The sequence below is a fragment of the Haematobia irritans genome, chromosome 5, assembly GCF_050003625.1.
Source record: "Haematobia irritans isolate KBUSLIRL chromosome 5, ASM5000362v1, whole genome shotgun sequence".
In the NCBI taxonomy this organism is placed as follows: domain Eukaryota; kingdom Metazoa; phylum Arthropoda; class Insecta; order Diptera; family Muscidae; genus Haematobia; species Haematobia irritans.
Window position 1 is genome coordinate 43,882,728 of NC_134401.1, and position 122,012 is coordinate 44,004,739.

The following is a 122,012-nucleotide window of genomic DNA, read 5'->3' on the forward strand; positions in this document are numbered from 1 at the left end:
GGCAGTAGCCGACTATCAAACCCTTTTTCGAGAGGTTCAAGTGTAGTTCACATTGGGTTGAGTGAATTACCTGAATTTATTCTGATAATTGGTTGATAGTTTTGCTGCAAGTAGAGGATGCTGATGAGGAATGTGGTAATTCCGAAACAGCTGTACATCCAACCATCTTGCAGTCTATAGGGCTTTGCCCAAAAAAATTTGACAAGCATACTTTTCGTCTGTTGGTTAAGCTACACTTGTAGTTTAGTCAATGCATGGCTTTAAGCTGAGATAAAAAAAAAAACAACAATAACGATTGAAGAGAAGCCAACAATAACAAACAAAACGAAATTTTATTTCTATAGAAATTTTTTTCAAAATTGTATCTCTATAAAATTTTTGTCGAAATTGTATTTCTATAGAAAATTTTGTCAAAATTTTATTTCTCTAGAAAATTGTGCCAACATTTTATTTCTATAGAAAATTTTGTCAACATTTTATTTCTATAGACCAAATTGTCAAAATTTTATTCCTAAAGAAAAGTTTGTCAAAATTTTATTTCTATAGAAAATTTTGTCAAAATTTTTTTTCTATAGAAAATAGAAAAAAAACAAAAATATTTCTATAGTAAAATTTTTTCAAAATTTTATTTCTCTAGAGTATTTTGTCAAAATTTTATCAAAATTTTATTTCTGTAGAAAATTTTGTCAAAATTTTATTTGTCTCGAAAATGTTGTAAAAATGTTATTTCTAAAGAAAAGTTTGTAAAAATGTTGTTGCTATAGAAAATTTTGTCAAAATTTTATTTCTCTAGAAAATTGTGTCAAAACCAAAACCAACTATTGCACCACGGGAGCCACCGTGGTGCAATGGTTACCATGGAATCGGGCAGCACTTAGTGATAAGCGAGAAGTTCACCAATGTGGTATCACAATGGACTGAATAGTCTAAGTGAGCCTGATACATCGGGCTGTCACCTAACCTAACCTAACCTAACCTTACCTATTTCTATAGAAAATTCTGTCAAAATTTTATTTTTATAGAAAATTTTGCCAAAATTTTATTTTTATAGAAGATTTGTCAAAATTTTATATCTATAGACAGTTGTGTCAAATGTTTATTTTTATAGAAAATTTTGTCAGTTTTTTTCTATAGATTTTTTTTTTTAATTTTATTTCTCATGAAAATTTTGTCAAAATTTTATTTCTATATAGAAAATTGTGTCAAAATTATATTTCTCACGAAAATTTTGTCAAAATTTCATTTCTATAGAAAATTTTTTTTAAATTTTTTTTCTCTAGAAAATTGTGTCAACATTTTATTTCTATAGAAAATTTTGTCAAAATTTTATTTCTATAGAAAATTTTGCCAAAATTTTATTTCTCTAGAAAATTGTGTCAACATTTTATTTCTATAGAAAATTTTGTCAAAATTTTATTTCTATAGAAAATTTTGTCAAAATTTTATTTCTATAGAAAATTTTGTCAAAATTTTATTTCTATAGAAAATTTTGCCAAAATTTTATTTCTATAGAAAATTTTGTCAAAGTTTTATATCTATAGAAAATTTTGTCAAAATTTTATTTCTATAGAAAATTTTGTCAAAATTTTATTTCTATAGAAAATTTTGTCAAAATTTTATTTCTATAGAAAATTTTGTCAAAATTTTATTTCTATAGAAAATTTTGTTAAAATTTTATTTCTATAGAAAATTTTGTCAATCGGGAATCGGGCAGCACTTAGTGATAAGCGAGAAGTTCACCATTGTGGTATCACAATGGACTGAATAGTCTAAGTGAGCCTGATACATCGGGCTGTCACCTAACCTAACCTAACCTAACCTAACCTATTTCTATAGAAAATTTTGTCAAAATTTTATTTCTATAGAAAATTTTGCCAAAATTTTATTTTTATAGAAGATTTGTCAAAATTTTATATCTATAGACAGTTGTGTCAAATGTTTATTTTTATAGAAAATTTTGTCAGTTTTTTTTCTATAGATTTTTTTTTTTAAATTTTATTTCTCATGAAAATTTTGTCAAAATTTTATTTCTATATAGAAAATTTTGTCAAAATTATATTTCTCACGAAAATTTTGTCAAAATTTCATTTCTATAGAAAATTTTGTTGAAATTTTTTTTCTCTAGAAAATTGTGTCAACATTTTATTTCTATAGAAAATTTTGTCAAAATTTTATTTCTATAGAAAATTTTGCCAAAATTTTATTTCTCTAGAAAATTGTGTCAACATTTTATTTCTATAGAAAATTTTGTTGAAATTTTTTTTCTATAGGAAATTTTGTCAAAATTTTATTTCTACAGAAAATATTGTCAAAATTGTATTTCTCTAGAAAATTTTGTCAAAATTTTATTTCTCTAGAAAATTGTGTCAACATTTTATTTCTATAGAAAATTTTGTCAAAATTTTATTTCTATAGAAAATTTTGTCAAAATTTTATTTCTATAGAAAATTTTTGCCAAAATTTTATTTCTATAGAAAATTTTCTCAAAATTTTATTTTTGTAGAACATTATATCAAAATTTTATTTCTTTAGAAATTTTTATCAAAATTGTATTTCTGTAGAAAATTTTGTAAACTTTTATTTCCATAGCAAATTTTGTCAAATTGGTATTTCTCTAGAAAATTTTGTCAAAATTTTATTTCTCTAGAAAATTTTATCAAAATTGTGTTTCTATAGAAACTTTTGTAAAAAATTTTATTTCTATAGTTTTTTTTCAAAATTTTATATCTATAGAAAATTTTAACAAAATTTTATTTTTAAAGACAATTTTGTCAAATTTTTATTTCTATAGATTTTTTTTTTCAAAATTTTATTCCGATATTCTATATTTCAAAAAGGTTGTATGTTTGGCGAGAAAACAACAGTTGTTTGTTAAAAATTTTGTTTTCTCCCTATACAAAAATAAGATTTTGCTCTAGGAGTTGATCATATTCCTTCTCTGCGTGTAATGTTGTTTGACATCTGTGGATAATAGATTGCAATAGAGTTGCCACTGTAGCATTAGCATCTACCTGCTTTTATACTGCCATGAACATTTTTAATAAATGCATAAAATCCCATTAACATTTCACATTCAATATCATGAGTAGTTTGATATTTTACAAGATGCCCCTCCAATCGGACATATGTTTGTATGATAATGAATATATGATGACAATAAACATTTAAAATAAAACTTAATTTTTTTTTGCAAACTAATGAGTTAATAGGTTACTAATAGTTAAAGTTATCATCTGGATTTGTTAGAGTAGATTATATATTACGCTAAATTGCATTCAAATTATATCGACTATTGATATATGATATTATAATGTCATTAACATAATTATATGCAGACACATGTTGATGTACAAAAAATAAAAAATAACATAAAATGATGCTCTTTTTTTTCATTTCTTAATTCAATTCCCAAAAAAAAAAACGCAACATAACACCAATCAAACCTCAGTGACCTCTGTAACGTAACAGCTGCTGAAGATGATTTGGTTTGTAGCCCACTGGGGAAAAAGAAACAGGTATGTAATATATGCATGTTCAGGGAGCGGATATGATTTGACATAAAATTTTGAATGATGTTTCAAGATATACAAATGATATACAGTTAATAAAATTTACAAAATCACATAAATAAATAGCAAATTACAAAAGCATAAACAATATCGTTGGTTGGTATTTGCTATAAAAGTCTCCATCATAGTTGCCATCAAGTTTAGTCGAGTGTAAACATTGGAGAAGTTTGTAACCATCATTCGGTTAGTTCATTAAAAAAAAACTAGTTATGGACATATTATCGGTTTTTTGTATCATCTTTATTTTGTATTTAATAGATGCTTTGTGTAAAAAATGCAAAAATTATATATTTACCAAATATTTATGCCAACAAAATTGTGTAAAACATAGGGCAAAATAATGCCTTAGGAGTGAATTAAAAATTCGCATAACACACATGTTAGCCTAATGAAAGTGAAAGGAAAATATGGAAATTTGTAGAAATTGAAAATTATTTCCCAAACACGTTATAAAATATTGGGTTATCTGGATTTAAAGTGAATGCATCAAAAATATTTTCAATGGATTTAATTGAAGTTTTTGTTTTTTTTTTTTTAATTAGAAAAAAATGACAAAGTGAAAAAGACAAAAAATTGACTATAAAGGGTGATACGGTCAAAATTTGGTCAAGGGAAAACGCGTGTAAATCGGTGAAATCGTTTATTTAAAAAATCAAACTAAATTTCTTTTTCAAGTTCAACTAGTATAAAATTCAGGAAAAATATTCAGTTAGGCTTTCGCTTTTCCAAATCCGAATTGCCGGGCCTCACGCTTGACACCTGCCATCAGATTTTGTACAGACACCTTGTCCACCTTCTTCGCCGCAGAAAGCCAGTTTGCCTTGAACTGCTGCTCGTCATTAGCAGTTTTTTTGGTCTTCTTTAGATTCCGCTTGACAATAGCCCAGTATTTCTCAATTGGGCGGAGCTCTGGCGTGTTGGGAGGGTTCTTGTCCTTGGGAACCACCTGCACGTTGTTGGCGGCTTACCACTCCATGGCCATTTTACCGTAATGGCAAGATGCCAAATCCGGCCAAAACAGTACGGAACAACCGTGTTTCTTCAGGAAATGCAGCAGACGTTTATTCAAACACTCTTTCACGTAAATTTCTTGGTTGACAGTCCCGGAACCTATGAAAATGCTGCTTTTCAAGCCACAGGTACAGATGGCTTGCCAAACCAGATATTTCTTTGCGAACTTTGACAGTTTTATGTGCTTGAAAATATCTGCTACCTTTCCCCTTCCTTTTGCCGTATAAAACTCCTGTCCGGGAAGCTGCTTGTAGTCGGCTTTGACGTAGGTTTCGTCGTCCATTACCACGTAGTCAAACTTCGTCAGCATCGTTGTGTACAGCCTCCGGGATCGCGCTTTGGCCGTCGTATTTTGTTTATCATCGCGATTTTGAGTCACTACCTTCTTGTAAGTAGATAGTCCGGCTCATTTTTTGGCTCGATGCACGGTTGTAGACGATACACCCAGCTTATTTGCGGCATCTCGGAGATAGAGGTTAGGGTTTCGCTTGAAACTACCGGCAACTCTCTTTGTCGTCTCAGCGGCTTCCGGTTTTCGATTTCCCCCCGATCCAGACTTCCTGGCTGTCGACAAACGTTCCCCAAACACTTTAATTACATTTGTAACGGTTGATTTGGCAACTTTTAGCGATTTTGCCAGCTTTGCGTGCGAGTAGCTCGGATTTTCGCGATGCGCGAGCAAAATTTTGATACGCTGCTCTTCTTGCTTGGACGGCATTTTGTCAACTGAAGAGTAATTCCAAAATCAAAATAGGAGCAATATTCTACACACACACACCTTCAAAATGAGGGGTGTTCAGGTTTTTTAAATGCAAAATTGAAAGAAATACGTCAAGTTTATATTGACCAAATTTTGACCGTATCACCCTTTAATTGAGAGCAAAATAAAATATGTAACTATTACAAAAGATATCTAAAAAGTGTGACACTATTTTTAAAAAAGTGGCACACTTTTTATAGAGAAGTAATGATAATTAACTTTACGTTAGTCTGATATCAATGTAGGCTGGTTTCATGTGTTACACAGAACGAAAACTAAAATAGTTGTTAAAAAAATATGAAAATCCAAATGAATTGTTTATTATTTTTCCTGCGAATAAATGCTTTAAAGATTCAACGACCAGATAAAACAACACTATTCAATAAAACTATCCTAAGCATTTAATCAATTACAAATCCACTACTCATCAAATCATAGTTTGGTATCGATAAAAAATCCACTATTTGATAAAAATATTATAAAGTATTTATCGTTTTCCTTAAATGGAAAAAATATTCTGATTTTGATAAAAAATGTCGTAAATTTGAATCATTTTTTTCTTAATTGTAATTTATGAAGGTATCAACCATTAAATAAAAATATTGTTGTTTATGAAAATTCAATATAAACAAGTATATACGGCCGTAAGTTCGGCCAGGCCGAAGCTTATGTACCCTCCACCATGGATTGCGTAGAAACATCTTCTAAACACTGCCATCCACAATCGAATTACTTAATTTGCGGTAACGCTTGCCGATGGCAAGGTATCTTAAAACCTCCTAACACCGTATCCTAAATTGTATGTAAATCCATACGTGGTATATATTAAATCAAAAAAGATCGATCAAATACGTATATAATTCAGTTAACAAAATTTTCTATAGACAAAAAATTTTGACAAAATTTTCTATAGAAATAAAATTTTGACAAAATTTTCTATAGAAATAAAATTTTGACAAAATTTTCTATAGAAATAAAATTTTGACAAAATTTTCTATAGAAATAAAATTTTAACAAAATTTTCTATAGAAATAAAATTTTCAAAAAATTTTTTATAGAAATAAAATTTTCAAAAAATTTTTTATAGAAATAAAATTTTCAAAAAAATTTTTATAGAAATAAAATTTTGACAAAAATTTCTACAGAAATAAAATTTTGACAAAAATTTCTACAGAAATAAAATTTTAACAAAATTTTCTATAGAAGTAAAATTTGACAAAATTTTCTACAAAAATAACATTTTGACAAATTTTTCTATAGAAATAAAATTTTTACAAAAATTTTCTATAGAAATAAAATTTTGACAAAATTTTCTATAAAAATAAAATTTTGACAAAAATTTCTACAGAAATAAAATTTTAACAAAATTTTCTATAGAAGTAAAATTTTGACAAAATTTTCTATAAAAATAACATTTTGACAAAATTTTCTATAGAAATAAAATTTTGACAAAATTTTCTATAGAAATAAAATTTTGACAAAATTTTCTATAGAAATAAAATTTTGACAAAATTTTCTCTAGAAATAAAATTTTGATAAAATTTTCTATAGAAATAAAATTTTGACAAAATTTTCTATAGAAATAAAATTTTGACAAAATTTTCTATAGAAATAAAATTTTGACAAAATTTTCTATAAAAATAAAATTTTAACAAAATTTTCTATAGAAATAAAATTTTCAAAAAATTTTTTATAGAAATAAAATTTTCAAAAAATTTTTTATAGAAATAAAATTTTGACAAAAATTTCTACAGAAATAAAATTTTAACAAAATTTTCTATAGAAGTAAAATTTGACAAAATTTTCTATAAAAATAACATTTTGACAAATTTTTCTATAGAAATAAAATTTTTACAAAAATTTTCTATAGAAATAAAATTTTGACAAAATTTTCTATAAAAATAAAAAAAAAATAAAAAAATAAAATTTTAACAAAATTTTCTATAGAAATAAAATTTTCAAAAAATTTTTTATAGAAATAAAATTTTCAAAAAATTTTTTATAGAAATAAAATTTTGACAAAAATTTCTACAGAAATAAAATTTTAACAAAATTTTCTATAGAAATAAAATTTTGACAAAATTTTCTATAGAAATAAAATTTTGACAAAATTTTCTATAGAAATCAAATTTTGGTAGATTATTTTTGGCTCGAGTGGCAACCATGATTATGAACCGATATGGACCAATTTTTGTGTGATTGGAGATCGGCTATATATAAATATAGATCGATAAGGACCAATTTTAGTATGATTGTTAGCGCCCATATACCAACACCATGTACCAATTTTCAGCCGGATCGGATGAAATTTGATGCTCTTTGAGGCTCCGCAAGCCAAATCTGGGGATCGGTTTATATGGGGGCTATATATAATTATGGACCGATGTGGACCAATTTTTGCATGGTTGTTAGAGACCATATACCAACACCATGTACCAAATTTCAGCCGGATCGGATGAAATATGCTTCTGTTAGAGGCTCCACAAGCCAAATCAGAGGGTCCCTTTATATGGGGGCTATACGTAAATGTAAACCGATATGGCCCATTTGCAATGCCATCCGACCTACATCAATAACAACTACTGGTGCCAAGTTTCAAGTCGATAGCTTGTTTCGTTCGGAAGTTTGCGTGATTTCAACAGACGGACGGACGGACATGCTCAGATCGGCTCAGAATTTCACCACGACCTAGAATATATATACTTTATGGGGTCTTAGAGGAATATTTCGATGTGTTACAAACGGAATGACAAAGTTAATATACCCCCATCCTATGGTGGAGGGTATAAAAATAAAATATGCAGTACCATACAGGGTAGCTATTACAAAATATATCTAAAAAGTGTCACACTATTTTAAAACAAGTATATACAGTAGTAAGTTCGGCCGGGCCGAATCTTAAATACCCACCATCATAAATCAAATATAATAGTTTCCTTTGAAAATTGCAGGGGGGTTTGATGACAGATATTTTCCCAAGCAGATCAGTTCAACCAGTACGCTTCCCACAAATAAATGTAAAGATTTTATCTAGATCAGATTCTGAATTTATAAGAACCATTTTTTGTTTGAGTTTTAGAGGAATCATAAACATCTCTTGTAAGTGTGCAAGAAAATGATGAAATAACGCCTTGATTTGATATTTAAAATCTGTAAATTTTCATCCCAATTATTTAAATAATTATGAGAAGTAAAATATAGAAATTAAGCATTCAGTTTCAAGTAATTTTCATAATCAGTGAAATCGGTCTATATGGAGGCCTTACCAAATGGACCGATAGAACAAAATCATATAAACTTTGTTATGGGTCTAAAATGCCAGAATATTTTCAATTTGTGGCAAATCGGATAAAAACTACAATTTCTAGAAACCCTTTGGTGTAATGGGGGCTATACCAAAACATGGAAGGATACACACAGTATTCAGCACATTTAATTGTAGTTCTAGAATCTAGACCCCAAATCGGAGGGCCGGTTTTTAAGGGGGCTATATCAAAAACTGTACCGATACTCAATATATTCGGCATACCCCTTTATGGTCCTAGAATACCTCTAGATTTCCAATTTCAGGCAAATTGGGTAAAAACTACGTATTCCAGAAGCCCAAGAAGTAAAATCGGGAAGTCGGTCTATATGGGGGCTATATCAAAACATGGACCGATACTCACCATTTTCGGCACACCTCTTTAAGGTCCTAGAATACCTCTAGATTTCGTACGTTCTCGCGATATGTTCAGCTCACGAGCCCACTGCAGCGTGGATTTTGATCAAATCTAACCTTTACTTTTCAGATAATTTCTGGTGTTGTTACCGTTTTGTTGTGTCCACTTTTTGGACATGATGCAACATTGCCATTAACGAAGAATGGTACGAAAAATGATTTTTTCAAATTTAAATGGTGCAGGGCTCTAACAATAGCCCAGTTTTCTAGGCAATTCTAAAGCAATCGCACTATAACGCTTGAGTTCCATCCACGGTTGTTACTCGATCCAAAAATGTTTACTAGCTTACACAAACAAGGGAAAATTGCTACTTCTACCAAAATGGAGAACTTAGCCATAATGGCCGTTGATAGTATGACCTACGAGTAAATCGACAATTAAAAATTCATTCATATAGTCAAAATTTTATTTTTTTTTGTAGAAAAATTTGTCAAATTGTCTATAGAAAATGTTGTCAATATTTTATTTCTATAGAAAATTTTGTTAAAATTTCATTACTATAGATTTTTTGTCAAAATTTTATTTTTATATTTTTTGTCAACATTTTATAACTATAGGAAATTTGTCAAAATTTTAATTCTACAGAATTTTTTTCAGAACTTTATTTATTTATTAAACTTATACTAAATATAAGAATAGTAGAGTATTAGCTACTTAGGCTATTAGCTAGTCAAAATTTTATTTCTATTGAAAATTTTGTTAAAATTTTATTTCTATAGAAAATTTTGTTAAAATTTTATTTCTATAGATAATTTTGTTAAAATTTTATTTCTACAGAAATTTTGTCAAAATTTTATTTCTATAGAAAATTTTGTAAACATTTTCCTCAATAAAACAAGTAAGGAAAGTCTAAAGTCGGGCGGGGCCGACTATATTATACCCTGCACCACTTTGTAGATCTAAATTTTCGATACCATATCACATCCGTCAAATGTGTTGGGGGCTATATATAACGGTTTGTCCCAAATACATACATTTAAATATCACTCGATCTGGACAGAATTTGATAGACTTTTACAAATCTATAGACTCAAAATTTAAGTTGGCTAATGCACTAGGGTGGAAGACAATTTTAGTAAAAAAATATGGGAAACATTTAAATCTGAAGCAATTTTAAGGAAACTTCGCAAAAGTTTATTTATGATTTATCGCTCGATATATATGTATTAGAAGTTTAGGAAAATTAGAGTCATTTGTACAACTTTTCGACTAAGCAGTGGCGATTTAACAAGGAAAATGATGGTATTTTGACCATTTTTGTCGAAATCAGAAAAACATATATATGGGAGCTATATCTAAATCTGAACCGATTTCAACCAAATTTGGCACGCATAGCTACAATGCTGATTCTACTCCCTGTGCAAAATTTCAATTAAATCGTAGCAAAAAATTGGCCTCTGTGGTCATATGATTGTAAATCGGGCGAAAGCTATATATGGGATATATATCTAAATCTGAACCGATTTCAACCAAATTTGGCACGCATAGCTACAATGCTAATTCTACTCACTGTGCAAAATTTCAATTAAATCGTAGCAAAAAATTGGCCTCTGTGGTCATTTGAGTGTAAATCGGGCGAAAGCTATATATTGGAGCTATATCTAAATCTGAACCGATTTCAACCAAATTTGACACGCATAGCTATAATGCTAATTTTACTCCCTGTGCAAAATTTCAACTAAATCGGAGCAAAAAATTGGCATCTGTGGGCAAATGAGTGTAAATCGGGCGAAAGCTATATATGGGAGCTATATCTAAATCTGAACCGATTTGGCTGATATTTTGCAAGTTTTTCGAGACTCATAAAATATTAGGATGTACGGAAATTGAGGAAGATCGGTTGATATACACGCCAATTATAACCAGATCGGTGAAAAATATATATGGCAGCTATATCTAAATCTGAACCGATTTTTTCCAAAATCAATAGGGATCGTCTTTGAGCTGAAACAGGACCCTATACCAAATTTTAGGACAATCGGACTAAAACTGCGAGCTGTACTTCGCACACAAAAATACACCAACAGACAGACAGACAGACGGACATCGCTAAATCGACTCAGAATTTAATTCTAAGACGATAGGTATACTAAACGATGGGTCTCAGACTTTTCCTTCTTGGCGTTACATACAAATGCACAAACTTATTATACCCTGTACCACAGTAGTGGTGAAGGGTATAACAATTTGGCAAAATTTGATTCCCATAAAAAAAGTTGTCAAACTTTTATTCCTATAGAAAATTTTGTGAAAATGTTATTTCTATAGGATTTTTTTTTTTTAAATTTTATTCTAAGAGACTATTTTGCCAAAATTTTATTCTTAGAGAATTTTGTCAACATGTTATTCCTATACAAAATGTTGTCAAAATGTTATTCCCATAGAAAATTTTGTCAAAATTTTATTTCTTGAGAAATATTTTGCCAAAATTTTATTCCTATAAAAATTTGTCAAAATAGAAAATTTTGTCAAAATGTTATATCTATAGAAAATTTTGCCAAAATTTTATTTCTTTAGAAAATTTTGTCAAAATTTTATTTCTATACCAAATATTGTCAAAATTTTATTTCTATAGAAAATTTTGTCAAAGCTTTATTCTTAGAGAACGATTTATTAAAATTTTGTTTCTATAAAAAATGTTGTCAAAATTGTATTCCTATAAAAAATGCTGTCAAAATGTTATTCCTATAAAAAATTTTGTCAAAAATTTTTATCAAAATTCTATTCTTTGAGTAAATTTTGTCAAAATTTTACTCTTAGAGAAAATTATATAAAACCTTATTCCTATAAAAAATGTTGTCAACATTTTAATCCTATAAAAAATTTTGTCAAAATATTATTCCTAAATAAAATTTTGTCAAAATTTTATTTCTATAGAAATTTTTATCAATTGTATTTATATAGAAAATGTTGTCAAAATTTGATTCTCGGAGAAAATGTTGTTAAAGTCTTATGTGGTCGAAATGTGGTCAAAATTTTATTAGTAGAGAAAATTTTGTCAAAATTTTATTATTAGAGAAAATTTTGACATAATTTTATTATTAGAGAAAATTTTGACAAAATTGTATTTCTTTGGAAATTTTGTCAACATTTAATTCTATAGAAAATTTTGTCAAAATCTTATTCCTATAAAAGATGTTGTCAAAATGTTATTCCTATAAAAGATGTTGTCAAAATGTTATTCCTATAAAAATGTTGTCAAAATGTTATTCCCATAGAAAATTTTGTCTAAATTTTATTTCTTGAGAAATATTTTGCCAAAATTTTATTCCTATAAAAATGTTGTCAAAATAGAAAATTTTGTCAAAATGTTATATCTATGGAAAATTTTGCCAAAATTTTATGTCTTTAGAAAATTTTGTCAAAATTGTATTTCTATACAAAATATTGTCAAAATTTTATTTCTGTAGAAAATTTTGTCAAAGCTTTATTCTTAGAGAACATTTTATCAAAATCTTGTTCCTATAAAAAATGTTGTCAAAATTGTATTCCTTTAAAAAATTCTGTCAAAATCGTATTCCTATAAAAAATTTTGTCAAAAATTTTTATCAAAATTTTATACTTTGGGTAAATTTTGTTAAAATTTTATTCTTAGAGAAAATGTTGTCAACATTTTATTCTTAAAGAAAATTATATAAAATCGTATTCCTATAAAAAATGTTGTCAAAATTTTATTCCTATAAAACATTTTGTCAAAATATTATTCCTAAATAAAATTTTGTCAAAATTTTATTTCTATAGAAAATTTTATTAAAATTTTATTTTTATAGGAAATGTTGTCAATATTTGATTCTCGGAGAAAATGTTGTTAAAGTTTTATTCCTATAAAAAATGTGGTCAAAATTTTATTAGTAGAGAAAATTTTGTCAAAATTTTACTATTAGAGAAAATGTTGACAAAATTGTATTTCTATAGGAAATTTTGTCAACATTTTATTTCTATACAAAATTTTGTCAAAATTTTATTTCTATAGAAATATTTGGTAAAAATTTTAATCCTACAAAAACGTTGTCAAAAGTGTATATCTATAGAAAATTTTGTCAAAATTTTATTTCTACAGAAAATTTTGTTAAAATTTTATTTCTATAGGAAATTTTGTTAACATTTTATTTCTATAGAAAGTTTTGTTAAAATTTTATTTCTATAAAAATTTTGTCAAAATTTTATTCCAAAAGAAAATTTTGTAAACATTTTCTTCAATAAAAACAATTTGTCAAAATTTTATTCCTATAAAAAAGGTTGTCAAACTTTTATTCCTATAGAAAATTTTGTGAAAATTTTTTTTCTATAGAAATTTTTTTCAAATTTTATTAGAGAATTTTGTCAAAATGTTATTCCTATAAAAATGTTGTCAAAATGTTATTCCCATAGAAGATTTTTTCAAAATTTTATTTCTTGAGAAATATTTTGCAAAATTTTATTCCATTCGTTTTGTTTTCTTATTATTGGTTTCTTTCTTTAATCATTGTTGTTGTTTTTGATTTCAGCTTAAAACCATGCATTGACTAAACTACACGTGTAGCTTAACCAACAGAAGAAAAGAATGTTTGTCAAATTTATTTGGGCAAAGCCCTATAGACTGGATGGACGCACGTTTCTGAATTACCACATTCCTCATCAGCATCCTCTACTTGCAGCAAAACTATCAACCAATTATCAGAATAAATTCGGGTAGTTCACTAAACCCAAAGTGACCCACACTCGAAGCCTCCGAAAAAAGATTTATGATAGCCCGCTTATGCCGAAATAAATTCATACAAACATTTCTCTTTTCCTTTGCCACCATCAAATCATCGATTTGAGTGCAGTTGGCTTGGGTTTATTGAACTGCCTGACCTTGGGTTTATTGAACTGCCTGAATTTATTCTGATAATTGGTAAATAGTTTTGCAGCAAGTAGAGGATGCTGATGAGGAATGTGGTAATTCCAACCATCTTGCAGTCTGTAGGGCTTTGCCCAAATAAATTTGACAAACATTCTTTTCCTCTGTTGGTTAAGCTATACTTGTAGTTTAGTAAACGCAATGGTTTTAAAGCTGAGATCAAAACAACAACAAAATTTTTTTATTCCTATAAAAATTTTGTCAAAATAGAACATTTTTATTATTTTTTTTTATAAAAAAATTGTATTTCTATAGGAAATTTTGTCAACATTTTATTTCTATAGAAATATTTGGTAAAAATTTTAATCTTACAAAAATGTTGTCAAAAGTGTATATCTATAGAAAATTTTGTCAAAATTTTATTTCTACAGAAATTTTGTCAAAATTTTATCTCTATAGAAAATTTTGTTAAAATTTTATTTCTATAGAAAATTTTGTCAAAATTTTATTCCTATAAAAAATTTTGTCAAAATGTTATTCCTAGAAAAAATTTTGTCAATATTTGATTCTCGGAGAAAATGTTGTTAAAGTCTAACATTTGCACTCTTAAGATGTTTGCACTCTTAAGATGATTAGAGAAAATGTTGACAAAATTGTATTTCTATAGGAAATTTTGTCAACATTTTATTTCTATAGAAATATTTGGTAAAAATTTTAATCCTACAAAAATGTTGTCAAAAGTGTATATCTATAGAAAATTTTGTCAAAATTTTATTTCTACAGAAATTTTGTCAAAATTTTATCTCTATAGAAAATTTTGTTAAAATTTTATTTCTATAGAAAATTTTGTCAAAATTTTATTTCTTTAGAAAATTTTGTTAAAATTTTATTTCTTTAGAAAATTTTGTTAAAATTTTATTTCTATAGAAAATTTTGTCAAAATTTTATTTCTATAGAAAATTTTGTTAAAATTTTATTTCTATAGAAAATTTTGTTAAAATGTTATTCCTAGAGAAAATGTTTTCAATATTTGATTCTCGGAGAAAATGGTGTTAAAGTCTAACATTTGCACTCTTAAGATGTTTTGGAGTTGGATGTATTTGCCAATAATCAGCTGATTAGGCTTGAATTCAGTCGCAAAATTTATAAGCAGTCAAATACTTTTTTTTATTGAAAGGTTATAAATTGTCGATACTACTATTAAAATTCACTGGAATAAATTATTTAAACTTAGCATATTACATAAATATCCGAAATATAAAACATATAACATTTGCAAAAGGTGTATGTAAATTTTTGACCCATATCGCATATAAAAATTATCGGCCACACAAATGAATAAAAAAAAAAACAGAAAAGCAAAAGTCAATGAAACCATTTAAGCCATTCCAATGTAAGATAAAAATAGAAAAATTAACTATGAAAAAACCGGAAAGTGTTGTCATTAGAAAGGAAAATGAGTAGATCTTAGATTTATTATCATTTAAATTTATAAAGGTTGATAGTGATTATGTGTTAGGCATTTTTATAACATTATAAATGGCCTACTATCAAACAAATTCACAACTTATTGTTTTATTTTCAGAGAAAATCAAATACAAAATGAAGGGCCTACGGTTACCTACTCCACATTTTTGTTTGCTGTTTTTAATGGCCTCACAATTCTCTACAATCCATGGACAACTTCCAAAGCTTAATAATTTTCCCAAATTATTTAATGTTCAAGATTTCAATGATTATCTGCAACAAACTGGCAAAGTTTACAATGATCCCAGGGAAAGACAATTTCGTGAATCATTGTTCATAGCGAAAAAAGGTTTAGTTGACTTGGGTAATAAATTTGCAGCAGAGAAGAAATCCTCTTTCAATATGGCCATTAATCCCTTGGCTGATTTAACCCATGAGGAGGCGGCCCGTTTATTGGGTTCGAAAATAAGTTTCATTGGAGAGTAAGATTTTTGAAATGCAGAATTTTTGGAACAATTTTTATTTATTTTCTTTTTTATTCCACAGAAACATAACCTCAAAACATGTGAATTTTGTAACGGCCAAAACAAAGACCTCTGGGTTGCCAGATCATTTTGATTGGCGTGAATTGGGTGGTGTTACCCCACCAGATTTTCAAGGCACTGAATGTGGCTCTTGTTGGTCTTTTGCTACTATAGGTGCTTTGGAGGGTCATCTATTTCGTCGCACGGGACTCTTGGTTCCTTTATCGGCCCAAAATCTGGTAGATTGTGCCGAAGATTATGGTTCAATGGGCTGCGATGGTGGTTTCCAGGAATATGCCTTTGAATACATACGTGATCATGGCATTTCAGTGGCCAATAAATATCCCTATACCCAACAGGAAAATGCCCAATGTGGTCGCAATGAGACAACGGATCGTGGTATTTACATACGTGATTATGCCCGCATTAAACCTGGCGATGAGGATAAAATGAAAGAGGTCATTGCCACTTTGGGCCCAGTGGCCTGTTCCATAAATGCCGATGTTGTCTCATTTGAACAATATAGCGGTGGCATCTATGATGATGATGCTTGTGATGAAGGTGAAGTAAATCATTCGGTTGTGGTAGTCGGTTATGGTTCCCAATATGGTCGTGATTACTGGATTGTTAAGAACTCATATTCGGCCAATTGGGGTGAAAATGGTTTCTTTAAATTGCCACGTAATGAGAATAAATGTGGCATTGCCAGTGAGTGTAGTTTTCCAATTTTGTAAAAGGTCTGTCTATTTATAAGAAAATTAGTTTTAATTCGAATAATTGTGATTATATTTAAATCTTTTATGAATTTTTTTGTAATGTAAGAGTCATATAGCCTATGATGCAATAAAGATGAGATACATGTAAAATGAAATAAAAAAGCTTTATATTATTTTGGCAACCTAAATTAATATAAATATCAAATAATAATAATGTATAAATATTTAAGTAAATTTAATTAGAAAACAATTACACTTTTATTTAATAAATATTAGAATAAAATTAAAACTTGTACTCCACATTTTGAGATTTCCATAAAACCTGGCAAATGGACTAAAATAAAGGCAAAAATCATTGTCGACAAATCGTGACCAAATATTTTAGGGAATCGCACGAAAAATTTCTTCTGCTTTAGTTCATTTGCACTTACACAATTGTCCGTACACCAAACTGTTGAAAATATATTTGATCGTATCTCAGAAAGTAGATAATTCGATTTTATTATAGAATATAGAAAATTTTGTCAAAATTCTATTTCTTCAGAAAATTTTGTCAAAATTCTATTTCTATAGAAAATTTTGTCAAAATTTTATTTCCATAGAAAATTTTGTCAAAATTGTATTTCTATAGATAATTTTGTCAATTATTTATTTCTATAGAAAATTTTGTCAAAATTGTATTTCTATAGAAAATTTTGTCAAAATTGTATTTCTATAGAAAATTTTGTCAAAATTTTATGTCTATAGAAAATTTTGTCAAAATTTTATTTCTATATATAATTGTGTCAAAATTTTATTTCTATAGAAAATTTTGTCAAAATTTTGTTTCTATAGAAAATTTTTCAAAATTTTATTTCTATAGAAAATGTTGTCAAAATTTTTATTTCTATATATAATTTTGTCAAAATTTTATTTCTATAGAAAATTTTGTCAAAATTTTGTTTCTATAGAAATTTTTTTTCAAAATTTTATCACTATTGAAAATTTTGTCAAAATTTAATTTCGTTATTGTTGTTTTTGATCTCAGCTTAAATCCATGCATTGACTAAACTACAAGTGTAGCTTAACCAACAGAGGAAAAGTATGCTTGTCAAATTTATTTGGGCAAAGCCCTATAGACTGCAAGATATTTGGATGTACAGCTGTTTCGGAATTACCACATTCCTCATCAGCATCCTCTACTTGCAGCAAAACTATCAACCAATTATCAGAATAAATTCGGGTAATTCACTCAACCCAAAGTGAACTGCATCTGAACCTTCCGAAAAAAGGTTTTCCTCTGTTGGTTAAGCTACACTTGTAGTTTAGTCAATGCATGGCTTTAAGCTGAGATCAAAAACAACAATAACGATTGAAGAGAAGCCAACAATAACAAACAAAACGAATGAAGATAGAGGAAGCACGCTCAAAAACAAACCCAGCCAACTACATTCAAATCGATGATTAGAGTCTGGCAAAGGAAAAGAGATATGCTTGCAAATTTGTTTAGGCAGTAGCCGACTATCAAACCTTTTTTCTGAAGGTTCAGGTGCAGTTCACTTTGGGTTGAGTGAATTACCCGAATTTATTCTGATAATTGGTTGATAGTTTTGCTGCAAGTAGAGGATGCTGATGAGGAATGTGGTAATTCCGAAACAGCTGTACATCCAACCATCTTGCAGTCTATAGGGCTTTGCCCAAATAAATTTGACAAGCATACTTTTCCTCTGTTGGTTAAGCTACACTTGTAGTTTAGTCAATGCATGGCTTTAAGCTGAGATCAAAAACAACAATAACGATTGAAGAGAAGCCAACAATAACAAACAAAACGAAAAATTTAATTTCTATAGAAAATTTTATTTCTATATATAATTTTGCCAAGATTTTATTTCTATAGAAAATTTTTTCAAAATTCTTTTTCTATAGAAAATTTTGTCAAAATTTTATTTCTATAGAAAATTTTGTCAAAATGTTATTTCTACAGAAAATTTTGTCAAAATTTTATTTAGAAATTTTTTTTTTATCAAAATTTGTTTCTATAGAAAATTTTGCCAAAATTTTTTTTCTATGGAAAATGTTGCAAAAATTTTATTTCTCTAGAAAATTTTGCCAAAATTCTATTTCTATAGAAAATTTTGTCAAAATTTTATTTCTATAGAAAATTTTGTCAATTTTTTATTTCTATAGAAAATTTTGCCAATTTTTTATTTCTATAGAAAATTTTGTCAAAATTTATTTCTATACAAAATTTTGTCAAAATTTTATGTCTATAGAAAATTTTGTCAAAATGTTATTTCTATAGAAAATTTTGTCAAAATTGTATTTCTTTAGACAGTTTTTCAAAATTTTATTTCTGTAGAAAATTTTGTCGAAATTCTTTTTCTATAGAACAGCGTTGCCAGAATTGTTTCACCAAAAACCGCTAGATTTGTTCAAAAAACTAGCCAAAAAAAGCTAAAAAATTTAAAAAAATAGCTAGAAAAAAAGCTAAATTTTTTTGTATCAAAAGTCACATTTTTGATTGAAATTTAACTAACTTAAAGGCTTTATTTCACTTAAAATGCATAATATTTTAATTGTATTCATTTTATTCCATTTCTGTGAGACTGTAAGAAAATCTATGTCATATTAGCTCTGTTTGCATACTCGATACATTTTGATTACTATCGCAAGTCCTTCATTTATATTTCCTAGTAAAAAACTTTTTTCCCGGTAAACTTGCAATTATCAGCTGGTTAATCGTCAACAAGTCCAATGTCGCATAGAACTGCATTCGAAAATATCAATATATTTCGTTTTAACTGAATTAATGATAAATTCGTGATCGTGTACACTTCACCTAATATTACCCAAGAGAATAAAACCCATTCTAACTGTCTTGCAAGTTTATACTGAATAACTTTTATTCGAAAATTTCCCATACAAACCTATTGTCCAATTTTCGTAAATGTAAATCCATTCCATTAATAAATAGCAGATTTGTTTTGATCCTATCACTACGATTTTTTTATTGCATTTTTTTTTATGTTAAAAAAATAATACCACATTCAAAACTTTATTTCCTTAATTATTTCTATGTTCTGTTCCAAAGATTTTGTACACTAATGATTTTGGTATTGATTCAGAGTCAAATTTGAATTTATTCGTTTTTTCCGCTTTTTCTTCATGAGCTATCACAGTGCTTTAAAAATGTGCTAACGACAACTTAAATTTCCAAATTCAGACTCGACTTTAAGTAGAAATTATTCTGTGTATACGTTTTTAAAATAAAATGTTGAAAAACCTCTTCTATTTTTGAACGCTATTTTGGTTTGTGGTCAAGATACAAAAACTCCAAAAATTTAAAGACTATTTAATTAATTTTAAGAATTTTTTAGAATTGACCCTAGCCTTCTTTCATGAAAAGATACCCATTTTTAAGTTGAATCACTTAACTATAAGGACAAAACGATTTTATCGGCTTTTAGACAAGGAAAACAGTTTATAACATATAAGAGAAATTCACAAATGCTATTATAACCAAAATTCGCGTTCGTATTTTAAAGACATGAAATCTTTGGCCTCATGACAATATTTTTTCAGTGTACAAAGCAATTCACATCCACTATTTTAATTTAGTAATATCATAATAACTTTAGAATACGTATTAAAATAACATAAAAAGGATAAACGAGTCAAATGCTATTATTCCTAATAATTTACTGACAGTTTATATAAGGAATTTGTATGGTAATAGTAGATTTAAAGTTTACGATAACTTTTATGAATACCAGAAAAAAACTTTACATCAAGGTGTATTTGCTGCAAAAATGCCCGCATAATGGCTGGAATAATTATTAAAGCTTCAATTGAGCTTTGAAATATGCGGAAAACCTTATTCTGGCAGCAAGACTTAGATAAAAACGAAGTTTTATCCATATTTCAATAGGAACATGTCGAAAATAAAAAAAGCCAAAAATAGCTAAAAGGGTCATGAAAAAAAGCCAGAAAAAAAGCTAAAAGCTAAATGCATTTTTTTTCCCGCTAAACGTCTTCAAAAAAAGCCAAATCTAGCGGGAAAAAAGCTAAATTGGCAACGCTGCTATAGAATATTTTGTCAAAATTTTATTTCTATAGAAAATTTTGTCGAATTTTAATTTTTATCAAAATTTGTTTCTATAGAAAGTTTTGCTACAATTTTTTTATGGAAAATGTTGCAAAAATTCTATTTCTCTAGAAAATTTTGCCAAAATTCTAATTCCTAAAAAAAATTGTCAAAATTTTATTTCTATAGAAAATTTTGTCATTTTTTTATTTCTATAGAAAATTTTGCCAATTTTTTATTTCTATAGAAAATTTTGTCAAAATTTATTTCTATACAAAATTTGGTCAAATTTTATGTCTATAGAAAATTTTGTCAAAATGTTATTTCTATAGAAAATTTTGTCAAAATTGTATTTCGTTAGAAATTTTTTCAAAAGTTTATTTCTGTAGAAAATTTGTCAAATTCTTTTTCTATAGAAAATTTTGTCAACATTTTATTTCTATAGAAAATTTTGTCGAATTTTAATTTTTATAGAAAATTTTGTCGAATTTTGATTTCTTAAGGTTTTTTTTTCAAAATTTGTTTCTGTAGAAAATTTTGTCAAAATTTTCTTTCTATAGAAAATTTTGTCAAAATTTTATGTCTATAGAAAATTTTGTCGAAATTCTATTGCATCTAATTATACAATTATTTTTCGAGCTTTATGGACAGATATAGATTAAGGAACATGGTTAATGGAGCCATTGAAAAGAAAACGCCAGATACCAGTCTATACACGCCTGGACTGTACATGTTTCGGTTCGGGCGAATGAACCTTTCCACAGCCTTTAGTATAGTCTGGCTGGGAGAGATAACTCAATTTTGGGCCCTTTATGCTAACTCCTTATGGAGAAAACTCATCGTTGCTTATTATATTTCATGTTAGCCTGATAATGATAAGCAACGATGAGCCCGTCGTAAAACTAGGAAAAACACGACTAATGTACGCGTTAGAATTGTTGTTGTATCCTGGAAACCAGTTTCTGTTAATTGTCATATGTTGTAGTTGACTGTAGAAACAACAAGCATTGTTCGACTGTTCACCACTTAGGTGAATTCTAACAAATTAGCTTTCTAAAAATAAATTTCGTGTTGTTGCATTACTATGTAACAAAACGAAATAAAAATAAGATTAAGGGACTCGTAAGTTATATGAAAAGATGATGTACAGTGGGAGAAAAGATGATTCAATTTGTAAGAGGAAATTTCCCAAATGTTTTCTCCATAAGGAGTTAGCATAAAGGGCCCAAAATTGAGTTATCTCTCCCAGCCAGACTATACTAAAGGCTGTGGAAAGGTTCATTCGCCCGAACCGAAACATGTACAGTCCAGGCGTGTATAGACTGGTATCTGGCGTTTTCTTTTCAATGGCTCCATTAACCATGTTCCTTAATCTATATCTGTCCATAAAGCTCGAAAAATAATTGTATAATTAGATATAATGCATTTGGACGTCAATTGCCTGTTTCATTATCAGGCTAACAGGAAATTCTATTGCTTTAGAAAACTTTTTCAAAATTTTAATTCTGTAGAAAATTTTGCCAAAGTTGTTTTCTATTTTGCAAAAATTCAATTTCTCTAGACAATTTTGCCAAAATTCTATTTCTATAGAAATTTTTTTCAATTTTTTATTTCTATAGAAAAATTTGCCAATTTTTTCGAAATTCTTTTCTATATATAAAATTTTGTCAAAATTGTATGTCTATAGAAAATTTTGTCAAAATGTTATTTGTTTAGAATCTTTTTTCAAAATTTTCTTTCTGTAGATAATTTTGTCGAAATTCTTTTTCTATAGAAAATTTTGTTGAATACTTTAGTGGATAATTAGCTAAATGAACTTAGGTTTATCAATGGGCTATGGACGAAAGGAGAAGAGGAGGATCACCTTTCAATGGTAGACGGGAACTTAGGCTCCGATATGGCACTACTGATTCATAGGGTGAGAAATCACTTCGATCTGGAGCTGAAGCTCTTTTGATAATCTTGTGATTTGACGGATACTTACATGTTCTAATATGAGAATTATAGAAAAAAAAACAACAGAGATTGATACGGGAGTTTATATTCCAAAAGTGGGTTTTTATTAGACGATGGTGAGTGATGTGTCCTAGTCGACGGCTGGATAGAGAAAGAGAAAGTAGAATGTGAGCTCGCAGGCTACTTGATCGAAAGCATAAAAGGACAGAAAAAAAGAGAGTTGCCTCTTAGAATATTTTTTTCCTTTAGCCTATTACATTATTTTCTTTTAATCTATTACATTTTAACGGACACTGGGAACATAATTAGACATAAAGAAATTCAAATTCAGAAAATATGATAATATTATCTTAATTCAATTCAATTAATACACTTCAATTTGTTATATTAAGCTTAAGTAAATAATATGATAGGAGAAGACCAAAATACATTAAACATTTGTCAAAAATTTATTTCTATAGAAAATTTTGTCGAATTTTAATTTTTATAGAAAATTTTGTCGAATTTTGATTCCTATAGATTCTTTTTTTTTAAATTTGTTTCTATAGAAAATTTTGCCAAAATTCTTTTTCTTTTGTTTTGTTATTGTTGGTTTTGTTCTTTAAGCATTGTCGTTGTTTTTTTTTTTTTTTATTTCAGCTTAAAACCATACATTGACTAAACTACAAGAGTAGCTTAACCAACAGGAAAAGAATGTTTGTCAAATTTATTTGGGCAAAGCCCTATAGACTGCAAGATGGTTGGATGGACGCACGTTTCGGAATTACCACATTCCTCATCAGCATCCTCTACTTGCAGCAAAACTATCAACCAATTATCAGAATAAATTCAGGCAGTTTATTAAACCCAACAAAAACCACACTTGAAATTTTTTCTTTAGAAAATTTTGTCAAAATTTTGTTTCTATAGAAAATGTTATCAAAATTTTGTTTCATTGGAAACATTTTGTCAATTTTTTTTTATAGATACAATTTGTATGATACGGCTGAAATTTGGTACATGGTGTTAGTATATGGTCTCTAACAACCATGCAAAAATTAGTCCACATCGGTTCATAATTATAAAGGGTGATTTGTTAAGAGCTTGATAACTTTTTTTTAAAAAAAAACGCATAAAATTTGCAAAATCTCATCGGTTCTTTATTTGAAACGTTAGATTGGTCCATGACATTTACTTTTTGAAGATAATTTCATTTAAATGTTGACCGCGGCTGCGTCTTAGGTGGTCCATTCGGAAAGTCCAATTTTGGGCAACTTTTTCGAGCATTTCGGCCGGAATAGCCCGAATTTCTTCGGAAATGTTGTCTTCCAAAGCTGGAATAGTTGCTGGCTTATTTCTGTAGACTTTAGACTTGACGTAGCCCCACAAAAAATAGTCTAAAGGCGTCAAATCGCATGATCTTGGTGGCCAACTTACCGGTCCATTTCTTGAGATGAATTGTTCTCCGAAGTTTTCCCTCAAAATGGCCATAGAATCGCGAGCTGTGTGGCATGTAGCGCCATCTTGTTGAAACCACATGTCAACCAAGTTCAGTTCTTCCATTTTTGGCAACAAAAAGTTTGTTAGCATCGAACGATAGCGATCGCCATTCACCGTAACGTTGCGTCCAACAGCATCTTTGAAAAAATACGGTCCAATGATTCCACCAGCGTACAAACCACACCAAACAGTGCATTTTTCGGGATGCATGGGCAGTTCTTGAACGGCTTCTGGTTGCTCTTCACTCCAAATGCGGCAATTTTGCTTATTTACGTAGCCATTCAACCAGAAATGAGCCTCATCGCTGAACAAAATTTGTCGATAAAAAAGCGGATTTTCTGCCAACTTTTCTAGGGCCCATTCACTGAAAATTCGACGTTGTGGCAGATCGTTCGGCTATTCATGATGAAATGTCAAAGCATACTGAGCATCTTTCTCTTTGACACCATGTCTGAAATCCCACGTGATCTGTCAAATACTAATGCATGAAAATCCTAACCTCAAAAGAATCACCCTTTATATAGCCCCCATATAAACCGATCCCCAGATTTGGCTTGTAGAGCCTCTTGGGGGAGCAAAATTCATCCGATTTGGTTGAAATTTGGTACATGGTGTGAGTATATGGTCTCTAATAACCATGCAAAAATTGGTCTCTAACAACCATGCAAAAATTAGCCCCCATATAAACCGATCCCCAGATTTGACCTCCGGAGCCTCATGGATGAGCAAAATTCATCCGATTGGGTTGAAATTTGGTACATGGTGTTAGTATATGGTCTCTAACAACCATGCAAAAATTGGTCCATATCGGTCCATAATTATATATAGCCCCCATATAAACCGATCCCCAGATTTGGCTTGCGGAGCCTCAAAGAGAAGCAAATTTCACCCGATCCGGCTTTAATTTGGTACATGGTGTTAGTATATGGTCTCTACCAACCATGCCAAAATTGATCCACATCGGTCCATAATTATATATAGGCCCCATATAAACCGATACCCAGATTTGACCTCCGGAGCCGCATGGATGAGCAAAATTCATCCGATTCGCTTGAAATTTGGTACGTGGTGTTAGTATATGATCCCTAACAATCATGCAGGAATTGGTCCATATCGGTAAATAATTATATGTAGCCCCCATATAAACCGATCCCCAGATTTTACCTCCGGAGCCCCTTGGAAGAGCAAAATTCACCCGATCAGGTTGAAATTTGGTACGTGGTGTTAGTATATGGTCTCTAACAGCCATGCAAAAATTTTTTAATATACCCTATATGGACTAACTTACAATTGAGAAGACGGTGTTAAGAAGTTTTAAGATACCTTGCCATCAGCAAGTGTTACCGCAACCGAATTAATTCGATTGTGGATGACAGTCTTTTGTACAAGTTTCTATGCAATCCATGGTGGAGGGTACATAAGATTCGGCCTGGCCGAACTTACGGCCGTATATACACAAAAAAAAGTTTCACGAAAATGTTTCCAAGTAAAATCTTTATTGAGTTTTAAAAAATATTCAATTAAAAATTTAATTGATTCAACAATTTTTTTAATTGAAACAAAAATAAATCGCACAAATTAATAGTATCATTGAGCTTAACATGGAATCGGGCAGCACTCAGTGATAAGAGAGAAGTTTACCAATGTGGTATCACAATGGACTGAATAGTCTAAGTGAGCCTGATACATCGGGCTGCCACCTAACCTAACCTAATAGTATCAATTAATTTTTTAATTGGATCAATTAATTTTTTAATTGCCTGCCAATTAATTTTTTAATTGATACTATCATTTCTGTGATTGAAGATATTTCAATTAAAAAATTAATTGGATCAATTAATTTCGTGATTGAATCAGAAAATTTTTTTGTGTGTACTTGTTGTGATTGATTTTTGTTTCAATTAAAAAATTTGTTGAATCAATTAAATTTTTTATTGAATATTTTTTAAAACTCAATTAAAACTTTAATTGGAAAAATTTTCATGAAATTTTTTTCTGTGTAGTTCGAAAATAATTTTTGTAATCAATTTAGATTTGTTCGCCTTGGCTACCTTTTGCACAAATTATGGCCTTGAAATGGCTGACAAAGGCTTCACAAGCTGCACGATAGTGGCAGTATTTTGGCCCAGTTTTGAGATGTTTGGATCTTTGATGAGTGATATAACTTTGAAAAAATTATGTGTAACTAAATAGTTTTAAATAAAACACGTTTTCTTGATTTAATGGTTTTCAAATGTATTTTTTTTTTCATTTATTCAAATAATCAATCAACCAAACAAATGTATGTATTATGTATTTTATTATTCACTATTTTGAATGCATAATAAATTTGAAGTTATACTTGTTGTCTTCTCATTCAATGCTTCATTTTTATTCGTTCATTTCTCTATTTAATTTATTATCAATAATATTTGTTATGATTAACATTACATATTTAATTATTGTATTTGTTTTATGTTTCTTTAAGGATTTCTTTTCATGTTATTGTTGTTCTTGTGTGTATTTTTTTGGTAGTTATATATTTATATTTTTCAATATTTTTTCTTCTAAAAAAACGCGCACATTTACTACTTAAATAGACAGTTATATAAATATATATATGCTTATAGGTTTTTTTGGTTTTGAGTACAATTTTATGTATAAGTGTTATACAATGCCTTTAGAATAATGTCATGTAATTATTATCATGCATGTAACAGTGATTTTGATTACAAAGAACATATTTTCCAGCCTAGGTGTTCTACAAACAAATATATTTTTGAACAAAAAAAAAATGTTGGCAAAATGAATTCTGATTCAATAATTTTTGTTTTCTTTGGCATTTTACTGGTAAGAATTATGGATCAATATTTTGAAGGAATTGAATTTTGAAGTAACTGTTTTTGGTTTTGTTGGTTCTTTCCTTATTTGTGATATTTGTTCAATGGAATGGATGGAGTGGTTGAGTTTATCATATTATATATTTACCATATATTTGTAAGGGGGTGTATGTTTAATGAGTGTACAATTAATTTGGATTTTTATTTTCTTTATAAAATCTTTGAATAATACTACTTGATTTTTTGTTTTTATTTCATAAGTTTTCTTTTACTGTATATATTTTATATTTTATTAAATTCCTATATGTGTTCATAAAGCCTTGTTCAAATGCTGGTTAATATAGTTTTCATTGGTTGTTCTAAATTATTTCAAACTAAATATTTGACTATTAAGTCCTAATAGAAATTATTGCATAAGAAAAAACAAAGTTTGGAATTTAAATGTTGTAAGGAAACTAAAAATTATATAAAAATTAAAATTAAATAAAAAAAATTAAAAAATTAAATAAATAAAACTAATTAACGTTTTTGTATTTATTTATTATTATTTAAAAAAATAACATTAATTGATATAAGACTTTAGGCCGATAGCTCTAGTTGCTAGTGCCCATATAACTAAGTTTATTGTAATTTGTAATTATAATAAATTAAATAATAAGTAAATAAATAAATAATGATATAAGACTTATATAATTTTTAAAGTAATAATAAATAAATACAAAAAAGTTAATTAATTTTATTTACTTAATTTTTATTTTTATTTAATTTAAGTTTATTTACATATTTAAGTTACAAACTGTGTTTTTTCTTATGTAACAATTTATATTTAGTTTTAAATAATTTGGATAAAATTAATATTATTTTATTATATTCATTTCAATTATTTAACTAATCGGTTGTAATATAAATAAAAAAACAAGTTAAAATTTAATATACTAATAAAAGTAAATAAATATTATATTATATCAAAAAAACAATAAAAAAATTTTTTATCGAAATTATTTAAAACTAAATATTTGACTATTAAGTCCTAATATAAATTATTGCATAAGAAAAAACAAAGTTTGGAACTTAAATATGTAAAGAAAATTAAATTAATTAAAAATTAAAATTAAACAAATAAAAATAATTAACGGTTTTGTATTTATTTATTATTAATATTTATTATTAATAATTATTATTATTAAAAATTGTATAAATTAATATTATTGTTTTATATTCATTTCAATCTAATCGGTTGTAATATAAATAAAAAAAAATAAAATTTAATATACTAATAAAAGTAAATAAATATTATATTATATAAAAAAAAAAACAATAAAAAAATGTTATCGCAATTAATTAAGACTAAATATTTGACTATTAAGTCCTAATATAAATTATTGCATAAGAAAAACACAGTTTGTAACTTAGATATGTAAAGAAAATTAAATTAATTAAAAATTAAAATTAAATAAATAAAAATAATAACCGGTTTTGTATTTATTTATTATTAATAATTATTATTATTAAAAATTGTATAAATTAATATTATTTTTTTTATATTCATTTCAATTATTTAATTAATCGGTTGTAACATAAATAAAAAAAGATTAAAATTTATTATACTAATAAAAGTAAATAAATATTATATTATATCAAAAAATAATAAAAACAATTTTATCGAAATTATTTAAAACACAATATTTGACTATTAAGTCCTAATATAAATTATTGCATAAGAAAAACACAGTTTGTAACTTAAATATGTAAAGAAAATTAAATGATTTAAAAATTAAAATTAAATAAATAAAAATAATTAAATAAACAATTTTGTATTTATTTATTATTATTTAAAAATTATATAAGTGGTATATAAATTAATATTATTTTTTTATATTCATTTCCATTAATTAAATATTAAAATTAAATAAATAAAAATAATTAAATAAACAATTTTGTATTTATTTATTATTATTTAAAAATTATATAAGTGGTATATAAATGAATATTATTTTATTATATTCATTTCAATTATTTAACTAATCGGTTGTAATATAAATAAAAAATTAAACTTTAATATACTAATAAAAGTAAATAAATATTATATTATATCAAAAAACAATATAAAAAAAAATTATCGAAATTATTTAAAACTAAATATTTGACTATTAAGTCCAAATATAAATTATTGCATAAGAAAACACAGTTTGTAACTGAAATATGTAAAGAAAATTAAATTAATTAAAAATTAAAATTAAATAAATAAAAATAATTAAATAAACAATTTTGTATTTATTTATTATTATTTAAAAATTATATAAGTGGTATATAAATTAATATTATTTTTTATATTCATTTAAATTATATAAAAATTAAAACTAAATAAATAAAAATATTTAAATAAACTATTTTGTATTTATTTATTATTATTTAAAAATTATATAAGTGGTATATAAATTAATATTATTTTTTTATATTCATTTCAATTATTTAACTAATCGGTTGTAATATAAATAAAAAAATTAAACTTTAATATACTAATAAAAGTAAATAAATATTATATTATATCAAAAAACAATAAAAAATATTTATCGATAGTACTTAAAACTAAATATTTGATTATTAAGTCCTAATATAAATTATTGCATACGAAAAACACAGTTTTTTACTTAAATATGTAAAGAAAATTAAATTAATTGAAAATTAAAATTAAATAAATAAATATAATTAAATAAACAATTTTGTATTTATTTATTATTATTTAAAAATTATATAAGTGGTATATAAATTAATATTATATTTTATATTCATTTCAATTATTTAGCTAATCGGTTGTAATATAAATATAAAAAAAAATTAAAATTTAATATACTAATAAAAGTAAATAAATATTATATCAAAAAGCAATAAAAAAATTGTATTGAAATTATTTAAAACTAAATATTTGACTATTAAGTGCTAATATAAATTATTGGATAAGAAAAACACAGTTTGTAACTTAAATATGTAAAGAAAATTTAATTAATTAAAAATTAAAATTAAATAAATAAAAATAATTAAATAAACAATTTTGTATTTATTTATTATTATTTAAAAATTATATAAGTGGTATATAAATAAATATTATTTTTTATATTCATTTCAATTATTTAACTAATCGGTTGTAATATAAATAAAAAAAATAAAATTTAATATACTAATAAAAGTAAATAAATATTATATTATATCAAAAAACTATAAAAAAAATGTTATCGCAATTATTTAAGACTAAATATTTGACTATTAAGTCCTAATATAAATGATTGCATAAGAAAAACACAGTTTATAACTTAAATATGTAAAGACAATTAAATTAATTAAAAATTAACATTAAATAAATAAAAATAATTAACGGTTTTGTATTTATTTATTATTACTTAAAAATTGTATAAATTAATATTATTTTTTTATATTCATTTCAATTATTAAACTAATCGGTTGTAATATAAATAAAAAAAAACAAATTAAAATTTATTATACTAATAAAAGTAAATTAAAAAAATATTATATCATAAATCATTTAAGACATTTTTATTTTTATCGAAATTATTAATAGTCAAATATTAAACAATTAATTATTTAATATTTGACTATTAAGTCCTAATAGAGATTATTGCATACGAAAAAACACAGTTTGCAATTTAAATATGCAAGGGAAATTAAATAAAATAAAAATTAAATTAAATAAATAAAAATAATTAACGTTTTTGTTTTTATTTATTATTATTTAAAAATTATATAAGTCTTATATAAATTAATATTATTTTTCATAGTCATTTTAATTATTTAAGTAATTAGTTGTAATATAAATAAAAAAAAATAAAATTTAATATACTAATAAAAGTAAAATAAAATCATATTATATCAAAATTCATTTAAGACATCTGTTATTTTGTTAAAAAAAGAAATCCCATTTTTTCTAAATTATTTAAAACTAAATATGTAATAAATAAAATAAAATAATAATAAATAAAATAAATAAAATAAAAATTAAATAAAATTTAAAAATTACTAATAGATTAAATCTTTGTTCTATAATATTCTATAATATTAAATTAAGCTTAGATTGAAGATTTTTTATAAGAGCTTCAGCAGAACAGAATATATAAAAACAGAATATATAAAAACTTAGAATTAATTAATCAATACAAAACTAAATATCACTCATCTATGTTTTAGGAAATACATATAATAAAATACGATTAAAATTAATACTGGATATGGCTGTAGATGTAACAAAAAATATTTCGATCAACTATCTATCTAAAGTGATTTCAATATTTTAATCAAAGTCTACAACAAAGTATCTAGGACATGATGAAAAACTACCAACTTGTTTTACAAATTTAATAATTTTATGATATCAATAAAAAGAAAAAACAAACCAAAATAAACAAGATATATTTGAATTCATTTAGAAATCAAACGATACACATTTTAAGACTTATACTTCTCAAACAAATTTTGACAAAATATTATATAGAAATACAATTTTGACAAAATTTTCTATAGAAATAAAATTTTGACATAATAAAATAAAAAAAAATAAAATTTTGAAAAAATTTTCTATAGAAATAACATGTTGACATAATTTTGTATTGAAAAAAAATTGACAACATTTTCTATTGAAATAAAATTTTGATAACATTGTTATTGAAATAAAATTTTGACAAAATTTTCTATAAAAAAAAACTTTTGACAAAAATTTCTATAGAAATAAAATTTTGACAAAATTTTCTATAGCAATAAAATTTTGACAAAATTTTCTATAGAAATCAAATGTTGACTAATTTTTTCACAGAAATAAAATATTGACAAAATTTTCTATAGAAATAAAATTTTGACAAAATTTTCTATAGAAATCAAATGTTGACAAATTTTTTACAGAAATAAAATTTTGACAAAACTTTCTATAGAAATTAAATTTTAACAAAATTTTCTGTAAAAATATAATTTGGCAAAATTTTCTATAGATAAAAAATGTTTATAAAAGTTTCTATAGATATAAAATTTTGACAAAATGTTCTATAAAAGTAAAATTTTGACAAAATTTTCTATAGAAATAAAATCTTGACAAAATTTTCTATAGAAATAAAATTTTGATAGTTTTGCTGCAAGTAGAGGATGCTGATGAGGAAGGTGGTAATTCCGAAACGTGCGTCCATCCAACCATCTTGCAGTCTATAGGGCTTTGCCCAAATAAATTTGACAAACATTCTTTTCCTCTGTTGGTTAAGCTACACTTGTAGTTTAGTCAATGCATTGTTTTAAGTTGAAATAAAAAAAACAACAACAATAAAATTTTGACAAAATTTTAGACAGAAATAATATTTTAACAAAACATTCTATAAAAATACAATTTTGACAAAACCTTCAATAGAAATAAAATTTTGACAAAATTTTCTATAGAAATAAAATTTTGACAAAGTTTTCTATAAAAGTATAATTTGGCAAAATTTTCTATATATAATTTGGCAAAATTTTCTATAGAAAAAATGTTTATTAAAGTTTCTATAGGAATTAAATTTTGACAAAAATGTCTATAGAAATAAAATATTGACAAAATTTTCTATAGAAATAAAATTTTGACAAAATTTTCTATAGAAATTAAATTTTGACAAAACTTTCTAAAGAAATAAGATTTTGACAGAATTTTCTATAGAAATAAAATTTTGACAAAATTTTATACAGAAGTAAAATTTTGACAAAATTTTCTATAGAAATACAATTTTGACAAAATATTCTATAGAAATACAATTTTTGACAAAATTTTCTATAGAAATAAAATTTTGACAAAATTTTCTATAGAAATAAAATTTTGACAAAATTTTCTATAGAAATACAATTTTTGACAAAATTTTCTATAGAAATAAAATTTTGATAAAATTTTCTATAGAAATAAAATTTTGATAAAATTTTCAATAGAAATAAAATTTTGAGAAAATTTTCTATAGAAATAAAATTTTGTCAAAATTTTCTATAGAGAAAATAAAAATTTGTGAAAATTTTCTATAGAAATAAAATTATGAGAAAATTTTTTATATCAATAAAATTTTGAGGAACATTTTCTATAGAAATAAAATATTGACAAAATTATTTATAGAAATACAATTTTGACACAATTTCCTTTAGAAATGAAATTTTGATAAAATTTTTTATGGAAATATGCAAAAATAAAATTTTGACAAAATTTTCCATAGGAATACAATTTTGACAAAATTTTCTATAGAAATAAAATGTTGACAAATTTTTTTACAGAAATAAAATTTTGACAAAACTTTCTATAGAAATAAAATTTTTACAAAATTTTCTATAGAAATAACATTTTGGCAAAATTTTCTATAGAGAAAATTTTCTATAAAAATAAAAATTTGTAAAAATATTCCATAGAAATAAAATGTTGACAAAATTTTTTATAGAAATACAATTTTGACAAAATTTCCTTTAGAAATGAAATTTTGATAAAATTTTCTATAGAAATATGCAAAAGTAAAAATTTGACAAAATTTTCTGTAGAAATACAATTTTGTGAAAATTTGCTTTAGAAATAAAATTTTGACAAAATTTTCTATAGAAATAAAATTGTCTGTCCCCAAAGTAATACGCTTTCTTATCAAAAAATTCCAAAATGAAACGAAAATTTTTCACAAATATTCCTAATTAATTGGTGCTCTGCTGTAGAAAATCAGTAAAAATTTAAAAAATATAATAAATTTTGGTCATACCACCACATCAGGAAACAAGTGTTCGTCTTCATTATTCTCGAGAAATAAAAATGGATTCTGTTTCCATACTCAAGTATCCAGCAAAGAAATTGGAAGTTATTCCTTAATCATTACTTTTAATGTATGTACATCCAAGATTGATCTTCTGGAGATGGAAATACTTTTCACGAAATGTTTGTAGAAAAATGTCTTAGCCAAATAGAGTAAAATTATAATTTAACGAAAATTAGGAAATTTCCCACCCCAATCTCCAAGTTCCCAATTCAAAAATTTCGTCTCCATCGGTAGAATAGTGGATTTTGATAGAGGTGTTGTTGGAATCCACTACGAGACAGCTGATATTGCAAGTGTACTGAAATCAATCCAGATTTCAGGCGAAATCTGGTATGGGGCTGAAACATTAGGGATGCCGTAGTTTGACATTAACCCCCAAAATATTTCATTAACATACATATGTGTCTGAACGCTCCAAAGGCGTTTATATTGAAATCACTTATGTCAGCGTATATTAATAAGGTAGCATGGTTGAATAGAATTTTTCTATGAATCGATTTTTTTTTTATCATATTCGAGATGAATGCTTTCGTTCGACTAGGATGTGCAAAACAGCTGATTTTATATAGGGAAATCAGCTGTTTTTGGCATTTCAATTGTAGTCAGAGATGCCAACTGTTGTTGCTTTGTCATAATGATTTCGTTATACTGATTTCACGAAATATTTAGAGTTACCGTTCAGAGGTTTGTTAATATCTTTTTGTGGTCAAGAATAATTACTTTGGAAAAAAAGAAAACAAATTGGTTTAAAAAAAATATTAAAATTTATAATAAACTATTACTATAAACTAAGAATAAAATTTCACTAATTATAACCTGAGTTATTAAATAGTTATGTAAATAATAGTAAATATTATTTTTGTATTTTCTGTATTTTAAAAACATGGGTTTTTTGTTTCTAGGGTTGTTACTTGTTACTTTTGCATACATCATTTAATTTTTTTTTTGTAATATACAATAACCAATATTCAATAAACAATACATATATATGCAAGCCATACACCTAATACAAACAAACAATATAGTATCAACTATAAAATGTCATTTTCGTATTGTTTTTTGTTTTTTTGAAAGTTTTATAAAAACCTTCAAAAATCCAAAAAGGCTTCAAACGCCTTTCCATTTTATTTAAGCCTTTTTTATCAAACAAACCAGCAAATATGGTATATTTTTTGTCACAAAAATTTATGATTTTTTTTTTTAAATATAATTTAACATTAATACAAGAGTACATCTAATATAGTATGGGCTTGTGATTTTTTGTTTGTTTTATTTTTTTGGTTATTATCATTATTAAAATACAAAATATTATTAATATTATTATTGTTTATTTATTGATGTTTTATTTGTATTTCTTGTCTTCTTTGTCATCTAAAGCTGAAGCGTTTGAGAGATTCCATTGGAAAAAAAGGAAACTTTTAAACATTTTTTTTGTTGTTATTTGAATTTCTTGTATGGGCGTGTTTTTAAACCTAGACCATAGTTTTTTGTTTTTTTCTCAGTGTATATATGCAAGTGTATATATAATAATATTTATATAATATGTATTGTTTATTACAGTTTTATTGTGTTTCTCTTTTTTATTCTTCCTCTTCTGCTGCTATTAAATATGTATCAATTCGGTGTATTTTCTGTATTGTTCAAGTTTACAAAGTTTAGTTGGTTGGTATTGTTTTTATTTTGAGCGCCAATTGATTTAGAGCCAATTTCTCATATGCAAAATGTATGCTTTAATTTAACTGAAATGCTAAATAAACTGATTTCTGATCGATATTTCAAATCCTTTTGACATTTCAGTCAAAAATAACATAATTATTTGAAACATTTGAGTTTAGGCTTGAATTCAATATGCTTTCGAACCCTGGAAAGCAAATTGAATTCATTTCCATCTCAAATGTTTGAATAATTGAATTTTTGTTTAATTTTTTTTTATTTTCTGATATTCTGTTTCTTTAGTGTTGTATATGTTATGAAACAATTTTTTTTGTATCTATATTTTTTTCTGGGGAGGGGCATTTCTTAAAGTTTTCTACAAAACGAGAATTTCAATATATTTATATTTAATGTTGCTTATATAGATGTTCTTTATTAATAATTTTTAAAATGATATCTAATAGGTGGGTTGTTGATATTCCATGTTTTGTTGTTCCATGCCTATTAAAATAAATTTATTTTAAAGTAATTTTAAATACATTATTTAAGAAAGTTTTTCATATTTGGATTTTGTCAAACTTACCGGTTTGTTGGCCCGAAAATGGTGAAGCACTATATTGGTCATTATCATTGTCCATGGAATAGCTAGTGTATGCCTGCTGATGCACCACATTTGCTGGATCATTCTCAAAGGCCGAAGTGAATTCATCACCTGCACCAATTAGGAAACGTTTATACGCCAGGAAAGCACACAAAGCCTGGAAATAAATTTAATTAATTAGAATGATTATATCCAAGTGTAGAGAGCCAAAAAGACGTTAATTCGTGACCACCACCAAAAAATCAAAATTTCGATCAAATTCTCCGTAAAAGGACAATACGAAAATCCTCAAAAAAACCCAATTTTGAAATGAGAAACTTATTTTGCCCCTATTTCCTTAATATGGCGTCCTAGAACGAAATGAGCGTTAATTCGTGACCACCCCAAAATAATTAAAATTTGTAAGGAAATCCTCAACAAATCCAAACTTTTATACGGAAAACGTATTTTATCTTTAGATAGGGGTCCCATTGCCAAAATGACAATAATTCAGGGCCTTTCCCACAAAATCAACATTTTTAATGAAATTCCTCAAGACATTTTTATACCCTGCGCCACACTGTGGAACAGGGTATTATAAGTTAGTGCATATGTTTGTAACACCCAGAAGGAGACGAGATAGACACATGGTGTCTTTGGCAATAATGCTCAGGGTGGGTCCCTGAGTCGATATAACCATGTCCGTCTGTCCGTCCGTCTGTATGTGAACACATTTTTGTGATCAAAGTCTCGGTCGCAATTTAAGTCCAATCGCCTTCAAATTTGGCATATGTTCCTAATTTGGGTCAGAATAGAACCATATTGATTTTGGAAGAAATCGGTTCAGATTTAGATATAGCTCCCATATATATCTTTCGCCCGATATGCACTAATATGGGCCAGAGTTTTATACCGATTTGCTTGAAATTTTGTACAATCTTAACATTTAGTCGTATAGTCAAGTGTGCAAAATTTGATTGAAATCGGTTCAGATTTAGATATAGCTCCCATATATATCTTTCGCCCGATATGGACTTATATGGCCCCAGAAGCCAGATTTTTGGCCGAATTTGGTTGAAATTTTGCACTAGGAGTACAATTAGTAGTATAGTCAAGTGTGCAAAATTTGATTGAAATCGGTTCAGATTAAGATATAGCTCCCATATATATATCTTTCGCCCGATATGGACTTATATGACCCCAGAAGCCAGATTTTTGGCCGAATTTGGTTGAAATTTTGCACTAGGAGTACAATTAGTAGTATAGTCAAGTGTGCAAAATTTGATTGAAATCGTTTTAGCTTTAGATATAGCTCCTAAAAGCCAGAGTTTTGGCCCAATTTGGTTGAAATTTTGCACAGGGAGTAGATTAACATTGTAGCTATGCGTGCCAAATTTGGTTGTAATCGATTCAGATTTAGATATAGCTCCCATATATATCTTTCGCCCGATATGCACTTATATGAACCCAGAAGCCAGAGTTTTATCCCGATTAGCTTGAAATTTCGCACAAGGAGAACAATTGGTAGTATAGTCATGTCTGCCAAATTTGATTGAAATCCGTTCAGATTTAGATATAGCTTCCATATACAATTTTCGCCCGATATGGACTTATATGGCCCAATTTGGTTGAAATTTTGCACTAGGTGTACAATTAGTAATATAGTCATGTGTGCCAAATTTGATTGAAATCGGTCCAGATTTAGATGTAGCTCCCATATATATGTTTTTCTGATTTCGCAAAAATGGTCAAAATACCAACATTTTCCTTGTTAAATCGCCGCTGCTTAGTCGAAAAGTTGTAAAAGTGACTCTAAGTTTCCTAAACTTCTAATACATATATATCGAGCGATAAATCATAAATAAACTTTTGCGAAGTTTCCTTAAAATTGCTTCAGATTTAAATGTTTCCCATATTTTTTTTTACTAAAATTGTGTTCCACTCTAGTGCCTTAGCCAACTTAAATTTTGAGTCTATAGATTTTGTAGAAGTCTATCAAATTCTGTCCAGATCGAGTGATATTTAAATGTATGTATTTGGGACAAACCTTTGTATATAGCCCCCAACACATTTGACGGATGTGATATGGTATCGAAAATTTAGATCTACAAAGTGGTGCAGGGTATAATATAGTCGGCCCCGCCCGACTTTAGACTTTCCTTACTTGTTTTATATAAAAAAAAAAAATCCCATATCTCCTTAAATACCATATAAGTCCTAGAGGGTAAAGGATGTTAATACGCGACTACACCCAAATTATCACAATTTCAAAAAATCCAAATTTTGAAGTGAACATTTTATTTTGCCTATATCATCTTAAGTTTGCGCCATAAAACGAAACGGACGTTAATTCGTAATCACCACCAAAATTAAAATTTTTATGAAAAACGTATTTTGTATTTAGATAAGGGTCCTTTAGCTAAAGGGTCATTTCCAAAAATTCAAAATTTCGATTAAATTCCTCGTTAGTATGAAAATCTTATTTTCCCCATAAGGTGGGTATTAAGTTCGAGTTTAGCCGCTAAAATCGTTTTTATACCCTCCACCATAGGATGGGGGTATCTGTTGAAATCACTCTAACTTCCGAACGAATTAAGCTATCGACTTGAAACTTGGCACAAGTAGTTGTTATTGATGTAGGTCGGATGGTATTGCAAATGGGCCATATCGGTCCACTTTTACGTATAGCCCCCATATAAACGGACCCCCCAAATTTGGCTTGCGACGACTCTAAAAGAAGCAATTTTCATCCGATCCGGCTGAAATTTGGTAAATGGTGTCAGCATATGATTTCTAACAACCATGCAAAAATTGGTCAACATCGGTCCATAATTATATATAGCCCCCATATAAACCGATCACCAGATTTGAACTCCGGAGCCTCTTGGAAGAGCCAATTTCATCCGCTCCGGCTGAAATTTGGTACATGGTGTAAGTATATGGTCTCTAATAACTATGCAAAAATTGGTCCACATCGGTCTATAATTATATATAGCCCCCATATAAACCGATCACCAGATTTGGCTTGCGGAGCCTCTAAGAGAAGTAAATTTCATCCGATCCGGCTGAAATTTTGGTTCATGGTTTCATCCGATCCGGCTGAAATTTGGTACATGGTGTCAGCATATGATCTCTAACAACCATGAAAAAATTGGTCCACATCGGTTTATAATTATATATATCCCCCATATAAACCGATCACCCGATTTGGCTTGCGGAGCCTCTAAGAGAAGCAAATTTCATCCGATCCGGCTGAAATTTGGTTCATGGTGTTAGTATATGGTCTCTAATGACCACACAAAAAAATGGCCCATATCGGTCCATAAATATATATAGCCCCCATATAAACCGATCACCAGATTTGACCTCCGGAGGCTCTTGGAAGACCAAAATTCATCTGATTCAGTTGAAATTTGGTACGTGGTGTCAATATATGGCCTCAAACACCCATGCAAAAATTGGTCGAAATCGGTCAAGAATTATATATAGCCCCCATATAAACCGATCCCCAGATTTGACCTCCGGAGCCCCTTGAAAGACCAAAATTCATCTGATTCAGTTGAAATTTGGTACGTGATGTTAGTATATGTTATCCAACAACCATGCAGGAATTGGTTCATATCAGCCCATAATTATATATAGCCCTCATATAAACCGATCCCCAGATTTGACCTCCGGTGTCTTTTGGAGAAGCAAAATTCATCCGTTCTGGTTGAAATTTGGTACGTAGTGGTAGTATATGATATTTTACAGTCATGCCAAAAGTGGTCCATATCAGTCCATAATCATATATAGCCCCCATATAAACCGATACCGAGATTTGGTTTTGGAGCCTCTTGGAGGAGCAAATTTCATCCGAGTCAGTTGAAATTTGGTACATTGTGCTAGTATATGGCCGTTAACAACCATGCCTGACTATTTAGGTCCATATCGGTCTATAGTTATATATAGCCCTCAGATAAATCGATCCCCAATCACAAAAAATTGGTCCATATCAAGTTCATAATTGTATATAGCCCCCATATATTTAAGCGACCCCCTATTTCAATTCTGGCTCTCTACCACGTATGGACTAACTCACATTTTAGAAAACGATGTTAAGAAGTCTTAAGATACCACAACCCAAGTAATTCGATTGTGGATGACAGTCTTTCGTAGAAGTTTCTACGCAATCCATGATGGAGGGTACATAAGATTCGGCCTGGCCGAGCTTACGGCCGTATATACTTTTTTTCACGACTACTTTTCTTTAATAATCCATTTTTTGGAAAATAAATTTTGTGAAAATTTGCTTTGGGCTATTTTGTGAAAATTTGCTTTGAGCTATTCCCATCAAGTTATAATAAAATTTGCTACAAATATGTATAATTTTATGCCTTTTCTTACTGACTTAGTTTTCACTTTAGCGGCTAAACTCGAACTTAGTACCCACCTATGGAGGGAAATGGACTTTTATTCGTGATCACCCTACAAAAAAAAACAAATTTCGATGAAAATTCTCAAAAAATCGCCATGTTGATAAGAAAAACTCCTTAATTTTGCGCACTAAGACGAAGGGGACGTTAAATTCTAACCACCCTCCAAAAAATTAGATTTTGATGAAAAAAAAACTCTTTTTTTCCCATGTCCTTATAGAAGGTTCTTCAACAAATTTTTATATGAAAAATGTATTTTGTGCTTGGTGTGCCTAAATATACTTCCTAGAGAGTAATGGACTTTTATTCATGATCACCCTACAAAAGAAAAAAAAAAACAAATTGCGATGAAAATTCTCAAAAAATCACAATATTGATATGAAAAACTTATTTTGCTCATATCTCCTTAATTTTGCGCACTACGAAGAAGGTGACGTTAAATCGTAACCACCCTCCAAAAAATTACATTTTGATGAAATTTTTTAAAAAGTAATTTTTTTTTGTAAAACGAATGTTGCCCACAAAGAAAGTTTTCAACAAATCCAAATTTTTATATGAAAAACGTATTTTCCAATATCTCCTTAAATATACTTCTCACAGGGAAATGGATGTTAATTTTGCCCATATCTCAAAAAGATCACAATTTCGATTAAAAACCTTAAAACGTCGACATTTTTATATGAAAAAACTCTTTTTTGCCCATGTCCTTATAGAAGGCTCTTCAACAAATGCAAATTTTTATATGAAAAATGTATTTTGTGCTTGGTGACGACCACCAAAAAATTAAAATTTTGATGAAATTCTATAACATTTAAATTTTTATATGAAAACCTTATATTCCTCATATCTCCATAAATATACGTCCCAGAGGGAACTGGACGTTAATTCGAGACCGCCCCCAAAGAAAATCAATATTTCGATGACATTTTTAAATGAAAAACTCTCTTTAGCCCATATCCTTAGAGAAGTCTCTCATGGCAAAAAGGATGTTTATTGTGTGTAAAAATAACCAAAGTGATGGGCGGTATGCGAACTATTTTTCCACGACGAACAACTGCAATAACGTTGTGGGCAAAAATGTTCTTTTTTTGTTTCCGTGTGGCTTCGATGACAATATAGCAACAATTTTTAGTAATCAATAAAATATCATTAATGATTTGAATCATATTCATCTCACTTACCCATGTTAAAATTGAGAATAAAGAAAATACTATGGCAGCTTGCATATTTCCCGCTCCAATACCGCCGGGTGGCATCTCGGCTGAACTCCATTGTGACCACAAATAAATGAAAGCGACAAAATACATAAACGCCCAAAACGCTGAAAAAAAAATATTTTTATTATTCCAAATCCAAAAAAAAAATAATTTTTATTATTCCAAATCCTATGTCCAACCATATAAAGGAATAAATTAAAATTTTCAAAAATATATATATTAAATTAATATAAATAATAAATATAATTTATAGTGTCGATAAAACAACTGATCGCTCCCAAAGTTTTAATACACATAAAAAATAGTTTTTGGATTCAATCACTAAATTAATTGATCCAATTGATTTTTAATTGAAATGTCTTCAATCACAAAAATGCTAGTATCGTAGTCAATTAAAAAAGTAATTGATACTATTAACTTTTGTGATTGATTTTTATTAATTAAAAAATTTGTTGAAATAATAAAATTTTTAATTGATTTTTTTTTTGAAAATTCAATTAAAATTTTAATTGGAAATATTTTGGTGAACATTTTTTCTGTGTATCTGGCGGTTTATCCTACGGTTACGTATTAATCCAGGGATGAGAAATCGACAACTGGGAGCCACCGTGGTGCAATGGTTAGCATTCAAGCCTTGCATACACAGGGTCGTGGGTTCGATATCGTTCGATATGATATGGACCAGTTTGGATCGATAAGAAGCATGTTTGGCCCTCCAAGAGGCTCCGCAAGCAAAATCTAGAGATCGGTTTATATGGGGTCTACATATAATTGTCGAACGATATGGACTAATTTTTGCTCGGTTGTAAGTGTCCATATACTAACACAATATCGGATGAAATTTGCTCCTGCCAGAGGCTTCGGTGGTCAAATCTGGAGATCGGTTTATATGCTATATATAATTATGGATTGATATGTAGCAATTTTGGCATGGTTGTTTGAGACCATATACCACGTACCAAATTACAACTGAATCGGTTGAAATTTGCTCCTGCCAGCGGCTCCGGTGGTCAAATCTGGGATCAGTTTATATGAGGGCTATATATAAATATGGGCCGATTTGAAGCAATTTTTGCATGGGTGTTAGAGACCATATATCAACACCAAATACCAAATTTCAATCAGATCGGATGAATTTTGCTCCTCGAAGAGGCTCCAGAGGTCAAATCTGGGGATCGGTTTTTATGGGGGCTATATATAATTATGGAGCGATATGAACCAATTTTTGCATGATTGTTGCAGACCATATACTAACACAACGTACCAAATTTGAACCGGATCGGATGAGTTTTGCTCCTTCAATAGGCTCCGGAGTTCAAATCTGCGGATCGGTTTATATGGGGGCTATATATAATTATGGAGCGATATGGACCAATTTTTGCATTATTGTTGCATACCATATACTAACACCACGTACCAAATTTCAACCCGATCGAATGAAATTTGCTCCTCCAAGGAGGTCCAGGGGTCAAATCTGGAAATCAGTTTATATGGGGGTTATATATAATTATGGGCCGATTTGAACCAATTTTTGCGTGGGTGTTAGAGGCAATATATCAACACCACGTACCAAATTTCAACTGAATCAGATGAATTTTGGTCTTCCGGAGGCCAAATCTAGGGATCGGTTTATATGGGGGCTATATATAATTATGAACCTATATGGATTTATGGTGATATGGCGATTGGTAAAAAATATGTTGCATATTTTACACCTTACCCCCATAAATCAAAAATTTTTGTTCGAATAGAAAATTAAGTGCAGCTTACCCAAAATGTGCACGTTCGATTGACGAGGTGTTACCCATCGCAAGAGCAAAAGTGTAACCCGTTTTAGCTGGTCTACGGTGCAGATGGTTACACTTTCAATCAGATGTTGAAGACGCTTTTATTCTTCGACCTAAATAATAGCGTTGTTGCAAATACAAAAGTAAGTGCATGACGCGTGTATTGTGGTTGCTTTTCAATTTCTTCAACACAGCTGATTAATTTACCAAGAAGAAGCATATCAATTGTTTAGTGCCGCGACAACAAAATTCGATATTAAATATTTTTAATATAATAGCAAAATGCAAAAAGCAAATGCTTTTTTTTTTGGCCAACACCATAGTTGTTAATAATAATCGAAATATTTCCGCCAAATTTCTTTTGTTTTGATTTTATATCTGTGTTGCACCTTTTGTGTTCGTTTTCACACGCAAACGGTGTTGTCATCGCAAGGGGTTTCGGCAACACTGTGGTAACACCATAAAATGTTGTACCATTTGTATGCAACACTTGTTTTCCCAAATGAAATCACCATTAGAGACCCTATACTAACACCACGTACCAAATTTCAACCGGATTGGATGAAATTTGCTTCTCTAAAAGGCTCCGCAAACCAAATCTGGGGTCCGTTTATATGGGGGCTATACGTAAAAGTGGTCCGATATGGCCCATTTGCAATACCATCCGACCTACATCAATAACAACTACTTGCGCCAAGTTTCAAGTCGATAGCTTGTTTCGTTCGGAAATTGGCGTGATTTCCACAGACGGACGGTTAGCCGGACAGTCGGACGGACGAACGGACATCGCTAGATCTATCGAATTTTACCATGATCCAGAATATTGTTATATACTTTATGGGGTCTTAGGCCAAATATTTCGATATGTTACAAACGGAATGACAAAGTTAATATACTCCCATCCTATGGTGGAGGGTATAAAAAGTAACAAAGAATATTAAATAACTTCAATATAAAAATTCTACACCTTGAAAAAAGTTTCTTTTAGGGAATTTTTTGTAATGGGATTTTTGGTCTTATGTGTTTGCCAGATTGTTCTTTTATCAGTTGTTTTCGTATACACGTTTTTCTTATATGAAACATTTTTCGCAGCAAAACACAACAAATATACATGGTGTTTTTGCTACAATCTCTTTTACGCGTTTTTTTTCTTATATGAGATGTGCTTATAGCCTTTACCTACTGTATTTAAAAATAGGAGTTGCCAACACTTTCACAACTATAATACTATCCAATTTGAAATTTTGATAAATACGAATAGTCTACAAAACTCACCTGAGAATCCCATATCGGCCAGTACAAAACGTTTTCTACTCTTCACCGATGACATTCGTTCGAATAGATATTCACCCACAATGAAAGCGATTGACGCAATAAAACCAAACACTCCAACTGTGTTGCCATATTTGCAAGCCATATTATCTTTGTTGAATAGGCAGACTTCTTTACCATCTTCTTCACGATAACCTTCCGATGATATACAACCAAAAACGACCACTGAAAAGAGCTAAAAACAAAAAATTTAAATTTATTAGATGATAAATAAATTAAGTAGATTTTTTCGCGGTAACACTCAAAGAAAGGTAACAGGTTGGCTGATAAGTCCCCGGTCTGACACATATATGGCGTCGCCAGTATTAAACGCATATTATTTTTATATAGTACCAACCTTCAAATGATTCGTGTCAAATTTTGACGTCTGTAAGTCAATTAGTTTGTGAGATAGAGCGTCTTTTGTGAAGCAACTTTTGTTATTGTGAAAAAATGGAAAAAAGGAATTTCGTGTTTTGATAAAATACTGTTTTCTGAAGGGGAAAAATACGGTGGAAGCAACGGTGGCTTGATAATGAGTTTCCGGATTCTGCCTCAAGGAAATCAACAATAATTGATTGCTATGCAAAATTCAAGCGTGGTGAAATGAGCACGGAGGACGGTGAACGCAATGGATGCCCGAAAGAGGTGGTTACCGACGAAAACATCAAAAAAATCCACAAAGTTATTTTGAATGACCGTAAAATGAAGTTGATCGAGTTAGCAGAGGCCTTAAAGATATCAAAGGAACGTGTTGGTCATATCATTCATCAATATTTGGATATGCGGAAGCTCTGTGCAAAATGGGTGCCGCGCGAGCTCACATTTGACCAAAAACAACAACGTGTTGATAATTCTGAGCGGTGTTTGCAGCTGTTAACTCGTAATACACCCGAGTTTTTCCGTCGATATGTGACAATGGATGAAACATGGCTCCATCACTACACTCCTGAGTCCAATCGATAGTCGGCTGAGTGGACAGCGACCGGTGAACCGTCTCCGAAGCGTGGAAAGACTCAAAAGTCCGCTGGCAAAGTAATGGGATGTGCATGGAATAATTTTTATCGATTATCTTGAGAAGGGTAAAACCATCAACAGTGACTATTATATGGCATTATTGGGGCGTTTGAAGGTCGAAATCGCGGCAAAACGGCCCCATATGAAGAAGAAAAAAGTGTTGTTCCACCAAGACAACGCACCGTGCCACAAGTCATTGAGAACGATGGCAACAATTCATGAATTGGGCTTCGAATTGCTTCCCCACCCACCGTATTCTCCAGATCTGGCCCCCAGCGACTTTTTCTTGTTCTCAGACCTCAAAAGGATGCTCGCAGGGAAAATTTTTGCTGCAATGAAGAAGTGATCGCCGAAACAGAGGCCTATTTTGAGGCAAAACTGAAGGAGTACTACCAAAATTGTATCAAAAATTGGAAGGTCGTTATAATCGTTGTATCGCTCTTCAAGGGAACTATGTTGAATAATAAAAACGAATTTTGACAAAAAAAAAATGTGTTTTTCTTTGTTAGACCGGGGACTTAAGCCAACCTGTTAGATCCACATTTTCGATACCATATCAAATCCGTCAAATGTGTTCTAAAATATTTATAGACTTTACATTTAAGTCGGCTAATGCTCTGGGGTGTAACGCAGTGTTAGGCAAAAAATATGGGAAAGATTTAAATCTGAACCAATTTTGGGGCAACTTCGCAAAAGTGTATTTATGATTTATCGGTCGATAGCTATGTATTAGAAATAAAGGAAAATTTGAGTCGCATTTTTTGAAGGCGAATTGAGTATTTCAAATTGTACCAAATAGGTCATTGTAGTACCATTGTACTTTTGGGAAGTGTTATGTACCAAATATAGTACATGTGTACCAACTTTTACATCCCTACTTCATTTCTACCGCAAAAAGCGGCTTACAAAGGCCTTCAACATGTCACTGAAAGCTGCATGCCCTAGAGGAAAGCCAAGGGGAAAAAATCGGCCGCCATGGTGGACTACGGAGTTAAGTAATATGAGGAAATCCTGCAGGAAACTCTTTAACAAAGCAAAGTCCACAAGAGCTCCGGAGGATTGGGACACTTACAAGATGAATCTGAGAGCATATAAACGAAAACTGAGAAGGTCTCAACAAAACTCTTGGGATGATTACTGTAGCAGTATTGAGAATACGTCAGAGACTTCCAGACTACGGAAGGTACTAGCATCCACTAACACCGCTCCAGGTTTCATTAAAACATCGGAGGGAAATTGGACAACATCCAGTGAGGAGACATTGGAGGTACTTTTGGACACACACTTCCCTGGAAATCAGACGGTTGAACCATGTTCTGGCGGTGTAACAGAGGCTCAGCGGTCATTTCCTATCGAGGAAATTGTGTCGGAATCTAGAGTAAAATGGGCTTTAAATAGCTTTGGACCATTCAAATCCCCCGGACTTGATGGATTTACTTCGGCGGAATTACAAACAGTGGCTGAAAGAATTATCCCCTGGTTGACGGTGATATATAAACGATGTGTAAACTTATTATATATTCCAGAAAAGTGGAGAGAAACAAAAGTCGTCTTCATACCTAAAGCAGGAAAAGCCTCTCACTCGAGTGCGAAGGATTTCCCACCAATCAGCTTATCCTCATTCCTACTTAAGACCCTGGCGAGGATGATATACATGTATCTTAGAACTAGCTTGGATTTAAGTTTGCTCTTGAAACGACAGCATGCATACTTGAAGGGCAGGTCTACTGAGACCGCATTGCATGAACTAGTTAGCTTTATTGAAAGCTCACTATCTGTCAAAGAATACACAATCGTGGCGTTTCTAGACATCGAAGGGGCGTTCAATAATGTCCATCCGAGCTCCATATTAAATGGACTGACAATTCTGAATGTTGATTCAGGTATACTTAAGCTGTTAGACGAACTTCTAATAAAAAGACGTATTTCAGCCACACTAGGACAAGCAACCATACAAAGGTATGTGAACAGAGGCACTCCCCAAGGAGGAGTTCTATCACCTCTTCTTTGGAATGTTGCTATAAACAACCTTCTGGTTTCCCTAGAAAAAGAAAGGATAAAAGTGGTGGCATACGCAGATGATGTGGCGCTAGCAGTCTGGGGAAAATTCCCATCCAGAATCAGAGATATTATACAGAGAGCTCTCCGGATGACTGAGAAATGGGCGAAAGATAATGGTCTTGGGGTAAATCCAGCAAAGACAGAACTAGTCATATACTACAAAGATCGCAAAACTCCCACGGTAAGGCTCATTTCCTTAGGGGGTATTGTGCAAAATACCTTGGCGTTATTTTGGACAGGAAGCTGAATTTTAGGCTTACTATTGAAGAAAGGGCGAAAAAAGCCACGGTAGCTTTGTTCTCGTGCAAAAAGGCAATAGGGAAAAAGTGAGACTAAAACCAAAAATTTTTGGTTTAGAAGGTCTTGTGATTTAATTCGTATTTTTAGGGATTTTTAAAACTGTTGAACCATTGTCATTACATACAGTTGGTACAATAAGTTTGTCGCCTTGTTAACAATCTTACATTTAATAAATGCAAATATCATGTTTGTAGAAATCTTGTACAAAAATATCTTTGCTGTTTCAGTGATACCACCTTGTTATTACATCACGCTGGAAATCATTCATACGTTACGTATTTAAAACATTATGAATGCACTACTACAACTAACTATTGAACCCCATGTATCTTTCCTCCCTACAGTATTGTCAACATCCTTGAGTATTTTATTCTAATATGCTATGTGCATTTGTCATTTAAGAAAATGTCAAAAATAAAACTAGGACAAAAGTGTTAACTACAATGCTCACATACATCCATACTAAATGTATGCCATTGACGATGGAATGGATACAGTGTTACATTATGAATATTAATAGAAAATATATTTCTTCTTGTAAGTAAAAAGTATGTGAAGTCCTCACCCTTAGGAAAGTTAGAAAGTACCATTTAGCCGTTTGTACACTTGAGACCTTGTATGTGTGTACCCATTTCAGTTGCTTAAAGGATAGGAAAATTTAAAGGAGCCAACATGTTGCGAACAAGATTTAACGCCTTTGGAAAATAAGCTGATCCATGGGAAATCTAGTTTATGAATTTACATTCACTTAGAAATTCAAAATTTATGCTTACTTTAATAAATAAAAACAAATAATTTAAAAACAATATTTTTTCAAAAATATTTATTTTTCTCCCTATGGCGAGGCTGCCCTTTGCGTCCTTCATTCTTTCATCGATTTTTTTTTTTGATATATTAATCAACAAATCTATTGTTTGCCAAAAAAAGTAAACGTATTTTAATTTTAGACCAAAATCTTTAAATGATTTTTTTAAATGTTTAATAAATTCAATAAATGGACTTTTTATGTTGGCTAAAGCCGATATAGACGATAGTGAGTATGTGGTAAACCAACAACAATACCTAGTGGTGAATTTCAACAACTCTTTATTTGAGCGTGAAGAATTCTTTTGGCTTGTTGGGCTCTCCTGAGAAACACACTTACACACAGTGTTGCCAACTATTGGTAAACACAAATAGTTATATCAAATAAAATGTATAATAGAAAATAGCTAAATTTTGTACAAAACAAGTATATACAGCAGTAAGTTCGACCAGGCCGAATCTTAAATACCCACCACCATGAATCAAATATAATGGTTTACTTTGAAAACTCTTCATCGTAGCGGGTTAGTTGATAATATATAGAATATCAGGGAGTTTGATGACATATATTCTCCCAAGCAAATCAGTTCATCCAGTACGCTTCCCGAAGATAAATTTAAAGATTTTACCTATGAAGACTAGATCAGATTCTGGATTTATAAGAACCAATTTTGTTTGAGTTGTAGAGTAATCATAAACATATTGTGCAAATGATGAAATAACGCCTTGATTTGAAATCTTAAATCTGTAGATTTTTACCGTCATTATATATCATTAAGTGATTACGAGTAGAAAAATCTGGAAATTGTACATTAAATTTCAAGCAATTTCGATGAGCATTGCGTCTGTTATACACTGAAAGACTAGTTTTCATTTCTGACGAACCTAATTTTATACAAGCAAAGTTTCCTTTTGACACAAATTTTAGAGAGAATCGTTGAATCGCTTATCAAACATTCGGATTAATTTGCGAAAATACTTTATACGAAAGGGGAATTAAGTTTGTCTAAAATTTCATTCTGGAGGAAAATATTTTTTCTTTGGGTGTACCCTCAAGGAGAGAAATGGGTCTATATCAATGCCTTACCAAATGGATCGGTAAAAATAAATGCGATATAGATTTATGAGGGTCAACAATACCAGTTTATTTACATTACAGCAAATCGGATAAAAAGTACGGTTTCTAGAAGCCCAAGGAATTAAATCGGAAGATCGGTTTATATGGGGGCTATACCAAAACATGGGTCGACACATACCATATTCAGCTGACATTTTTGTGGTCAGCCGGATTCTAGATGTCCTAGAAATAAATTCGGGGGCTATACCAAAACATGGACCAATACTCACCATTTTCGATACACCTCTTAGTGGTCGTCAAATACCTCTAGAATTCCAATTTCAGACAAATTGGGTAAAAACTACTAATTCTATAGTCGGGAGATCAGTCTATATGGGTGATATACCCAAACATGGGCCGATAAGCACCATTTTCGGCACACTTTTTGATGGTCCTAAAGTACATCTAGAGTTCCAATTTCAGGCAAATTGAATAAAAACTACGGATTTTAGAAGTCTAAGGAGCAAACTATGTAGATCGGTTATATGGGGGCTACACCAAAACATTGTCCGCTATACCCCATTTTCGCCACACCTATTCGTGATCCTAGAATACCTCTAGATTTTCAATTTCAGGCAAATCGGATAGTAAATTCAGTTTCTAGAAGCCCAAGTAGTAAAATCGGGAGATCAGTCTATATGGGGGCTATACCAAAATATGGACCGGTACGCACCATTTTCGCCAAATCTATTCGTGGTCCCAGAATACCTCTAGATTTTCAATTTCAGGCAAATCGGATAGTAAATTCAGTTTCTAGAAGCCCAAGAAGTAAAATCGGGAGATCGGTCTATATAGGGGCTATATCAAAACATGGACCGATAGACCGATAGATTTTCTGCACACATTTTTATGGTCCTAAAATACCTCTAGATTTCGAATTTCAGGGAAATTGAATAAAAACTACGGTTTTTATAAGCCCAAGACCCCAAATCGGGAGGTCGGTTTATATGGGGACTATATGATAACATGGACCAATATAGCCCATCTTCGAACTTGACCTGCCTGCAGACAAAAAACGAATCTGCCGCGAATTTCAGCACAACAGCTCCATTATTGAAGACTGTAGTGTGATTATAACAGACAGACAGACGGACATGCATATATCGTCTTAGAGTTTCTTCCTGATCAAGAATATATATATTTTATATAGTCGGAAATCGATATTTCGATGTGTTACAAACGGAATGTCAAGGCTAATATACCCCCATCCTATGGTGGAGGGTATAAAAATCATTAGTTTTGATATGTGTAGAAGTTTAAAAAAACCCTCTATTCATGGAATTAATTTTTTTGAGAAAGTTTCCATGACTTCTTAAACTTCGTATGGCACTAAAAATATTTTTAAAATTTTGAACTATAATTTTTTACTTAACACTACGAACATTTCCTTAACCAGTGAAAAAAAAAATAATTATGTCTAATAAAATTTCTCGAAAGATATTGTTGTGAAGTCGGTGTGATTTCGACGTTTGCAATACACTTAAGTTAACATTTCCTGGAATTAACCTAAATTTCCTAAAATTAACCAAATTTCCTAAAATTTCCTTCCTCGACCAGTTCATTGTTTTTTTTCTTTTGAGTGTAATTTGGATCATCCTCCTTTCAACTCATACTAAAATGCACCAAAATATGTAATTTTATTCTGTTTTTTATTAATTTGTTTTTCTTTTGTTTTTAGCGGCTAAACTCGAACTTAGTACCCACCTTTATGGAAAACTACTGTGCCTCGGACGCGGGTTCAACTTCTAAATAGAATCTTTCCTTTGCACATCTAAGTAAAGGGTGATTCTTTTGAGGTTAGGATTTTCATGCATTAGTATTTGACAGATCACGTGGGATTTCAGAGAAAGATGCTCAGTATGCTTTGACATTTCATCATGAATAGACTTACGATCTGCCACAACGTCGAATTTTCAGTGAATGGGCCCTAGAAAAGTTGGCAGAAAATCCGCTTTTTTATCGACAAATTTTGTTCAGCGATGAGGCTCATTTCTGGTTGAATGGCTACGTAAATAAGCAAAATTGCCGCATTTGGAGTGAAGAGCAACCAGAAGCCGTTCAAGAACTGCCCATGCATCCCGAAAAATGCACTGTTTGGTGTGGTTTGTACGCTGGTGGAATCATTGGACCGTATTTTTTCAAAGATGCTGTTGGACGCAACGTTACGGTGAATGGCGATCGCTATCGTTCGATGCTAACAAACTTTTTGTTGCCAAAAATGGAAGAACTGAACTTGGTTGACATGTGGTTTCAACAAGATGGCGCTACATGCCACACAGCTCGCGATTCTATGGCCATTTTGAGGGAAAACTTCGGAGAACAATTCATCTCAAGAAATGGACCGGTAAGTTGGCCACCAAGATCATGCGATTTGACGCCTTTAGACTATTTTTTGTGGGGCTACGTCAAGTCTAAAGTCTACAGAAATAAGCCAGCAACTATTCCAGCTTTGGAAGACAACATTTCCGAAGAAATTCGGGCTATTCCGGCCGAAATGCTCGAAAAAGTTGCCCAAAATTGGACTTTCCGAATGGACCACCTAAGACGCAGCCGCGGTCAACATTTAAATGAAATTATCTTCAAAAAGTAAATGTCATGGACCAATCTAACGTTTCAAATAAAGAACCGATGAGATTTTGCAAATTTTATGCGTTTTTTTTTTTAAAAAAGTTATCAAGCTCTTAACAAATCACCCTTTACAATGGATAAATTTTGCACAGTTTTCTTTTAAATTATTCAGACGTTATGTCTAAAAATTAAGTACGTATAATTTAAAAAAATCACGCCAACTTTTTTCGATGAGTTACAGGGTAATCGATATTTTTAATAGACACTTAAAAAATTAATACTCTATTTCATTAAAGCCAATTTAACTTTAGTTTAGCTCATGGAATTATTATGTTTGGAGAAAGCTTCCTTCACTTCAATTCTTTTAATACCCACCACCATAGAATCGTGACGGGGGTATAATAAGTTTGTCATTCCGTTTGTAACATATCGAAATATCGATTTCCGACTATATAAAGTATATATATTCTTGATCAGGGAGAAATTCTAAGACAATATAACCATGTCCGTCTGTCTGTCTGGCTGTCTGTCTGTCTGTCTGTCTGTTGTAATGAGACTACATTCTTCAATAATGAAGCATTCGTGCTGAAATTTTGCACAAACTCGTATTTTGTCTGCAGGCAGGTCAAATTCGAAAATGGGCTATATCGGTCCAGGGTCTGATATAGTCCCCATATAAACCGACCTCCCGATTTGGGGTCTTGGGCTTATAGAAATCGTAGTATTTATCCAATTTGCTTGAAATTGGAAATCTAGATGTATTTTATGACCATAAAGAGATGTGGAGCCACCGTGGTGCAATGGTTAGCATGCCCGCCTTGCATACACAAGGTCGTGGGTTCGATTCCTGCTTCGACTAACACCAAAAAGTTTTTCAGCGGTTGATTATCCCACCTCAGTAATGCTGGTGACATTTCTGAGGGTTTCACTGCAATGTGGAACGCCGTTCAGACTCGGCTATAAAAAGGGGGTCCCTTGTTATTGAGCTTAACATGGAATCGGGCAGCACTCAGAGATAAGAGAGAAGTTCACCACTGTGGTATTACAATGGACTGAATAGTCTAAGTGAGCCTGATACATCGGGCTGCCACCTAACCTAACCTAAAGAGGTGTGTCAAAACTAGTTAGTATCGGCCCATGTTTTGGTATAGCCCCCATATAGGCCGATCTCACGATTTTACTTCTTGGGCTTCTAGCATATACAGTTTTTATTCAATTTACCGGAAATTGAAAATCTGGAGGTATTTTAGAACCATGAAGAGATGTGCCATAAATGGTGAGCATCGGTGCATGTTTTGGTATGGTCCCCTTATAAACCGACCTCCCGATTTTGGGTCTTGGGCTTATAGAAACCGTAGTTTTTATCCAATTTGCCTGAAATTAGAAATCTAAAGATGATTTAGGACCATAAAGAGGTGTGCTGAAAATGGTGAGTATCGGTCCATGTTTTGGTATATCCCCCATATAGACCGATCTCTCGGTTTCACTTCTTAGGCTTCTATAATCCGCAGTTTTTATTCAATTTACCTGAAATTGGAAATCTAGAGGTATTTTAGAACCATAAAGAGATGTGCCAAAAATAGTAAGCATCGGTCCATGTTTTGGTATGGTCCCCTTATAAACCGACCTCCTGATTTGGGGTCTTGGGCTTATAGAAACCGATTTTCCTGAAATTGTAAATATTCTGGTATTTTAGGCTCACAAAAACGTGTATCGAATTAAGTTTTTATCGGTCCATTTGGTAAGACCTCCATAATGACCGATTTCACTTCTTGAGGCTATAGAAGGCGCACTGATCATGAAAATTGCTTGAAACTCAATGTAAAATTTCCAGATTTTACTCCTCGGGTGAAAATCTACAGATTTAAGATTTCAAATCAAAACGTTATTTTATAATTTTCTTGCACACTTACAAGAGATGTTAACGATACCTCTACAACTCCTCTACAACACAAAAATGGTTCTTATAAATCCAGAATCTGATATAGTCTTCATAGGTAAAATCTTTAAATTTATCTTCGGAAAGTGTACTGGTTGAACTCCTCTGCTTGATCTGTTCTCAAAGCCCCCTGAAATTTCAAAGGAAACCCTAATATTTGATTCATGATGGTGGGTATTTAAGATTCGGCCCGGTCGAATCTTACTGCTGTATATACTTTTTTTGCGTACATTAGTTAAATGAACTAAAAATGGGAATAAATTTTACATAAATGAAGCATAAAGATTTACTAAATTCTTACTTCTCAGAAAATAGTTCATTATTTCTTTAAATTTGATAAATTTTACTAGACATGCGTCAATCGGGAACTTCCTTCAAACCACAAAATTTTATTTAACAAATTTAAAAATATTATGTCTAATAAATTTTCTTGAATTTTGTTGAAAATATTTACATATAAATATACTGTTTAGTTAAAATTTTCTAAAAATAATCTAAATTTTCTAAAGGGAACCAAAATTTTTCTTCCTGGTGGGTTCACTGTTTTTTCAGTGTAGCATAAATAGCAGAATAGAAAACAAACTTAGTTAGATTTCTAAGCTAATAGCAATTTTACAAATTCTCCATCAAAAATACCTAGTTCTAGCTATAAAATAGCATAATTGACATCACTGCTTACATGTCTTTTCAGTGTAGCATAAATAGCAGAATAGAAACCAAACATGGTTAGATTTCTAAGCTAATAGCAATTTTACAAATTCTCCATCCAAAATAGCTAGTTCTAGCTATAAAATAGCATAATTGACATCACTGCTGACATGTGATTTCTCTCATGTCTCACTAGTAGCCATAATTGAGTTTAGACATTAAGTCCTCTATTAAAATCTCTCTTATTCCGTTACAAGGCATTTACTGTGACAATGTCTTAACAAAAATCGAGAATTAATAAAAGTAAATATGCTTATTCTCATTGAGAACTTTGAATGGTCATAGTAAAACTAAAAGTGTCAAAGAAAAGTTTTTAGTTCTAATCACACTCACACACCCACACAAGCAATGCATTTTGTAGTGGTTTCTTTATTGTGACTATATTGCATACAAACAATATAGCGACCAACCAACCCATTTTCCCAAGCCAACAAAATCAGTTGTAAACAATAACAACAACAACAAAAACATCGCTATAAACTTCTACCATACTGTCAAACAGGTGTGAAGAACAAACTTGAAGGTCATCAATGACCTCCTAATGAAAAATTTATGATTTGACCCATTTCTGGTGACTGTTTTTTTCTTGCTCATTTTTGTTGATGTTGTTGTTTTAGATGCCTCTTCCTTCACTGAGTTGTAAGTGGGTTGGGTGAAGTGAGTTTGGCACGGAACATAAGCAATAAACTATGTCACACAAATACTTGTAGTATTTTATATAGGCCATTGTAGATTATAGCCTCAAGGTTGAAATTCTTTCGTATGTATTTTTATCTAAATTTACACGCATACACATACAGACGTATACATGGGTATACAATCTTATATACATATGGCTATGGATTAAATGTTGTACAAGAAAACTTTCTAAAAAGCGCGACAATGTTTAAAGTGTATTCGAATGCAACAATACTTTTGGGTAGTTCGTAATAGTGCGGCATGGAGAGAGAGAGTGTGTGTGTGTGTGTTGTCATATTTATTTGCATATGACTGTGATATTTAAAGGTCACCAATGCGTATGATGCATATTTTGTTCTAATTACTAATACGTGCAAGTGGGCTAAATTATGAAATTGCTTGTAAGGGCCATGATTCATAATAAATTGAGTATCGTGTATAGGATGCGTTTTCAACAGAAAACCATGTTTGAAATGGTTTGGAAATTTGAAAATTTTATTAAATAATATTTTAAAATCGTACTGTGTACGGAAAATCAAAAGTCGGCTGAAAAGGGTCTGACTATTTAAAATGATATCCAAAGTAGAGGTGTGCGCGTGACACGAAATTTTCGTGACACGCGTGATTCACGCGTGAGTCACGTGATTCGTGAATGAAATTTTGACCAAATCACGTGAATGTGCGTGAATGGGACTGAACAAAAATGTGTCGTGCGTGATCGTGCGTGAGTAAATTTTTTTCAAAATCACGCTCACGACAAAATTCACGTTCACGAAAAAATTCACATTCACGAACAATTCACGCTCACGACAAAATTCACGCTCACGAAGAAATTCACGCTCACGAAGAAATTCACGTTCACGAAGAAATTCACATTCACGAAAACTTCACACTCACGATGACATTCACGTTCACGAAAAAATTCACGTTCACGAAAAATTCACGCTCACGAGAAAATTCACGCTCACGAAGAAACTCACATTCACGAAAAATTCACGCTCACGATGAAATTCACGTTCTTCTTGTGCAAAATGTTAAGCAAAGTGGGGTAAAACTCTGGCTTCTGGGGCCATATAAGTTCATATCGGGCGAAAGCTATATATGGGAGCTATATCTAAATCTGAACCGATTTCAACCAAATTTGGCACGCATAGTTACAATGCTAATTCTACTCCCTATGCAAAATTTCAACTAAATCGGAGCAAAAAATTGGCCTCTGTGGGAAAATAAGTGTAAATCGGGCGAAAGCTATATATGGGAGCTATATCTAAATCTGAACCGATTTGGCTGATATTTGGCAAGTTTTTCGAGACTCATAAAATATTCGGATGTACGTTATTTGAGGAAGATCGGTTGATATACACGCCAATTATGACAAGGTCGGTGAAAAATATATATGGCAGCTATATCTAAATCTGAACCGAAACAGGACCCTATACCAAATTTTAGGACAATCGGACTAGGTTAGGTTATGTGGCAGCCCGATGTATCAGGCTCACTTAGACTATTCAGTCCATTGTGATACCACAGTGGTGAACTTCTCACAATCGGACTAAAACTGCGAGCTGTACTTTGCACACAAAAATACACCAACAGACAGACAGACGGACAGACAGACAGACAGACAGACAGACAGACGGACATCGCTAAATCGACTCAGAATTTAATTCTAAGACGATCGGTATACTAAACGATGGGTCTCAGACTTTTCCTTCTTGGCGTTACATACAAATGCACAAACTTATTATACCCTGTACCACAGTAGTGGTGAAGGGTATAATAATGATTGAACATTTTTACATTTTTAAATAGAAAACATACTTCCAAATAAAAAATTAATAATTTTCGGAAATAATTGGTTTCATTGGTTCATTAAATTTTGGCTTAGATGTAAAAAAAATAATTCTATATAGTATAATTATAATATATGTAATTATAATATAATAAAAAATAAAATAAGTAAACAATAACACTATAAATCATTGATTGCCTCAATTAAAAATTAATTAAGTTTTTCGGCCAAAATCAATCCAAATTTTAATTGAATTTATATTTTGATTTGATTAAAATGTTAATTGTATCTGTTAATTTTTTAATTGAGTACGTTTTCAACTTCAGATTTTTAATTAGAAATATTATGGCGAATTTGTGTGGGTAGCTCATTTGTATCACGAGCGAGAGTGAGTAAGTTTTTAAGTTCGTACTCATTCGTGAATTACATTTTTCGTTTGTTTTGTAAGTATAATAGTCGTGAACGTGCGTGAGTTGCATTTTACATCGTGAGCGTGCGTGAATAGTTTTTTTATGAATCGTGAGTGTGTGGAAGTATATTTCATTGTTCGTGAACGTGCGTGAGTAGTTTTTTTTTCGAATCGTGAGTGTGCGTGAATAAGTTTGTTGTTCGCGAACGTGCGTGAGTTGATATATCCCGTCGTGAGCGTGCGGTAGTCACTATTCTGCAATCGTGAGTGTTTTTTTTGCAGGATTTTGGTTCGTGAACGTGAGTGAGCGTGAATCAATAAAAACCTTCGTGCGTGAATGTTACGAATTCATTCGTGAGCGTGCGTGAGTGTGAGCAATTCCAAAACGGGCGTGCGTGAATGTTACGAATTCATTCGTGCGCGTGCGTGAGTGTGAGCAATTCAAAAACGGGCGTGCGTGATCGTGCGTGAATGTTACGAATTCATTCGTGAGCGTGCGTGAGTGTGAGCAATTCTAAAACAGGCGTGCGTGAATGACATTTTGAATTTGTGAGCGTGCGTGAGCGTGCGTGAAAACTCCCTCACGCGCACACCTCTAATCCAAAGGTCACCAATGCGTATAATGCATTTTGTGTGTCAATAAATTATACATGCAAAGGATCTATGTATGCAATTGTTTGTAAGGACCATGATTCATATAAATATAAAATTTAGTGTCGCAGCAAAAACTGAGTTTACAAAAGAAGTAGTTTGGAAATTATGCCTTGGAAGTTCATTTGAATAAAGAATTAAAAAATAAATAAATAAATCATTCATTTCATTTTATATTTATTTATTACACTTTTATTTTCTTATTATTTAATGTCCTTTTCCCCTACACAGAAAGAAGAGTTTTCTTTTCTGATGAACGAAATTTTAGACATGCAAAGTTTTCTTTTGACGCTAAAAAATATTATTTTAAGCAAATAAAAACTATACCAGGCAATCGTAGAATAGCTTATCACAAATTCGGGTTTATTTGCTCCAAACGAAAATACATTATAGGAAAGGGGAATTTCGTTTGTCAAAATTTTCGTTCCGGAGGAAAGTATTTTTTTCTAATACCAAAGTTTTCTTTCGATTTTAAAATGAAAGAGTATTGATTTTGGGTCTTCTATTTCGAAAGGCATAACGTATAAAATATACGTATATGAAGATAATAAAATTAAAATTATAATGGGTTTTCAGTCCAAAATTTTAAAAATACTAATTTTTGGTCAATTCTCTAACAAACAAAATAAACTTTCGAAAGTGGCAAAAATGATTGGAATACGAGCGACTGCTCTTTTTTTTTTTTTTTTTTTTTTTGAATAGGTCACAGGAACTTAATGTTTACAATTTGAAAAACTTTTTCACTGCGAGGCAAGACCGTAATATGACTTTTAAATACTGTAATAATCTAATTTTTCAAAATTTGTAAAAAGTCGGCGTTTCAATATTCATAAAATTTGAAAGTCAAATAGTTAAATTCGGCATTCTGTAATAGTAAAACTCCACTATTCGACTTCAGATGTTTTTGATAATCGAGTCCTAATCTACTAATCGACGTTTGATGTTATTTAAAAATGAATAACCGGCTTTTTATAATGATCAAAACGAAACTTTAACGAAAAAGTCCAAAAGTCCAGATTGAGGAGAAGTCTAAAGCCATGACGTCCAATGTCGAAAGTCGATGACCCCTAAAGTCGATTTAAAAATAAAAAACGTTTAAAAAGTCTAAAAGGTGATTTTTTCAAAATTTTTGAAAAAATTTGCTTTCCAAAGTCTTAAAAGACGAAAAAGTCGATATTTTGTAATAGTAAAAATCCTCTATTGAACTTTATAATTTGTTGACAATTGAGTCTAATCGACTTTTGATATTAGTAAAACCGAATAATTGACCTTTTTATAGCGACCAAAATGGAACTTTAACGAAAAAGTCGAAAAGTCCAAATTGAGTGGAAACCGTGTATGCTAAAACGGGCTGAAAATCGACTTTTCCAAACTTTTAAAAAACCTAAAAGTCGACAGTCGACATTTTTTTTATATTTTGAAAAAAAAAAACAACAACGTAGACTTATTGATTCTCCTTACAACCCGTATTAAAGACATACGGACGGATAAACGGTCATCTCTAAATCGATTCAGAATTTGATTTTAAGACGATTGGTATGCAAAACGATTCCTTGATAGCTACAAAAGTCGATTTTTTCAAATTTTTAAAAGTCCAAAAATCGAAAATTTTTTAAAAAAGTCCAAAACCAAAAGTCGAGTTTTTGATTCGCCTTACAACGACAAACGGACAGACGGACGAATGAACAGTCATCACTGAATCAATCCAGAATTTAATTTCAAGAGATTGGTATACTAAACAATGAGATTCAAAAGATGATTTTCTTCAATTCTTTAAAAAGTTTAAAATCTACTTTTCAGAAAGACAAAATATCGAATTTGCGAATTTTTAAAACGTCAAAAGTCGATTTTTAAACGCTATTACATGCAGTCAGACGACCATAATTAAATCGAATCTAATTTTAATTCTAAGACAATTGCTATACCAAACGATGACTCTTCGATAATTCCAAAGCTTCAAATTTTATAAAGTTCAGAAAACCTTGTTTTTCGAAAGTCCAAAGGGTAACTTATTTAGATTTCGACTTGTTGATTCGTATTACAACCACAGTTGCCACAGTTGGTAGAATTCTACAAAAAATGGTAGATTTTTACTGTTTGGTAGACTGATTCTTGATGGTCTAGTAATTTTGCAGAATATTTTTCTTCAAAATTTGTACCTCTTACAAATTTTCTATAGAAACAAAATTTTGACAAAATTTTAGATAGACAGAAAATTTTGAGAAAAATTTATAAAGAAATAAAATGTTGACAAAACTTTCTATATAAATATAATTTTGACAAAATTTTCTATAAAAATAAAATTTTGACAATATTGTCTAAAGAAATACAATTTTGACACCATTTTCTATAAAAATAAAATTTTGACAAACATTTCTTTAGAAATAAAATTGTGACAAAATTTTCTATAGGAATAAAATTTTGACAAAATTTTCTATAGAAATAAAATTTTGACAAAATTTTCCACAGAAATAGAATTTTGACAAAATTTTCTTTAGAAATAAAATTTTGACAAAATTTTCTATAGAAATAAAATTTTGACAAAGTTTTCTAGAGATAAAAAAAATTGACCAAATTTTATATAGAACTAAAATCTGTCAAAATTTTCTACAGAAATAAAATTTTGATCAAATTTTCTACAAAAATAAAATGTGGACACAATTTTCCATAGAAATAAAATTTGGACAAAATTTTCTATAAAAATAAAATGTGGACACAATTTTCTATAAAAATATAACTTTGACAAAATTTTCTATAGAAATAAAATTTTGACAAAATTTTCTATAGAAAAGTAATTTTGACAAAATTTTCTATAGAAATTTTTGACAAAATTTTCTATAGAAATAAAATTTTGATCAAATTTTCTATAGGAATAAAATTTTGATCAAATTTTCTACAGAAATAAAATTTGACTAAATTTTCTATAGAAATAAAATTTGGACAAAATTTTCTATAGAAATAAAATGTGGACACAATTTACTATACAAATTAAACTTTGACAAAATTTTCTATAGAAATTTTTGACACAATTTTCTATAGAAATAAAATTTTGATCAAATTTTCTATAGAAATAAAATTTTGACAAAATTTTCTATAGAAATAAAATTTTGACAAAATTTTTTATAGAAATAAAATTTTGACAAAATTATCTATAAAATAAAATTTTGACAAAATTTTCTATAGAAATAAAATGTTGCCAAAATTTTCTATAGAAAATAAAATTTTGACAAAATTTTCTATAGAAAAGTAATTTTGACAAAATTTTCTATAGAAATTGTTGACAAAATTTTCTATAGAAATTTTTGACAAAATTTTCTATAGAAATTATTTGATCAAATTTTCTACAGAAATAAAATTTGACAAAATTTTCTATAGAAATAAAATTTGGACAAAATTTTCTATAGAAATAAAATGTGGACACAATTTACTATACAAATAAAACTTTGACAAAATTTTCTACAGAAATAAAATTTTGACAAAATTTTCTATAGAAAAGTAATTTTGACAAAATTTTCTATAGAAATTTTTGACAAAATTTTCTATAGAAATTATTTGATCAAATTTTCTACAGAAATAAAATTTGACAAAATTTTCTATAGAAATAAAATTTGGACAAAATTTTCTATAGAAATAAAATGTGGACACAATTTACTATACAAATAAAACTTTGACAAAATTTTTTACAGAAATAAAATTTTAACAAAATTTTCTATAGAAATTTTTGACACAATTTTCTATAGAAATAAAATTGTAATCAAATTTTCTATAGGAATAAAATTTTGATCAAATTTTTCTATAGAAATAAAATGTTGACAACATTTTTATATAAATCAAATTTCGACAAAACTTTCTATAGAAAACAAATCTTTACAAAATTGTCAATAGAAATAAAATGTTGACATTTTTATAGAAATCAAATTTCAACAAAATTTTCTATAGAAATAAAATTTTGACAAAATTTTCTATGGAAATAAAATATTGATCAAATTTTCTATAGAAATAAAATTTAGACAAAATTTTTTTATAGAAATAAAATGTGGACACAATTATCTGTAAAAAAAAAACTTTGACAAAATTTTCTACAGAAATAAAATTTTGACAAACTTTTCAATAGAAATTTTTGACAAAATTTTCTATAGGAATAAAATTTTGATCAAATTTTTCTATAGAAATAAAAAGTTGACAACATTTCTATATAAATCAAATTTCGACAAAACTTTCTATAGAAAGAAAAATTTTGACAACATTTTCTATAGAATAAAATGTTGACTAACTTTTCTATAGAAATAAAATTTTGACAAAATTTTTTATAGAAATAAAATGTTGACAAAATTTTTTTAGAAATAGAATTTCGACAAAATTGTCATTAGAAAAAAAATGTTGAAAAAATTTCTGTTGAAATAAAATTTCGACAAAATTTCTGTTGAAATAAAATTTTGACAAAATTTTCTATAGAAATAAAATGTTGACAAAATTTTCAATAGAAATAAAATTTTGACAAAATTTTTTATAGAAATAAAGTTTTGACAAAAATTTGTATAGAAATAAAATTTTGACAACATTTTCTATAGAAACAAAATTTTGACAAAATTTTCTATAGAATAAATTTTGACAAAATTGTCTTTAGAAATAAAATTTTGACAAAATTTTCTATAGAAATACACTTTAATAAAAGAGGGCGTGAAGACAAAAATTCGCAATGTGATAGGCTAAAATAAAATACCCAGGAAAAAAATATGCGTATAGAAAGAAAATGTTATTTCTATAGAAAATTTTATTTCTATAGAAATCAAATGTTGACAAAACTTTCTATACAAATAAAATTTTCACAAAAATTTCTATAGAAATAAAATTTTGACAACATATTCTATAGAAACAAAATTTTGACAACATTTTTTATAGAATAAATTTTGACACAATTGACTTTAGAAATAAAGTTTTGACAAAATTTTCTATAGTAATAAAATTTTGACAAAATTTTCTATAGAAATAGAATTTTGACAAAATTGTCTTAAGAAATAAAATTTTGACAAAATTGTCTTTAGAAATAAAAATTTTGACAAATTTTCTGTGGAAATAAAATCTTGACACAATTTTCTGTAGAAGTAAAATTTTGACAAAATTTTCTGTAGAAATAAAATATTGTAAAATAAGATTTTTTGGTAAAATTTTCTCCAAATGTTGGTTCAAGTGCAAAGCGTGACATACAGGCAGACGGTCATCACTTAACACAATTGGTATAGAAAACTCTGAGACTTCGACAGTTATGACTTTTACAAATTTCAATAAAATCGATTTTTCCAATATTTGAAAATCAGAAAATCGTCTTTTTCAAATTTTCAAAAGTCGACTTTTTGATTCTCCTTAGATTTCCTATAACGTACAGACAGATGGCCATCGCTAAACCGACATAGATTTTAAAAAGTCGAAAAGTCAATGAGTCTCCAAAAGTAGAGTTTTTAAAAAGTCAAAAAATCGTCTTTCTCAATTTATGGAGCCTATCCTATCCTATCCTAAATCGAATCTGAATTTGATGTTAAGCGATGAGTCTGCGACAGCTCCTTCTTGGCGTTATGTACAAATACTCTAAATAATTATATCCTGTACCAAAGTAGTATTATATTTTTAATTTAATTTGAAAGAATTACGAAAAAGAAATAAATACGAAAACGAAATAACGATCCTCCAATAAAAAATATTTATTATAAAATATTATTTGTAAAAACTACGTGACTTTACCTTTTTCAGTTTAATTAAATTTATACAATTTATTTTTTGCATGACATAGCCTGACAAAAATGGTTAAAACAACTCAAATGAATATGTCATACGCATATAGAACGTAAAACTAAACTCTATAGTATTTCAATTATTCATCTCATGAAGGATTTAAGTTAATCCTTTTGAATGATATATGATGGTCTTGGGGAAAAACTGTTCTCTCGTCATAATCGTAAATGGGAAATTGCTTATCGAAAGTTTTATCCTAAACATTTCCTTTTTATATGACAAATTCTAAATGCCATCGATCCATCCGGCTGAGTTCTATGACAACAACTCGAGCAACACACACTTTTCATCCAAATCATGAGTTATCATTGTAGCCCATATATAAAGCATTCATGATGGTCTCGTATGTTATGATTGCTCATGGCCAAAAGAAAAACGATGGCTTTACTAGTAATAGGTTCTTTGAGTGTTTTTGTTTTTTTTTCAGAGGGAGGTCTACATCATTCCTTCCATTACATTTTATAGAGGTCCTATACGTGTGTGACTGTTTGGACTAGGACTAGCATCTATTAAATTCTCCATCAATAACATAAACATCATTGTAATAAACCAAGAATCAGGAAATACCACGAAAGTGCAAAAGCAAATGACTATGGCGAATGTGTACGTCATCATCGCATGAAGGACATGGTTGATGGAGCTGGACCTATGTGAATGTGCGGTGGGTTGGGGGGGGGGGGGGGGGGGGGGGGTGAATAGCTATTAAATTTCTTACAAAAGACAACAACGATGAGAACTTATGGTCTTTAAGACATGTGCACTCGAACCGAACGCAATGGCATAATGGAAAGAATCAGTTTTCTTTCCCATGGTCATGGGTGGTAGCTTTCTATTTCAGTACACTTAGAAAAAAGTCAACGAAAAAAATTCAATACCCCATTTAACTTTATTTACAATTTGCCAAATGCGAGATTTTTTATTGTAATTATTGTTTGCTTACTTTAATGGCATGAGCCTAAAAATTAAAAAAAAAAGATTTCTGCAAATGAAGTACATAATTTTACTAAATTCGAAATTAGGACAAAAAATAATTTATATTATTCTAAAATTAATAAATTTTCTATAAATTTTGTTCATAAATGAGAAATTTCACTTAAATAGCTTTCTATCCCATGAGGGGAGGATTCCAATTTTGTACACTTAAGAAAAATGTCAACGAAAATTAAATTAACTTTATTTTAGTTTATGAAAGTATTTTGATTTTAGTTAAATTTTACCAAATGTGAGAATATTTTATTTTGTTTTTTTGTTTGTTTTTTGAAATCTATCAAAATTGAACTCTCTGAAAATCGGACACCTGGGCCATTTTCACGAGATCTATCACATTAAAAGTAACCTCTGATAAGGGGACAACCCTCAAAAATTTGGACAAAATTTAGAGGACGGTGAGTGTTCAGTTCTGAAAGGTTCCACTGTACTTTTCTTAAAAATCGTTTACTTTTACTAAATATTTTAGTTAAAATTTTTTGAACTAAAACAAAATTTCCTTTCATAGTGGGTTCACTTTTTTAGGATCACTGATAGAAAAAGATTCGTTATATTAACGAAATGTGTCATTAAAAGTGAGCCAATGAAACATATTCGTTAATACAATGACATTTTTCGTTAATATGATGAATTTTCTGTTAATCAACGTAACATTTCGTACTATTAACGAATATTTTCATTGTATTATTGAAAATGTTTCATTATATCAATGAAATAGTTTCGTTGGCTCAATTTTAATGAAATTTTCTTTGTGTGATGTAGTAGTTTTGGTCGATTTTTATTCATGCGAAATTTACACAGTAAAAAATCCATCTTTTTTAACTGATGTTTAATTTATCCCATTTTTTTTTTTGATAAAATATTTTTGGTCATGTTTAAATGCCAATAAAAAAGTAATGAATTGCTCCATTACTGCATTGTAGTTCAATTTTATTATTATTATATTTTTTTTTTTTGAAATTTTCACAATTTTTGCCTCAAAAATGTTATGAACAAAATGTTGGTATAAAATTCAAGGACCTTACAAATAAGTTCAGTGTAAATTAAAGCCGAAGGAAATTTTATACTTGGCTGGAAAACCTCTTTAGCTATAGTTGAAGCCACCGTGGTGCAATGGTTAGCATGCCCGCCTTGCCTTGGGTTCGATTCCTGCTACCACCGAACACCAAAAAGTTTTTCAGCGGTGGATTATCCCACCTCAGTAATGCTGGTGACATTTCTGAGTGTTTCAAAGCTTCTCTAAGTGGTTTCACTGGAATGTAGAACGCCGTTCGGTCTCGGCTATACAAAGGAGGTCCCTTGTCATTGAGCTTAACATGGAATCGGGCAGCACTCAGTGATAAAGGGTGATACGGTCAAAATTTGGTCAAGGGAAAACGCGTGTAAATCGGTGAAATCGTTTATTTAAAAAATCAAATTAAATTTCTTTTTCAAGTTCAATTAGTATAAAATTCAGGAAAAATATTCAGTTAGGCTTTCGCTTTTCCAAATACGAATTGCCGGGCTTCACGCTTGACACCTGCCATCAGATTTTGTACATCCACCTTCTTCGCCGCAGAAAGCCAGTTTGCCTTGAACTGCTGCTCGTCCTTAGCAGTTTTTTTGGTCTTCCTTAGGTTCCGCTTGACAATAGCCCAGTATTTCTCAATTGGGCGGAGCTCTGGCGTGTTGGGAGGGTTCTTGTCCTTGGGAACCACCTGCACGTTGTCGGCGGCGTACCACTCCATGGCCTTTTTACCGTAATGGCAAGATGCCAAATCCGGCCAAAACAGTACGGAACAACCGTGTTTCTTCAGGAAAGACAGCAGACGTTTATTCAACACTCTTTCACGTAAATTTCTTGGTTGACAGTCCCGGAAGCTATGAAAATCCTGGTTTTCAAGCCACAGGTACAGATGGCTTGCCAAACCAGATATTTCTTTGCGAACTTTGACAGTTTTTTGTGCTTGAAAATATCTGCTACCTTTCCCCTTCCTTTTGCCGTATAAAAGCTGCTTGTAGTCGGCTTTGGAAGCTGCTTGTAGTCGGCTTTGGCGTAGGTTTCGTCGTCCATTACCACGCAGTCGAACTTCGTCAGCATCGTCATGTACAGCCTCCGGGATCGCGCTTTGGCCGTCGTATTTTGTTTATCATCGCGATTTGGAGTCACTACCTTCTTGTAAGTCGATAGTCCGGCTCATTTTTTGGCTCGATGCACGGTTGTAGACGATACACCCAGCTTATTTGCGGCATCTCGGAGAGAGAGGTTAGGGTTTCGCTTGAAACTACCGGCAACTCTCTTTGTCGTCTCAGCGGCTTCCGGTTTTCGATTTCTCCCCGATCCAGACTTCCTGGCTGTCGACAAACGTTCCCCAAACCCTTTAATTACATTTGTAACGGTTGATTTGGCAACTTTTAGCGATTTTGCCAGCTTTGCGTGCGAATAGCTCGGATTTTCGCGATGCGCGAGCAAAATTTTGATACGCTGCTCTTCTTGCTTGGACGGCATTTTGACAACTGAAGAGTGAATTCCAAAATCAAAATAGGAGCAACATTCTACACACACACACCTTCAAAATGAGGGGTGTTCAGGTTTTTTAAATGTAAAATTGAAAGAAATACGTCAAGTTTATATTGACCAAATTTTGACCGTATTACCCTTTAAGAGAGAAGTTCACCACTATGGTATCACAATGGACTGAATAGTCTAAGTGAGCCTGATACATCGGGCTGCCACATAACCTAACCTAACATCGTAGGAGCTCTCCCGTTTTTAAATTTGAAAAAATCGTTTGTTTCTCGTAGCCTTGCTCGTTATCGTGATATTGACAGTGTTGTATCGGGTGGAAAAAGTGAAAGCGAAAAACCCGGTAACAACATCAGATATGATAAGAAAAGTGAAGAAATCCACCCCACAGTGGTAGAAAACTTGCTCGTGAGCTGAACATCTGAGAACCGATGCAACAAACAGTGATAATTGAGCTTGGACTAAAGCCAGTGAAGTCTCAAAAAGTGCAAGACTTTCAAACAATTTTTTTTATAGAAAATTTTATTTTTTAGAAATTTTTGTCAAAATTTTATTTTCACAAAAAATTTTTTCAAAATTTTATTTTTTTTATAAAATTTTATTTTTATAAAAATATGCCAAAATTGTATTTTTATATAAAATTGTGTCAAAAAAAAGTTCGACTGGAATTTCCTTGGTTGCTTAGTTTCCACGAAAGTGGTCAGCTACCGAATTTGGTGTTCTCCCACGAGAATTCATTCCAAATTGTGCAATTTTTGAAAAAAAAACAACAAAATAATCGAGTTTACTTTCCCAAGAGGTCAACTAAAAATGTACACCTTCGATTGGCCACCAGAGACCCAATGGTAGTGTTGTGGACCGCCATAACGTATGATGGTTACTCCTCCCTCATATTCATCGACCTTTAAAAATGCCAAATGTTATGGGAGAAATGTCCCCAAGACAGTATTATTTGATTTTCTATTATTTTTTGAGACATTTAATTGTTCAAAATTTGAATTTTGTTTTTAAACCTTATTTTCCAAAACTGATCCAAAGAACTTCATCGGAAGGTGAAAAAATTGATGGAGGATGTTTATAAAACAAGTAAGGAAAGTCTAAAGTCGGGCGGGGCCGACTATATTATACCCTGCACCACTTTGTAGATCTAAATTGTCGATACCATATCACATCCGACAAATGTGTTGGGGGCTATATATAAAGGTTTGTCCCAAATACATACATTTAAATATCACTCGATCTGGACAGAATTTGATAGACTTCTACAAAATCTATAGACTCAAAATTTAAGTCGGCTAATGCACTAGGGTGGAGCACAATGTTAGTAAAAAAATATGGGAAACGTTTAAATCTGAAGCAATTTTAAGGAAACTTCGAAAAAGTTTATTTATGGTTTATCGCTCGATATATATGTATTAGAAGTTTAGGAAAATTAAAGTCATTTTTACAACTTTTCGACTAAGCAGTGGCGATTTTACAAGGAAAATGTTGGTATTTTGACCATTTTTGTCGAAATCAGAAAAACATATATATGGGAGATATATCTAAATCTGAACCGATTTCAACCAAATTTGGTACGCTTAGCAATAATGCTAATTATACTCCCTGTGCAAAATTTCAACTAAATCGGAGTTAAAAATTGGCCTCTGTGGTCATATGAGTGTAAATCGGGCGAAAGCTATATATGGGAGATATATCTAAATCTGAACCGATTTCAACCAAATTTGGCACGCATAGCTACAATGCTAATTCTACTCCCTGTGCAAAATTTCAACTAAATCGGAGCAAAAAATTGGCCTCTGTGGTCATATGAGTGTAAATCGGGCGAAAGCTATATATGGGAGCTATATCTAAATGTGAACCGATTTCAACTAAATTTGGCACGCATAGCTACAATACTAATTCTACTCCCTGTGCAAAATTTCAACCAAATTGGAGTAAAACTCTTGTGCCAAATTTGAAGTCGATTGGACTAAAACTGCGACCTAGACTTTGATTACAAAAATGTGTTCACGGACAGACGGACATGGCTATATCGACTCAGGAGCCCACCCTGAGCATTTTTTCCAAAGACACCATGTGTCTATCTCGTCTCCTTCTGGGTGTTGCAAACATATGCACTAACTTATAATACCCTGTTCCACAGTGTGGAGCAGGGTATAAAAATGTTTGTGGAACAACTTTCATTTTTTTTTTGCCGAAAGAAGAGTTTCCTCGCTTCCAAAACATGAATAATTCTACCAATCTACCAAACAGTAAAAAATCTACCAACTAGTAGAATTCTACCAACTATGGCAATCGTGATCTCAATCCGTTGGACTTTTTCGTCTGGGACATTTTAGGGAGCAAATTTGGTCCTAAAAAATACCAAGGTATTGATCGTCACATGACGGCGCTTCGACAGGAATTGGCCAAAATAACGCAAAGACTCCTTCGAGCAGCATGTGATGGCTTCGTCGGCCGTTTGAAGGTCACAATGAGTGGAAAAATGAACTACTTTGTGCGAAAAATTTAACCAAATTGTCCTCTATCTTTTGAGATTTCAAGAATGCGTTGTTAAATCAAGGAAAAAGTAACGACCTGGTATAATTTTTTACTATAATTTATGGAATTACAATTTCATAGAATAAAAAATGAACTAAAAGCATAGAAAACAAAATCATTGGCGCCAAATCATGACCATTTAACCATACAGTAGTTCATTCCTACTAGTCTTCTACTTACTACAATATGTTTGAGTCATACTTGGGATATGGAAAATTTCGAAAAATAAAATTTAACTACAAACAAATATTGTTTTGTTTAACTATGGACTTTTTTCTGTACACCGTGTACTCGAGATATGGAAAATTGTATTAGGCTGTGAAAAATTTAGAAACAATTATAAGTTTAGCATAAGTTTAACTATGCACATTTTTCGGTGTTCGACATTAATTTCCCCTCTATTGAAATTTCATTAAAAAATAGCAAAAAGTTACAATTAACATGACCTATACCGTTTTGGATCATACCACGTTTTTTTTTGTCTCCGAGTGTAAAATCTAGTAACTGACCTTTTATTCCCACAATTTCCCTTTCATTTCACACAAATGAAAAATAAATCTAATTGGAATAATCATGACAAAAATCAAGATACCCAAGAGATTTACATGTTTACACAAAGTATCTCACTCATATATTCACATTCTCCGTACTCAAGATTACTGTGAATTCCCCAATTCCCTTAGAATCAATGGGGTTTAAGTAAGGTGATTATGGCTCTTCAAACATGACTACACACACACACACACATATATGGATCTAATCAAAAGCAAATTAGTACAAATTTGTTGTTGTCCTCATTAGGGGAGAGGAATTATATGAATGTAAAACCCCCACCCTTCCCAAGACAATGTATAGCCTTTAAAAAGGCATTTACTATATATTAGTATCCTTAGGGATAGACTGTATTTAGAATGAAGCAAAGAATGATGCAACTAAATGGACTACGATAACAATAACAATAACTTAAAGTGAAATGAATAGTTAAAGAACAACAAATGCTTTTATTTATTCGTATTTCATGTTACCATATCAATAGACTTGCCGGGAGGGGGTCGCACAGCGAAGGAGAAAAGAGAAACATTCCATATTCGTCAGTTCTCTTCTCTTAGGCAACACACTCAACTTTTCACTTTACGATGAGTACTCAAGTACTTAAGCCAACATTTGAAGGATGTGCGTAAGTATAGAAAAAGCCTCTCTGGTTTACTCAAACCACCACTCTCTGCCATCATTCAATGGCCATTGAAATGAACGAGTTAATGTTACGAGGTTAGAGGATATGGAAAGGGGAAAATGTACTTTTGTGTTTCTTTCTTTAATATAGGTTGACATGGTAAAGGATATTTTCTTAAAAAAACTATATACAAATGTCGAAAATTTTCCAACATTTTTGGAGTTTTAATTACCATTTACGAAATTCATCTTTCTCAAAAAGAAAAAATGAACTAAAAATAAAGAAAAAAATCTTAGGCGCCAGATCATTCCCATTTTAACCAAGATGTACTTCATTGTTACTATTTTTGAGAAGTGTACAAAAAACTTCTTCTGCTTTAATTAGAATTGAACTAATTTTTATGTCATTGAAATTTCACTGTCATTTAGTTCATAAAATTTTTGAGACATACTTGGAATAAAGAAAAAATCGTTGAGTTGGGGAAAATTTCTTACAAAATTGTAAAAATAAACTAAAACAAAATAAAATTTTTGCAAAAACAACAGTTTTTTTTTCTGTGAGTTGTCTCAATACTCGAGATCCCAAATCGGAGAGGATATTTTCTTAAAAAAAACTATATACAAATGTCGAAATTTTTCCAACATTTTTGGAGTTTTAATTACCATTTACGAAATTCATCTTTCTCAAAAAGAAAAAATGAACTAAAAATAAAGAAAAAAATCTTAGGCGCCAGATCATTCCCATTTTAACCAAGATGTACTTCATTGTTACTATTTTTGAGAAGTGTACAAAAAACTTCTTCTGCTTTAATTAGAATTGAACTAATTTTTATGTCATTGAAATTTCACTGTCATTTAGTTCATAAAATTTTTGAGACATACTTGGAATAAAGAAAAAATCGTTGAGTTGGGGAAAATTTCTTACAAAATTGTAAAAATAAACTAAAACAAAATAAAATTTTTGCAAAAACAACAGTTTTTTTTCTGTGAGCTGTCTCAATACTCGAGATCCCAAATCGGAGAGGTCAGTTTATATGGGGACCGCATCAAAAGCTGGTCCTTAATAGCCCATCATCAAACTAGACCTGCATGTAGACAACAAACGAATCTGTGCTAAATTTTCACAATTGCGTTATTATTGAAGGCTGTACCGCGATTACAACAGAGAAACAGACGTATAGGGCTATATCGTCTTAGGATTTCTCATTGATCAAGAATATCTAGGTCGAAAATATTTCGATGTATTACAAATGGAGTGACAAACTTATTACACCCCAACCACCATTCTGTTGGTGTTGGGTATAAAAACGAAAGAAAGCGGTCCAAATGCCCTCGGAAGAAAAGCAACGATTATTTCTATAACCGATTTAATTTTTAAACGTATTGTATTTAATAAATTTTCTGCAATTGGGAAAAGTATGAACTTATTTGTATGTTCAATAATATAGTTAAAACGTTCTGAATTAAAAACAACACTGAAAAAAAAATTCACGAAAATTTTTCCAATTAAAGTCTTAATTGAGTTTTAAAAAATATTCAATTAAAAATTTGATTGACTCAACAATTTTTTTAAGTGAAACAAAAATCAATCACAAAAATTAATAGTATCAATTAATTTTTTAATTAGCTTTCAATTAATATTTTAATTGATACTATCATTTCTGTGATTGAAGGCATTTCAATTAAAAATTGGATTGGATTAATTAATTTCGCGATTGAAGACAAAAAATATTGTACACTAAAAAAATATTGATCCAATATGAAGGATTATGCAGCCTAAATTTTAAATTTTAAGTGACACAATTTACATCATATTAAGGAAATATTTCCTAAAATTAAGAAATTTTAATCATATTTTGTTCATAAAATATAGGATACGAATTGCATCCCTGCATTAATGTTGCATGTCTTTGAAGTAGATGTGTGCACGTGAGTCCTTGGAAATTTTTTCCAAATTTTATAAAAATTTAAATGTATACATATATGAACTTTTAATTTAAAAGTTCAATGATAAAAACCCGAACATGCACATGAAATTTTGTCATTGGGACAATAAAAATAAAAAAAGAATTTAATTGGATGCAAAGGATTTTGATATTTATTCTGAGACAAAGATGGTGTTTCTTTAAAATAAAGACATGTTTAGGGTGCCATCTACCTTTAAATATACATACTAAAAATTAACCCTTGAGGAAGGAAAATGTCGGTTAATTTTAGAAAATTTTTACTAAATTGCATTACATTATCACAAAAATAAGTAAATATTTATAAACAAATTCAAGAAAATGTATTTGATATAATTAATTTGTTTACTTGTTAAAGAAAATTTTGTACTTAGAAAAAATAATTTATCAAAGTCAAGGAAAATTGTTTTCCAAAGATTCATTATCTCTTTTAATTTAAAGAATATTTCTTTGAATCGTAAAATTCCTTTGTTTACTTTAAAGAAGATATTAAATATAAATAAATAAATATTAAATAAAATTATTTAAATTATTTATTTATATTAATTAATTAATTTTTAAATTAATTTTAAATCGTCCGTAATAAATTTTCGTTGTCTAAAGGGTAAATGGCAAAAACTTCATGGTAGTAAAGAAGAACAAAATAAAACCAAAATATAATTATTTGGGTAATACACTCAAAAAAAGTTAATCTACAGGGAAAAAAATGTATGTTAATTTTATAAATTTTTAATTAAATTTACAAATGCCGATATGAAAAAATAAGTACATATTGTGCGACATATTCAAGAAAATTTATGAACCACACACAACAATTTTTTTTTTCTGATTCAATCACGAAATTAATTTATCCAATTAATTTTTTAACTGAAATATCTTCAATCACAGAAATGATCGTATCAATTAAAAAATTAATTGACAGCCAATTAAAAAATTAATTGATCCAATTAAAAAACAAGTATATACGGCCGTAAGTTCGGCCAGGCCGAATCTTATGTACCCTCCACCATGGATTGCATAGAAACTTCTACGAAAGACTGTCATCCACTATCGAATTAGTTGGGTTGTGGTATATTAAAACTTCTTAACATCGTTTTCTAAATTGTGAGTTTGTCCGTACGTAACTATAGACCGATATGGACCTAGTTAGGCATGGTTGTTAACGGCAATATACTAGCACAATTTACCAAATTTCAACTGACTCGGATGAAATTTGCGCCTCCAAGAGGCTCCAAAACCAAATCTCGGGATCGGTTTATATGGGGGCTATAACATAAAGGGTGGTTAAATTGTAAGGGCCGATGTTGAATGTGAACCACACCTAAACGCCAAGTTTTTTTCCGAATTTTATTTGACATTTCTCTATTTCAGACTTACTCAATTTGAACCATGGAGAGATACACAATCCAACAACGTGTTAAAGTTATCCAGGCTTATTATGATGTGGATGATCCATTTTCGAAAAAAATCATCTTCAGTGATGAGGCACATTTTCACCTCAGTGGATACGTCAATAAACAGAATTTCCGCATTTGGGCGAATGAGAATCTAGGAGTGATTGTCGAAAAACCAATGCACCCACAAAGAGTGGCTGTTTGGTGCGGTTTATGGGCTGGCGGCATCATCGGGCCGTATTTTTTCCAAAATGAGGCGGGTCAAGCAGTTACTGTGAATGGTGTTCGCTATCGTGAGATGATAACGAACTTTTTATGGCCCGAATTGGAAGATATGGATGTGGACGATATGTGGTTTCAGCAGGACGGTGTCACTTGCCACACAGCTAACGAAACAATGGCTCTTTTGCGCAACAAATTCAATGGCCGTGTTATCTCACTTAATGGCGATGTCAATTGGCCGCCAAGATCATGTGATTTGACACCGTTGGACTTTTTTCTTTGGGATTATTTGAAAGAAAAGGTGTACGTCGATAAGCCAGCAACAATTCAAGAGCTAAAGGATGAGATAATTCGGCACATTAACGGCATAGAACCTCCATTATGCCTCAGCGTCATCGAAAATTTGGACCATCGGATGAAGGTATGCCACTGAGGTTGCGGCGCCCATTTGGCCGATATTTTGTTCCATACATAATTGAGTAATACCAATATATCATAATAAAATAAAATTACAATAATTTCGTAAACAGTTTGTGTTTTATTCAAAATCAACATCGGCCCTTGACATTTAACCATTGTTTGTATTACAGAAAAAGGTTCTAATAACTAAAAAATATCGTGGAAGTAAGAACGATGTGAAGGAAAACGCAATTAGTCAGAAAAAAAAATTTTGTTAGTCTGTATGAAATTGTTTTTACATCCTGGAAAATAATAAACGTCTATCACAAAAAGTATATACTTTTCTCCCAAAAAACCTCCTTATAGCGAAAAGCAAATGGCAAACGATATTTGTTTGTTTAAATTTTCGTTTGGGAGGAATGTAATTGTTTCGCTAGTAGTTTTACTTATAGGGGTAAAAATCCAACAAGGTAGTTTCCTCATATTGGGGAATTTTTACTAAAACGTAATCATTTCCATTAGCTAAATTAAAAATAATTTAGCTTTAGTACTTAAAGTAAAAAATGTTTTCTTAATTAAAAAAAAAAAAAAACCTTAAACCAAAGATGCTAGATCTTCAAAATAAGTCTCAGCCAATATCTGAAGCGTTTTTATCTTAAATGTAAAGATTCAATATTTCAGTTAATTTACGAAACATTTCTTTAAATCAAAAATGTGTTTCTTTACTTTAAGGGAAATTTTCCTTAGTCCAAAGACATGTGACTTTAACGGAGAGACGCAAATTTACAAAAGTTGTGTTCTAAATTTAATGAAAAAAATGTTTTAAAGCAAAGATTATAAAATTTATTTTAATTAAAATTTCATTATTTTAAAGAAACTTGTCGTTAATATTTGTACATCCTCAAATTTAGGTTGTGTAATCTTTAATATCACTTAAATATTTTTTCAGTGTACAAATTTTGGAAATTCTCAATTTTATGGAAAATACGAATTTACTAAATTTTTATGTTTCATTTGTGTGTTAAATTTTGTTCGTGTTCATTATTTTGTTTTTACAAAAAAATGATTAATGTGAAAGAAATTTTTTCATATTGGGAAATTTTGAAATAAAACATAATAATTTCCATTAACTAAAATAAAGTTAAATTGGCTTTAGTGTCATCTTGTTTTTTAGTGTAATTATTTTGGTAATAGTTTTTCTTAATGGGTATCCCATAATCCAATATATAATAATTTTGTTTAATACTTTTACTTTTGGGCACATTTACTAATCCTTTATAAAGGATTAAGGATGTAGAAAGGACATCTATTTTAAATTAAAGTGGATGCTATTTTTTGAGTTTTGATTTTTTTCTTCTGAGGCTGTGCCTTTAACGTTTTTGTTTTCTTTAATGCTTACCCAACACAAAGCTCGTATCACAACTTGAGGCTTCATGGCAAATGAAAGGGGGTCGAAGGCTCCTCCTGCCTTACCACCACCATAGGCACCACCCGCATTCATATTTAATATTTGATTTAACATATCCATGATGTGTTTTTGGTTACTGTTCTGTGGTGGGTCGTTTTTTTTTTTGTTTGTTTATTTATGGAGGTTTCCAATGTTAGTTGGACTATTCCTATTCCTTCTTTTTCGTCGTTGACGATGTCGTCTCGAGTATATATAAATTTAAACGTATATCGATTTTATATGTCCGTGGGCGGTTAATATGAGGTTTTCTTCTCGTCTCAACGGATAATGACCAAAGATTGCGGAAGTATATTTTTTTCTCGGTCTGTTTTATTTTAAACAAATATACACTTTTTTTGTTTAAACACTGATTTTTTTCTTTTAATATTTTTGAGAAGCGCTTGCTTGAATAAATAATCACTTTTGGTTATTTATATAAGTTTTTGTTTCGTTCTGTTTTTTTTTTGTTTGATTTGTTTGTGCAAAATCCTTGGTTAAGAGCTAGAGCTTTGTACACTTTATAGTTTCTCTAAATGACAAAACAAAAATGTCCTGTGTGTATTATTTCTCTATGTTTCCCCGTTTTTTTTTTTTTTGTTCTTCGTATCCTTTTTTACGGATCCTTTTAACACAAAAAAGCAACGAATGATTTCCTTTCAAAAGGGAGAAGGGGTCTTTTTTATTACGGATTTATTTTTTTTCTCTGACTGACTCTCACACTCTCTCTCGTTCTCTTCAATGGGCTGTCATCGCCTAATGGTTTTTGTTGGTATGTATTGTAAGTGGTGTATGCTATTAAGGAAGAAGTTGAGTATGCAAGTATGTATGTATGTATGTAATTCCTCGTTTTTTGTTGTAAAGGGGGCTTTTGTCTATAGGTCTGTATACTAGTCCTTCGTTTAGTTAGTTTTTGGAGGGGGACCCGAGTTTATTGAGAAAATCCTCCACACTTGATTTTTATTGTAAACGTGTGAAATTGCTATTTTCTATTAGCAACTTGTTTATATATTTTATTTTTTATTTATTTTCCACCAATTTGGTTTTCTCTTTGCAAATCTCCTATGTGGTTTTGTGACTTTTTCTCTATTTGGGAATTCTTTTTGTAAAGCGCGCGTGTTTTCGTAACAAAACCCAAATCGTACTGAGTTTTGTTTCTTTCCAGCCCAGATGTTTGCATTGGAGGCTAAAAAGGAATACGATAAAAGCTTTTGCAACAGATATGTACGTTCGCTTTCGTTATCCAAAAGCTATGTAATAAAACAAAAACAACCCCCAAAAAGGGGAAATCGAAACGATTGTAGGTGGTTGAGTTTGACAAGCGGAAATAGGAAATGTCATAATGCTTATTTGGAGAGTGGAATATCTCAAATTGAAAACAAGTATATTTCATTTTTTTTTTGAATTCAAATGATAGTTGAATTAAAAAAAAAATATTTATTTAAAGAAAAAAGAAAAGTTCTGGTGTACTACCAGGACTACCAATAAACAATTTATTCTGGTACCACCAGAATATACGCTGAGCAAACGAGCTCAAGCATTAACAAATTAAAATTAATAAAATTAATTTTTCAAAATCAAAATACAAAACAATCACTTTAATTAATTGAACAATTTTTTTCTATTCAAATGATAGTTGAATTACAAAAAATATAAATTTAAAAAAATATATATTTAAATAAGCTTTTAATGAAGAACAAAAAATCTATCACGTGAAATAATTGGACGAAATAAACTTTTTAATAAGTTCAACAAAAACGATTGATATTATTTTCAATTAAAATTTAATTGGATCAATAAAATAACTGATAAACAGTGAAACCTACCCACCTCTCAAAAGTAGAGAATTTTCATAAGACAATTTTGCAGCAAATTTAACTTTCTTTTAGTCGGGAATTATGGAAATGTAAATTATTATGGTTATAGTTAAAATTTCACCAATATAAAAATATTTCTTTCATTATTTAATAATATAGTAAAATGAACTAAAAACAGAAAAAATAGAAAACAAACAGAAATCAAGCATAAACTACATTCGCATTTACCACAAAATAATTCAGAATTTCGTAAAATTTATAAATTTTGCGCCCATCATGAATTCTTTATGGCACTAAAATAACCTAAATTTTCATTCCTCGTGGATTCACTTTTTTAGTGTAAGCGGACACCTCCCAAATACCCTCAGAAAAAAGTACAAAAAAAACTATAACCGATTTAAAATTTTTTTAAGTCTACAAGGAGTTGACAAAATTTCATATATATAAATGAAATTTTGACAAAATTTCCTACATAAATGAAATTTTGACAAAATTTCCTATAGAAAAGAAATTTTGACAAAATTTCCTATAGAAATTAAATTTCCAGAAAATTTCTTATAGAAATGCAATTTTCAGAAAATTTCCTATAGAAATGAAAATTTCAGAAAATTTCCTATAGAAATGAAATTTTCAGAAAATTTCCTATAGAAATGAAATTTTCAGAAAATTTCGTATGGAAATGAAATTTTTAGAAAATTTCCTATAGAAATGAAATTTTCTATAGAAATGAAATTTTCTATGGAAATGAAATTTTCAAAAGATTTTCTATGGAAATGAAATTTTCAGAAAATTCCTTGGAAAAAAAAATTTCAAAAAATTTTCTATGGAAAAACAAATTTTCAAAAAATTTTCTATGGAAATGAAATTTTCAGAAAATTTCCTATAGAAATGAAATTTTCAGAAAATTCCCTATAGATATGAAATTTTCAAAAAATTTTCTATGGAAATGAAATTTTTAGAAAATTTCCTATAGAAATGAAATTTTCAGAAAATTTCCTATAGAAATGAAAGTTTCAAAAAATTTTCTATGGAAATGAAATTTTCAGAAAATTTCCTATGGAAATTAAATTTTCAGAAAATTTCCTACGGAAATAAAATTTTCAAACAATTTTCTATGGAAATGAAATTTTCAGAAAATTTCCTATGGAAATGAAATTTTCAAAAAATTTCCTATAGAAATGAAATTTTCAGAAAATTTCCTATAGAAATGAAATTTTCAAAAAATTTTCTATGGAAATGAAATTTTCAGAAAATTTCCTATGGAAATTAAATTTTCAGAAAATTTCCTACGGAAATAAAATTTTCAAACAATTTTCTATGGAAATGAAATTTTCAGAAAATTTCCTATGGAAATGAAATTTTCAAAAAATTTCCTATAGAAATGAAATTTTCAGAAAATTTCCGATAGAAATGAAATTTTCAGAAAATTTCCTGTAGAAATGAAATTTTCAGAAAATTTCCTATAGAAATGAAATTTTCAGAAAATTTCCTATAGAAATGAAATTTTCAGAAAATTTCCTATAGAAATGAAATTTTCAGAAAATTTCCTATAGAAATGAAATTTTCAGAAAATTTCCTATAGAAATGAAATTTTCAGAAAATTTCCTATAGAAATGAAATTTTCAGAAAATTTCGTATGGAAATGAAATTTTTAGAAAATTTCCTATAGAAATGTAATTTTTAGAAAATTTCCTATAGAAATGTAATTTTTAGAAAATTTCCTATAGAAATGAAATTTTCAGAAAATTTCGTATGGAAATGAAATTTTTAGAAAATTTCCTATAGAAATGAAATTTTCAGAAAATTTCCTATAGAAATGAAATTTTCAGGAAATTTCCTATAGAAATGAAATTTTCAGAAAATTTCCTATAGAAATGAAATTTTCAGAAAATTTCCTGTAGAAATGAAATTTTCAGAAAATTTCCTATAGAAATGAAATTTTCAGAAAATTTGCTATAGAAATGAAATTTTCAGAAAATTTGCTATAGAAATGAAATTTTCAGAAAATTTCCTATAGAAATGACATTTTCAGAAAATTTCCTATAGAAATGAAATTTTCAGAAAATTTCGTATGGAAATGAAATTTTAAGAAAATTTCCTATAGAAATGTAATTTTTAGAAAATTTCCTATAGAAATGAAATTTTCAGAAAATTTAGTATGGAAATGAAATTTTTAGAAAATTTCCTATAGAAATGAAATTTTCTATGGAAATGAAATTTTCAAAAGATTTTCTATGGAAATGAAATTTTCAGAAAATTCCTGTGGAAAAAAATTTTTTCAAAAAATTTTCTATGGAAAAACAAATTTCAAAAAATGTTCAATGGGAATGAAATTTTCAGAAAATTTCCTATAGAAATGAAATTTTCAGAAAATTTCCTAAAGAAATGAAATTTTCAGAAAATTTCCTATAGATATGTAATTTTCAGGAAATTTCATATAGAAATGAAATTTTGAGAAAAATTTCCTATAAAATAAAATTTTGACGAAATTTACTATAGAAATAAAATTTTGTCCTATAGAAATGACAAAATTTCCTATAGAAATTAAAGAAATTAAAATCCCGAAATATTCGCCCCTTGTCCCCATATGGAACTCACATATCCATATATCCTAGCCACCATCGAATTAAAATAATTTCTAAAATTATTATATTTACGATCCATTAAAATATTGGATACTATGACACTTTATGATGTATATATTTTTTGTTTTTAGTTCTAAATTTTACAAATTCCAAATAACAAATAAATGAGAAGAAAACTTTGTTTCCTTCATACTATATAAATGCATTACTGGTATAGCGCTACGATGCTCATTATTCCTTTGGCCAACATTAAATGTTGGTCTCACACAGTTCGTGGTAAACGTCTTAGTTGTTGTTGAATTTAGCAGGACGTTTTTCAACGAAAGCAGTCATACCTTCCTTGCGATCCTCCTGTAAAGAGAAGTAAATTTGTTAAAGATAGTTAATATAGATAATTAAAATAAAAATAAAATACAAATTTTAAACGAAAAGAAATTGAGAATAGAGTAATAAGAAATGCTAGGATTTAATCTTGAAATTTTCAAATTTCACTAATCGACTTTCTATGTTTTTCAGTATGGAAATTAATTGTTTAATTTCATGTTCACTTTTTTTTATTAAATTTGTGTTTGCAAGATCGACCTTTCGTTGTATTTCTTTGGTCAACAATCAGCCAATGGCTATGTTAACATAACCAACTAAACCAAAGTGAGGTAAAATTCGACTTGAAGTACAAAATTATAGTAATTCCAATATCTAGAACGACGGACGGACGGTCATACCTGTATCGACCCAGAATTTCTTGACGGCCAGGAGTGCTATTAGTATACAAAAGTGCGAGTCGACTCGTCGCACTCGAAAAACCGACGGCGACTTTTAGTTATCTTCCAAATCGACTTTTTTTATACAAATCGATACACTATAGTACTATGGCTAAAATGGAATAATTGACTTTTAGGGAACAAATCGAAAAGTCAACTTTGAACGAAAAACTCGTGAAGATGTCAAAAGTCTAATATTAATTGAAAATTCGATTTTTAATAATTGCAAAAGTCGATGATTTCCAAATAATAAAAAGATGAAATGTCTGCTTTGGAGAAAAATGAGAATAAAAACAATTTACAAAAGGCTAGAGCAATATTTCGATACATTTCGATGAAAATATCAAAGGCTCGACTTAATTTTTTTTTCAATAATTGCAAAATTTTAAAAGGCGAAAAGTCTACATTTCTTAGTTTGAAGCAAAATGCGAATACAAAAAATTGACAAAAGACCAAAGCAATATTTCGATACATTTCGATGAAAATGTCGAAAGAATCAGCGTAATTGCAAAGCCGATTTTTCAATAATTGCAAAAGTCAATGATTTCAAAATTTTAAGAAGTCGAAAAGAATCGCAAGATTTATATCTTGTTCTACCTATAGGAAGGATAGAAAAAAGACAAGGCGAAAAGAATTGCAAGCTTTTTGCATGCATTGGAAATATACAAATTTTATATCTTGTTCTTCCTATGGGAAGGATAGAAAAAATTCAACATTTGAACACCCTCACATTGGCCAAATATGCGAGCGCAACAATTCAACCAAGTATGCTAATTTTGATATTATTCGTAAAGAGCTAAATTTGATAGAAACAAAAATTCCTGATTTTTTTCTAGATTATTTGTCTAGAGGAAAATTTCCCGAAAAATGATTTTCTTACTCAATTTCTCTTACAAAACTAAATTAGAAGTCTTTGATTTTCTACTCACCGTGGAGAAGGTAGCATGGAAAGTTCTTCTTTCGTATTTCAAACCCTCTTGCAATGTGGTCTCATAAGCAGTGTTAACAGCTTCCTTGCACAATTGAACAATCAGTTGAGAGTGAGTGCCAATCTTTTCACCCAATTTAACAGCTTCCGATACCAATTGATCGGATGGCACTACCTTGCTAACCAAACCAGTCTTTTCAGCTTCGGCAGCACTAATCATATTACCAGTCAAACACATTTCCATGGCCTTAGATTTGCCAACGACACGGGTCAAACGTTGGGTGCCACCAGCACCGGGAATGGTACCCAAAGCAATTTCAGGCTGACCAAATTTAGCCTTATCACCAGCATAGATGATATCACACATCATGGCCAATTCACAACCACCACCCAAAGCATAACCATTGACAGCGGCAATAATGGGTTTTTGGCATTTGGCAACACGAGTCCAATCATTCAAGAAATTACCCATGATACACTTGGAATAAGTGTTGGGTTGCATTTCTTTGATATCGGCACCAGCGGCAAAAGCCTTCTCGCTGCCAGTGATAACGATGGCGGCAACATTGTCATCCTTTTCATAGGAATCAAGAGCGCTAGACAATTCTTTCATTAAACCATTGCATAAAGCATTCAAAGCCTTGGGGCGATTCAGGGTAATAACGGCAACGTTCTTTTTCTCACCAGCCAATTCGGTTTTGATGAATTCCAAATTGGAGGCTAAAAAATATAATAATAAATAAAAAGTAATTTAGTGATTTTAAATTACAATATGAAATAATAAAAACCTTTTTTTTTGGAAAATAAAATCAAAACCTTTTTTTTGGAAAATGTTTGAATTCAACTCTATTTCATACAATGTCCTATGATTTCAATGATATTTCAAACATTTCGGTTTATATAGCACCAGCACTAAAAGACCTCATCAATATCTTACATATTATCAGTATAACCGGTAGCCAACATAATCTTTTATTTCGTCTGGAGACAGTATGAACAGTTGTCAAGGCATAAATATTCGTTTTCTTTATAAATACATCAAAATCTCCTAATAGTTATACCTATTCTATACGTCTCTGATTAATATAATATTGTTGCTTTAATAGAATATTGAATAACAGATAACATTCCAACACACCTTAGGGCCTTATGTCCCCATTTGAGTGTGCCATACTCCCATGCTATGGTTTGACAAATTCGCAAAAACTTGAATTGTCAATATCTCGCAAACCACTTGCTCTGTTTTTGAGAAATTTTTGGCAAACTAAATTCATTTTCCATATGAATAGCATATAATAACTAACTAAGCATATAAAAACTAAGAAATGTTATGTCGGTATGGATCGACTATATTATACCCGGCACCACATTTCCATACTTCCATTCAAATCTTTCAAAATTGTTGAGATATTCCCATATCCGTATATTTAAATCTGAACCGATTTGGTAAACTTTTTTACACTTTTACAAAATCTCTATACTTAATAAAAGTTAAATCGGATAATGTCCTGGGACAGAGCAAAATGTTAGCAAAAAATATGGGAAATATTTAGGTTAAAGGTTAAAGTGGCAGCCCGATTAAGTTTCAGGCTCACTTAGACTATTCAGTCCATTGTGATATGGGAAATATTTAAATCTAAAGTAATTTTCATGCAATTTAACAAAAGTTCATTAACGATTTATCGGAGATACGTATGAATTAGAGGAAAATTGCATATTGATTGCCTTCAACAAATTTTCCAATGGGTTTGAAACATTAAAATTAAATTTAGTTTGAAAAGTTGTTGCTACTATGTTGAGAAATTGTTACTAACGTGTTGAATTCTACTGTTGAGGGTAATATCTTTTTTTTTTTTTGTTGAGAACGCGATTTTCTCAACAATTTCTCAAATTAAATTCTAAGCTAATTCTTTGAAAAAATGTTTGAAAACGTATTGAATATAAGCATTTCTCCAATGTTTGTGTTTATTGGGATGTAGGTATTCTGGTCATATTCTCCCAGATAAGAACCCAGCAAAAAAGCGTAGCAAAAAAAGTACTGAAAATGTCCTTCGTGGATCCGGAAGTGGTGCAAAATTGACGCAGAAGCGATGAATTTAACATGGGCTTGTCATAGGACGAAAGTCCTCCATTTCAACATCCGTTGCACTGAATTTGCATCACTTATTTAGATGTGATCCGAATTCAATGTTTTGGATGTATATTATAAAATTCTTTGATATTTTGCCAAATAAATAATTTTTATAATTTTTTTTTTTATAATTTTTAATGGATTCTAACGCTTGTCTGAAACGTTTTACCTCAAATATTTTCAAAAATTCACAATTTTTTCAGATTGGATTTAACATTTTTTCGACAAAATTTAAAAGATTTTACCATTTTATGAATTTTTACTCAGTTTTTAACCTATTTGAAACAAAAAAAGTTAAAATTATACATTCAAAGTATGAAAAAACCAAGTTTTAAAAAATTGAATTAAAAGAACTTCCTGGGTAGTTAAAATAAAGAACATCATTGGGAGTGCATCTTCTGGAAGTGCTTTTAAAGTTGTGCCTTTGGAAGAACTTCCAAATTTTTTTGCTGGGAACACATATATATGAGAGCTTTATTTAATGTGGATCAAATATGGCATGCGGCCAAGTCAATTGGAATAAGTCTAGTTGAATCACGGTGGTAAAATGTGGGTATTCTAGACATATTTCCCTCATTGGACAAACCTATTTAAATCGATTTTGACAAAATTTAGCACATTTTGCTATAATATTAATTGTACACTCTGTGCTAAAATCACTTAAATCTGTGTAAAACTTTGACCTCTGTGGAAATACGAGTGTAAATAGGACGAAAGATGTATAAATATGAACTGTAGATCTAAATATAAATTAGTAGGGTTCTATTGTGACCCAAAACACATATTTGTACCAAATTTGTAGTTGATTTGACCAAAATTGTGACCTAGACTTTGATGTTCACATACGTTGAATCTCTGTGGTGGACGGACATGGCTCAATCGACTCGGGGGCTAGCCCCGATCTTTATTGTATCCAGTGTTGTCAGATTACGTGATTTTCCCTAAACTGGGGATTTTTTTTAAAATATTTTTTTTACTTTGGGTATCTGCGATTTGGCTGGGGATAACATCGTGATTTGGGGATTTTTCTGGTGACATTTCCACTTCAATAGTATTAAATTTGTGATACAAAGTGTAAAAGCAAAGTACAATAAGGATTATGGGCTAACCCGCCTTCCTATTTACCATTGCAGTTTCATATTTATATAACAACCCTACGGGAAATTGTTGCAAATAGCCACTGACAGACCTATCACAGAACTGATACCGGTGCTCCAATTTTTTAATAATCGTAATATATTGATTTCCGTACTCGCTTGATATTAAAATCTTATTGGATCTACACATTTACTGAAATAATATCAAAATAACATATTGGTCGACATACTTCAAAAGTTTTTTTTTTATTTTGGGTGCAATTCGAATGCCCAAAATGAAACAGATTTCTAAGGGTTTATCCGAAACTGGTTCCTGAGGACCTGTCTATGGGGTACTCCTGCTAAATTGTCCCATGGCGTGTCTTTTGGAATGAGTCCAAGACGTGTCATAAAGTGTAAATTTACCCCGTCAATGACAAACCCATATTAAAGTGACCGGTCACTTCCATACGTTTTGACCAGAACTGGGACTGGACTGGTCCATACACACCAGGGACTAGTCCTGTACCGGACTTGTGGTTGATCCATTTCCCGTAGGGAAATTTGAAGGCCCAACTTCCATTATTACTTGGGGTTATATATCTGTCCGGTGGTCTTAAACAATTTTTATTAAGTACCATGAAAATTTTCTTGTTGTATCATTTCGCTTTCGCTTCGTTTGTTCCTGCGGTCGGTTATCAGAAAATAACAATTTAAAATGGAAATAACCTAATTTTAGTCTAAATGTTTTCAATAAAACATGCCCCATGTTCTGGTTTACGAATTTGCAAAACGCAAAAGTTTCCTTAACTTCTATTTTCCAATTCCAATTTCCAAAACATTGATTTTTTTTCATTTATATAGAATTAAATTTTGCCTTATTGAGTACCGCGGAGCCCTTACGGGCACGAAGGGGTCCTTATTGTTGTTGTTGTTTTAGCCCTTTGGAGTTGGTATTTTTGAGTTTTTCGGGAAATAAGCATACTCCAAATGGGGGTTTGCAGTCCTTAGACAGGATTGAAAACCCTGTGTCCGTCCGGGCCGTAGACCCGATTGCAACGAGGGCGGTCCTTACTGCAAAGATTGTTTGCTGGATTAAAAGTCGGGTTTCAGTTTTTTGGGAAGCCTGAATATTTACATATCCACGGTAGGTATAAAAAAAAACTATCCCAAATAACATCTTGATTATAGCATTTGCGATATTGAAGTCTCTTACCGCTCTCATCTACGAATTTTTCTATAAACTATTTTCGTTTTGGACAATGAAAAGTCTCTATCCCTATTTTCAATTTCGACCTTTGACCCTTTGATATTCCATGGATACAAAATCCATAATCCATACAAAATTTCAATTGTTGCCCTTATCTTTTCCTTATTTGTCTCATCTCTAGTTATGTATGGCTACCAAACAAACACACAAAGTGGTTATGGCAAAAGCAATGGGTAGAAAAGCAAAAACATTGATTTTTGTAGTTAATAAAATTACGTAAGAGTGTCGGTCGGTGCAATAATTTGATCCATTAAAAATAAAAATACAATTGGCAATTACAAGAGAACATAGCCGGCATTTGGAACATATCCAAAACATGATTTGCTAGAATTTCGATGACAATGCACTTGACCGGCCAGAAGGTCACCACATATAGAAATAAACCATACTCTAGTCACAAGTGTCCTATTCGATTTTCCTAATTAGATTCCCCACTTACCGCTATAGAAACGAGGAGCCAATTGGGGTTGTTTGGCAGCAACTTGTAGCAATTGTTGAGCACGACCGGCAAAAATTTTTGCAATGTTAGCCATATTTCCAACTGATTTACTGCAATAAAAAATAATTCTATTATTACTTAACCGATAGATTAGACTCTTGTCGAACTTACTACACACCCGCGAGACTTGAATGCTTAGTGAATGGGAGAACAAGAATGATCTTCTTTCTGAACAATCGCGAGTAGTGTTGGGAAAGTAACGAGTATTTGATTACAAGTACTCGTTACTGACTAATTTTTTGAGTACTCGTTACTATTGCATGAGTACTCAATATCTTCAATACCATCCCAATAAACACAAACATTTGAAAATTGCTAAAATTCAAGAATTTATCAAATATTTTTTAAGCAATTATGGAATATTGAAGTTGAGAAATTGTTTGTTGAGAAAATCGCAGAAATAACAGACATTACACTCAAATTCTATAGCAAATTTTGTCAAAATCTTATTTCTAGTTATTTTCTACTTATTTATAATTTTACTTTTATAGCAAATTTTCTCAAAATTGTATTTCTATATTCTATAGAAAAATAACCGATAAATTAGATTAATGTCGAACACACCAGCGAGACTTGAAAAATTGAGCAAGAACGATATTCTTTCTGAACAATCGTACGACTGTTGCTACGAAGCATAGAACTTTAAGGTGGGTAAACTACGTTCGGTTTTCGAGTTGAAACCCACTTTATTTTCGCGATTACTTTTCCTTAAATAATAGAAATTATAAAAGAAAACAAACTTATTCCTGTAAAGTCTTGTCGAAATCTAGAGAAACAAGAAACATCGGATCAATTGAGTTAATTTATCTGCTTTATATTGAACTGTTTTAATAAAGTAACCACGAAAATTTCAACGCGAAAAGTGAACATAGTACTTACCTTTAGTAGTTAATACCATGATAAAACTACTAAAGGTTAGTCAGCTGTTCACAGCTGAGTACATCCAGCTGTCAAAACAAGTCTTGTTACTATTGGTTAAATTTTACATTCAACAGGTCTGTAAAGCGCATTATTGGTTACGTAGGTTCTATTGGTTACATTTTACACAGGTTATTATTGTCAAAAGCATGTCTGGTTACTACTGGTTACATAGGTAACTACCCTGCCAGCATTTCAAAGTTCCATTTCAACCTCATCGTTACCACAGACTCGTAAATGTCACTTCAACCATCATGAAAAGGTACATCAAAAAGTACATGCAAGTAATTTGCCATCCCTACTGTTAAAAAAGCCATTTTTTGTGAAACGCCAAGCGCAACCAGCTTGTTATATTTTAATTAAATAAAAACGAAAATAAAGTTCTGAAAACATAGATTATACGCTTAAAATTGTGAAAGGTATATTGGTGAACAATTTGGTGATTTTCCAAATGGAATAAAGTGATTGTTTTTCAGATATTTTACAGACACGCTGCCTCCATGGAATAAAAACACTGGTTGATAGACGCAGCAACATGTAACTCGCTACTTGTAACTCAACATCATCATTAATGCCAAAAATTATGTTAAATGTAATGTGATAGTGGTATAAATGTTATATTTTTAAGAAATTGTAAGTGTTTAATCAAATTAATAAATATCTAAACAAACGTGTTTTACTCGACCACAATGATACTTTTACAACTATCTTAAAATGTACTTTTTCTGATTGTTTGGAGGGTCCCTTATTGGCGTCGTTCTAAATTGATCTATAAAGGCACCTAATAATTGCACTCATGCGAAACATTTTTGTAGTAACTTGGCGTGGTACAACTTCTCAATAGTGACGGCGCTTTTCCGACGAGTTTTTGATGTCGTATATGATTGTTTTCGACGTAGTGGGGATTCTCAAAAGAGTCCCCAAATTCAAAAAATGTTGGCAGGGAAGTGATTGTTTTTCAAATATTTTACAGACACGCTGCCTCCATCGAATAAAAACACTGGCTGATAGACGCTGCAACATGTAACTCGCTACTTGTAACTCTACATCATCATTAATGCAAAAAATTATGTTAAATGTGATAGTGGTATAAATGTTATATTTTTAAGAATTTGTAAATGATTAAAATGGCGTGGTACAACTTCTCAATAGTGACGGCGCTTTTCCGACGAGTTTTTGATATCGTATATGATTGTTTTCGACGTACTGGGGATTCTCAGAAGCGCCCCCAAATTCAAAAAATGTTGGCAGGGTATTGGTAACTAACATTAAAATTTTAACAAAACAATTTGAAAATATTTATTAACTTTTGTTTACTAACATCATATTTGTAAACAAAACTGACATCTGGATATACTTGAATTTTGTTGTTTTTATTGTTTTTGTAATAGTGCAACTACCTGGGAAATATTTTACCATGGTTACCCTGCCAGCATTTCAAAGTTCCTTTTCATCCTCATCGCTACCACAGACTCGTAAATGTCACCACAACCATCGGGAACTGTGATGGGGGAAGCATATCAAAAAGTAAAAATGTACATGAAAGTATTTTGCCATCACTACTGTTAAGAGCCATTTTCTTGTTATATTTTATTTAAATAAAAACGAAAATAAAATGCTGAAAACATAGTTATTACCCTGCCAGCATTTCAAATTTCCACTTCATCTTCATCGCTACCACAGACTCGTAAATGTCACTACAACCATCCTACTGTGATGGGGGGCAGCATATCATAAAGTACAAAATGTACTTCATACATGTATTTTACCATCACTACTTTTACAAAAGCCATTTTATTTTTTGTGAAACGCCAAGCGCAACCAGCTTGTTATATTTTATTTAAATAAAAACGAAAATAAAGTTCTGAAAACATAGATTTAACGCTTAAAATTGTGAAAGGTATATTGGTGAACAATTTTTGATTTTCCAAATGGAATAAAGTGATTGTTTTTCAAATATTTTACAGACACGCTGCCTCCATCGAATAAAAACACTGGCTGATAGACGCTGCAACATGTAACTCGCTACTTGTAACTCTACATCATCATTAATGCAAAAAAAAATTATGTTAAATGTGATGTGATAGTGGTATAAATGTTATATTTTTAAGAATTTGTAAATGATTAATCAAATTAATAAATATCTAAACAATCGTGTTTTACTCGACCACAATGATTCTTTTACCACTATCTTAAAATGTGCTTTTTCTGATTGTTTGGAGGGTCTCTTATTGGCGTCATTCTAAATAGATCTATAAAGGCACCTAATAATTGCACTCATGCGAAACCTTTTTGTAGTAACTTGGCGTGGTACAACTTCTCAATAGTGACGGCGCTTTTCCGACGAGTTTTTGATATCGTATATGATTGTTTTCGACGTACTGGGGATTCTCAGAAGCGCCCCAAATTCAAAAAATGTTGGCAGGGTACGCTTAAAATTGTGAAAAGTAAATTGGTGAACAATTTTTGACTTTCCAAATGGAATAAAGTGATAGTTTTTCAAATATTTTTCCAGACACGCTGCCTCCATTGGGAATAAAAGTACTGGCTGATAGACGCTACAACATTTAACTTACAACTTGTAACTCAACATCAATCTCTTATTAATGCATAAAAATGTGTTAAATTTGATGTGATAGCCGTATAAATGTTATATTTATGAGAATTTATAAATGTTTCATAAAATTAATAAACATCTAAACAATCGTGTTTTATTTGACCACAATGATTCTTTTACAACTATCTTAAAATGCACTTTGTCTGATTGTTTGAAGGGGCTCTTATCGGCGTCCTTCTAAATGTATCCAGAAGGGCTTCTAATAATTGCACTCATGCGATACTTTTTTGTAGTAACTTGGCGTGGTACAACTTCTCAATAGTGACGGCGCTTTTCCGAGGAGTTTTGGATATCGTATACGACTGTTTTCGACGTAGTGGGGATTCTCTGAAGCGCCCCCAAATTCAAAAAATGTTGACAGGGTAATACCATGCCAGCATTTCAAAGTTCCATTTCTTCCTCATCGCTACCACAGACTCGTAAGTGATACTACAACTATCACCAACTCTGAGGGAAGGAAGATGAGAGATTGGCTACTGAGCACATCAAACCATTTACCACATTAGTTTAATACTCGAACCAAACGCGTATACGACAAGTATTGACATAGCATTAAAATGCAAATAAAAAGAAATTAAGAGCACGAAATAAATTTCCATAAAGGGAAAAAGTATTTTTTTGTTGTTGCCTAAAATTTAACATTGTTTCATTAAGAAAATTACATTTTTCATTTAAAAAATAAAAACTAAAAACAACTAAAAGATTACAAACATGTATTAAACTAATCTGGTAATTGCAACATTTGGTATGACGCAAGCCAATCTCCCATCTTCCTCAAATCTATAATCTTGGGGGGAAACGCATCAAAAAGTACAAAATGTACGTAAAAGTATTTTGCCATCACTACCCTGCCAACATTTTTTGAATTTGGGGGCGCTTCTGAGAATCCCCACTACCTCGAAAACAATCATATACGACATCAAAAACTCGTCGGAAAAGCGCCGTCACTATTGAGAAGTTGTACCACGCCAAGTTACTACGAAAAAGTTTCTCATCAGTGCAATTATTAGATGCCTATTTAGATCAATTTCGAAGGACGCCAACCCTGCCAACATTTGTTGAATTTGGGGGCGCTTCTGAGAATCCCCACTACGTCGAAAACAGTCGTATACGATATCTAAAACTCCTCGGAAAAGCGCCGTTACTATTGAGAAGTTGTACCACGCCAAGTTACTACAAAAAAGTATCGCATGAGTGCAATTATTAGGTGCCCATCTCGATACATTTAGAAAGACGCCAATAAGAAATCTCGTTATTTAGAACCAAAATCTCTTTACAAATCTCAAGTGTTCGGAATGGCAAAATAACGAGATTTCGTAGATTTGAGGATTTAACAGCTGTTTGTAAATATATCAATACAAACACAACTGTGATGGGTGAAACACGCACACACACATTCAAGGAAAATTGGGGCAAAACAAGGTTTGCAAAAAGTGCATTTTTAGAACTAAAACCACAGTTGTACAAGGCAGTATAGGGGATTTTGAAAGTGATTTTGTTGAAATCCTCTACGAGCCAGCTGATATTTGCATATTGCAAAACTACTGAGATCTAGGAAGATTTCGGCCAAAATCCTCGTTTACGAGGATTTTGTGTCTAGTGCGAACGCAGTAAAAAAGAAAGCAGCCCTTATATTAAAATGCACTTTTCTGATAGTTTGAAGGGGCTATTATAGGCGTCGTTCTAAATTTATAATTGCACTATAATTGCGTGGTACAACTTCTCATTAGTGACGGGGATTTTGCGAGGAGTTTTTTATATCGTATGCAACCGTTTTCGACGTGGTGGGGATTCTCAGAAGCGCCGTCAAATTCAAAAAATGTTGGCAGGGTTAAGTCTCTTTGCAGAAAATTAAAATCTTTGGTTGCTACATTCAGTTTTATGACACCAACAGGAAGGAAATCGAATTATCTATGCAAAAGAGTTTACAAATAATGTTTAATACGGTGTTCTCACCAAGCATGTTTGGGGGTTTGAAATGTTTTCCCTTTATAAGCACTTCAAAACGAGTCGTTTTCGCCATACTAAAAAACAAGTTCAAAACACAAGTTTTCCTCCAAAACACGTCAATTTTAGAATGTGAACCCACCTAATTTGGAATATACCCCGAATAACATACCCCAATAAACACAGGATGAGCGTTTTTCAAATGCAACAACTTTTCAGTTTGAGGGTAAATATAATTTTCAACATAAATTCAACTTGACTTGAAATAGCTCATCTTCAATACATCTTCAAATTGTTTGCGAATTACTTCCATTTTGCCAAAATGTTGACGAAATCTTTGAAAAGGTGTTGAAGATAATGTGAGAAAACTTTGACAAAACACTACTCTAAAATGCAACGAAAAAACCATGTGGTTTTCAATACTTATTTGTGCAACGAAGTTCGTGGTCAATTGCAAGAAATAAAAACAAATGGAAAATTTTAGACAAATAACCAAATAGTTTATAAAAATAGGTAAGTGAAAATAAAAAATGAAATAAAACTTTAAGTAAGTCACTACCCTGCCAACATTTCAAAGTTCCATTTCATCCTCATCGCTACCACAGACTCGTAAGTGACAGTGCAACAATCGCCAACTGTGATAGTATTTTGCCATCACTATTCGCATGAAAGTATTTTGCCATCACTATTGTTACAAGAGCCATTTTATATTTTGTGAAACACCAAGCACAACTAGCTTCTTATAATTTATTTAAATAAATATGATAATGAAGTGCTGAAAACATAGTTATTTCGCTTAAAATTGTGAAAGGTACATAGGTGAAAAATTTTTGACTTTCCAAATGGAATAAAGTGGGATTAAAATCACTCGCTGATAGACGCTACAACATGTAATTTGCAACTTGTAACTCAACATCAATCTTTTATTAATGCATAAAAATATGCTAAATGTGATGTGATAGTCGTATAAATGTTATATTTATGAAAAATTATAAATGTTTAATAAAATTAATAAACATCTAAACAATCGTGTTTTACTTGACCACAATGATTCTTTTACAACTATCTTACAATGCACTTTTTCTGATTATTTTAAGGGGCTCTTATTGGCGTCGTTCTAAATTTATTAAAAAAGGCACCTAATAATTGCACTCATGCGATACTTTTTTGTAGTAAACTTGGCGTGGTACAACTTCTCAATAGTGACGGCGCTTTTCCGACGAGTTTTGGATATCGTATACGACTGTTTTCGACGTAGTGGGGATTCTCAGAAGCGCCCCCAAATTCAAAAAATGTTGGCAGGGTAAATGTATATCTCTTTGCAGAAAACTAAAATTATGGATTCAACGTTCTTGAAAACATTAAAAAGCTGACCGGTGAAAAAATGGTGGACAATTAACTGGAACTGTTTCAAATAGTTTATAATAATTGGTACGTCAATATGAAAAATTAAATCAACATTTTAGAGAAGTCACTAAATTTAAATCTCTTTGCAGAAAACTAAAATCTTTGGATGCTACATTCTTGCAAACATTAAGAAGCTGACCAATGAAAAATGAGTGGCTTATCGACAATAAAAAGTTTCCAGAAACATTACAAGTGCAACCAATTAAAATTGTTAAAAACAACAAATTGTTGAAATCAAAAAACTTCTGGATGAAAATGTGCAGCACATCGTCAGTTTAATTCATATGCTATTATCAGTTTAAAATGGATATTTTGTGAATTCCTTCTGCTGGAAATCAATTCTAACACGCGGTCCAGTACGTTCCTAATTTCAAATTACCCGCATGTTAATAAATTTTAATGCTGTTTTATGACACCAAAAGGAAGAAAAACGAATTATCAATGCAAAAGTGTTTAAGATATTTAAAGTTTTGTTGTTTGTTTTTATTTTGTTCTTATTTGTTGATATGTTTAATAAGATTATTATTTATCAATTGGTATTGTAGTGTATTATGTAGTGTAGTGTACTATTATATATTTTATTTTGATGAAAATGAATAAATTATACAAAATTCATAGAATTTTGGCCTTGACTTTCAATTTGTAGTTGGGATATCATTCATACAAATTTAGGTTGAAAAGTATTTGCAACGATGTTAATTTTGAATTTGACTCGCATCGAAAATTGTTTGACAAATTATTGAGTAGCGATGCATTTCAATTTGAGGATAACACTTGAGATATTATTGCTAATGTGTTGAATTTCACTGTTGAGGATAATGTCTGTTTTTTTGTTGAGAACGCGATTTTCTCAACAATTTCTCAACTTGAATATTACCCTAATCCTTTGAAAAAATGTTTTAAAACTTGTTGAAATTTAGCATTTTTCAAACGTTTGTGTTTATTGGGATATGTCAAAATATTGAAATAAGTTTCATAGAAAAAAAGTATAAACAAGTATATACGGCCGTAAGTTCGGCCAGGCCGAAGCTTATGTACCCTCCATCATGGATTGCGTAGAAACTTCTTCTAAACACTGCCATCCACAATCGAATTACTTAAGTTGCGGTAACGTTTGCCGATGGCAAGGTATCTTAAAACCTCCTAACACCATCTTCTAAATTGTATGTAAGTCCATACGTGGTATATATTAAATCAAAAAAGATCGATCCAATACGTATATAATTCAGTTTGACAAAGTAGACATAAAATTTTGACAAAGTTTTCTACAGAAATAAAATTTTAACAAAATTTTCTATAGAAATAAAATTTTCACAAAATTTTCTATAGAAATAAAAATTTTGACAAAATTTTCTATAGAAAGAAAATTTTGACAAAAATTTCTACAGAAATAACATTTTAACAAAATTTTCTATAGAAATAAACTTTTGACAAAATTTTCTATAGAAATAAAATCTTGGTAGGTTATTTTTGGCTCGAGTGGCAACCATGATTATGAACCGAATAAAATTTGAACAAAATTTTCTATAGAAATAAAATTTTGACTATGATGAAAATTTTATTATGAACCGAATAAAATTTTAACAAAATTTTCTCTAGAAATAAAATTTTGACAAAATTTTCTATAGAAATAAAATTTTGACAAAATTTTCTATAGAAAAAAAATTTGGTAGATTATTTTTGGCTCTAGTGGCAACCATGATTATGAACCGATATGGACCAATTTTGGTATGGTTGTTAGCGACCATATACTAACACCACGTTCCTAATTTGAACCGGATCGGATGAATTTTGCTCATCCAAGAGGCTCCGGAGGTCAAATCTGGAGAACGTTTTATATGGGGGCTGTATATAATTATGGACCGATATGGACCAATTCTGGCACGGTTGTTAAAGATCATATACTAACACCATGTTCCAAATTACAACCGGATTGGATGAAATTTGCTTCTCTTGGAGACTTCGCAAGCCAAATCTGGGGATCTGTTTATATGGGGGCTATATATAATTATGAACCGATGTGGACCAAGTTTTGCATGGTTGTTAGAGACCATATACCAACATCATGTACCAAATTTCAGGAGGATCGGATGAAATTTGTTTCTCTTTGAGGCTCCGCAACCCAAATCTGGGGATCGGTTTATATGGGCGCTATATATAATTATGGACCGATGTGGACAAATTTTTGCACGGTTGTTAGAGACCATATACCAATACCATGTACCAAATTTCAGCCGGATCGGATGCAATTTGCTTCTCTTTGAGGCTTCGCAAGCCAAATCTGGAGATCGGTTTATATGGGGTCTATATATAATTATGGACCGATGTGGACCAATTTTTGCATGGTTGTTAGAGACCATATACCAACATCATGTACAAAATTTCAGATGGATCGGATGAAATTTGCTTCTCTTTGAGGCTCCGCAAGCTAAATCTGGGGATCGGTTTATATGGGGGCTATATATAATTATGGACCATATACAAACACCATATACCAAATGATCGGATGAAATATGCTTCCGTTAGAGGCTCCACAAGCCAAATCTGAGGGTCCCTTTATATGGGGGCTATACGTAAAAGTGGACCGATATGGCCCATTTTCAATACCATCCGACCTACATCGATAACAACTACTTGTGCCAAGTTTCAAGTCGAAAGCTTGTTTCGTTCGGAAGTTAGCGTGATTTCAACAGACGGACGGACGGACGGACATGCTTAGATCGACTCAGAATTTCACCACGACCCAGAATATATATACTTTATGGGGTCTTACAGCAATATTTCGATGTGTTACAAACGGAATGACAAAGTTAATATACCCCCATCCTATGATGGAGGGTATAACAAAGGCGTTTAAGAATATGGACATGTGAAAATAATATAAAAATGTTTTCCCTTTGCGCTCGCGGTAATTATTTGGACATAAGTTGCATATATGTGAATTTGGAGTAAATCTGAATTTCTAGTTTCCATGGTAACTCTCAAACTAATACATCTCAACCCGGTGTGAACGTTGAAATGTTTTGGAAAAAACGAATAAGGAAAACGAGTCGGTGGGAACATAGCATAATATTCAAGTTGCGAAATTCTTGAGAATATCGCGTTCTCAACAAAAAACATTACCCTCAACAGTAAAATTCAATACATTAGCAATAATTTCTCAAGTGTTGTCCTCTTTGAAATGCTGGCAGGGTACACATTTACGACACTGCCATCTACATTTGAGTATAGCTCGTATTCTCTCCATTCACCAAACAAGCGGGTTGGTGTCTGTACTTATGTCCAAAATGCCAATATGGCAATTCTATTTATATGACATCTGGCATTTCTGTATTTCATTGTGGTTTCCGTTGTAAAAAGCATTGCCATATTTAAACATTTGGAGCCTTTTCAAAATAAACAACGGTAACTATGGTTATCGAATGAAAGTTAATTTTCAACAAAGGATATGTGATTATACAAAATATTTATTTAAGAAATTTTATTTTTGCGAGTATACTGTTTGATTTGTTTGAAAACAAAAAATGGATAAGTGTAAAACGGAAGATGATACGTGGGTGAAAGAGGAAGAATCAGAAGATAGCCTACAAACTGGATTCATTCCCTATAAGGGAAAGAAAGGAGATGGTGATAATGAGGGAAATATGCCACATCATTTCGATGGTAGGAGTAAAATAATGTGGCAAACCCTACAGGAAAAATTACAAGACCTGTAAGTAATGGAGGAAGAAACACAGGAATGTTTTTCAAAATGAAATTTTCTTTTTTGCTCTCAGGCCCCAGGGTAAGGAGAAAAGTGGCATTGAATTGCAATTGGAGAAAAGTGATAAATGTTTGGAGGATTTATTGGAGTTTGGCAATGAATTGGTTAATAACATCAAAGCGGCCAATGAACAACAGGAGTTATTGCAATGTCGTAGTAAACAACAGAGAGAAGCAGGTAAGTTAGAAATAGAGGAAATACCAAGAAGAAGGTCTTCATGTTTGGTTTGCTCCCCTCGCAGATCTCCAAAATGATTTACAAAAAGAAGCAGCGGAAACCTTAAAACTTTTCGATGAAATCAATGCCAAATGGTTGGAAATGAATGAAATGCGTGAACCCATGGCCATATTTGAGGAAATGCAAAAACAACGTGAAAATATAGCCCAAATGATAGAGAGCAAAGATCAAATTATAGCCAAATGTCAAATGGAACTTAAACGTATCAATGCCAAATATGTGGCCGATCAAGATAAACAATCCCAGGATGTATGCTTCCTGGTGGAGAGGGTCGATGATCAAATTGAACTTCTCAAAAAGTCCTATAAGGAAAATCTCTTTGAGCTGCAGGAAACCATAGATAATGAAAAGAAGAAACTACACAAAGCCTCCATGGATAAATGGTATACGGTCTATGAACATTTATGCTTGAAGGAAACTGTTAAAATGCTCATAGTCAAAGAGAAACAAGAACTCTATACGGAGGACTTGGAAAAAATACGCCAAAAACAAGAGGAAATAACCAGGGCCACACGTATACGCCTGGAGAAAGATGCTGAAATGTTGGAATTGGAAATACGCAAGACACGTGCCAATATCCTTATGAACTCGGAGAAAATCGATTATAACTATCAAGTTCTACAAAAGAGAAATGAGGAGAATATAATTATTAATAATCAGCAAAAGAGGCGTGTGGCTAAATTTAATGAGTCCATTGTGTCGTTGAGAAAAAAGTTGGAAGCTTTGAAACAAAATAATCGCCAGATTATGGAACGTTTGACTCAGGACATACAGAAATTGCATGGCAGCATTAATGATCTTCAATTGAAATCGGAACATTTTCGTAAGAGTAATAGGAATAAGGTAAGTGACATGGTGAATTGGAGGTCGCTATGAAAGAGGGAATGCTGAAAAATAGGGCGTGAAGACAAAAAAGCTCAATGTAAAGTACCCAGGAAAAACTTCTTCACAACATTTTTTATAGAAATAAAATTTTGACATAATTTTCTATAGAAATAACATTTCTAAAAAATTTTCTATAGAAATAAAATGTTGACAAAATTTTCTATAGAAATCAAATGTTGACAAAAATTTCTATACAAATAAAATTTTCATAAATTTTTTTATAGAAATAAAATTTTGGCATAATTTTCTATAGAAATAAAGTTTTCACAAAATTTTCTGTAGAAATAATATTTCTACAAAATTTTCTATAGAAATAAAATTTTGACAAAATTTTCTATAGAAATAAAATTTTGAAAAAATTTTCTATAGAAATACAATTTTGACAAAATTTTCTATAGAAATAAAATTTTCAAAAATTTTCTATGGAAATAAAATTTTCACAAAATTTTCTATAGAAAAAAATGACAAAATTTTCTATAGAAATACAATTTTTACAAAATTTTCTATAGAAATAAAATTTTCACAAAATTTTCTATAGAAATAAAATTTTCACAAAATTTTCTATAGAAATAAAATTTTCACAAAATTTTCTATACAAATAAAATTTTGACATAATTTTCCATACAAATAAAATTTTCACATAATTTTCTATAGAAATAAAATTTTAACAAAATTTTCTATAGAAATAAAATTTTCTGTAGAAATAAAATTTTTACAAAAATTTCTATAAAAATAAAATTTTTACAAAAATTTCTATAGAAATAAAATTATGACAAAATTTTCTATGGAAATAAAGTTTTGACAAAATTTTCTATAGAAATAAAGTTTTTACAACAATTTCTATAGAAATAAAATTTTTACAAAAATTTCTATAGAAATAAAATTTTGAAACAATTTTCTATAGAAATAAAATTTTGACAAAATTTTCTATGGAAATTAAATTTTCTATAGAAATAATATTTTGACAAAATTTTCTATAGAAATAAAATTTTGACAAAATTTTCTATAGAAATAAAATTTTGACAAAATTTTCTATAGAAATAAAATTTTGACATCATTTTCTATAGAAATAAAATTTTCACAAAATTTTGTATAGAAATAAAATTTTGACGAAATTTTCTATGGAAATAAAATTTTCACAAAATTTTATATTGAAATACAATTTTGACACTATGAAAGAGGAAATGCTGAAAAAGAGGGCGTGAAGACAAAAAATCTCAATATGATAGGCTAAATTAAAGTACCCAGGAAAAAATATGCGTATAGAAAGAAAATGTCAAAATTTTATTTCTATAGAAAATTTTATTTCTATAGAAAATTTTATTTCTATAGAAATCAAATGTTGACAAAAATTTCTATACAAATAAAATTTTCACATAATTTTCTATAGAAATAAAATGTTCACAAAAATTTCTATACAAATAAAATTTTTACAAAAATTTCTATAGAAATAAAAATTTTACAAAAATTTCTATAAAAATAAAATTTTTATAAAAATTTCTATACAAATAGAATTTTGACAAAATTTTGTATGGAAATAAAATTTTCATAAAATTTTCTATAGAAATAAAGTTTTGACAAAATATTCTATGGAAATAGAATTTTCTATAGAAATACAATTTTAACAAAATTTTCTATAGAAATACAATTATGACAAAATTTTCTATAGAAATAAAATTCTGACAAAATTTTCTATGGAAATAAAGTTTTCACAAAATTTTGTATAGAAATAAAATTTTGACAAAATTTTCTATAGAAATACAATGTTTACAAAATTTTCTATAGAAATAAAATTTTCACAAAATTGTCTATAGAAATACAATTTTGACACTATGAAAAAGGGAATGCTGAAAATGAGGGCATGAAGACAAAAAATCTCAATGTGATAGGCTATAATAAAGTACCCAGGAAAAAAATATGCGTATAAAGAAAAAAATGACTAAATTTTCGATATAAAGAAAATGTTAACAAAATTTTCTATAGAATAAAATTTTGACAAAATTTTCTGTAGAAATAAAATTTTGACAAAATTTTCTATAGAAATAAAATTTTGACCAACTTTTCTATAGATATAAATTTTTGACAAAAATTTCTATAGAAATAACATTTTGACAAAATTTACTATAGAAATAACATTTTTATAAAAATTTCTATAGAAATAACATTTTGACAAAATTTTCTATGGAAATAAAATTTTCACAAAATTTTGTATAGAAATACAATTTTGACACTATGAAAGAGGAAATGCTGAAAAAGAGGGCGTGAAGACAAAAAATCTCAATATAAAGAAAATGTTGTCAAAATTTTTTTATAGAACAATTTGTGAAAATTTTATTTCTATTGAAGTCAAATGTTGACAAAAATTTCTATACAAATAAAATTTTCACATAATTTTCTATAGAAATAAAATTTTCACAAAATTTTCTATAGAAATAAAATTTTCACAAAATTTTCTATAGAAATAAAATTTTTATAAAAATTTCTATAAAAATACAATTTTTACCAAAATTTTTATAGAAATAAAATTTTGATAAAAATTTCTATGGAAATAAAATTTTCATAAAATTTTCTAAAGAAATAAAATTTTTACAAAAATTTCTATAGAAATAAAAATTTTACAAAAATTTCTATAAAAATAAAATTTTGACAAAATATTCTATAGAAATAAAATTTTGACAAAATTTTCTATGGAAATAAAATTTTCATAAAATTTTCTATTAAAATAAATTTTTTACAACAATTTCTATAGAAATAACATTTTTACAAAAATTTCTATAGAAATAAAATTTTGACAAAATTTTCTATAGAAATAAAATTTTCTATAGAAATACAATTTTTACAAAATTTTCTATAGACATACAATTATGACAAAATTTTCTAGAGAAATAAAATTTTGACAAAATTTTCTATGGAAATAGTATTTTCATAAAATTTTCTATAGAAGTAAAATTTTTACAACAATATTCTATAGAAATAAAATTTTGACAAAATTTTCTATAGAAATAAAATTTTTACAAAATTTTCTATAGAAAGAAAATGTTGTCAAAATTTTATTTCTATAGAAAATTTTGTGGAAAATTTATTTCTATAGAAAACAAATGTTGACAAAAATTTCTATACAAATAAAATGTTCACAAAATTTTCTGTAGAAAAGAAATTTTTACAAAATTTTCTATTAAAATAAAATTTTGACAAAATTTTCTATAGAAATAAAATTTTGACAAAATTTTTTATAGAAAATATTTTCACAAAAATGCCTATAGAAATAAAAAGCAATTGCCCAACGATAGCATAGAAAAGCTTTTTGCGAATTCGTTCTACATCCTAAAAAGAGGCCCATTTCTAAAGTGGTTAGCAATTTTTCTCATTTGCTCACATTTAATTTTCTAAGAGTAAATTTTTATTATTAATTATTTACTTTTTTCTCTTAGTTCACCAAAGTCTGGAGCATGCATTTCAAGGAAATTAAAAATATGCTAACCAAAGTTTGGGAAATTGATCGTATATTATATGAACAACAATTAGCACGACGTTGGGAGAAACCTCAGATCGATTTGGATAAATTGGACTATACGAAGAGTAAAACAAGTGGTGAGTTTTTTTCGGATAGATTCTTATATAGTGATTAAAATAATCCCCCATGTTCCCATATTCGGTATCGCAAATCGCGAGAATTTATTTTTTTTTTTTGTAACGAAAAAATTGACTACTATACAATTTTAATTTGATTTTCTCATTAAAGAGAACTATATTACCAAGATTTAAGGGTTATGAAATTATAACCAAACGAAAATTTTGCGATGTTCAATTCCGAATTTCGGAACAGAAGGGAATATAACGCTCACAAGCAGATATTGAAGACGACTAATTTTTGTCGGCTTTAAGTTTGTACATTCTGCGGTGACACTTTAACTGATGAACTGATAGTATTTAGTATAGACCTGAGGATGAGGTCGACCCATTTTTGTCGACGGCAGGTGAAACTCAATTTTTGCCATCGGTGGTGGATGGCGTCTACTGGAAAAAAATAGTCGTCGACAATTAATCGTATGTTTGCTTTTGGAATAAGGACTGTTCATATCTCAAAATTTCTATTTGTTTGGGATTTTTGAAGGTGGCCACGAATTAAAGTCCTTTCTGCTCTAGGACGCTTAGGTTAGGAGATATGGCCAAAAGAAGTTTTTCATATAAAAATTTCATTAGGATTTGGGTGGATTTTGCAATTTTTTGAGGGTGGTCACGAATTAAAGTCCTTTTCGCTCTAGGATGCATATTTAAGGAGATATGGCCAAAACAGTTTTTCATATAAAAATTTCAATTTTTTTAGGATTTGGGTGAATTTTTCAATTTTTTGGGGGTGGTCACGAATTAAAGTCCTTTTCGCTCTAAGACGCATATCTAAGGATATATGGCCAACAGAAGTTTTTCATAAAAAATTTTAATTTTTTTGGGTTTGGGTGGATTTTTAAATTTTAGAGTCCGAATTAAAGTCATTTTCGCTCTAAGACGCATATTTAAGGAGATATGGACAAAAGAAGTTTCTTTCGCATATCTAAAGTTTTTCATAAAAAATTTAAATTTTTTTTAGGATTTGGGTGGATTTTTAATTTTTTTGGAGGTGGTCACGAGTTAAAGTTTTCTAGTTTAAAGTTTTTTTTTTAAGATTTGGAAGAAATTTTCAATTTTTTGGGTCACGAATTCCAGTCCTTTTCGCTTTAGGATACTGAGTTTAGGAGATATGGCGAAAAGAAGTTTTTCATATAAAAATTTCTATTTTTTTAGGACTTGGGAGGATTTTTAAATTTTTTGGAGGGTGGTCACGAATTAAACTAATTTTCACTATAGGACGCTGAGTTTAGGAGATATGACCAAAATATGTTTTTCATATAAAAAATTCATTTTTTTTAGGATTTGGGTGGATTTTTCATTTTTTTGAGTGTGGTCACGAATTAAGGTCCTTTTCGCGCTAGGACACATATTTAAGGCCAAAAGAAGTTTTTCTTTTTAATCAACAATATCTTTTCCCCTTTTAGCATCGAAACCTAAAACACCTTCGGCATATTCTCGAAATAGAAATCGTCTGACACCAGATAGTCCACAGATCCCAAAGAGGGTAAATCAAAGACAATTGAATGATATATTGCAGAAAATATCAGATCGTGCTGGATTTTTGGTAGAAGAGAGATTATTGCAAATACTGAAACCCTATACAGATGAAGAAAAATGCTTGGTTAGAATAGAGAATATATTTTCGGTAAGCTTCAAAAGTTTTTTTTTTTAACTTGAAATATCAATAATGGGTTGATTTTTCCCTAAAACTTTTCCTTTTAGGCTTTACACATTACCGATATAGATGTCGTTTCAAGTTTAGTGACCTATTTCGAACCCTATTCTTGGTGTCCAAATTGTTCAAATGGTTTGGCATCAAAATCTCTAAAATCATTTTATTCCTTTCGAAAGGAAAATGGCGAAAGGCAAGAAGATCAATTAGAGAGTTCATCAGAGGTTTGTATAGAAATTAAGAATTATATAGAATACCATATATACAGATTGTTTTGAATTTATTTGTATTTTCAGAGCTCTATATCATCGCCTTGTTCCAATCATATGTTGGTTATGGAACCTGCCTTAGTGTTAACTGCCCTCAATGAATTCACTCGCCAACAAATTAATAAAAAATCGGGAAATATTGTGGAAACGAAGAAGTAAGTCATATATGACGTAAGATCAAATGGACTAAGTTTAAAGATTTTGCAGAATTGATACCACGGCTGCCACATTTTGACAAAATTTTCTATAGAAATAAAATTTTGACAAAAATTTCTACAGAAATAAAATTTTGACAAAATTTTCTACAGAAATAAAATTTTGACAAAATTTTCTATAGAAAGAAAATTTTGACAAAATTGTCTATAGAAATACAATTTTGGCAAAATTTTTTATAGAAATAAAATTTTGACAAAATATTCTACAGAAATAAAATTTTGACAGAATATTCAATAGAAATAAAAATTTTACAAAATTTTCAATAGAAATAAAAATTTTACAAAATTTTCAATAGAAATAAAAATTTTACAAAATTTTCAATAGAAATAAAAATTTTACAAAATGTTCAATAGAAATAAAATTTTGGCAACCTTTTCTACAGGAATAAAATTTTGACAACATTTTCTACAGGAATAAAATTTTCACAAAATTTTCTATAGAAAGAAAATTTTTACAAAATTTTCTATAAAAAGAAAAATTTGACAAAATTGTCTATAGAAATAAAACTTTGGCAAAATTTTTTATAGAAATAAAATGTTGACAAAATTTTCTACAGAAATAAAATTTTGACAAAATTTTCTACGGAAATCAAATTTTGACAAAATTTTCTATACCCGTGTAAAAATTGGTGGATCTGGCCAGATATTATTAGATCTCCAGCCATATCTGATTAGATATGATAGTATATGTAGGCAGATCTGGACAGATCCGAAAAATGGTAATATCTGATCAGATCTAATTCTAAAGGAATTAGATCTGATCAGATCTCAAATTTGGCCCACATCTAATTATATCTAATTTGATATAATTAGATGTTAATATATCTAATTATATATAATTTTATCTACAAATTTCCAAAATTAGTGAAATTACAGTAATTAATAAAAAAGATTTATTTTATGGTTTTATAATGAAAAGAGTATTTAATATTATAAGTTGGATCAAACATATGTACATTATATATATGTCTACACGGTTGAAAAAGACTGTTTTTCATATGTTTGGCTATAAACATTATATATTTGGAACACAAATTTTTAAACACAACATTTTTGAGTGCAAGCATATAATGTTCATAAACTAGCATAACATGTTTGGGACATATATGTTAATATGTTAGAACATATTATGTTTGGGACATAAAATGTTTGTAAATATAATATGCTTGGATGCAAACATATATTAATTTAGAAATAGCCTATAAACATATATGTGTTTAGTAGCTTGGAGCGCTATTTGACAGGGAGCGATATTGAATTAAGTTGGTGGTTGTTGCTTGTTATTACAAAATTAACATTTTATTTTTCCTTGGGCAATTGATCTACTACTTCTTTGATCCTTACAAACTGTGTGGTCCGCTGTTCGAATCCCCGTCCGGCAAAAGGTAAAATTAAAATAAAAAAATCATAAAATTGAATAATTTCTTCTACAATGTTTGTATCACAGAAAAAAGTGCTAAGAACTAAAAAATCTCGTGGAAGTGAGAAAGATGTGGGGGAATATACAATTAGGCAGAAACAAAATTTTGAGCATTCAGGTCGAAAACCTATGTTGTTAGCACCTATATTACCTGTTTATTTTCATAATTCATTATGATTGTAAATATATAAATAAATAAATAAAATTTTGAGCACAATATTGTTTGGGAGAATTTTTTTTAGGCATATAATATTTTTGGGTGCAAAATGCTTCCAAACGTATTGTATGTTCACATAATAATATATTGTTTTTTGGAAGACAACATTATTGAATTTGGATGCAAAAATACAAAATGTTTGGAACTTAGACTATCCAAACATATATTGTTTAGACCAATATGCTTTCAAACATATTATATATTGGAAGAGATCAAACATATAAATGTTTGGGCAATACCCAAAAATGTATATGCTTGAAGCAAAATATGTTTGGGAGTATATGTTACAGAAGCGATTTTTTGTAAGGGTGTAGGTATAAAAGCCTAAGAATTAAAAAACAACAAAAATATATACATAGCCACCAAGGGTTCTGGCATTTAAATTTCCCAAGGCGTTAGTACATTGCTCTCTGCAAACAGTTCTTTAAATGAGTCTCGCAATTCCTTGATTTGGCTACTCGGAATGAAAACTCTGAAAAATATAAAATATACAGAAGAATTATCAGTCTATTTAAAGATATATTTGCAAATAATACATATACTTACCAAAATTTGCTTCTCGTACCCAATAATTTAAACCAGCGCTGTATTGAATTGTTTGTGCGAAGCTCCAAATGCCATACTATAACTAATTGCACGGGAATGTATCCGGTTCACAATGAAAATCATCTCCAAATTTGTATTCTTTTTGATATTGGAAAATACTTCCTTCTATCGCAACTTCGGATATGGCCTGGTCACAAATCTTTACGTTGTCTTCCGCTGTCTTCTTTTAATCTTTTCCTGGACTACCACAAATTCATCCTCCTAAAACAGAGAAAATATTCAATATATAAAAATAGGAACAAAAAATAAACTTACCTTACCACAGCTTCTCGTACTCATTTATCTTCCTCGAAAAATGAGAAGACATTCGATTTTTATATGAAATAAAAATATGAAACTCGCATTATCAAATATTTGATATATATTTTTTTCAAATTTAATAACAACAGGCGTTGCTAATGGTGATAGTTATGGGGTGACATTTTTGAAAACAAAAAGACGGTTGTGTCTGAAAGTTAAGCATTTTATGAAGACACTTCAAAATGATATTTAAAAGGGTTTCTTGAAACTGTCACAACATATTAAGATTGTTTGGTTATGTTCACCACATGTTTTGATGTGCGACCATACATACGCGCTTGTAACCAAGTATATCACGTTAGTATTCTCGTAAAAAACACATTATTTTTACACACAAACATATACAAATATTTTTTTATCCGTGTTACACAACTGGTTCATGATTTAATGCGATATATAGAATTAGATATGGAGCTATATATAGTATATATAATTAGATATGATGTCATATATGAAGATATATAATTAGATCTTACCAGATATGACTGATATAAATAGATATAACAACATATATAATGAGATCTTGAATCAGATCTAATCATATATAACACTATACATAACATATCTCCGTAGATCTATTTATATCTACAACCATATCTGAGCAGATATAATTATATATACTTTGATATTATTAGACATGATTAGATCTCTCAATTTTTACACGGGTAGAAAGAAAATTTTGACAAATTTTTTTTAAAAGAAAGAAAATTTTGACAAAGTTTTCTATAGAAAGAAATTGTTGACAAAATTTTCTATAGAAATAAAATTTTTACAAAATTTTCTACAGAAATAAAATTTTGACAAAATTTTCTATGGAAATAAAATTTGACAAAATTTTCTATGGAAATAAAATTTGACAAAATTTTCTATAGAAATAAAATTTTGACAAAATTTTCTATAGAAATAAAATTTTGACAAAATTTTCTATAAATAATTTCTATACCCGTGTAAAAATAGAGAGATCTAATCATATCTAATAATATCAAAGTATATATAATTATATCTGCTCAGATATGGTTGTAGATATAAATATATCTACGGAGATATGTTATGTATAGTGCTATATATGATTAGATCTGATTCAAGATCTCATTATATATGTTGTTATATCTATTTATATCAGTCATATCTGGTAAGATCTAATTATATATCTTCATATATGACATCATATCTAATTATATATACTATATATACCTCCATATCTAATTATATATATCGCATTAAATCATGAACCAGCTGTGTAACACGGATAAAAAAAATATTTGTATATGTTTGTGTGTAAAAATAATGTGTTTGTTACGAGAATACTAACGGGTTATACTTGGTTACAAGCACGTATGTTTGGTCGCACATCAAAACAAGTGGTGAACATAACCAAACAATCTTTATATGTTGTGACAGTTTCAAGAAACCCTTTTAAATACCATTTTGGAGTGTCTTCATAAAATGCTTAAGTTTCAGACACAACTGTCTTTTCGTTTTCAAAAATGTCACCCCATAACTATCACCATTAGCAACGCCTGTTGTTATTAAATTTGAAAAAAAAAATATATCAAATATTTGATGCGAGTTTCGTATTTTTATTTCATATAAAAATCTCATTTTTCGAGGAAGATAAAGGAGTTTGAGAAGGTAAGTTTATTGTTTTGTTCCTATTTTTATATATTGAATATTTTCTCTGTTTTAGGAGGATGATTTGTGGTAGTCCAGAAAAAGATTAAAAGATGACAGCGGAGCAACGTAAAGATTTGTGACCAGGCCATATCCGAAGTTGCGATAGAAGGAAGTATTATCCAATTTCAAAAAGAATACAAATTTGGAGATGATTAGGATTGTGAACCGGATACAATCCCGTGCAATTATTCATAGTATGGTATTTGGAGCTTCGAACAAACCATTCAATACGGCGCTGGTTTAAATTATTGGGTACGAGAAGCAAATTTTGGTAAGTATAAGTATTATTTGCAAATATATCTTTAAATATGTTAGACTGATAATTCTTCTGTATATTTTATATTTTTCAGAGTTTTCATTCCGAGTAGCCAAATAAAGGAATTGCGAGACTCATTTAAAGAAATGTTTGCAGAGAGCAATGTACTAACGCCTTGGGAAATTTAAATGCCAGAAGCCTTGGTGGCTATGTATATATATTTTGTTTTTGCTGTTGTTGTTTTTTTTTGTAATTCGTAGACTTTTATACCTAGACATATATATAATGTACATATGTTTGATCAAACTTATAATATTAAATACTCTTTTCATTATAAAACCATAAAATAAATATTTTTTATTAATTACTGTAATTTCACTAATTTTGGAAATTTGTAGATAAAATTATATATAACTAGATATATTAACATCTAAATATATCAAATTAGATATAATTAGATGTGGGCCAAATTTGAGATCTGGTCAGATCTAATTCCTTTAGAATTAGATCTGATCAGATATTACCATTTTTCGGATCTGTCCAGATCTGCCTACCTACATATCTAATCAGATATGGCAGGAGATCTAATAATATCTGGGCAGATCCACCAATTTTTACACGGGTAATAAAAAATAAAATTTTGACAAAATTTTCTATAGAAAGAATATTTTGACAAAATTTTCAATAGAAATAAACTTTTGACAAGTTTTCTATAGAAAGAAAAGTTTCACAAAATTTTCTATAGAAAGAAAATTTTGACACTTTCTTTTTTTATTGTTATTGTTGGTTTGTACTTCAATCATATTTGTTGTTTTGATCTCAGTTTTAAACCCATTGCATTTACTAAACTACAAGAGTAGTTTAACCGAACGAGAAAAAAATTTTGACAAAATTTTCTATAGAAATAAAATTTTGACAAAATTTTCTATAGAAATAAAATTTTGACAAAACTCTCTACAGAAACAAAATTTTGACAAAATTTTCTATGGAAACAAAATTTTGACAAAATTTTCTATGGAAATAAAATTTGACAAAATTTTCTATGGAAATAAAATTTGACAAAATTTTCTATAGAAATACAATTTTGACAAAATTTTCTATAGAAATAAAATTTTGACCAAATTTTCTACAGAAATAACATTTTGACAAAATTTTCTATAGAAATAAAATTTTGACAAAATTTTCTACAGAAAGAAAATTTTGACAAAATTTTCCATGGGAAAAAAATGTTGACAAAATTTTCCATGGGAAGAAAATTTTGACAAAATTCTATACAGAAATAAAATGTTGACAAAATTTTCTATAGAACTAAAATTTTAACAAAATTTTCTACAGAAATAAAATTTTGACAACATTTTCTACAGAAATAAACTTTTGACAAAATTTTCAATAGAAATAAAAAGTTTAAAAAGTTTTCAATAGAAATAAAATTTTGACAAAATTTTCTATAGAAATAAAATTTTGACAAAATTTTCTATAGAAATAAAATTTTGACAAAATTTTCTACAGAAATAAAATTTTTATTATATTTCATGTTAGCCTGATAATGAAACAGGCAATTGACGTCCAAATGCATTATATCTAATTATACAATTATTTTTCGAGCTTTATGGACAGATATAGATTAAGGAACATGGTTAATAGAGCCATTGAAAAGAAAGCGCCAGATACCAATCTATACACGCCTGGACTGTACATGTTTCGGTTCGGGCGAATGAACCTTTCCACAGCCTTTAGTATAGATCTGGCTGGGAGAGATAACTCAATTTTGGGCCCTTTATGCTAACTCCTTATGGAGAAAACATTTGGGAAATTTCCTCTTACAAATTGAATCATTTTCTATAGAAAGATAATTTTGATAAAATTTTCAATAGAAAGAAAATTTTTACAAAAATTTGTATAGAAAAAATTTTTGACAAAATTTTCTATTGAAAGAAAATTTTCAAAAAATTTTCTACAGAAATAAAATTTTGACAAAAGTTTCTATAGAAAGAAAATTTTGACAAAATTTTCAATAGAAATAAAAATTTAACAAAATTTTCTACAGAAATAAAATTGTGACAAAATTTTCTATAGAAAGAAAATTTTCTATAGAAAGAAAATTTTGACAGAATTTTCAATACAAATAAAAAGTTTACAAAATTTTCAATAGAAATAAAAATTTAAAAAAATTTTCAATAGAAATAAAATTTTCACAAAATTTTCTATAGAAAGAAAAAATGACAAAATTTTCGATATAAAGAAAATTTTCGATATAAAGAAAATTTTCGATATAAAGAAAATTTTCGATATAAAGAAAATTTTAACAAAATTTTCTATAGAAATGAAATTTTGACAAAATTTTCTATAGAAACAAAATTTTGACAAAATTTTCAATAGAAATAAAATCTTGGCAAGTTTTCTATAGAAATAAAATATTGACAAAATTTTCTATAGAAAGAAAATTTTGACAAAATTTTCTACGTAAATAAAATGTTGACAAAATTTTTTATAAAGTACAGAGATTATTTTTAGCTCAACGAACTAAATTTTTCGGCTCTTTGGCCTACCAAAAAACTTTGGCGAAATCTTCGATATTCAAATCAAATTAATCGATACATTTATTTAGTAATTGGCCAAATAAGAATATTGTTAGTAAAGTTCTACAATTCTAATTTCCTTATATCTTTTCAGAACTCCATCTACCGAAACCGATGTTGATCTTTTGTCTTTTGATGAGGAACAAATACGCAAGTATTGGCAACAATTTTCCACATTCATGCCCGTTGATAAACAAAATGTCTGGAAAACGATTGAACATGGCCTTAATCATTATCTGGAAGTATTGAAAAAGCGTTCCGAGTTGGATAGTGAATGTGTATTTTTGCAGAAACAGAATGCTGAATTGAAACATTTATTGCAGAAATTATAAATATGATGCGAAATATTTGATTGCACTGTAAGAAACACATCGAAGTATTATTTTTGGTTTAGAAAATAAACTGGATTTTTGGTAATATCTGGATTTTGAATGACTGGATCTATATAGGGGTTTTGGGGGCAATGGCGCAATTATGGCATCTGGGTAGAAAGTTGAGTGGGAAAAAATGTTTCCCTTTGCGGGTTTATATTTCTAGCAATGTTTAAATTCAATTTTTGTGGATGAGTGCACAATCAATTGGGGACGATTGTGCAATCATGCCATGTGGACGAATTGTAGATAGCCATACCAAGAGAGGTTTAACAGGTATATACAGCAGTAAATTCGGCCGGGCTGAATCTTAAATGCCCACCACCATGAATCAAATATTATAGTTTCCTTTCAAATTCCAGGGGGTTTGATGACAGATATTTTCCCAAGCAGAGCAGTTCAACCAGTACACTTCCCGAAGATAAATTTAAAGATATTACATATGAAGACTATATCTAATTCTGGATTTATAAGGACCATTTTTGTTTGAGTTTTAGAGGAATCTCTTGTAAGTCTGCAAGCAAGTGATGAAATAACGCCTTAATTTGAAATCTAAAATCTGTAGAATTTTTACCCCTATTATTTAAATGATTACAAGAAGTAAAATCTGGAAATTTTATATTAAGATTCAAGCAATTTTCATGATCAGTGCGCCTTCTATACCCTCAAGAAGCGAAATCGGTCTATATGTAGGCGTTTTTGTGAGTCTAAAATACCAAATCGGATAAAAAATACGGTTTCTAGAAACCCAAGCAGTTAAATCGGGAGATCGGTCTTATGGGGGCTATACTAAAATATGGACCGATACTCACCCTTTACGGCACACGTGTTTGCGGTCCTACAATACCTCTAGATTTCAAATTTCAGGCAAATTGGATAAAAACTACGGTTTCTATAAGCCCAAGAACTAAAATCGGGAGATCGGTCTATATGGGGGCTATACCAAAACATAAATAGCTCTAGATTTCCAATTTCAGGCAAATTGGATAAAAACTATGGTTTCTATAAGCCCAAGACCCCAAATCTGGAGGTTGGTTTATATGGGGACTATATCAAAACCTGGACCGATATAGCCCATCTTCGAACTTGACCTGCCTGCAGACAAAAGACGAGTTTGAGCAAAATTTCAGCACGATTGCTTCATTATTGAAGACTGTAGCGTCTGATGTAATCACGGACGACAGACAGCCGGACATGGTTATATCGTCGAAGAATTTCTCCCTGATCAAAAATATATATATTTATATAGTCGGAAATCGATATTTTGATGTGTTACAAACGGAATGACAAACTTATTGTAAAAAGGGGATTCCTCACTTCATTTATACTGCACAATTGCCACCAAAATCTCCGGATCTCAATTCGTAGGGTGCCTTATAACATATATGTTCGAGAAATGAAAATGAGAGTTCGGTCACCATGTATTTATGAACGAAATTTTACTTCCAAATACTCAAGTAATACAATTGGGTGGTAGACACGGTTGCCACTCGAGCCAAAACTAATCTGCCAAAATTTGCAGAAAATTTTACCAATAAAGAAAGTGCCAAACAAAAAAAAATTATTTTGTCAAAAATTTACTTCTATAGAAAATTTTGTCAAAATTCTATTTCTATAGAAAATTTTGTCAAAATTCTATTTCTATAGAAAATTTTGTAAAAATTTTATTTCTACAGAAAATTTTGTCAAAATTTTATTTCTATAGAAAATTTTGTCAAAATTTTATTTCTATAGAAAATTTTGTCAAAATTTCATTTCTATAGAAAATTTTGTCAAAATTGTATCTCTACAGATTTTTTTTTTAATTCTATTTCTATAGACAATTTTATCAAAATTTTATTTCTATAGAAAATTTTGTCAAAATTTTATTTCTATAGAAAATTTTGTCAAAATTTTATTTCTACAATTCGTTGAGCGCCTCCAAATGCTCGAGAAATGAAAAATGGAAGTTCAGTCACCATGTATTTTTGAACGAAATTGTACTTCTAAATATTCAAGTAATATGATTGGTTGGTAGACACGGTTGCCACTCGAGCCAAAACTAATGTACCAAAATTTGTAGAACATTTTACCAATAAAGTGCCAAACAAAAAAAAAATATTTTGTCAAAATTTTACTTCTATAGAAAATTTTGTCAAAATTCTATTTCCTTCGTATTGTTTTGTTATTGTTGGTTTTGTTCTGTAAGCATTGTTGTTGTTTTTTATTGCAGCTTAAAACCATGAATTGACTAAACTACAAGTGTAGCTTAACCAACAGAGGAAACGAATGTTTGTCAAATTTATTTGGGCAAAGCCCTATAGACTGCAAGATGGTTGGATGGACGCACGTTTCGGAATTACCACATTCCTCATCAGCATCCTCTACTTGCAGCAAAACTATCAACCAATTATCAGAATAAATTCAGGCAGTTCAATAAACCCAAGGTGGATTGGATGGACGTGCGTCCATCCAACAATCTTGCAGTCTATATGGTTTTGCCCAAATAAATTTGACAAACATTCTTTTCCTCTGTTGGTTAAGCTACACTTGTAGTTTAGTCAATTCATGGTTTAAAGCTGAAAAAAATAACAACAAAATTCTATTTCTATAGAAAATTTTGTCAAAATTCTATTTCTATAGAAAATTTTATGTCTATAGAAAATTTTCTCAAAATTTTATTTCTATTGGAAATGATATCAAAATTTTATTTCTGTAGAAAATTTTTTCAAAATTTTATTTCTACAGAAAAATTTGTTAAAATTTTATTTCAATAGAAAATTTTGTCAAAATTTTATTTCTATAGAAAATTTTTTCAAAATTTGTTTTCTATAGAAATTTTGTTAAAAATTTATTGCTAAAAAAATTTGTCAAATATACCAATAAATTTATTTCTATGGAAAATTTTGTCAAAATTTTATTTCTATAGAAAATTTTGTCAAAATTTTATTTCTATAGAAAATTTTGTCAAAATTTTATTTCTATAGAAAATTTTGTCAAAATTTTATTTCTATAGAAAATTTTGTCAAAATTTTATCTCTACAGATTTTTTTTTTTAATTTTATTTCTATAGACAATTTTATCAAAATTTTATTTCTATAGAAAATTTTGTCAAAATTTTATTTCTACAGAAAATTTTATCAATTTTTTTTATAGAAAATAATGTGAAAATTTTTTCTAAAGAAAAATTTGTTAAAATTTTATTTCAATAGAAAATTTTGTCAACATTTTATTTCTATAGAAAATTTTGTTAAAAATTTATTGCTAAGAAAAATTTGTCAAAAATTTATTTCTATAGAAAATTTTGCCTGATGAAGCAACTCAACGCAATTGCGAAATATTGAACAATATTTCTAAAATCTAATTTATTGATATAAAAACGGTCTCAAGCTTGAAAAATTCTATTCTATTTAAAATTTTATTTCTGTAGGAAGTTCTTTTCAAAATTTTATTTCTATAGAAAATTTTGTCAAAATTTTATTTCTGTAGAAAATTTTGTCAAAATTTTATTTCTATAGAATATTTTGTCAAAATTTTATTTCTATAGAATATTTTGTCAAAATTTTATTTCTACAGAAAAGTTTGTTTAAATTTTATTTCAATAGAAAATTTTGTGAAAATTTTATTTCTATAGAAATGTTTTTCAAAAATTTTTTCTATAGAAATCTTGTTAAAGATTTATTGCTATAGACAATTTTGTCAAAATTTTATTCCTATAGGAAAATTTGTCAAAATTTTATTTCTATAGAAAATTTTGTCAAAATTTTATTTCTATAGAAAATTTTGTTAAAATTTTATTTCTATACAAAATTTTGTCAAAATTTTATTTCTATAGAAAATTTTGTCAAATTTTTATTTCTATAGAAAATTTTGTCAAAATTTTATTTCTATAGAAAATTTTGTCAAAATTTTATTTCTATAGAAATTTTTGTCAAAATTTTATTTTTATAGAAAATTTTGTCAAAATTTTATTTTTATAGAAAACTTTGTCAAAATTTTATTTCTATAGAAAATTATGTCAAAATTTTGTTTCTATAGAAAATTTTGACAAAATTTTATTTCTGTAGAAAATTTTGTCAAAATCTTATTTCTATAGAAAATTTTGTCAAAATTTTATTTCTATAGAAAATTTTGTCAAATTTTTTTTCTATAAAAAATTTTGTCAAAATTTTATTTCTATAAAAAATTTTGTCAAAATTTTATTTCTATAGAAAATTTTGTCAAAATTTTATTTCTATTGAAATCTTTGTCAAAATTTTATTTCTATACAAAATTTTGTCAAATTTTTATTTCAATAGAAAATGTTGTCAAAATTTTATTTCTATAGAAAATTTTGTCAAAATTTTATTTCTATAGAAAATTTTGTCAAAATTTTATTTCTATACAAAATTTTGTCAAATTTTTATTTCTATAGAAAATGTTGTCAAAATTTTATTTCTATAGAAAATTTTGTCAAAATTTTATTTCTATAGAAAATTTTGTCAAAATTTTATTTCTATAGAAAATTTTGTCAAAATTTTGTTTCTATAGAAAATTTTGTCAAATTTTTTTTCTATAGAAAATTTTGTCAAAATTTTATTTCTATAGAAAATTTTGTCAAAATTTTATTTCTATAGAAATTTTGTCAAAATTTTATTTTTATAGAAAATTTTGTTAAAAATTTATTTCTATAGAAAATGTTCTCAAAAATTTATTTCAATAGAAAATTCTGTCAAAAATTTATTTCTATTTTGAAGTACCTCTTAAGTGGAAAGGGGTATGTAACAAGATCTACTAACACAACAAGAATTCTAAAAATTTTTTTACAAGTCCTCATAATACTGGGTGGTACATTGAGGACTTGTACCAATCTTCCCATTTTTCTTAGTTTTGACCATAAATAAGGTCTTACAAGGTTTCGCTTTCCTCCCACGCATCCTATTTTTGTCCAGTCGTTGTATGGGATGGAAGCACTGTGCAGCGTGTTGCCAAATTTAAATCTATTACAATCCCTTAACGAAAAATGGAATAGTGTTGCCAATGCTTACCAAACTTTTTAATGCCCAGTAGTAAGCATTATTGTTACTCGACATCAAACCACCCGAAAATCAGAAAAAAGAATCGCGGAAAAATGTTTCGCCTATCGCTATGGTTATGTTTTCACGCCAATGGTTACTCCGTAACTTTGAACGCTTTTATACACGTCTTATCCAGATCGACATATTTTTCCTTTGTGTCATTACTAACCTGGAAATGATTAGCGAAATAATACCTTCAAAAAACGATACCGACAATTAAACTCGATAATCTCTCATTTCTAGCGAAATAGATCCAATTAACTAGTCAAATGCCTTCGGGCATTTAATCGATTGTGCTATAAATCCAATTGCGGGTCTGTATAAAAAAATAATATTTCGATCATAAAATGATTCATTTAAGGTGTGTACTATGTTTGGTTTTCGAGTTGAAAATCACTTTATTTTCGCGATTACTTTTCCTGAAATAATCAAAATTATAAATGAAAACAGACACATTCCTGTAAAGTCTTGCCGAAATCTAGAGGAACAAGAAATTGCACATCAATTGAGTTAATTTATCTGCTTTATATTGAACTGTTTTAATAAAGTAACCGCGAAAATTTCAACGCGAAAAGCGAACATAGTACTTACCTTTAGACGCGAAATGGAAATTTTTCATTAATAAACCATGTCAGCTATTTTGAGGGATGACCAGACCCCCTCAGTGGTCTGATAAGAAATTGCGTGTTATCCAAAAGCACACATGCAAGTGTGGAATCAAAGCCAAGCCAACCCAATCTACTGTGCCTTTTGTCTATTCTGCAAATGGAGAATAGACAAAAACACTGTCTAGTGTTTTTTAATAAAATAAAATAAAAAATTGCTATAGTTAATTGAGTAGTGGAGTGGCGTATACTACGACAACATTTATGGGGGATTCCTTCGCTATCGCCATGCATTCTCGTTTGTTGGGGGGTATTTTTCGGAATGCATGCTTTATTTTCATTAGACAACGTCGCTTATCACTCCTTAGTTGCATTGTAATTCCGGGAATCAGGTGCGCTCTTAGTTGCTGTGTCATAAAATGTCATGGCTGGGTGGTATTTATGTCTTGTTTTAAAGCAAGTCATATTACTCTATTATTTATATGACCGCCCGTGTTTAAAAAATGCACGGGTTATTGTGTAATGGATTTTGCAACTACACTCTATATGATAATGCCTTTATTTCCTACATACTTAAAGATAATTACTTAAGAGGGTTTGATCAAACAAAAGTAAATATTTTCATTGCAATAAGTTTCGTTTCACCAAATGATAATACTAAATTCAGCTGACTATAGCTGATTGCTGAGAAATACTTCCAAATGTGATATCTATCACCATAATGGTAGACTTGCTATCTGTAAAGAAAGTATGAAAAAATTGTCGGGGTAACTCGGCGGCTTCATTCTCTGATTATGCATCGGTGGCACTGTACTTTTATTAGTTCAAAATGAATGCGACTGAAGTACATTTGACAATAAGTTCAAGCCTTAAGATTTGTCCCCGATAAATTAAAAATCTATAAATGCATCATCGATATAGGTTGTGGAGGATGACAATTCCTGGATTCCTCAACTTCTTCCCAAAGTTCCTTTAAAGTTGCTCAAAAGCTTTTATTCATGCTCCTTATTTGAAGTTGTTTAAAACATCCAAACAGAGGTCCCGATGAAGGCGAGTGTGATCCTTAAGCTATTCTCCCGCAGATCGGTGAGAGTCTGAAAGAAAAAGGACCTCAGTATCTTGTCTCTTCTAAAGATAATGCTAGCCACTGGCACAGGAAGTGGTACGAGTCTTCCACAACTTTTGGGTGCATACACCATCTGCAAATGTTATCATCTTTTAGGCAAATTCTCACCATGTCTTTCCCAAGACATGGTTAACGGTTGGCTGATAAGTCCCCGGTCTGACACATAGATGGCGTCGCTAGTATTAAATGCGTATTATTTTTATATAGTACCAACCTTCAAATGATTCGTGACAAAATTTGACGTCTGTAAGTCAATTAGTTTGTGAGATAGAGCGTCTTTTGTGAAGCAACTTTTGCTATTGTGAAAAAATGGAAAAAAGGAATTTCGTGTTTTGATAAAATACTGTTTTCTGAAGAGAAAAAATACGGTCGAAGCAAAAACTTGGCTTGATAATGAGTTTCCGGACTCTGCCCCAGGGAAATCAACAATAATTGATTGGTATGCAAAATTCAAGTGTGGTGAAATGAGCACGGAGGACGGTGAGCGCAGTGGACGCCCGAAAGAGGTGGTTACCGACGAAAACATCAAAAAAAATCCACAAAATGATTTTGAATGACCGTAAAATGAAGTTGATCGAGATAGCAGAGGCCTTAAAGATATCAAAGGAACGTGTTGTTCTATCATTCATCAATATTTGGATATGCGGAAGCTCTGTGCAAAATGGGTGCCGCGCGAGCTCGCATTTGACCAAAAACAACAACGTGTTGATGATTCTGAGCGGTGTTTGCAGTTGTTAACTCGTAATACACCCGAGTTTTTCCGTCGATATGTGACAATGGATGAAACATGGCTCCATCACTACACTCCTGAGTCCAATCGACAGTCGGCTGAGTGGACAGCGACCGGTGAACCGTCTCCGAAGCGTGGAAAGACTCAAAAGTCCGCTGGCAAAGTAATGGTCTCTTTTTTGGGATGCGCATGGAATAATTTTTATCGATTATCTTAAGAAGGGAAAAACCATCAACAGTGACTATTATATGGCGTTATTGGAGCGTTTGAAGGTCGAAATCGCGGCAAAACGGCCCCATATGAAGAAGAAAAATGTGTTGTTCCACCAAGACAACGCACCGTGCCACAAGTCATTGAGAACGATGACAAAAATTCATGAATTGGGCTCCGAATTGCTTCCCCACCAACGTATTCTCCAGATCTGGCCCCCATCGTCTTTTTCTTGTTCTCAGACCTCAAAAGGATAATCGCAGGGAAAAAATTTGGCTGCAATGAAGAGGTGATCGCCGAAGCTGAGTTCTATTTGGAGGCAGAACCGAAGGAGTACTACCAAAATAGTATCAAAAAATTGGAAGGTCTTTATAATCGTTGTATAGCTCTTGAAGGGAACTATGTTGAATAATAAAAACGAATTTTGACAAAAAAAATATGTTTTTCTTTGTTAGACCGGGGACTTATCAACCAACCTGTTATAATTGCAGTTAATGGACAGGTCAACTCCTGTATGGTCATCGCAATTCCTGCGATTCTTTATGTCATATATCAACTTGCTTTGCTCGCAACCTTCCGAAGAGACCCAACGTTCTCGCCATAGTTCTTCATATTTTACATGAATGATGCAAAGATTGAACACAAAGACATTATTTGTTCCGAGACCGCCTCCCTTCGCCAGAACATCTGCTTCTTCATTTCCCATTATTTCACAGTGCCCAGGTACCCAGCACAGAGATAAATTATTATGTTCAATAAGAATCTTGAGCTCTCTACGACAACGGCTGACCTTGAATAAAGCTGCATACTGACATTATTTGTTCTACGGGCGCCCTCCTTCGCCACTACATCTGTTTCTTCATTTCCCATTATTTCACAGTACCCAGCTATCCAGTACAGAGTTACATGAAAGCGGATAACCTTAAGTAACTATAAAAGCCTTGGGCAATACAGACAGCCCAAGGCTTTTATAGCTACTTGACTGTCGATAAAAAGCGGATATCGCTCATGAATAACGGCGTCATCAACCGGGAATCAGCAGCTTTTGCGATTGCAGAAATTTCTGTCTGAAAGATACTGCAATTTTTATCGAATGTGACCGACTCTCCTATTCCTAGTTCATCCTTTGCCCATTTTA

General features: G+C 29.9%; 4 protein-coding genes and 2 long non-coding RNA genes across 7 annotated transcripts; 4 read left to right on the forward strand and 2 right to left on the reverse strand.

Annotated features, from left to right (window-relative positions):
* Positions 1–3,708: 3,708 nt before the first annotated feature.
* CtsL2 (Cathepsin L2) lies at positions 3,709–16,891 on the forward strand. The gene is made up of 3 exons (XM_075310289.1): positions 3,709–3,752; positions 15,470–15,833; positions 15,898–16,891. The coding sequence occupies exons 2-3, from the start codon at positions 15,487–15,489 to the stop codon at positions 16,607–16,609; spliced, it is 1,059 nt and encodes a 352-aa protein (XP_075166404.1). The 5' UTR covers positions 3,709–3,752; positions 15,470–15,486; the 3' UTR covers positions 16,610–16,891.
* Positions 16,892–35,300: 18,409 nt separating this feature from the next.
* Syngr (synaptogyrin) lies at positions 35,301–78,282 on the reverse strand. The gene is made up of 5 exons (XM_075312824.1): positions 77,094–78,282; positions 44,636–44,867; positions 41,538–41,677; positions 35,945–36,119; positions 35,301–35,862 (listed from the first exon to the last, which is right to left on the reverse strand). Exons 1-5 carry the CDS (start codon positions 77,220–77,222, stop codon positions 35,819–35,821), a joined length of 720 nt encoding a protein of 239 aa, XP_075168939.1. The 5' UTR covers positions 77,223–78,282; the 3' UTR covers positions 35,301–35,818.
* Positions 78,283–81,599: 3,317 nt separating this feature from the next.
* On the reverse strand, positions 81,600–88,366 carry Echs1 (Enoyl-CoA hydratase, short chain 1). 2 transcript variants are annotated; one of them, XM_075309420.1, is made up of 4 exons: positions 88,317–88,366; positions 88,146–88,255; positions 83,231–83,949; positions 81,600–81,891 (listed from the first exon to the last, which is right to left on the reverse strand). In XM_075309420.1, the coding sequence occupies exons 2-4, from the start codon at positions 88,237–88,239 to the stop codon at positions 81,826–81,828; spliced, it is 879 nt and encodes a 292-aa protein (XP_075165535.1). In that variant the 5' UTR covers positions 88,240–88,255; positions 88,317–88,366; the 3' UTR covers positions 81,600–81,825. The 2 variants fall into 2 exon arrangements, with proteins under 2 accessions (XP_075165535.1, XP_075165534.1); XM_075309419.1 differs by having other exon boundaries at positions 88,324–88,357.
* A 946-nt stretch (positions 88,367–89,312) lies between these two features.
* LOC142237942 (uncharacterized) lies at positions 89,313–89,754 on the forward strand. Its single transcript, XR_012722597.1, has 2 exons — positions 89,313–89,542; positions 89,600–89,754. It is a non-coding gene; the product is annotated as an uncharacterized LOC142237942 (long non-coding RNA).
* Positions 89,755–95,010: 5,256 nt separating this feature from the next.
* On the forward strand, positions 95,011–95,445 carry LOC142241849 (uncharacterized). The gene is made up of 2 exons (XR_012723842.1): positions 95,011–95,118; positions 95,184–95,445. It is a non-coding gene; the product is annotated as an uncharacterized LOC142241849 (long non-coding RNA).
* Positions 95,446–98,519: 3,074 nt separating this feature from the next.
* Positions 98,520–113,213, forward strand: LOC142240921 (dynein regulatory complex protein 1 homolog). The gene is made up of 8 exons (XM_075312670.1): positions 98,520–98,806; positions 98,871–99,034; positions 99,099–99,937; positions 103,411–103,570; positions 105,013–105,233; positions 105,311–105,484; positions 105,557–105,684; positions 112,891–113,213. The coding sequence occupies exons 1-8, from the start codon at positions 98,619–98,621 to the stop codon at positions 113,126–113,128; spliced, it is 2,112 nt and encodes a 703-aa protein (XP_075168785.1). The 5' UTR covers positions 98,520–98,618; the 3' UTR covers positions 113,129–113,213.
* The last annotated feature ends 8,799 nt before the right edge of the window (positions 113,214–122,012 follow it).

What these genes read in the sequence shown, in the direction of transcription:
- CtsL2 (XM_075310289.1), top strand. Translation starts at nt 15,487, where the DNA reads ATGAAGGGCCTACGGTTACCTACTCCACATTTTTGTTTGCTGTTTTTA. An exon ending in AAAATAAGTTTCATTGGAGA is followed by an intron (nt 15,834 to 15,897) that starts GTAAGATTTTTG and finishes TTTATTCCACAG; the next exon opens with AAACATAACCTCAAAACATG.
- LOC142240921 (XM_075312670.1), top strand. Translation starts at nt 98,619, where the DNA reads ATGGATAAGTGTAAAACGGAAGATGATACGTGGGTGAAAGAGGAAGAA. An exon ending in GTAAGAGTAATAGGAATAAG is followed by an intron (nt 99,938 to 103,410) that starts GTAAGTGACATG and finishes TTTTTCTCTTAG; the next exon opens with TTCACCAAAGTCTGGAGCAT. An exon ending in AATTAGAGAGTTCATCAGAG is followed by an intron (nt 105,485 to 105,556) that starts GTTTGTATAGAA and finishes TTGTATTTTCAG; the next exon opens with AGCTCTATATCATCGCCTTG.
- Syngr (XM_075312824.1), bottom strand. Translation starts at nt 77,222, where the DNA reads ATGGATATGTTAAATCAAATATTAAATATGAATGCGGGTGGTGCCTAT. An exon ending in TATTCTCAATTTTAACATGG is followed by an intron (nt 36,120 to 41,537) that starts GTAAGTGAGATG and finishes ATTTATTTCCAG; the next exon opens with GCTTTGTGTGCTTTCCTGGC. An exon ending in ATTTTCGGGCCAACAAACCG is followed by an intron (nt 35,863 to 35,944) that starts GTAAGTTTGACA and finishes TTATTTTAATAG; the next exon opens with GCATGGAACAACAAAACATG.
- Echs1 (XM_075309420.1), bottom strand. Translation starts at nt 88,239, where the DNA reads ATGGCTAACATTGCAAAAATTTTTGCCGGTCGTGCTCAACAATTGCTA. An exon ending in GGCTCCTCGTTTCTATAGCG is followed by an intron (nt 83,950 to 88,145) that starts GTAAGTGGGGAA and finishes TATATTTTTTAG; the next exon opens with CCTCCAATTTGGAATTCATC. An exon ending in TCCATGCTACCTTCTCCACG is followed by an intron (nt 81,892 to 83,230) that starts GTGAGTAGAAAA and finishes TTCTCTTTACAG; the next exon opens with GAGGATCGCAAGGAAGGTAT.